Here is a 129,948-nt window from a genome sequence, read left to right as displayed (position 1 = left end):
TGTTGACGTCACTTTATATTGGTATTTTATCTGTTGATGTCACTTTATATTGGTATTTTGTCTTACCGAGTGTTATTGTTTAAGAACCAAAAAATAAATCAAAATAAAATATGAATTTTTAGTGTTATTTTTAGCAAGTATGATTCAAATTTAATTATAAGGATTGTCTGTTATTTCTTTTACGTTCATCTCTGGATAGGAATACAAAAAATAATCAGCTAACTTATGTAAAAATGGCTTTCCCAATTCACAAAATTTGTGGATAATGGTGGGGGTTTTTCCAACCCGGATGGACGTAAAGCAAACAACAGACAATCCTTACTTAAACAAACGCAGTGATAGCCCTCTCTCTGGTGTCCATCACTTTTAGATCTACATGTGGTAGTAATCACAATTACTGATGAAACTCGTTTAAAGGGACAGTGTGCAGTTTGCTGCAATGTTTAAGATGTTACCGTCTAACAGACTTTTTAACGATTGTAATTACATATTAAATATATTTTTCTGCATAAAATATTAGTGGCTGTATATTAAACGTGTTTCTGATCGTTCTAATATTTGTACTAGGTTAAATTTCATTTTATTTCCTAAAATATGTTTTTTTCCTTATGTACGAAATTATACACCAGTCATGGTGCACTGGCTGGAACGAAACATAGCCCAATGGGCCCCACCGATGGACATCGATCCTAGACTTACTCCGCATCAGGCGAATGCTTTACCACTGAGCTAGGTTCCGCCTCCCCACACAATGAAATAATATAGGATTGGATCAGGTAGCAGTAGGTATGGAAACATGCCCAAAACACACGAGTGGATACAAAACCATACTGGTACCCACATAAATGGAAACACACACACACAAAACATGTCTGCACCCACAGCACATTCATAGTTGTGTCAAACCACAAATATTTTTTTTTTTAATTTAACATGCATTGATAAAATGATATGAACTTACAGACTGCAATTGTAAACGAAATTTCACTGATTTAGGAGAAATGTTTTGATATGAACTTACAGACTGCAACTGTAAACCAGGATTCGCCGATTTAGGAATAGGAAGGAACCACACACATTTTATTTACGGTTATATGGCATCAGACATATGGTTAAGGACCACACAAATATTGAGAGAGGAAACCCGCTGTCGCCACTTCATGGGCTACCCTTTTCGCTTAGCAGCAAGGGATCTTTTATATGCACCATCCCACAGACAGGATAGCACATACCACGGCCTTTGATACACCAGTTGTGGTGCACTGCCTGGAACTAGAAATAACCCAATGGGGTACCCTCTTAAAATAAAGAATTATTATTATTAGTGTATCCATGAGTACTCGGGTTGAGCCTAGTAAGACTCGAGTCCATTCACGGGACTCGAATACCCGTGCAAGGAAGAGCACTCTCGTTTAATTAAAACACATTTGACATCATTTTCCCACACGCTTCCCACTGGTTACAGTGTAGGGCTACGAGACACGAAGGGAAACAAAAACAGTCGATGTGTGGAATACAATACAATGACAGAATTTGGCGTCCGTGTTCAGCGCTGGAATTACGTTGAATAATGCTATAAGGAAGTACTAAGGTCTCACTACACAGATGACTTCCGGGTGAGAGTTGATTGATGACGGGTCCACTATAGTTCCTAATTGTGACACATGTTATGGTTCACATATTCACTTCTAGGAAATGGTGAAGAATTAAAACAATATGTATGTTTAATGGTAAGCCTTCTGACTGTATTTTGCCCATGTTATTTTGTAATATTGTGCATCGACCTTTTGGGACATAGGTATATAGCGCAAGTGACAGCCAGAGTGAATCGGTTAATGAACAACTGTTCGGACCGGTACTACAGCCAGATGCGGTCATATAGCAAAAAACTGAGACGGAAATGTTCTCAATTTTGGAGTGAAAATAAATGCTTATACAGTGTATGTTGGCAATGGTGTATGCTGTTACTGCAAAGGAGAACCCATTCTATTGGCAATCCTCATTTGAAGTTGGGCAATTTAACATGTGTTTCAATGGCAGATGACATCTGTGTAGTGAGACCCAAGTTTTGATAGAGACGTGAAAACCACAAGTCATGTGATTGGTTATAAATGTGAGTGTGTTGGTTGTGAAAAATAATAGTTTCATCTGGGTAAAAAAAAAAAAAAAATGCAATTTTATTTCATCTAGCACCAGTGTGTCAAGTAGCCTTGTGCTTGAAACATGTATGGGGTACCTGTAAAAAAAAAAAGTACTCGAATTTTGTGAGGAACTGGGGTAGTCATAGACGCTACCTGTTATCTCGGAAACAAGCAGCTTGACCCCTAAGTATTTATATCCGTGACGTTTATGTTGATTGATACGCTTCAGGTAGGGGTTTTAGCCACATATGTTACTATTGTCGTCTATGGGATTTGATTTGGTAGTATACATCCTATAAATATTTTACTTTATTCCTTAGTCTGATTATCATCGGGTACTCGGGTCTGGGTCGAGTTTGACCCCTGAGTACTTGGAGTTCAATATTTTGGACTCGTGGAGGCCCTTATTATTATTCAGGGGTCTCACTACATGTCATAAGCAATGGCGGGCTTGCCATCTCTCAAGACTAATTTCCAATACGCCCGCCATCCACTGGCAGCGATAGTAATATCTGCCATCCCTTTATTTAGGCCGCCATCCAAAATCACAAGTCATGCCATCGTCTTGAACTACCAGAGTAATCGGGTTCATCGTCGTTTACAAGACATTTTCGAAGTACTTGCACCCTGCAAATCTTAGGTACCATCCCTTCCTGTAAGTGGAACCAGCTTTTACCGATTCCCTCCATCCCTTTCCTGAATACTGGAGAGACTACTGTTATTATTACGTGTATTATTATTATGATTATGATTATGATTATGATTATTATTAATTCTTAACTGATGTCGATATATATACTATTATAGGAGTGTGAGCGCCATTTGACTTTTGTGGAATAAGTTTGACAAGTTATTTTGTTCACAGAGTGAGTGTAATAAAGATAACTTCAAACAATACAATTATTATGCAACTGTTGATTTCTTCATAACATTTATTTTTTTTTTTTTTGTAATGGTATTCTTTACTATTTTATTAAAAACTAATTCTTTGTGGTATGAAAACATCATTGTGTTATGAACATGTTATTCTGTCTACAGTGCAACCACTCTAAACTGGACATACATGGGACCAAAGTTTAAAGTTTGTTTTGTTTAACGACACCACTAGAGCACATTGATTTATTAATCATCGGCTATTGGATGCTAAACATTTGGTAATTTATCAAGATAAAACTCGCTACATATTTCCTAATTCAGCAAAGGATCTTTTATATGTACTTTCCCACAGACAAGAAAGCACATACCACGGCCTTTGACCAGTTGTGGTGCACTGGTTGGAATGAGAAAAAAACCCAATCAGTTGAATGGATCCATCGTGGTGGTTCGATCCTGCTCCATGGGTCCAAGTGAAAAGTGTGGTTTCAAGGGGTATTAGTGTTAGAGGCTATTTAAACAACGATTGTGCAAAATGTCCCGTTTTGAGGGGTTTCACGGTACAAAAAAAACAGAAAAATTATAATTCTTATTCATATAATTTTATAAAGATTTTATTCATTATGATTTTAAATGTTATTCTTTCTAATATTTTTAGATTATTTGTTTTATTTGTTTTCATTTTAGAAGAATGTTACTCCTTGTAATTTTATACACATTGCTTCTTTGTAATTGTAAGAATTTTTTTAATATTTCATCAAGATTTCAGTTCTTAATCTAATTAACAAAGAGTTTTATTTAACTGACAAATTCTTAAAACACTTTTTGTGCTTATGTCTAGATAAGTTTAAGAAGTTTATTTTGTTTAACAACACAACTTGAGCAATAAATTAATTAATCATCGGTTATGGTGTGTCAAACATTTGGTTATTTTGACAATACTTTCTTAGAGAGGAAACCCGCCACATTTTTTCATTAGTAGCAAGTGATTTTTTTTGTGTGTACTTTCCCCCAGACAGGAAAGCACATACCACGGTCTTTGACCAATTGTGGTGCACTGGTTGGAATGAAAGTTTGTTTGTTTAACGACACCACTAGAGCACAGATTAATTCATCATCAGCTATTAGATGTCAAACATTTAGTAATTCGGATTCATAGTCATCGCAAAACACCTGCTATATTTTTTCCCATTAGCAGAAAGGGATCTTTTATATGTACTTCCCCACAGACAGGAAGGAAGGAACATACCACGACCTTTGACTAGTTGTGGTGCACTGGTTGGTATGAGAGCAGGGTGTAGCCCAGTGGTAAAGCGTTCACTTGATGCACGGCCGGTCAAAGATTGATCAACGTCGGTGGGCCCTTTGGGCTATTTCTCGTTCCAGCCAGTGTATCACGACTGGTAAATCAAAGGCTGTGGTATGTGCTATCCTGTCTGTGGACTGCTTGCTACTAATGGGAAAATGTAGCAGGTTTCCCATCTAAGACCATATCTCAAAATTACCAAATGTTTGACATCCAATAGCCGATGATTAATAAATCAATGTGCTCTAGTGGTGTCGATAAACAAACCATATTAACTTTTTAACTAATGGTGACAGGAAACCTGCTGCCACAAAACAACAAGCAGGCATCAACCGCTACTGGGTTTTGTTTGTTTATCCCATTTCTTTTTTATTACCTGCGACATATATGTAAAAATTTATAAACATTCGGCAGGGAAAATAATAATAATAATAATAATTAATGTGGCAGTTTTCTATATTTTCGTAATGAAAGAAACAGCTTGTGCTTCCATTTCAATTTTTACTTTTATCACAAAAAACACAAAAACAGTAATTACATTTATTACATTATGCTAAACACAGTAATATAATAAAGAAGCAGAAAAAAACAAACAACGAAAAAAAACATTCAGTTTACATCGATGTCGTAGCTAAATGACTAAAACACATTAAGAGCTAATGGCAAAATACTTTGCAGGCATCCAAATAAGTACCCGATAACCCATTTACATTTCATTTCAACCTATTTTCGTGCTTATATCCAATTAAGGTTCAAGCACGCTATCCTGGGTACACACACACACACACACACACCTCAGCTATCTGGGCTGTTTGTCCAGGACAGTGGGTTAGTGGTTAGTGTTTAGTGAGAGAGAAGATGAGGTAGTGGTCTTACACCTACCCAGTGAGTCGTTAAAACTTGCTCTGGATGGATGTCGGTACCGGGCTCCGAACCCAGTACCTACCAGCCTTATGTCCAATGGCTTAACCAGGACACCACTTAGACCATTTACAACTGGCCACCAAATACAGTCCAGGCTACAGATTTTTGAAACTATCTCAATGCTATGATATTGTAAACGGCTATGAAGTCACTATGACATGCCATAGGCTGCGATAATAGGTGCATGGGCTCCCATTTTTTAAAGGAGTCGGGGGGAGGGGGGAGGCTGGTTTTTCGCCCGAATTAAAACGAAAATGCCCGAATCTAGATAACAAAAGTTGTTCCTATTAACATTACTGCCAAACAGCTATATAGGGTTCGAAACAAATCACTACACATTTTAGTCTATTTTTTAAGAGTATTTCAACAGACTCTTGTTTTACTCTGTTGTATCCAAATTGGTTACAGGTTTGTAAATTAACCAAACTTAGTGTCCATTCTTACTGTTTGAAACTAGGGTCCAAGTGAAAAATATATACCTTAGTGTTTAAAAACTAGGGTCTGTCTCTTTAATAGTTTATGATTTAAATCATATAATAAGTTGTGGAGAATTAAGAATTAAATACCGTTCTTGACTTTCTTGATATGTGGTAACCCCTGGCAACCTGAAATACCGTTCTCGACTTATTTCGATACCTGCTTCGCAAAACACAATTCTAGCAAACATGTAGCAGAGTTTTTACAATGTAAACTAGCTGCCCAATCCACAACATGAAATTCAGTAGTTAAAACGCTTAAAGCTAGCTTTGCATATTCTGTCCTGAATATTTCTGATACCTCCATGCATATTTCTTTCCTTTCCAAAATATCAATCTGTTAGTGACGCCTATACATTACCCATTTTGGAAATAGAACGAGAGCTACACAAGTACACAGTGTATTTTGTACGTTTCATAATTTCCAAATCCGATATATGAATTTTGTGCATTTCACAAATATAATTGAATACATAAAGGATATTTTATGCTTTTTGTTAAATATGATTTATATCTGATCGAGTGATAATTGCGAACTTCACGAGATGAGATATAAATCATATTTGACAACAACAAAAAACATGAAATTTTCTATTTATTATATAACTTTTGGCAATTTACCTTTATTTTTAAAATGCCAGCAGCAAAATAGTTCCGGCTTTCTGACAGTGAAGATAACACTTTCTACAGTGATGATAACACATTTTATTTCACCGATATTTTAAGATATTTCACTAAATGTTATATAATAAATTGAGATTATTATACAAGCTTGTGTGCCGTACTGATATTACGAAACGAGTGTCGGGATTTTTGCATTGCCCTTGCTTTCGCTTCAGCAATACATGAATCCAGACACGAATTTCTTAAAACCAGTAAGACTCACATACGAGTAATAATTTTGTTATTATCCATATTATTATTATTGGTATTTTTTTTTTACGAATAACAAGGACCGTCTCACAATGTTTCAACAACAACAAGAAGGAGACGACGAAACGACATCATATTTCACATGCACAGTCTGAGCCAAGACAGGGAAAACAACGTCATGCTATGAATAATAAATATATACATGTGTTCTACACATTTATTGTTTCAGAAATATTACTGAAACCTATATTATATATACGTGGTATAGCAGATTTCAGAAATATTACTGAAACCTATATTATATGTACGCGGTATAGCAGATTTCAGAAATACTATTAAAACCTACCTGTGTATATGCAGTAAAACCCCTCTAAACTGGACCCTCTGCAATGGGAATTCCCTCAAAACCAGATGTTTTTCACGGTCACTTTTTCAATGAGTACAGAAATTAACCTCTCTAAACCAGATACCCCTTAAAACCAAACTTTTTACTTGGTCCTGTGGGTGTCCAGTTTAGAAAGTTTTCACCGTAATACGGTTCATAAATATTACTAAAACCTGCAAAATTTTGTACATTTTGGAAATATTGCTGAAACCTAATTACATTGTGATGTTTGAGAAATATATGTACACGTGTACATTACAAAAGTCAAACGTATACACGTATGTAATGTACATACAGATTTCTGATATATTCCTGAACCCCACAGATTGTTTCTGAAATCAACAAATATACAATTATTTCTTAAGTTATTTCTGAAACATATATGTTTTTGAAACATGTCTATTATATTAGTTGCAGAGACACATTTTAATATCTATACAACAAAAAAAGGGCGTAATGTCGTCATAATGAGATTCGATACATACAATACTTAAATAAACTTTTATATTAAATTTTCACAAACATGCTGGTCATGTCAAATATTCTTGAAAAAAAACCCAAATAATTATTATTAATTTCGCTGATAAAATACACACAAATAGTTGACTTAATACGCACACGCACACACAGAGAGAAATAGTTCCAAGAAAATACATAAAAATGCTTTAGTTTACATGATAATTAATGTACCAAAATACCAAAGATTAATTTAAAAAATGAATTATCAGGAAGACTGGAAAACAATTTATGTTCATTTAGCACAAAACTGTTTCACGATAATTGGTATATAAAATGATTATGGACTTGCACAACTTTACACAAAATGCATTGTTTCAAAATTATATATTTACATAATAATTATGCTTTAATAATACAGTGAAACCTCTCAAAACCGGACCCTCTGTAAACCGGAATTCCCTCAAAACCGGACCCTCTGTAAACCAGTACTCCCTCAAAACCGGACCCTCTGTAAACCAGTACTCCCTATAAACCGGACCCTCTGTAAATCGGAATTCCCTCAAAACCAGATCCTCTGTAAACCGGAATTCCCTCAAAATCGGACCCTCTGTAAACCAGTACTCCCTCAAAATCAGATCCTCTGTAAACCGGAATTCCCTCAAAACTAGACCCTCTGTAAACCGGAATTCCCTCAAAACCAGATCCTCTGTAAACCGGAATTCCCTCAAAACCAGATCCTCTGTAAACCGGAATTCCCTCAAAACCAGACCCTCTGTAAACCGGAATTCCCTCAAAACCGGACCCTCTGTAAACCGGAATTCCCTCAAAACCGGACCCTCTGTAAACCGGAATTCCCTCAAAACAAGACGTTTTTCATGGTCCCTTTTCAAAGATCTGTGCAGAATAGAACCTCTCTAAACTGGACACCTCTTAAACCGGACACCTCTTAAAACGAGACTTGTTTTACTTGGTCCCGAGGGTGTCCGATTTTAGAGGAGTTTCACTGTATGTGCTAACTGAATTTATACCAAGTACTGAGAAAATAACAATAAGACAATGCTGTTTTAAATACGACATATGTAACACTGGCTATTTAAACATGCCAAATATGCTTTATCAAATAAACAAAAATATTAGAACACATACCCACTCATTTAAATATGGTATAACGTATGTAACATGTAGTACACAAACTATATATAGTCTAAAGCAGGGGTAGAAACTAACCCTGCAATTAAACAGTCAACACGTTAATGAATTAATAATCCTACACCAATATCAGGTGAATTAATACAATTTTTAAAACATTACATAGTCAATAATCATATCTGCACCATTGTCAGTAAAAAATATGTGAAACTTGAAAAATGCGTCACAAATATAATCAAATCTTCCCCATCATTAATAATTAATTTTTTAAAATGATGCTTAAAAAAATAAACATTTTGATTTGAAAAAGTATCTTTAACCCGGATGCATGTACACATGAATGTACAAATGGAATAAAGGAGTCCAAGCTTAAATGAGATATCCAGTAAATATCAAGAATGTATAATTAAATTTCTGTTACATTCATTACAATTTAACATCATCCCATTGGTCCAGCTGTAGCAATGTGAGTTTGTTCATTTCTCAATGAATGTAAAAATAATGTGGGACAAGGTCGTATTTGTTGACGTCACTTTATATTGGTATTTTATCTGTTGATGTCACTTTATATTGGTATTTTGTCTTACCGAGTGTTATTGTTTAAGAACCAAAAAATAAATCAAAATAAAATATGAATTTTTAGTGTTATTTTTAGCAAGTATGATTCAAATTTAATTATAAGGATTGTCTGTTATTTCTTTTACGTTCATCTCTGGATAGGAATACAAAAAATAATCAGCTAACTTATGTAAAAATGGCTTTCCCAATTCACAAAATTTGTGGATAATGGTGGGGGGTTTTCCAACCCAGATGGACGTAAACCAAACAACAGACAATCCTTAATTAAACAAACGCAGTGATAGCCCTCTCTCTGGTGTCCATCACTTTTAGATCTACATGTGGTAGTAATCACAATTACTGATGAAACTCGTTTAAAGGGACAGTGTGCAGTTTGCTGCAATGTTTAAGATGTTACCGTCTAACAGACTTTTTAACGATTGTAATTACATATTAAATATATTTTTCTGCATAAAATATTAGTGGCTGTATATTAAACGTGTTTCTGATCGTTCTAATATTTGTACTAGGTTAAATTTCATTTTATTTCCTAAAATATGTTTTTTTCCTTATGTACGAAATTATACACCAGTCATGGTGCACTGGCTGGAACGAAACATAGCCCAATGGGCCCCACCGATGGACATCGATCCTAGACTTACTCCGCATCAGGCGAATGCTTTACCACTGAGCTAGGTTCCGCCTCCCCACACAATGAAATAATATAGGATTGGATCAGGTAGCAGTAGGTATGGAAACATGCCCAAAACACACGAGTGGATACAAAACCATACTGGTACCCACATAAATGGAAACACACACACACACACAAAACATGTCTGCACCCACAGCACATTCATAGTTGTGTCAAACCACAAATATTTTTTTTTTTAATTTAACATGCATTGATAAAATGATATGAACTTACAGACTGCAATTGTAAACGAAATTTCACTGATTTAGGAGAAATGTTTTGATATGAACTTACAGACTGCAACTGTAACCTAGCTGCCCAATCCACAACATGAAATTCAGTAGTTAAAACGCTTAAAGCTAGCTTTGCATATTCTGTCCTGAATATTTCTGATACCTCCATGCATATTTCTTTCCTTTCCAAAATATCAATCTGTTAGTGACGCCTATACATTACCCATTTTGGAAATAGAACGAGAGCTACACAAGTACACAGTGTATTTTGTACGTTTCATAATTTCCAAATCCGATATATGAATTTTGTGCATTTCACAAATATAATTGAATACATAAAGGATATTGCATGGTTTTTGTTTAATATGATTTATATCTGATCGATTGATGATTGCGAACTTCACGAGATGAGATATAAATCATATTTGACAACAACAAAAAAACATGAAATTTTCTATTTATTATATAACTTTTGGCAATTTACCTTTATTTTTAAAATGTCAGCAGCAAAATAGTTCCGGCTTTCTTACAGTGAAGATAACACTTTCTACAGTGACGATAACAGATTTTATTTCACTGATATTTTAAGATATTTCACTAAATGTTATATAATAAATTGAGATTATTATACAAGCTTGTGTGCCGTACTGATATTACGAAACGAGTGTCGGGATTTTTGCATTGCCCTTGCTTTCGCTTCAGCAATACATGAATCCAGACACGAATTTCTTAAAACCAGTAAGACTCACATACGAGTAATAATTTTGTTATTATCCATATTATTATTATTGGTATTTTTTTTTACGAATAACAAGGACCGTCTCACAATGTTTCAACAACAACAAGAAGGAGACGACGAAACGACATCATATTTCACATGCACAGTCTGAGCTAAGACAGGGAAAACAACGTCATGTTATGAATAATAAATACATACATGTGTTCTACACATTTATTGTTTCAGAAATATTACTGAAACCTATATTATATATACGTGGTATAGCAGATTTCAGAAATATTACTGAAACCTATATTATATGTACGCGGTATAGCAGATTTCAGAAATACTATTAAAACTTACCTGTGTATATGCAGTAAAACCCCTCTAAACTGGACCCTCTGTAAATGGGAATTCCCTCTAAACCACATGTTTTTCACGGTCACTTTTTAAATGAGTACAGAAATTAACCTCTCTAAACCAGATACCCCTTAAAACCAAACTTTTTACTTGGTCCTGTGGGTGTCCAGTTTAGAAAGTTTTCACCGTAATACGGTTCATAAATATTACTAAAACCTGCAAAATTTTGTACATTTCGGAAATATTGCTGAAACCTAATTACATTGTGATGTTTGAGAAATATATGTACACGTGTACATTACAAAAGTCAAACGTGTATACACGTATGTAATGTACATACAGATTTCTGATATATTCCTGAACCCCACAGATTGTTTCTGAAATCAACAAATATACAATTATTTCTTAAGTTATTTCTGAAACATACATGTTTTTGAAACATGTCTGTTATATTAGTTGCAGAGACACATTTTAATATCTATACAACAAAAAAAGGGCGTAATGTCGTCATAATGAGATTCGATACATACAATACTTAAATAAACTTTTATATTAAATTTCCACAAACATGCTGGTCATGTCAAATATTCTTGAAAACCCCCCAAATAATTATTATTAATTTCGCTGATAAAATACACACAAATAGTTGACTGAATACACACACGCACACACAGAGAGAAATAGTTCCAAGAAAATACATAAAAATGCTTTAGTTTACATGATAATTAATGTACCAAAATACCAAAGATTAATTTAAAAAATGAATTATCAGGAAGACTGGAAAACAATTTATGTTCATTTAGCACAAAACTGTTTCACGATAATTGGTATATAAAATGATTATGGACTTGCACAACTTTACACAAAATGCATTGTTTCAAAATTACATATTTACACATATAATTATGCTTTAATAATACAGTGAAACCTCTCAAAACTGGACCCTCTGTAAACCGGAATTCCCTTAAAACTGGACCCTCTGTAAATCAGAATTCCCTCAAAACCGGGCCTCTGTAAACCAGAACTCCCTCAAAACCGGACCCTCTATAAACTGGAATTCCCTCAAAACCGGACCCTCTGTAAACCGGAATTCCCTCAAAACCGGACCCTCTGTAAACCGGAATTCCCTCAAAACCGGACCCTCTGTAAATCAGAATTCCCTCAAAACCGGACCCTCTGTAAACCGGAATTCCCTCAAAACCGGACCCTCTGTAAACCGGAATTCCCTCAAAACAAGACCCTCTGTAAACCGGAATTCCCTCAAAACAAGACGTTTTTCATGGTCCCTTTTCAAAGATCTGTGCAGAATAGAACCTCTCTAAACTGGACACCTCTTAAACCGGACACCTCTTAAAACGAGACTTGTTTTACTTGGTCCCGAGGGTGTCCGGTTTAGAGGAGTTTCACTGTATATGCTAACTGAATTTATACCAAGTACTGAGAAAATAACAATGAGACGATGCTGTTTTAAATACGACATATGTAACACAGGCTATTTAAACATGCCAAATATGCTTTATCAAATAAACAAAAATATTAGAACACATACCCACTCATTTAAATATGGTATAACGTATGTAACATGTAGTACACAAACTATATATAGTCTAAAGCAGGGGTAGAAACTAACCCTGCAATTAAACAGTCAACACGTTAATGAATTAATAATCCTACACCAATATCAGGTGAATTAATACAATTTTTGAAACATTACATAGTCAATAATCATATCTGCACCATTGTCAGTAAAAAATATGTGAAACTTGAAAAATGCGTCACAAATATAATCAAATCTTCCCCATCATTAATAATTAATTTTTGAAAATGATGCTTAAAAAAATAAACATTTTGATTTGAAAAAGTAACTTTAACCCGGATGCATGTACACATGAATGTACGAATGGAATAAAGGAGTCCAAGCTTAACTGAGATATCCAGTAAATATCAAGAATGTATAATTAAATTTCTGTTACATTCATTACAATTTAACATCATCCCATTGGTCCAGCTGTAGCAACGTGAGTTTGTTCATTTCTCGATGAACGTAAAAATAATGTGGGACAAGGTCGTATCTGTTGACGTCACTTTATATTGGTATTTTGTCTTACCGAGTGTTATTGTTTAAGAACCAAAAAATAAATCAAAATAAAATATGAATTGTTAGTGTTCTTTTTAGCAAGTATGATTCAAATTTAATTATAAGGATTGTCTGTTATTTCTTTTACGTTCATCTCTGGATAGGAACACAAAAAATAATCAGCAAACTTATGTAAAAATGGCTTTCCCAATTCACAAAATTTGTGGATAATGGTGGGGGGTTTTCCAACCAGGATGGACGTAAAACAAACAACAGACAGTCCTTAATTAAACAAACGCAGTGATAGCCCTCTCTCTGGTGTCCATCACTTTTAGATCTACATGTGGTAGTAATCACAATTACTGATGAAACTCGTTTAAAGGGACAGTCCTCAGTTTGCTGCAATGTTTAAGATGTTACCGTCTAACAGACTTTTTAACAATTGTAATTACATATTAAATACATTTTTCTGCATAAAATATTAGTGGCTGTATATTAAACGTGTTTCTGATCGTTCTAATATTTGTACTAGGTTAAATTTCATTTTATTTCCTAAAATATGTTTTGTTCCTTATGTACGAAATTATACACCAGTCATGGTGCACTGGCTGGAACGAAACATAGCCCAATGGGCCCCACCGATGGACATCGATCCTAGACTTACTCCGCATCAGGCGAATGCTTTACCACTGAGCTAGGTTCCGCCTCCCCACACAATGAAATAATATAGGATTGGATCAGGTAGCAGTAGGTATGGAAACATGCCCAAAACACACGAGTGGATACAAAACCATACTGGTACCCACATAAATGGAAACACACACACACAAAACATGTCTGCACCCACAGCACATTCATAGATGTGTCAAAACCTCAAATCAATTTTTTTTAATTTTAACATTGCATTGATAAAATGATATGAACTTAGAGATGCAACTACATGTATAAACGAAATTTCACTGATTTAGGAGAAATGCTTTGATATGAACTTACAGTCTGCAACTGTAAACCAGGATTCACTGATTTAGGAACAGGAAAGAAATGTTTTATTTAACAACACACATTGTATTTACGGTTATATGGCATCAGACATATGGTTAAGGACCACACAAATATTGAGAGAGGAAACCCGCTATCGGCACTTCATGGGCTACTCTTTTCGACTAGCAGCAAGGGATCTTTTATATGCACCATCCCACAGACAGGATAGTACATTCCATGGCCTTTGTTTCACCAGTTGTAGAGCACTGGCTGGAACGTGAAATAGCCCAATGGGCCCACCAACAGGGATCGATCCCAGACCAACTGCGCTTCAAGCAAGCGCTTTACCACTGGGATACGTCCCACCCCAGACTACAAAGAAGACATATGTATATACATATATTTGAAGAAATAACACCCTACTTATCGTCATAGGCAGTATACCTGTATTTTGAGTTGGGGTTCCATCAAATAAACACACAAAAATATTTTCTTGCAAATAATGAACCACATCAAATATCTTTCTAGAGATATGCTTAAATTAAAAATAAAACATACCAGTAATAGTGAAATATATACGAATATATATATAAATACCTAGCAGTTTTCTTTGAGATATAACACAATACAATAAAGTTGCATCATTTTTGCCATGGATAAAAAATACACTTAAGAATGATTGCTGGGATAAATGGTCTTCAGATCATGAAGTGTTATAAATACAAATAAACACGTGAATGTACCTTGTACATACAAAATATATAGATATTGTAAGTTTGCTTGTAAATATCACTTATTATAGCAAATTGTTTAAGTTTAATTAAATGAAATGTATTCTCAAGGAAAAGTAAAGTAAATTTTCACTTGTAAAAATAATCTTGCATGTAAATATATGTAAATAAAAATAAAGTTACAATGTATTACAACAGGCAAGAATGTAATAGCTATAAACCAGATTAACAATGCAACTATTTTTTTCTCCATGAACGTCCACTGTAGCAAGGAAGCGAAATTTATACACTTGCATTTTTTTCTTCTTCACAAGTTTACTGTAGTAACCAATGGCAATGGAACACACACACCGACGTCCAAACATTATACCAAGAAAAATGTATTTAATTTCTTTTATAATTTGGATAATGGAATTAAAATGGAGGTTAAATATGTTTCTGCTTTTATGGAATGAACGTTCCCCCCCCCCCCCCCCCCCCCCCCCCCCCCCCCCCCCCCCCAACAAGCCGAACTCCACTGTCATGAATATGTATGTTTTAAACATGCAACATATTTTAGTTTTTTCTTCAGTAGTCTCTCAGGAAGGAAGGAAGGAAGGGTTTTATTTAACGACACACTCAACACATTTTATTTATAGTTATATGGCGTTAGACATATGGTTAAGGACATTACAGATATTGATGGAGGAAACCCGCTGACGCCACTTCATGGACTACCAGTTGTCTCTCAGAGTATTGCTATAGTTTCTTTTGGACGTCAGTATTGCTTAAACACCTTACTGAAAATGGCAGTCGTCTTAAAAATACTGAACTGTATCTCTGAATGAAACAAAAATTTTCTTGCTTAAAATATTACTTTCTCACAGGCGAACAAGCTCCCATTTTTGTGATGGGCAGCCGATTTTTGCCTGAAGTAAATCTGGATAATAATGTTTATTCATATTTGCATTATTACCAGTACCAGCTACATGGGGTTCCAAACAAACAACTCTCGAGACATTTTTACATGATGATAACAAGTAGAATGACCTAAATACACAATGAAATGTTTTAGGTCAGCTCATTTTGCATCAGTTTTGCTCCAGGACTGGGTGGGGTGGGGTGGGGTGGGGGGGGGTGGGTGGGGGGAGACATTAGACAGCTGACCCCTCTCCCCCAACATCTTGTATATGTTCAGTACACAATATGTGTTTTGGTTGTTCTAACTTCTCAACAGGCTTTTTCTATTACCACTGTTTGGAAAAATGCCAGAATTTTGATGACAGTGGGCTTTTAAACAGTATCTAGAAATGCGTCCTTTACAGTCACTTAAGCATTGTTGTTTCCAGAAGAAAAAAAAAATTAATTTCAGGGTTGTAAAATGTCATTTTTATGAAGGAATTTTTTTTATTTAACGACGCACTCAACACATTTTATTTACAGTTATACGGCGTCAGACTTATGGTTAAGAACCACACAGATATTGAGAGGAAACCCGCTGTCACCACTCTTTTTGATTAGCAGCAAAGGATCTTTTATATGCACCATCCCACAGACAGGATAGTACATACCACGGCCTTTGTTACACCAGTTGTGGAGCACTGGCTGGATGTCATTATTATGAAGTCAGAAATTAATTCACATGATCAGATGTGACGATATAAACATTTTACCCAAGAAATCGAGTTTTATCAGAAAACCTATAAATCATTGTTTGAGGGACTCAAATAGCGAGATTTCTATTCTTCTTAATGAGATATCATCTCCAAAGTGGCAGTGACATACACACACACACACACACCATTCTCCAAAATACATTATCAACTTTATAAATGCATAGCAATAAAATTGTCAGGTCATAACAAGACAAACATTAGATTTTCATCCAAAATCTTTTTTCACGATGGAGATGTGAGGAGAAATTGTATTTTAGATTTTAGATTTTCAGGATATATCATAATTGTTTAAGGACAAATGTTTGGGGCTCCATTGAATTTTGGATGACCATTGAAAAAAGAAACTAGCCTTCATTCTCGTCACGGATAGGGATAAATATCTACAATTTATTTTATTATGGCTGTATAAGAACATAGATAGATATAGATATATATATATATATATATATATCTATGTCAATCATCAAAGCACCTGCACATCAAAAAGAAATGTACCCTTTTAATATAATACCAAGTATCAGATCAACAATTTGTATCAAACAAAACTGAACATTTGACACATAAAATCTTCCAGGCCTGTAGGAAAACCAGGGGTGGAGTGGGGAGGTTTTTGGTGTGCCCTGCCCATGCCACCACCACCCCCAATACAACTGTCCTACTCAATATCATTAAAGGTAAAAATATGGTTTATGTCCCATTCCATCCCCACTATGGAGGCTGTTACTCCCCCTACCCCAATGAAACGTTGTACCCTCCCCTCACCAGCTATCCAGATATTGTTTCTACAGGCCCATTTTCCTTCATACGTTTTTTAAAACCATGTTCCCCCTTTTTGTGCCATCTACTGACAAAAAGATAATCTTTTCATATTTTATTCAGCAGGTTATGGGGAGACAACTGCCATTCCTGCTCTCCTTCAAATTATGACAATGATCAATGTAAAGCTTTGAATAAAAAATAATATATATATTCACACCCTTACCAGAATAGGGTGGGCGTGTAGAAATACAAAGTGCATTAAAAGGGTTGTCACTAACAAAAACATATTTTTCACAAATAATCATCCATCTCCCACCTACCCACAGTGCTAAACTCCTAAAATAAATGCATTCTTGGAAACATTCAAATACATATGACCATGAATGTCATAGAATACTAATTTAGAGCACTAATTATGAAAAAAAGTGGGTCATCATTAACACAGGACCTGGGTTTTTATCTTTTTCTGGGACAATAAACTCCTAATTCCATACAAAATTCTGCAAACCAGACCAGGGCCCATTCTTATAAAATGTTTAGAGTCCAGACTCAATCTCTAATGACATCACACACATACAATTTGTATGTCATTGTCATGGCATTAAAGTCTCAGACTCTATTAATTAGTCTTGAATCTGGGCTTAAAAATACTTTATAAACACTAAGACAAGATTACAGCACTCAGCAACTGCTAAATTGATATGTACATTTCTGGAAAGAATTTTTAATTCCTTCTTTGGTAATGTTTTTTCTTTTTTCTTTTTCTTTCTTTTTTTTAGCAATGATTAGAAAATGTAAGAATAAAAATAAAACTCTTGAGCAGTCAGCTTTCCGAATGTAAGTAAACAGAAAATACTGAGAACACTTTCACTCTGTTCTAGTTCGAAGCATGCCGTTTAGACTTTGGTTTCAAGTAGTCGAACAGACTGGTTGCCTTCACATGACCAACGTAGTCAAGAGATTCTACCAACAGTTTAGTAACCTGAAAGAATAAATCAATAAAAGATAGAGATTAATATTCAAATGTAAAAACTGTACTAAATTTATAACAGTTTAGTAACCTGAAAGAATAAATCACAGACTATAAAAGATACAGATTAATATTCAAATGTGAAAACTGTACTAAATTTATAAAATAATTAGCAATTTTTTTTCTTCATAAAGTAAAATAGACTTAGTTGCCTTCACATGACCAATATGGTCAAGAGATTCAATACATATTTCTATTTTTAGTGGCCCCTAAGATCATCATGAGACTTAATAAAATATATAATGCTCAAATATCAAAGCTGTACAAAATATATAACAGTTTGCAACTGTTTCGGGTTTCATAAAGTCATATAGACTGGTTGCCTTCACATGATCAATATAGTCAAAAGATTCAATAAACATTTTAGTGACCCCAAAGATAAATGACAGACTCAATAAAATATATGTTTAACTGTGAAAACTGTACAAAATTTATAAAAGAGTTTGCAAATTACTTGAGTTTCATAAAATCATATAAACTGGTTGCCTTTAAATGACTGACATAGTCAAGAGATTCAACAAACATTTCAGAGCCACAAAAATAAATCGCAAACTCAATAAAATATATAATGTTATGTGAAAACTGTACAAAATTTATAAGAGTTTGCAATTGTTTTCATTGACACAGATAAACTGGTTGCAGTATCAGCAAAGGTTCTTATATATGCATTCTCCCACAGAAAGGGCAGTACATACCATGGCCTTCGATACAGAATCATTTTTGGTTATCACACAGCGATATTACATGGGTACGAGATTGATTAAAGACATCTGATTGGTCAAAGCCACGCCATCTAATGAAATGAATGCTAATGGAATTGGGTGCTCAATAATGTATGATAGCTATGCAAGTGTGAATAAGTAATAACACAAACTGTAGCTGGAAAATACATTAAAGAAATCTTTTTAAACCTGCTTATTGAGGACAATATATAGGAAATATCTTATGAGATACCATTTATCTTACAATTCATTCTTTAGGGATGCTTCCAACTCTCTTTTGCTCCAAAGTCAAAGTTTATTTTGTTTAACAACACCACCAGTGCACATCGATTTATTAATCATCAGTTATTGCATGTCAAATATTTGACAATTTTGACATATAGTCTTAGGAAACTCACTACATTTTTCTATTAGTAGTTGATGTATTTTGTCTGGTGGTTGAAATCATTGTATAATAAATGGTATCTAACGACCGTGTGATATTCTCTGTATGTTTACCTCAAAGTTTGTGATGAGTGGCACAGCACAGTCTATCGCTGCCCGACGTATGACGTAGTTATCCGTGATGTACTTGGTCTGATGATTCGGCAGATTCACCACCAGATCTATCATCTTATCCTCTATTAGCCTGAAAGGAAAAGAAAGGAATGATTGTTTGATTAGGAATTGAAGATCACATTCTAATCAACAAATACTTGATATATAACATACACTGGCTTAGCCAGGATTTTATACTGGGGGGGCCACCAACTTTGGGGGGCAACTACATTGCCTGAGTCGTGCTATGAGTTTACAGGCAAATATGGAGGGAACATGGCCCCCATGCCTATGCCAGTGATGACATACGACTATTTTGACACTTGATTTAGAGTGAGAGGAAATGAAATAAATGTTTGTTTAACAATATCTCAGTAGTTTCAATTACGACTATTTACTCGAATACATTCTCGTTATTTTGACATTTGTCTTGAAGGAAGGAAGGAAGGAAGGAAATGGTTTATTTAACAACGCACTCAACACATTTTATTTATGGTTATATGGTATCGGACATATGGTAGAGGCCCACACAGATATTGAGGGAGGAAAGCTGCTGTCGCCACTTCATGGGCTATTCTTTTCGATTAGCAGCAGGGGATCTTTTATATGCACCATCCCATAGACAGGATAGCACATACCATGGCCTTTGATGTACCAGTCGTGGTGCACTTTTGTCTTGAAAGGAAAGGAATGTAATGTTTAATTCCATCTTAGTACACTTAAATACCAATTTTTATTTTGCCAAAAAAAAAAAGGTCTGTAAAACTGTATGTGTGAAAGATGGACAGACAGACAGATGGACAGACAAACGGTAGACAGACAGACGGACTGGTTGGACCAATAGAGAATTAATAATTCATCTTTTATATAATTTAGCTCCACTGGTTAATTACTATTACCTGTGGACCTAACAGCACCTCATTGGATTTCATGACCAGCTGACTTTTCATTCGACCAATCAAAACCTAACTTGCAAAATCATGCCAGTGATTTGAAAAGTATTTGAAAACATTCAGGATTATGCCAAGGGTATACGAAATGATTTGGGTGAATTACGAAGTATGCCGGAAACTAATTTCAATATAAAATTTGTTTCAAGACAAACAAAAAACCGTGATGGTATAGCCATAAAATGTTTATACTAGTATACAATCCAGAGTTTATTACTGCACTTTTCCCCTGTTTTTTAATGTTGAAATAGACCAACAAGTTCGCCTATTGCATAAATAGTCTCACCCGATATTTTTAGAATTTGTATGCTCCCGAATAACGCTATAAAAGGCGAAGTGTAATTGGTTGATATTTAAATTGTTATTTATAGATGAAATGTCACCTGGACATGGGAGTCCACGCAATGCTGTTAGATCTACTGGCAGACCAATAGAGCTAATTTTAATCAGATTGTCTTTTATAAAGATTTACTTTGTGGCGACTGGGAATCCGCAGTGATCCTCGGACACTGGCCAGCTCACCGTCTGTGCTGGGATGTAGTGAATGTTCAGGTATTCCGCAGTCTTGTCCGTCGCATAGATCTGAAAAAGAAAGGAATGTCAGTTTAACAACACCTCAACACATTATTAACTGCAAATATTTTCGACTTTGTGTACATTTAAAACTAAAGTTATTTTTTCTTTAATGATACCATTGCTAAAGCACATTGATTTAGTAATCATCGGCTATGGGATGTCAATCATTTGACAATTCTGGCATAGTCTTAGAAAGAAAAGCTGTTTTGTTTAACGACACCACTAGAGCACATTGATTTAGTAATCATCGGCTATTGGATATCAACCATTTGGTAATGCTGACATAGTTTTAGAGAGGAAACCCGAAACATTTTTTTACTAGAAGCGAGGGATCTTTTATATGCACCATCCCACAGACACTACAGCATATACTACAGCCTTTGTTACACCAGTTGTGGTGCACTGGCTGGAACGAGAAATAGCCCAATGGACACACTGACGATTCCTGATTTTATCTTTATTATATGTTTTCTTTACATATATCTAAAACCCAAACCCTAGCCTACATCAGTTCCATTATCTAAACTGTACAAACAATATAGTTAATATTTTCCACAACTTAAATTATTGATGTTATCATCAATCATCATATCATGAGTCCAACAATCAAATTTTTAAGTATCATTGATAGAGCTGGGTTGTATTGAAATGTCAGGTTCGCTATCAGTATCAGTATTTTGGGGGTGATTTACCTTGATATCAGTATGGTATTCGGTATTGATACCATACCAATACAGAGTGGTATTTTCGGTATATTAGGCTTCAAATGCATGCCAGAGTTAAATCTCACCTGCTAATTTCATCTAAATACAATTAAATTCCATACACAAGACTTTCATACTTTCAGCTATCTGCATTCGTCAGATATATTGTTAGAGTTCACTAACCGGGGGATAACATTTTTCTATACCAAAATGTTTGGTATTGACATGATACCAGTATTGAACGGTATATACGGTATACCGCCCAGCTCTAATAATCATTCGATTATTGTTAGTGCTTCACTAAATGGCAGATAACATTTTTCTTTTCCAAAATTTTAGTATTTTGGTACTGACATGATACCAGTATTGAAAGGTATATACGGTATACCGCCCAATCAATCAATTATCATTAGTTCTTCTGAGAGGGATTGATCCTATAACCTCTGGTTTAATTGACGTTATTTCAATGTAATCAACTCTTACCTGGTAGCCGAGTGTCGACAGCCGCTTGGCGATCGGAAGGAAATGCGGCAGAAAAGATTTCTGTACTCCAACCAACACGCTGCCACCGTCTTTCGGCATCTTGAATCCTGCAGACATAAGAGCCTTCAGAAAGGCTGTGTACTTCGTGCGACCAAAACAAGCAACCTGGACGAGAGAGAGTTCAGAGTAAAGTTTGTTCTATTTAATGAATGAATGAATGAATGTTTAATGACACCCCAGACAAAAATACATTGGCTATTGGGAAGAAGGGAGAAAGGAAATGTTTTATTTAACGACGCACTCAACACATAGACCATCACACAGACAGGACAGCTCATACCACGACCTTTGATATACCAGTCGTGGTGCACTGGCTGGAGCGAGAAATAGCCCAATGGGCCCACCGACAGGGATCAATCCAAGAACGACCGCGCATCAAACGAACACATTACCACTGGGCTACGTCCCACCCCTGGCTACTGGGTGTCAAACAATGGTAAAAAATGCATGAATTGATTATTAACATCAATATAAAATTTTAAAAACACAGTGTAAAGAGCTGTGCAAAGTATAAATATCACAAGTATGTTAAAATTTTGTGCATATAGATATCCCAGATAAATATGTTAAACTTTTGAATAAAAGTCAACGTGTTGTAGAAATTTCAGTTGTGGGCATGTAGAACATTTTGACAAATTATCTTTTGAACTCCAATAATTGTAGATACCCACGGTTATTTTCAACAAAATATCAATCATTATATGCAATTCTTTCGACAAAATGAAATAAAGTTCATCAGTTGTGTTTAAAATTCACAACTGGTGAATTTGTCGAGCTAGCCGTGGTTGGTAAATGGTAATATTTACTCTCTTGCTTACCTCCCCTGTTGAAGCCATTTCACACTTGAGAAGTGGGTCGGCATCTCGGAGACGGGGCCAGGAAAACATTGGAGCCTGGGTAAAAATAATAATAATAGAGATCATCGCATGAGTGGGAGTCTCATACAAATAATAGAGATCATCGCATGAGTGGGAGTCTCATAAAAATAATAGAGATCATCGCATGAGTGGGAGTCTCATAAAAATAAAAGAGATCATCGCATGAGTGGGAGTCTCATAAAAATAATAGAGATCATCGCATGAGTGGGAGTCTCATACAAAATAATAGAAATCATCGCATGAGTGGGAGTCTCATAAAAATAATAGAGATCATCGCATGAGTGGGAGTCTCGTACAAAATAATAGAGATCATCGCATGAGTGGGAGTCTCGTACAAAATAATAGAGATCATCGCATGAGTGGGAGTCTCGTACAAAATAATAGAGATCATCGCATGAGTGGGGGTCTCGTACAAAATAATAGAGATCATCGCATGAGTGGGAGTCTCATAACAATAATAGAGATCATCGCATGAGTGGGAGTCTCATAACAATAATAGAGATCATCGCATGAGTGGGAGTCTCATAAAAATAAAAGAGATCATCGCATGAGTGGGAGTCTCATAACAATAATAGAGATCATCGCATGAGTGGGAGTCTCGTACAAAATAATAGAGATCATCGCATGAGTGGGAGTCTCGTACAAAATAATAGAGATCATCGCATGAGTGGGAGTCTCGTACAAAATAATAGAGATCATCGCATGAGTGGGAGTCTCATAAAAATAATAGAGATCATCGCATGAGTGGGAGTCTCGTACAAAATAATAGAGATCATCGCATGAGTGGGAGTCTCGTACAAAATAATAGAGATCATCGCATGAGTGGGAGTCTCGTACAAAATAATAGAGATCATCGCATGAGTGGGGGTCTCGTACAAAATAATAGAGATCATAGCATGAGTGGGAGTCTCATAACAATAATAGAGATCATCGCATGAGTGGGAGTCTCATAACAATAATAGAGATCATCGCATGAGTGGGAATCTCATAAAAATAAAAGAGATCATCGCATGAGTGGGAGTCTCATAACAATAATAGAGATCATCGCATGAGTGGGAGTCTCGTACAAAATAATAGAGATCATCGCATGAGTGGGAGTCTCGTACAAAATAATAGAGATCATCGCATGAGTGGGAGTCTCGTACAAAATAATAGAGATCATCGCATGAGTGGGAGTCTCGTACAAAATAATAGAGATCATCGCATGAGTGGGAGTCTCATAAAAATTTATGGCACAAGTTTGGGAATTATTTTACTCCCTAGGTAAAACTTAAAGAGAGGACATACAAGAATGACCACTCATTCCATAATTCATTTGTGGCATCTATACAAGAGCAATTATTTATTATCCACAAACTGTAATTCATAATAAACATTAAGCATGATTGTATTCACCATACAACTGATATGAATAACATTCAACCATCATAACATAACACATGTAGCAAATAATTCAAATTTATTATTGGAATAAATAAAAAAATCAATCTGTCTATTTATACACACACACTTGCCCAAATTACCAAAGGTCCACATTTTTTCTATCGATTTAGATAACGTTATGTAAATTTTTAAACAATTTTGTAGACATTGTTGGTCCCATTATGAAGAAAACGCCCCCCCCCCCCCCCCCCCCCAACCCCATATTACAAATTCTGTGTACGGACCGTTATCTATGTATTCATTTATATTGTATGGTCTCAATACCGATTTATAATACAGCGATAAATCAATATAAATTGATATAAACTGCCATATGCTTTCAGTCTGTACAGACCAAGGTAGTGAAATTAAAGTGTGCCATAACAATTTTATCATAGCACATGCCACATAGATAGCATCAAACCATTTATTGCAAACCCTGTACTTATTATTATCCAAGATATCTTACCTTGATTCCAACATACGTTGATGGATTGTGTGGATTATCAAGAGTGGGTAACTCCGCCAAGTTGAGTTCTACGCCAAGCATGACTTTGGTTGCCGTGGCAATGAAATCCGTTCCTATCGTCTTGGACACAAACGGGCAGGATCGCGATGCCCTCAGATTCAGCTCAATCACCTGATCATAATACAATTGATCTCAATCGGTGATACAGACAACACAATGATGTATGTAATTAACTCCAGTGAAAATACACAACCCAATTTTCAGTTGTTATTGCTCACACATCTACTTTGTTTAGGTCTCACATCATATATGCTACAAATGTGACCAATGTAATTAAAATTAGCTCCACTGGTTAATTACTATTACCTGTGGATCTAACAGCACCCCATTGGAGCTCATGTCCAGTTGACCTTTCATTCGACCAATCAAAACCTTACTTCCAAAATCATGCTAGTGATTTGAAAACATTCGGGATTATGCCGAGTGTATACGAAATGATTCGGTTGAATTATGAAGTATGCCGGAAAATAATTTCAATATAATTTTTTTTTATAAAATTCGTTTCAAGAGAAAAAAAGTGATGGTATAGCCATAAAATCTGTTTATACTAGTATACAATCCAGAGTTTATTACTGCACTTTTCCTTGTTTTTTAATGTTGAAATAGACCAACAAGTTCGCCTACTGCATAAATAGTCTCGCCCGATATTTTTAGAATTTGTATGCTCCCGAATAATGCTATAATTTATAAAAGGCATAGTGTAATTGGTCGATATTTATATTGTTATTTATAGGTGAAATGTCACCTGGACATTGGAATCCACGCAATGCTGTTAGATCTACTGGTAGACCAGAAGAGCTAATTTGAATAAGAATGAAATCTGACAAGATATATATATATATATATATATACACATATGGAGTACAATATAGTTGGGGGTTTTAATAATTCACCTCATAATGATGGTATTATACTTCTGAAAGCCAATAAGAATTGTTTTCCAATTTTCCAATTTACTGATCTATAATGGTCCAAACTCAACAAATTCACTAAGAACAAACAAAACTATTCTTGTAATTAGAAACAAAACAAGTCATAGACGGTGAACCTCCTCTAAACCAGACATTCTCGGGACCAAGAATAACAAGTCATAGACAGTGAAACTCCTCTAAACCAGACATCCTCGGGACCAAGAATAACAAGTCATTGACGGTGAAACTCCTCTAAACCAGACATCCTCGGGACCAAGAATAACAAGTCATAGACGGTGAACCTCCTCTAAACCAGACATCCTCGGGACCAAGAATAACAAGTCATAGACGGTGAAACTCCTCTAAACCAGACATCCTCGGGACCAAGAATAACAAGTCGTAGACGGTGAAACTCCTCTAAACCAGACATCCTCGGGACCAAGAATAACAAGTCGTAGACGGTGAACCTCCTCTAAACCGGACATCCTCGGGACCAAGAATAACAAGTCATAGACGGTGAACCTCCTCTAAACCGGACATCCTCGGGACCAAGAATAACAAGTCATAGACGGTGAAACTCCTCTAAACCGGACATCCTCGGGACCAAGAATAACAAGTCATAGACGGTGAACCTCCTCTAAACCGGACATCCTCGGGACCAAGAATAACAAGTCATAGACGGTGAACCTCCTCTAAACCGGACATCCTCGGGACCAAGAATAACAAGTCATAGACGGTGAAACTCCTCTAAACCAGACATCCTCGGGACCAAGAATAACAAGTCATAGACGATGAAACTCCTCTAAACCAGACATCCTCGGGACCAAGAATAACAAGTCATAGACGGTGAACCTCCTCTAAACCAGACATCCTCGGGACCAAGAATAACAAGTCATAGACGGTGAACCTCCTCTAAACCAGACATCCTCGGGACCAAGAATAACAAGTCATAGACGGTGAACCTCCTCTAAACCAGACATCCTCGGGACCAAGAATAACAAGTCATAGACGGTGAACCTCCTCTAAACCAGACATCCTCGACATCAAGTCATAGACGGTGAACGGGACATCAAGAATAACAAGTCATAGACGGTGAACCTCCTCTAAACCAGACATCCTCGGGACCAAGAATAACAAGTCATAGACGGTGAACCTCCTCTAAACCAGACATCCTCGGGACCAAGAATAACAAGTCATAGACGGTGAACCTCCTCTAAACCAGACATCCTCGGGACCAAGAATAACAAGTCATAGACGGTGAACCTCCTCTAAACCAGACATCCTCGGGACCAAGAATAACAAGTCATAGACGGTGAACCTCCTCTAAACCAGACATCCTCGGGACCAAGAATAACAAGTCATAGACGGTGAACCTCCTCTAAACCAGACATCCTCGGGACCAAGAATAACAAGTCATAGACGGTGAACCTCCTCTAAACCAGACATCCTCGGGACCAAGAATAACAAGTCATAGACGGTGAACCTCCTCTAAACCAGACATCCTCGGGACCAAGAATAACAAGTCATAGACGGTGAACCTCCTCTAAACCAGACATCCTCGGGACCAAGAATAACAAGTCATAGACGGTGAAACTCCTCTAAACCAGACATCCTCGGGACCAAGAATAACAAGTCATAGACGGTGAACCTCCTCTAAACCAGACATCCTCGGGACCAAGAATAACAAGTCATAGACGGTGAACCTCCTCTAAACCAGACATCCTCGGGACCAAGAATAACAAGTCATAGACGGTGAACCTCCTCTAAACCAGACATCCTCGGGACCAAGAATAACAAGTCATAGACGGTGAACCTCCTCTAAACCAGACATCCTCGGGACCAAGAATAACAAGTCATAGACGGTGAACCTCCTCTAAACCAGACATCCTCGGGACCAAGAATAACAAGTCATAGACGGTGAACCTCCTCTAAACCAGACATCCTCGGGACCAAGAATAACAAGTCATAGACGGTGAACCTCCTCTAAACCAGACATCCTCGGGACCAAGAATAACAAGTCATAGACGGTGAACCTCCTCTAAACCAGACATCCTCGGGACCAAGAATAACAAGTCATAGACGGTGAAACTCCTCTAAACCAGACATCCTCGGGACCAAGAATAACGTCCGGTTTTAAAGGGACATTCCTGAGTTTGCTGCAATTTTTAAGATGCTATCGACTAACAGAGACTTTTTAACGATTGTAATTGCATATAAAATATATTTTTCTGGATACAATATTAGCGGCAGTATATTGAACGTGTTTCCGATCGTTCTAATATTTGTACTAGATTAAATTTAATTTTATTTCCTAAATATTATTTGTTTGTATGTACGAAATCATTTGAAAACAAAATCCAGTTTGGGCTTCTTACAAATATTGAAATGACCAGAAACACAGTGAATATACAGACACTGATATTCTAAACAAGAAAATATATTTAATATATAAGTTTAATCGTAGAAATATGTTATTAATGGGAAACATCTTACAATGCAGCAAACTCGGGAATGTCCCTTTAAGAGGTATCTGGTTTTAAGCTCTATCTCCCTCTTTAGGTCATTTATCTGATTATTACTACATGTATTATTAAAACTGTATTTATTTAAAGTAGGGATAGTGAATTTTCAATCATGGCTAGTATAGTTTTAAAATCACTGATCCCACGGCTAGTGGATTTTTATAAATTTCTAGAAGCTCTGCTAGAATGTTTTTTGTTTAAAACCCAGACTTTATTAACTTCCAGGCCATTGTGACGATTGTTTTGCTGAAGATAAAGAAAGAAAGAAATGTTTTACGTAACGACGCACTCAACACATTTTATTTACGGTTATATGGCGTCAGACATATGGTTAAGGACCACACAGATTTTGAGAGGAAATCCGCTGTCGCCACTACATGGGCTACTCTTTCCAATTAGCAGCAAGGGATCTTTTATTTGCGCTTCCCACAGGCAGGATAGCACAAAACCATGGCCTTTGTTGAACCAGTATGGATCACTGGTCGGTGCAAGTGGTTTACACCTACCTACTGAGCCTTGCGGAGCACTCACTCAGGGTTTGGAGTCAGTATCTGGATTAAAAATCCCATGCCTCGACTGGGATCTGAACCCAGTACCTACCAGCCTGTAGACCGATGGCCTAACCACGACACCACTGAGGCTGGTCTTGGTGAAGATAGTCCAGAAAAACTTATTATGGACTTCTGTCTCGACTTCCACAAATCTCACTGTAAACAACACATTAATTATACATTACCTTGACATCGTTATCTTTGACTAGAAACTGGATGTTGAAGGGACCACAAATCTCACTGTAAACAAGGCACATTAATTATACATTACCTTGACATCGTTATCTTTGACTAGAAACTGGATGTTGAAGGGACCAGAAATCTCACTGTAAACAAGGCACATTAATTATGCATTACCTTGACATCGTTATCTTTGACTAGGAACTGGATGTTGAAGGGACCACAAATCTCAATGTAATGTAAATTACAATCGTTATCTTTGACTAGGAACTGGCACATTAATTATACATTACCTTGACATCGTTATCTTTGACTAGGAACTGGATGTTGAAGGGACCACAAATCTCACTGTAAACAAGGCACATTAATTATACATTACCTTGACATCGTTATCTTTGACTAGGAACTGGATGTTGAAGGGACCACAAATCTCACTGTAAACAAGGCACATTAATTATACATTACCTTGACATCGTTATCTTTGACTAGGAACTGGATGTTGAAGGGACCACAAATCTCACTGTAAACAAGGCACATTAATTATACATTACCTTGACATCGTTATCTTTGACTAGGAACTGGATGTTGAAGGAACCACAAATCTCACTGTAAACAAGGCACATTAATTATACATTACCTTGACATCGTTATCTTTGACTAGGAACTGGATGTTGAAGGGACCACAAATCTCACTGTAAACAAGGCACATTAATTATACATTACCTTGACATCGTTATCTTTGACTAGGAACTGGATGTTGAAGGGACCACAAATCTCACTGTAAACAAGGCACATTAATTATACATTACCTTGACATCGTTATCTTTGACTAGGAACTGGATGTTGAAGGGACCACAAATCTCACTGTAAACAAGGCACATTAATTATACATTACCTTGACATCGTTATCTTTGACTAGGAACTGGATGTTGAAGGGACCACAAATCTCAATGTAAACAAGGCACATTAATTATACATTACCTTGACATCGTTATCTTTGACTAGGAACTGGATGTTGAAGGGACCACAAATCTCAATGTAAACAAGGCACATTAATTATACATTACCTTGACATCGTTATCTTTGACTAGGAACTGGATGTTGAAGGGACCACAAATCTCACTGTAAACAAGGCACATTAATTATACATTACCTTGACATCGTTATCTTTGACTAGGAACTGGATGTTGAAGGGACCACAAATCTCACTGTAAACAAGGCACATTAATTATACATTACCTTGACATCGTTATCTTTGACTAGAAACTGGATGTTGAAGGGACCAGAAATCTCACTGTAAACAAGACACATTAATTATACATTACCTTGACATCGTTATCTTTGACTAGAAACTGGATGTTGAAGGGACCAGAAATCTCAAACTTCTTCGCAATCTTGCTTGTAGCTCCTCTGATCTGAAAAGTAACACAAGCCCTTAAATCAGTGGAGATTACTTATAATAGATGGTACACTAAATAAAGCCTACCGCAGACGAGAGCTATCAGCTCAGCAAAACGTTGCTTGCGACATTTCGCTCAGCTGTCGGCTCATGGGTGACTTTACCGCACATGATGAGCTATCAGCTCAGCTAGTTTGCTGATGACTGTCACAATGACGTCACTCTGATGCAATGTTTCCATTGGTCAGCTGGTAAATTCAGCTCAGCTGATATCTCACGTAGCCCGCCCATGGTGAGATTTTTGCCACGCATGGCCAAAAATATCAAACATGATAGATATTTTTCTCACATCCACAAGAAACAAAAAACAAAATCGCCTGCGTTTTGCTCAGGTGATAGCGCTCATGTGCAGTAAGCTTTATATTAGTCTACATTGCAACAGAAAGAATACCAAAAAACATGAATTTATTGACACCCCAGCACATTGTTTAATCAACAGTTATTAAATGTTCCGATATGATCAGGGTTTTTTGCCAAATCATACCAAGGGAAAAAATCACAAACCCTAAAATCTGGGTAATTAACAGATAGCCTGTGTGACATTATATTTTGTATTTAGATTCATCATGGTTCATGGTGATGGAACTGGTGTCCAAATTGTCTGAAATACAGAATAAAATTCTAAAATATTCAAGCTTAGATCCACCTAGATTGGGCATATATGGTTCGTTTTAGTTTCATTATTTACCCTTAAATAATCTCCTGGCAGAAAGTTTGATGATGCAGGGCTTCTAGATTGTGGTAGCCCCACTCCCATGACTAGTGATATTCAATGTTGGGCTAGTAAATAACTAATATTACCATGCCAGACACGGCTTCTAGATTGTGGTAGCCCCACTCCCATGACTAGTGATATTCAATGTTGGGCTAGTAAATAACTAATATTGCCATGCCAGACAGGGCTTCTAGATTGTGGTAGCCCCACTCCCATGACTAGTGATATTCAATGTTGGGCTAGTAAATAACTACTATTGCCATGCCAGACAGGGCTTCTAGATTGTGGTAGCCCCATTCCAATGACTAGTGATATTCAATGTTGGGCTAGTAAATAACTACTATTGCCATGCCAGACAGGGCTTCTAGATTGTGGTAGCCCCACTCCCATGACTAGTGATATTCAATGTTGGGCTAGTAAATAACTAATATTACCATGCCAGACAGAGCTTCTAGATTGTGGTAGCCCCACTCCCATGACTAGTGATATTCAATGTTGGGCTAGTAAATAACTAATATTGCCATGCCAGACAGGGCTTCTAGATTGTGGTAGCCCCACTCCCATGACTAGTGATATTCAATGTTGGGCTAGTAAATAACTACTATTGCCATGCCAGACAGAGCTTCTAGATTGTGGTAGCCCCACTCCCATGACTAGTGATATTCAATGTTGGGCTAGTAAATAACTAATATTGCCATGCCAGACAGAGCTTCTAGATTGTGGTAGCCCCACTCCCATGACTAGTGATATTCAATGTTGGGCTAGTAAATAACTACTATTGCCATGCCAGACAGAGCTTCTAGATTGTGGTAGCCCCACTCCCATGACTAGTGATATTCAATGTTGGGCTAGTAAATAACTACTATTGCCATGCCAGACAGGGCTTCTAGATTGTGGTAGCCCCACTCCCATGACTAGTGATATTCAATGTTGGGCTAGTAAATAACTACTATTGCCATGCCAGACAGAGCTTCTAGATTGTGGTAGCCCCACTCCCATGACTAGTGATATTCAATGTTGGGCTAGTAAATAACTAATATTACCATGCCAGACAGAGCTTCTAGATTGTGGTAGCCCCACTCCCATGACTAGTGATATTCAATGTTGGGCTAGTAAATAACTAATATTGCCATGCCAGACAGGGCTTCTAGATTGTGGTAGCCCCACTCCCATGACTAGTGATATTCAATGTTGGGCTAGTAAATAACTACTATTGCCATGCCAGACAGAGCTTCTAGATTGTGGTAGCCCCACTCCCATGACTAGTGATATTCAATGTTGGGCTAGTAAATAACTAATATTGCCATGCCAGACAGGGCTTCTAGATTGTGGTAGCCCCACTCCCATGACTAGTGATATTCAATGTTGGGCTAGTAAATAACTACTATTGCCATGCCAGACAGGGCTTCTAGATTGTGGTAGCCCCACTCCCATGACTAGTGATATTCAATGTTGGGCTAGTAAATAACTACTATTGCCATGCCAGACAGGGCTTCTAGATTGTGGTAGCCCCACTCCCATGACTAGTGATATTCAATGTTGGGCTAGTAAATAACTAATATTACCATGCCAGACAGAGCTTCTAGATTGTGGTAGCCCCACTCCCATGACTAGTGATATTCAATGTTGGGCTAGTAAATAACTAATATTGCCATGCCAGACAGGGCTTCTAGATTGTGGTAGCCCCACTCCCATGACTAGTGATATTCAATGTTGGGCTAGTAAATAACTACTATTGCCATGCCAGACAGAGCTTCTAGATTGTGGTAGCCCCACTCCCATGACTAGTGATATTCAATGTTGGGCTAGTAAATAACTAATATTGCCATGCCAGACAGAGCTTCTAGATTGTGGTAGCCCCACTCCCATGACTAGTGATATTCAATGTTGGGCTAGTAAATAACTACTATTGCCATGCCAGACAGAGCTTCTAGATTGTGGTAGCCCCACTCCCATGACTAGTGATATTCAATGTTGGGCTAGTAAATAACTACTATTGCCATGCCAGACAGGGCTTCTAGATTGTGGTAGCCCCACTCCCATGACTAGTGATATTCAATGTTGGGCTAGTAAATAACTAATATTGCCATGCCAGACAGGGCTTCTAGATTGTGGTAGCCCCACTATGTGATATTCAATGTTGGGCTAGTATTAACTACTATTGCCATGCCAGACAGAGCTTCTAGATTGTGGTAGCCCCACTCCCATGACTAGTGATATTCAATGTTGGGCTAGTAAATAACTACTATTGCCATGCCAGACAGAGCTTCTAGATTGTGGTAGCCCCACTCCCATGACTAGTGATATTCAATGTTGGGCTAGTAAATAACTAATATTGCCATGCCAGACAGAGCTTCTAGATTGTGGTAGCCCCACTCCCATGACTAGTGATATTCAATGTTGGGCTAGTAAATAACTAATATTGCCATGCCAGACAGGGCTTCTAGATTGTGGTAGCCCCACTCCCATGACTAGTGATATTCAATGTTGGGCTAGTAAATAACTACTATTGCCATGCCAGACAGAGCTTCTAGATTGTGGTAGCCCCACTCCCATGACTAGTGATATTCAATGTTGGGCTAGTAAATAACTACTATTGCCATGCCAGACAGGGCTTCTAGTTTGTGGTAGCCCCACTCCCATGACTAGTGATATTCAATGTTGGGCTAGTAAATAACTAATATTGCCATGCCAGACAGGGCTTCTAGATTGTGGTAGCCCCACTCCCATGACTAGTGATATTCAATGTTGGGCTAGTAAATAACTACTATTGCCATGCCAGACAGAGCTTCTAGATTGTGGTAGCCCCACTCCCATGACTAGTGATATTCAATGTTGGGCTAGTAAATAACTAATATTGCCATGCCAGACAGGGCTTCTAGATTGTGGTAGCCCCACTCCCATGACTAGTGATATTCAATGTTGGGCTAGTAAATAACTAATATTGCCATGCCAGACAGGGCTTCTAGATTGTGGTAGCCCCACTCCCATGACTAGTGATATTCAATGTTGGGCTAGTAAATAACTAATATTGCCATGCCAGACAGGGCTTCTAGATTGTGGTAGCCCCACTCCCATGACTAGTGATATTCAATGTTGGGCTAGTAAATAACTACTATTGCCATGCCAGACAGAGCTTCTAGATTGTGGTAGCCCCACTCCCATGACTAGTGATATTCAATGTTGGGCTAGTAAATAACTACTATTGCCATGCCAGACAGAGCTTCTAGATTGTGGTAGCCCCACTCCCATGACTAGTGATATTCAATGTTGGGCTAGTAAATAACTAATATTGCCATGCCAGACAGGGCTTCTAGATTGTGGTAGCCCCACTCCCATGACTAGTGATATTCAATGTTGGGCTAGTAAATAACTGAGTTTTGAAACAATTCTAGAAGCCCTGGATGACAAGTGTGACATTTGAAACAATTCTAGAAGCCCTGGATGACAAGTGTGACATTTGAAACAATTCTAGAAGCCCTGGATGACAAGTGTGACATTTGAAACAATTCTAGAAGCCCTGGATGATAAGTGTGACATTTGGTTTAAAAGAATAAAGAAAAGGAATGTTTAACAACACCTCAGCATTGTTGAATCTAAACGTTTGTTTTGTTTAACGACACCACTAGAGCACACTGATTTATTAATCATGGATGTCAAACATATGGTCATTTTGACAGTCATAATGATGAAATCCGCTACATTTTTCCATTAGTGGCAAGGGGAATCTTTTATATGCACCATCCCATAGACAGGATATCACATACCACAGCCGTTGGTGCACTGGCTGGAACATTGTTGAAGCAGCTATCCACTCCCTCTGAGAACTTTCTTACAGCTGGGACAGCACATACCAAAGCCTTTAGCACTAGAGCTGAGCGGTATACCATATATACCGTTTGGTACCAATACCAATTTACCGTACTGAGCAAATATCAAAATACAAAAATTTCGGTATTGAAAAATATTTCCCGGAAAGCACTAATAATATATCTGATGAACGTAAAAAGGGTTGGTATAAATAAGATGAGAGCACATACATTGTACAAGGCTTCTAGAATTGTTTATAAATCCACTAGCCATGGGATCAGTAATTTTAAAAATTTACTAGCCACAATTAAAAATTCACTAGCCCTACTTTACTTTAAGTTAATACAATGTGACTAAATAATAGTAATAATCAGATATGTCACCTAAAGAGGGAGATAGAGCTTAAAAACACTAACATTGTGGGGTTTTTTTTTTACTAGCCATCGGGCATGGCAATAGTAGTTATTTACTAGCCCAACACTGAATATCACTAGCCATGGGAGTGGGGCTACCATAATCTAGAAGCCCTGATTGTAGCATACTGTGCCGGCAATATGAATGTAAACTTACTATTTCGAGAGCCTCCTCTCCAATCGTCTGTGTAGGTAGGATCAGGGTCGCGTCTCCACTGTGGACCCCGGCATTCTCCACATGTTCACAAATAGCATGTGTCACAACCTGAACAACAAAACACAAATAAAATAAAATTAAGAAACTAATTTGTTCTATGATTAAGGCTACAGTAGTTGGCTAAAGAAGGGAAATAAATATTTGTTAAAGGAAGGAAATGTTTTATTTAACAACACACTCAATACATTTCATTTACAGTTATATGGCGTCGGACATATGGTTCATGACCACACAGATATTGAGAAAGGAAACCCGCTGTGGCCACTTCATGGTCTATGATTAGCAGCAAGGGATCTTTTATATGCACCATCCCACAGACAGGATAGCACATACCATGGCCTTTGATGTACCAGCCGTGGTGCACTGGATGGAGCGAGAAATAGCCCAATGGGCCCACGGACGGGGATCGATCCCAAACCAACCGTGCATCAAGCGAGCGCTGTACCACAGACAGGAAAGCACATACTACAACATTTAACCAGTGGTGCTGCACTGGTTGGAACGAGAAACAAAATCAGTTGAAAGGATCCACCGAAGTGCTTCAATCCCGAGATGCAAGCATCTCAAGATGAGCATTCAACTGAGCTAAATCCGGGCCCAAATAAAGTCAAATTCACAAAACAATTTGTTCTATGTTTATGGCTACAGCAGTTGAAAAATGAAAGGAATGGAATTATCTTATTGAATGACACCTTATACTCCATGCTTGGTAGGTGGCTACTATAGACTAATTTGGACACTTTATTGAGATAGAAAGGGTTAAACACACATTCAAGCTCCTCCTAACAAAAAATCAGCAAGGAATCTTTTATATGCACTTTCTCATAAGACAGGTCGGTATATACCACAGATTCATTTATGTGCAAGTTATTAGTCGGTCGTCGCCCCTGCGTATGCTGTAACCTCACCGTGGTGCAGGGGTGTAACATTCCCTTTGAGAATAGTCAATACAGCACAAAATTGAAGTTTTGAGTAAAATTCAGTATCCGTAAAATTCTGTGATATTTCTTTACACTGTTTTTGTTTAAGTCTTGAATTTTTATATTGATGTTGATCATCACTTTATTTATTTGCATTACCATAGTTTGACACCCAATAGCCGATGTATTTTTCGTGCTGGGGTGTCGTTAAACATTCATTCATTCATTCATTCATTAGTCAGTCGTCGGGATGTGCAAAAAACCTAAGTCTATTGAGGGCAATTGAACCCACAACACAATGCACCTCATACAAGCACTCTACCACTGCCATATCACAAATATATAAAATAGTGAATATGTTACTTGCAGCTATGATAATGCATCTTTAATAAGCATTCTGAGAGTACTGCTATCGGGCCCCACCAATTTTCACATGCACCAAGTTCATTACGAGTAAATCACCAAGTAAGTCAAATATGATATGTAACAGGACACGATAAAGCTATACACAAAATGTCAGCTCAATATCTCAAGGCATTGTAAAAAAAGCATCTGAAAAACTATATAGACAGACGGACGGACGGACGGACGGACGGACAGACAAACAGATAGACGGATGGAGATGAAACCGATAGTCCCCTTTGGTTGGACTGGTAGGGGACTAATAAAAAAAAAAGATACATGGCAGATCATGCACCATTAAACACATCAACAAAACCCCACTACCATGCCATCCGAGGCGACCGCGTCCATCTCGACCTCGCGGGCTCCGACATAGAACTTGGTGATGACGACGGGAAAGTCGTTAGAGATCTGCGTGGCTTGCTTGAGGTAGCCCTTCAGCTGTTCGGGGTTGTAGGCCACGTTCATGGCCGACCCACTGAGGATGTACGACGGTCGGAGCAGACACGGGTAGCCCACCGTGGCAGCGAAATCCAACGCTTCATCCTGTAAAGTTAAAGTTTGATTTGTTTAATGACACCACCAATCTGATCAAAATTAGCTCTACTGGTCTCACCAGTAGATCTAACAGCATTGCGTGGACTCCCATGACAAGTGACATTTCATCTATAAATAACAATTTAAATATCGACCAATTACACTTCGCCTTTTATAGCATTATTCGGGAGTATACAAATTCTAAAAATATCGGGCGAGACTATTTATGCAATAGGCAAACTTGTTGGTCTATTTCAATATTAAAAAAAAAAGGGGGAAAAGTGCAGTAATAAACTCTGGATTGTATACTAGTATAAACAGATTTTATGGCTATACCGCCACTCTAGGCTTCCAAATCACCAGACATACATCCCATTGAACAGCTATCACTTACCAGAGTAGTGAGTGACCGCCACTCTAGGCATCCAAATCACCAGACCTACATCCCATTGAACAGCTATCACCAGAGTAGTGAGTGACCGCCACTCTAGGATTCCAAATCACCAGACCTACATCCCATTTATCAGCTATCACCTACCAGAGTAGTGAGTGACCGCCACTCTAGGCTTCCAAATCACCAGACCTACATCCCATTGAACAGCTATCACTTACCAGAGTAGTGAGTGACCGCCACTCTAGGCATCCAAATCACCAGACCTACATCCCATTGGACAGCTATCACTTACCAGAGTAGTGAGTGACCGCCATTCCGGCTGTCCGATGTTGAGCTCATCGCAGATGTTCGAGAAGACCGACCGGTTCTCGGCGTTGTCGATCTGTTGTGGGTTGGTTCCGAGGATGTTGACGCCGTAGTTGTAGAGAGGTAGGGCCAGGTTGTTGGGGATCTGTCCGCCCACAGACACGATGGCGCCTTTACATTGCTGAAATACAGCACACGGCAAATAGTATGATGATCATTTTCAAAAATTGTTTTAACGTGAATTACAAAATAGCTAATTTTCATTTTTGAAATAACATTTGATCAGTAGAAACATTACAAAAAGCTAATTTTAATTTCTGAAATAACTTTTGATTAGTAGAAATATTATAAAGTTAATTAAAAAATTTAAATGCTGGACCGGACTGGAAAGCTTGACAAACTGAATTTTTCCTTTAAAAAAAATATTAAACAAAGTGTTCTTCCACTGTGCATAGTTGAAAAACATATATTTTTCTGTAGAATGGCCCAATTATGGACTTTTTTAATGTACATTTTATGCTGGGTTATTAGGGGGTGCTCTGTGGTAAGGGAGGAAAGTAGTGAGGAGGAAGATGAACAATTGGTGAAAATTAAAAACTTGTGACGGTTCTTGGTTATACTCTTGATACAAAAAGTTTTCTTTTTTCTAAATCTTTAATAACAACAATCATTCCTTTACAATTATGACACAATACAACAGAAGAAATATTACAAAGTTAATTTTATTTCAATTTTATTTTAATGACAAAATACAGAACAAAATTCAATATTCCAAAGTTAAATTATTTTTGTTAAAACCATTATCTTAATTTTAATGACACAATAGCTCTTTTACATTTCAGAAACAACAGTATACATATTGCATTCATTTTCTTCTTTAAAAACTAAAACAAATTTTTAAAATATTTTTTATTTTATTAGCCTCGAAAGCATTAAATAGATTGAAGGAAAATTCAAATTAATTTTTTTTTCTTTTTAATAAAAAATCACTGAATATCTTGTTTATAATAGTGATATTTTATAACTACGAAAAATTTAAAGTAAAGGTAAAAAAGTGAAAGTTAACCGCACCTCCTGTTGAAATATGTCGAGGACTCGTTCTAGAGACAGCTCCTCGAAGTAGAGTCGGTCGCACTCGTCGAAATCCGTGCTCACAGTCTCCGGGTTGTGATTCACTACAACCTGCAATTAAAAACAACAAGTCTCAGAGAACTGCTAAACCAATAGAGACGTTCTTATCTTCTAAGTTCAGGAAAAGACGTAGCACAGTGATACAGTGCTCACCTGATACGTGGTTGATCTAGGATCAATTCCCATTGGTGGGCCCATTAAGCTATTTCTTGTTCCAGCCAGTGCTCCACAACTGGTGTAACAAAGGCTGTGGTATGTACTATCTTGTCTATGAGATGGTACATATAAAAGATCCCTTGCTGCTAATCGAAAAGAGTAGATTATGAAGTGGCGACAGCAGGTTTCCTCTCTCGATATCTCTGTGGTCCTTAACCATATGTCCGATGCTATATAACCGTAAATAAAATGTGTTGAGTGCATCGTAAAATAAAACATTTCCTTCCTTCCTAAGTTCCAAGTCATACCTCTGTGAAAAATGGGTAAATTGCCATGAAAGTAAAACTTGATCTGTAACAGTAATCTCTGCTTCCCATTTCACAAAATTAATTTCGAGCCTTGGTTGGAAACATTTCTTCAGACAGGACAGCACATACCACAGCCTTTAATGTACAAGTCATGGAATACTATTTTAAATAGGAAATATCCCAGCAGTTTGCTTCTTAGAGATTGATCCTGTCTTACTGCACGAAAGGCAAGTATTCTAATTTCTAAAGACAGACTTTATGTAAAATATGTCTTGTGATAATTTCTCGCAGTGTTTCAATACATTAAAGTTAAAGTTAGTTTTGTTTAATGACACCAATAGAGCACATTGATTAATTAATCATCGGCTATTGGATGTCAAACATTTGGTCATTCTGACTCGTAGTCATCAGAGGAAACCCCTACAACTTTCCTAATGCAGCAAGGGATCTTTTATATGCACTTTCCCACAGACAGGAAAGCACACACCACGGCCTTTGACCACCTGTGGTGCACTGGTTGGAACGAGACAAAAACAAATCAGTTGAATGGATCCACTGAGGTGGTTCGATCCTGTGATGCAAGCACCTCAAGCGAGCACTCAACCGACTGAGATAAATCCTGACACTGTTTCAATACATTTGCGAGTCTTCTATCTATCGACAGACAATGATGAAAAACTTATACTCTTATGACAGACTTCCAGATTTAAAAATGTGTGCAGTATCCCAGTTGGATACAAACATTTTAAAATGTGGTATCCCACCTGAGAATTTAGTATCTCACTTTTGGATAGGGTAACCTGATATTCAAATATCAAGCAAGCCAATTTTAATTTTAGTAAATAGAAAAAGGCTGTATTGGTTGAAACCATTTTATAATGGCTCCTTGCCTTTTCGGTGTATTTCACTGAGGAAATATTGTTATGGTGTAGCATTAGGTACAAGCTTGAAACTACTGTTACTTAACTTCAACACTAAATGACGACTTTTATGTTTCAACGAAAAATAAAAATTACAAAACATTATATGGTATCTCGGCGGGATACCGGGTTCTTGAAATCTGGTATCCAAAATTAAAATCTGTTATCCCTGGGATATCGGGATACCATCTCGAACACTGTATGACCAAATGTTTTGAATGTTTCTGATATACAAGTCACTTTATACTGACAGAAGAAAAGCTTACAGCCTTCTAATCAAGTTCTTGCAGTGTTCTGATATACGAGCAAGTTTTTGAACCACAGACGAAAGAGAAAAATTTACAACATTCTTAGCAAGTTCTTGCTGTTTTTTGATATATACAAGTGAGCTTTCTAAGCACAGACTCCAAAGAAAAAACTTACTGTTTTCTGACCAAGTTCTCGTAGTGTTCTGATACATGAGACTGCACACCAGTCAAACTCCACACTACTGCCGATGTGGTACGGGCCACACCCCATCACCATGATGCCGTTGTCATTGAAGTCCAAGTCATGCTCCTAGAAAACAATAAAAACAACACCTGCATATTATTAAGTAAAACTGAAGGTGCAGAAAAATGCAGCAAAAAATACATTATTACTAACTTTTTAAAATCACAATTAAATATGCATCCAAATTCAATACCAAAGACAAGGTGGCCTGGATTAGAGGAAATGACATGTGGACTTAATTAAGCATAAAGCAGAAAATTAATCCTGGCTATGTTTACCATTACATTATAGAAGCAAAAGAAAGAAAGAAAGAAATGTTTCAGTTAACGACGCACTCAACACATTTTATTTACGGTTATATGGCATCAGACATATGGTTAAGGACCATACAGATTTTGAGAGAAAACCCGCTGTCGCCACTACATGGGCTACTCTTTCCGATTAGCAGCAAGGGATCTTTTATTTGCACTTCCCACAGGCAGGATAGCACAAACCATGGCCTTTGTTGAACCAGTTATGGATCATTGGTCGGTGCAAGTGGTTTACACCTAACCATTGATCCTTGCGGAGCACTCACTCAGGGTTTGGAGTCAGTATCTGGATTAAATATTGACTGGGATCCGAACCCAGTACCTACCAGCCTGTAGACCGATGGCCTAATCATGACGCCACCAAGGCCGGTATTATAGAAGCAATACAAGTAATTGTCTTCGTTTCATATACTGAAGGAAAGAAATAAGGGAACAGATCGAATTGTAGACCACATTTAATTCACTACTTCCGTAGTAATGTCTCCGTTTCATACTAAGTTGTAATGTGGGACTGAATGTCTGTAGTGTTGACTGTGCTGCCTATGTTCCCAGTCAACTTCTGACAATATGAATTGATTTTTGATGCAGTCATTATTTCTTGTTGCTATCTATGTGATCCTTTATTTCTTTCCATCAGTATATATTACCAGTTTTAATAAAATATAGGATTTAAACCCTGGCTAAGTTTACCATTCCCGTTACAGGAGCAGTACAAGTAGTTGGTGCCATTTCATGTGTTACAAGTTTTAATAAAATCCATGAATCCGTCACTATGTTCACCATTTCAGAATAGGGGCACAGTTAAAGTTTGTTTTGTTTAACAACACCACTAGAGCACATTGATTTATTCATCATCGGCTATTGGATGTCAAACATTTAGTAATTCTGACATAGTCTTTGAGAGAAAACTTGCTACATTTTTCCATTAGTAGCAAGGGATCTTTTATATGCACCAGCCCACAGACAGGATAGCACATACCACAGCCTCTGATATACTAGTTGTTATAGGTGCAATACAAGTTGGTGGTGCCGTTTCATATATTATAAGTTTTAATAAAGTACATTTTGTTAACTTTGACATAGTCTTAGAGAGGAAACCTGCTACATTTTTCCATTAGTAGCAAAGGATCTTTTATATGCACTATCCCACAGGCAGGACAGCACATACCACAGTCTTTGATATACCAGTCATGATGCATTGGCTGAAACGAACAAATAGCCTACTGATGGGGATCAATCCTAGGCCGACCATACATCAGGCGAGTGGAATACCACTGGGCCACTCCTCGCGATGCAAATAGTTGGTGCCATTTTGTAAATTACAAATAACATGCTAGATTAAAATTCTTGCTACGTTTACCATTCCGTTATAGGAGCAATACAAGTAGTTGGTCGTGGCTGGGTATTCTGCTGCCATCGTGTCAATCTGGAAAATATTAAGCAAAAAACCCCATGAAATTAACAATTACTGTCCTTAAAGATTTAGTGTAAATTAATACATCAAATATATATGCTTTGATCATATAGCATGATTTCGGTCGATTATTACAGCAATGACACTGCTGATGGAATACAATTATTGTAGTTTTCGAATGTGTCAGGGCAGCTATGGGATCCAATTGGAGGAATTTACAACTGGAAATTAACAAAAATGGCTACTGTTTAACGACATGACAGAAAAAAAGTAAACATTTCACAGATTAAAATATCTTAACAAACCCCAACAATTTATGACTAATCCGAAAGTTATGTACATTTCACTTTTAATTCTGATAAATAGACAACAAATATTTTTAATAAGGGGATGGGTGTGTGTGTGTGTGTGTGTGTGTGTGCAATAGATTCCCCCCCCCCCCCCCCCCAATTTGATCATATCCCAATACAACAACCAATTTTGCTACCTAAAAATCTAAAATATTTTGGGCCGAATTTACAAAGCCCTTTTTAGACTTATACGCATGTAACTACATACATTTATAATGCTAAAACACCTGCGTTTAAGAAAAACAGGCTCCATCAATTCGGCCCATAGTTGTTTGTTTGTGATTTTGTTTTGGTTTTTTTGCGGATGGAATGGGGGTTGGGGGTGTGGGTGGTGGGGTAGTCGGGGTATTTCTCCCCGCTGTCTCACCTGTTTTATCCATGGTTTGATGGACTTGTCGATTTTCATTTTCCTGAATTTCCAATTTACACAGCCTGTTTTTGACTTACACACATTTAACTACATATATTTACAATGCTTAAACTCCTGTGTTTAAGAAAAACAGACTTTGTAAATTTGGCCCATAGTTGTTTGTTTGTGATTTTGTTTTCTTTTTTTGGAGGGTCAGGTGGGGGTTAGGGTAGGGGTATTTCTCCCCGCTGTGTCACCTGTTTTATCCATGGTTTGATGGACTTGTTAGTATTAGTAAAACAATGTTTAAAATTACAATAATTCCATGACAGTTGGGGTGGGGGTTGGGGGTAATGGGGGTATTTCTCCCCGCTGTGTCACCTGTTTTTATCCATGGTTTGATGGACTTGTTAGTATTAGTAAAACAATGTAGTATTAGTAAAACAATGTTTAAAATTACAGGGATTCCATGGCGGGTAGGGTGGGGGTGGGTAGTGGGGGTATTTGTCCCCGCTGTCTCACCTGTTTTATCCATGGTTTGATGGACTTGTCTATTCTCATTTTCCTGAATTCCGACTCGCTCATGCCGAGAAGACGCCCGAGCTGACTGTCGGAGAAGCCAGCCTGTTTGGCGTGTAACAACAACTCTCGTTCATCCTCCCGTGTCAGGTCGATCCCGTTCTTCGAGTAGCTGAAACAAATATTAGTAAAACAATGTTTAAAATTACAAGAATTCCATGGGATTAAATCACTCACTGACAAATGCATCCACAGATGCACTCTGAAAAAAAAATATCAAACTTTAATTTTATTTATTTTTTATTTTAATTAAAATTTGAATTTAATTAATTTTTTCACATCCACAGATGTAATTATAAACCTAGCTTCATTTTGTAGTCCTTATAATTTGTGAGAAATGGAGCAAAATGTGAAATTTTAACATTGAGCTAAATGCAAAAGTTCACAAGATAAAAAAAAACCTAAGAAATTTGATAATTGTTTGCTTTATTGAATAACACGTCTGGTTGACCTTCATGTAAGGTTATAGTACACCAGCCAATGACGTTCTAGTGATATGTACCAAGATATTTTCAACCATATGGGTAATAATAAATGAGCATGTAACAAGAAAGTATGTGTGTTACTCTGCGTATTTCTTGATCTTGTCCTCCAGGTTGACGATGTTTCTCAGCTTGTACAGAAACCACTTGTCGATGTCCGTCAGATCGTGAATCTGGTCCACAGTGTAACCGCTGTGCAGTGCCTGAAATCAGACAAATGCGTAAATGTTTAATAACACCCCAGCACAAAAATATATCAGCCATTGTGTGTCGAACAATGGTCAAAGTTAAAGTTTGTTTTCGATAAACGACGTTACTAGAATACTATATTTTTTCAGTAACAGCAAGGGATCTTTTATATGCACTCTCACACAGACAGGACAGTACATACAATAACCACTGATATACCAGTTATGGTGCACTGGTTGTACTGAGAAAGAAAGAAAGAAAGAAATGTTTTATTTAACGATGCACTCAACACATTTTATTTACAGTTATATGGCGTCAGACATATGGTTAAGGACCATACAGATTTTGAGAGGAAACCCGCTGTCGCCACTACATGGGCTACTCTTCCGATTGGCAGCAAGGGATCTTTTATTTGCGCTTCCCACAGGCAGGATAGCACAAACCATGGCCTTTCTTGAACCAGTTATGGATCACTGGTCAGTGCAAGTGGTTTACACCTACCCATTGAGCCTTGCGGAGCACTCACTCAGGGTCTGGAGTCGGAATCTGGATTAAAAATCCCATGCCTCGACTGGGATCCGAACCCAGTACCTACCAGCCTGTAGACCGATGGCTTACCACGACGCCACCAAGGCCGGTTGGTTGTACTGAGAAACAGCCCAAATGGGTTCACAGAGAAACAGCTCAATGAGCCCACCGACATGGATCAATCCTAGACTGACTGCACATCAAGTGAGTGCGCTACATCATACCCATCATTTTTGTTGGTAACGACACCCTAATGAAAAGGCAATTATTCTGTGGCATGTTACCTTGGCCAGTGTGTGTATTCTGGTGTTGTTCGGCATTCGCAGGTTGTCGTCAATACTGAAGTTGCTGGGGTACTCTTTGCCGGCAGGGAGGACCTGTGAGAAACCATCCACAGAGGGGTGGGTCATGCGAAGAGCTTTCTGGAAACTTTCTTCAAACGTCCGCCCTATGGCCATCACCTGGAAACAAAAATAAATGAAAGGATTATTTAACGACACCCCAGTACATTGTGAAATAAAGACCACTAAGAAAGGAAAGGAATGTTCAAAAGTTAAAGTTTGTTTTGTTTAACGACACCACTAGAGCACACTGATTTATCAATCATCGGTTATTGGATGTCAAACATTTGGTAATTTTGACAAAATATAGTCTTAGCTACATTTATCCATTAGTAGCAAGGGGATCTTTTATATGCACCATCCCACAGATAGGATAGCACATACCATCGTTTTGATATACCAGTTGTGGTGCACTGGCTGGAACGAAAAATAGCCCAATGGGTCCCATGATGGGGATTGATCCCAGATCGAGCAAGCATCAGGCGATCACTTTACCATTGAGCTATGTCTCCCTCTAATGAGGAATGTTTAATGACGCCTCTTCATATTGCCCACAGGGTTATTAAAGGGACTATCCCGAGTTTGCAAACACTGTAACATATTTCCAAGTAATAAATTATTTTTAAAAGTCTAAAGTTACATTTTAAAGTTGAACACAGTTTATTGTTTAGAATATCAAAATATATATTTGTTATTACCTCTCCGACACTCTTCATGGCACTGCCGATGTCCTTGGACATGTGTTGGAAGCGGTCCATGTCCCAGCGCGGGATCTTGGTGACGATGTAGTCGAGACTCGGCTCAAAACACGCCGTCGTCATCTTCGTCGTCTGGTTCACCAGGCTTGGTAGGTGGATTCCCAGCGCTAGCTTGGCCGCAATGAAAGCCAGTGGATACCTGGAAACAAAGATGAAAGAAATATTTTAATTATCGTTAAGGACCACAAAGATAATGAGAGAGGAAACTGATGTCGTGGGCTACTCTTTCCAATTAGCAGAAAGGGATCTTTTAGATGTATTATATAATATTCTATATACTGTATTATGTTGTCTGGTTCACCAGGCTCAGCAGCTGAATTCCCAGCGCCAGCTTGGCTGCAATGAAAGCCAGTGGGAAACTGGAAACAAAGACGGAAGAAATATTTTAATTAGTTATATATATATATATATATATTATATATATATATTGCATCTTCGTCGTCTGGTTCACCAGGCTTGGTAGCTGGATTCCCAGTGCCAGCTTGGCCGCAATGAAAGCCAGTGGGTACTTGGAAACGAAGACAGAAGGTATATTTTATTTAACAACACACTCAACATATTTTAATTAGTTATATATATTATATATATATTGCATTATGTTGTCTGGTTTACAAGGCATGGCAGCTGGATCCCCAGCACTAGCTTAGCCACAATGAAAGCCAGTGGGTAGCCGAAAACAGAATTTAGACAACATATGAAGGATACCGTAGAATAACAATGACCACTTTGTGAACAAGTTTTTTTTGGTCTGCCCGACTCAAGTCTTGTTTTGTGTAACCAATGATCGACCGTGCATCGACCCGCCCCAGTCTATGAAGGAGACTGATACACAGGCAAGTATTATATCATTAAGGTGCATTCCGATGCTTCAATATTACAATGTCAAATAAGTTAGTTTGTTTTGATCAACAACACCACTAGAGACCAATAATTTATCAATCATTGACTAGTGGATGTCTGACATTTGGTAATTTTTACAGTCTTAGAAAGAAAACATGCAACATTTGCAATGGATCTTTAATATGTACCATCCCCTATATGTACATACAATGGCCTTTGATATATTAGTCGCGGTGCATTGGCTGAAACAAGGACTACCTCAATGGGTCACTAATGTGGATCGATCCCAGACCGAATGCACATTAGGCGAATACTTTAAACTGGGCTACATCCGGCCCCTTGCTATTGTGGTTGGACAAACAAGGACTGGAATGTGAAGGTGGATAACAAAATAAGTTGAAAAGATAGTAAGAGTTGCTGTATCAGGAAGAACTGAAATGGAAATTAAAGGAGAGAAGAAGAAGGAAATGTTTTATTTAACGACGCACTGAACACATTTTATTTTAGGTTATATGGCGTCAGGCATATGGTTAAGCACCACACAGATATTGAGAGAGGAAACCCACTGTCGCCATTTCATGGGCTGCTCTTTTCGATTAGCAGCAAGGGATCTTTTATATGCACCATCCCACAGACAGGATAGTACATACCACAGCCTTTGTTACACCAGTTGTGGAGCACTGGCTGGAACAAAAAATAACCCAATGGGTCCACCGATGGGGATTGATCCTAGACTGACCGTGCATCAAGCGAACACTTTACCACTGGGCTGCGTCCCGCCCCTTAAAGGAGAGAAAGAAAGTGGGCATAGGGATATTTAAAAAGCCTGTATCTTACATCTCTTGACACTTGAAAGACAAAAACCTACCCAGTAGCCTTGGATGCGAGTGCCGAACTCCGCGACAGTCGAGCATTGATCTCAATGATGCAGTACTCCAGAGAGGTCGTGTGTAACGCATACTGAATGTTACACTCGCCCACAATACCAAAATGTCGCACAACCTGAAATTAAAGAAAAACTTAATATATACATCTATAACGACTTGTTTACAAATATAAATATTTTTTGAAGCCCACAAACCCTATGCTGGCAAAGGGAGCAGGTCTTATACTGAAACAAATTTCAGTTTATCCAATTTTCAGATAAGTATACTATTTTTTTGAAAATTGTTAAAATGTGATTAATTTAAGGAATATTTGATTAGCCAAGGACTAAATGTTGTAGCCACTCTGTATAACAATTAGCAATTGGCTAATTAGGCTATGGACAGGGTGAGCCCTGTGGAAAGTGATTAACACATATTTCTTTACTCCCCCCACCCCCCCCCCAAAAAAAAAGAAGAGAAAAGGAGTATATTTTGTACTTTTGAAATGATGGGGGGGGGGGGCATAAAAGTGTAAACTTTGTACACTTTTGAAAATGGCAGTGGCAGGGGCAGCAAAAAAAGAGTAAACTTGTAGAGTTCGACAAATACGCTAGCCCGATCCCAGTGGCTAGTGGCTTTTAAGTTCAGGCTAGTTTCCCCCCATCCTCCCACCACCCTCCCCTTATCGCTCTATCGTGTATTTGTTTCTTTTTCTCTCGGCTGAAATTTCGTTTAATAAATATGGACATTGAAAAATATCAACAACACAATCAGTATATAATAATAATCCACTTGAACTATGTCTGCAAACTGCAGTAACATGCTATCTCTACATCGCCACAGTTACAGCATGCATTGTTTACTTTTCCCTTTCAAGTTTCTGGCACAGGAAATAAGTCTAATGACATGCGTATTTTGATTGGTTGGACAAGTCACGTGGTAGTTAATCTTGCACATATTTTTTAGACTAAGAACTTGGAAATCACCAATCGCAACGACAGGTTAATCTCAATCACGTAAACCCCAGTCATGCTTTGAATTCCAGTGTTTGTTTTATTTACCTATTGTTTTCTAATTTAACACTTTGCTTACATGTGGTTATCGGCAATCAGGAAAACAATTTACTTTAATGCTAACCACACTTGCAATGACTTGGCTTGGCCTATTACGTGTAGCGGTTTGGATAATACGTCACAGCTGCCGATACAAGATAATACCTTTTCTGTTCATCAATTAACAACAGATTAGATGTCGCCGTTATATTCTTTTGATATTGGTCTGACACGGGATAATGCCCTGTATTTGAGCAATTGGCATCACCATTCCTGGCGACATAACTAGTTGGCCCTAAATGTATAATCCACAACCAAATACACTGAACCATCTATTACTGTGTGTCACACTGTCGTACCCTCAATTAAAGTTAATTATTTTGATAGTGGGTTTAGATACCAACCATGAGTTTGCTCAATTATTTTTCCCCTGGGAGAGGGCAAAAGCGAAAACGGGACAATGATGATGAATCACACTTGACAAAGACCAAACGTACGACATGACAAAAAGATGCAGACGTTTTCTGCCACAATGGAAGCAATCGTGGTCATGGCTAGACTATTCAGAAGACGAGGTAAAAATGTATTGTACAGTTTGTAAACAGTTTCCATCCATCGCGGAACCCAGGCAAACAAGGGCAGAAAAAACAATATAGTACATGGCACTGACAACTTCAGAATAGAAACTCTAAAAGCACATGATCACTCCGCTGCCCACAGAGAATGCTGTTCGTATGCCAAAAAACAGAGAGAGTACAAAATTGCCAACTGAAAAAAATACATTTGTAAAGACGGCAATTGGAGTTGCTTTTAAAAATTTATCCAAAGAACACCACTAAACACTGAGCAAGGTATTTGTTACAGCATATTCATTAGCAAAGCACTGCAAACCCCTGTCAGATATGTATTTTCAAGCTCGTTTGGCCAAACAACTCGATGTTGACTTGGGGAAAAGTTACTTAAATAACAAGGCTGCTCAACAATTCATTACATCAATTGCATCTGTTCTCAGAACATTACCATTTGTGACACCCAATAGCCGATGTGTATTTTTTTGCTGGGGTGTCATTAAACATTCATTCATTCATTCATTCATTCTGTTCTCAAAACCAACACCAAAGAGAGAATAATGCAATGAAGGTTTGTATCAGTCTTAGCGGATGGAAGTACGGACTGTACGGCAAAGGAGCAAGAGACCGTGTCTGTGAGATTTGTCAATTCTGGCAGATGACCAGAAACAGCATTTTCAGACATGGTCGAGTTGGATCATGCTCACGCCCTGAGTGTTTTTGCTGCTATCAACAAAGAACTGGACAAATATGACCTTAGTGTAGACAGACTGACCACCGACGACAATGACAAATACCCCATTCTTGTAGGTGTAAACTTTGACGGGGCCTCAGTAATGCAGGCTAGGAAATCGGGTGTTGTTGTGCATTGTTTAAATGCTTCAGCCCATACAATTCCGTTATATTGTGTGGCACACAAATTGGAGTTGCAGTGATGGATGCTGTAAAAGATTTACAGTACCTGCAAATGTTTTAAGACAAAGTCAAGTCAATTTTTAAGTTCTATCACTACAGCCCAAAAATGAGAAGGGAGCTAAAACGAATCCAGGACATTTGCCCCCAAGAACATTTGCCCCCCAGTCCAAAAATGGATAGGTGGACATTTGCCCCCCCAGTAGAAATGTTGGCTAGGACATTTGCCCCCCAGTATAAAAATTGGTTTAATTAACAACTTAAATTACTGTGTTTAATAAGTTGTTAATTAACATTGAGCTTTACAGCTCATCTGTTTACAAACATAAAACATAACATACATAAAATACAGGAGAACAGGCTCTGATAAACAAGAAAACATACGTCACATAAAACAAACGGCAAATACCTTAAGATAACATTTTCTTAATTTATCTGCTTGAAATAAATATATTCCAAAATTACCTAGCTGATTAAACTTCTGTATGTTATATAGTTGCAATAGCTTAAAATATGATGGTTTCTTCCAATAATAAAGTTCTGTTATGTTCTTCTTCTGAACATATTGTTGAAATATATCAATTAATGATCAAAGTGAACAGATAGCGAACATGTATCAATTACTGATCAAAGTGAACAGATAGTGAACATGTATCAATTAATGATCAAAGTGAACAGAAAGTGAACATGTATTACAAACTTGCAAAATTAGTGTTAACTGTCTTAAAATTCAAGCATATATAAGCCTCTTTTTGTAATGTCCAACTTATTACATGGAGATAATTCAGAGCACACGTGGGTCAGAGAAGATACTGAAAGATGGGTATTCCTACACCAAGAAGAAGTCGCGCAAGTCTTCCATCCATTGGGAATGTTCCAAACGCAAGAGTTCTTCTTGCAAAGGAACAGTTACAACAGATCTTTCAGTAAGTATAAAATATACTTGTATATTATTGTTATTGTTATTATTATTATTACATGCACCCAGCTGTACATATATTTTATATCTAATACATAAAACAAGAAGTTTCAGTGAATATATAATAATGTTTAAATAACAAACCCATCTTAAAATAATAATATCAGGTTGTTTACAAACTTTCGTTTGCGTATAACCCAGATATACATGTAAGTTGCTTTTATTAATACAGAGACCAAGATTAACAGTGCAAAATTACCTGGGGCCGAAGTTACCAGGCCCAAGTTACCACGTTCCGTATAAGATACTATGAAATAATAAACATTTCTTTCTGTTCCAGAAAACACACATCACATCAGCTACAACCCATAGCCACCCAGCTGACCAGTTCGCCGTAGAGGCCCATGAAAGTAAGACATGACATGAAGAAATGTGCTACAACTAATCGTGGAAATCCTGGTCAGATTATCACCGATACACTGGCACAATACTGTGTTAGAGTACGCGTGGCGTCTGAAAAAACTGATACAGTAAAGCGGTATGTGAGACGAATAAAACGTGGAAATACACCACTAGAACCAGCCAGTATCAGTGACATCCCAGAACTTCCAGAGGAGTACACATCTACAGATGGAGCTGATGATCTCCCGTTTCTCTTATATGACAATCAAAACGCAGGACAATGTGATAATAGGGTGTTAGTGTTTGGTACTGAACTTGGACTTAAGCATATGTGTGACAGTGACAAATGGTACATTGACGGGACATTCGGTACTGCACCAAGGCAATTCAAACAACTGTTTGTTATAAGGGCTGCTGTGAATGAAGTGTATGCCACTTGTATATATGCATTTCTCCCCCAAAAACACCAGTCTACATATGAGGAAGTGTTTGCAGCTGTATTGAACTCTTGTGAAGAATATGCTCTTGTACCAGACCCAACCACAATCTCATGTGACTTTGAAATAGCCATACACAATGCCATACGGTCCATGAAATAGCCATACACAATGCCATATGGTCCATGAAATAGCCATACACAATGCCATAAGGTCCATGAAATAGCCATACACAATGCCATAAGGTCCATGAAATAGCCATACACAATGCCATAACGTCCATGAAATAGCCATACACAATGCCATAAGGTCCATGAAATAGCCATACACAATGCCATAAGGTCCATGAAATAGCCATACACAATGCCATAAGGTCCATGCTAGGAGCACACATCAGAATTCAGGGTTGCTTCTACCACCTGACGCAAAGTACTTGGAGGAAAATACAGAATGCTGGTCTATCCATTCTCTACAAGAATGATGAATCAGTGAAACACTTCTGCGGAATGCTTGATGGATTAGCATTCTTGCCAACTGATCGTGTCCAGGAAGGTATGCGTCACCTGCGCACAATTGTTCCAGAACAGCTGGAAGATATAGTTGACTATTTTGATGTTAACTATGTAAGTGGACCCTATAAGTCAACACGTGGTCCGAGAGGAATCTTACGAATCGTACGTTCATACAATCCAAAATATCCTCTTGAGTGTTGGAATGTATATGAAGAAACCATGAATGACGGATCACGCACTAACAATGTCTGCGAATCCTGGAACAATGGATTCTGTCATCTTGTCTGATACAAAAACCCAGGACTGTGGCACACAATTCAGTGTATCCAGAAAGATCAAGTGAATGTTTTAACCAAGTTAGAAAGAGCACGAACAGGAGATCCAACCAAGAAACGCGTACGAAGAGAGACCAGACAACTGCAGCAGCAACTAAAGACCCTATGCAAACAGATGTCCCAGGGACAGACGTCTGTGCCAGACTTCCTAAAAGGCACTGGGTGCATTGTGCGATTCGTACAAATGTGAATATTGTACATTGTTTTGTTGTATCATATAAATATTTGTGTTTTTTTATAGCATTTGTCCAAAATTAAAGTTGTTTTGTTTTATATAAAATGTGATTTCTAATGTGCTTTCTAATGTGCTTTTTCAACATGTGCTCAAACTTAAATATGTATTATATAAATATTTATCTTAAGTAAATATGTGTGTTTTTATAGTATTTGTCCAAAATGAAAGTTGTTTATTTATTTGTTTAGATTTAGTACACTGTTTCGTACAAAATTAAAATAAAGTTGTTCACTGCCCCCAATGTGCTTTCTAATGTGCTTTTTCAACATGTGCTCAAACTTAAATATGTATTATATAAATATTTATCCAAAATGAAAGTTGTTTCGTACAAAATTAAAATAAAGTTGTTCACAATATTTAGTGTTTTTGTTTCATTTTATCAATATAGTAGATATCAACTGGGGGGCAAATGTCGTAGCCATCATTTCTACTGGGGTCAAATGTCGTAGCCATCATTTTGACTGGGGGGCAAATGTCCTAGCCATCATTTCTACTGGGGGGCAAATGTCCTAGCCATCATTTCTACTGGGGGGCAAATGTCCTAGCCATCATTTCTACTGGGGGGGGGGCAAATGTCCTAGCCATCATTTCGACTGGGGGGCAAATGTCCACCTATCCATTTTTGGACTGGGGGGCAAATGTCCGTATCTCAGCTAAAACAAACTGCAGATGTCCTGGAAGAACAGCTGATACACCTGACAAGTATAAAGCAGGTATGTACTAATGTTTTTAATTACTTATAAAAATTAGTTATTAGCAATTTTATATTTTGCAAATGCAAATACTTGTACAATTTGTTTTTGTTTCCTTGTAATTTATTTATAATATAATAACAATCAACTAATGTTAGTGATATTTTATTATGTTTGAATTATTTTAAAATAAAAAGTTATTAGTAATATCACATTCTTATAAACGTACATCAAATTTTGTTTTGTTTATTTGTAATTTAATTATATTATAATCAAATTCTTTGTTTTCTACAGGTTCGGTGGTTAGCCAGTAAGACAAGGGCAATAAATAAGGATTTGGTGAATGGCATTATTAAGTGTGTTGACAAAAGGTAAATATAGCTTCTATAATATCTATCATTAAAAATCAGCCATTAAGTGATACACATGTATCATGTAACATTTTTAAAGATGATGCTAAAATCAGCCATTAAGTGATACACATGTATCATGTAACATTTTTAAAGATGATGCTAAAATCAGCCATTAAGTGATACACATGTATCATGTAACATTTTTAAAGATGATGCTAAAATCAGCCATTAAGTGATACACATGTATCATGTAACATTTTAAAGATGATGCTAAAATCAGCCATTAAGTGATACACATGTATCATGTAACATTTTTAACGATGATGCTAAAATCAGCCATTAAGTGATACACATGTATCATGTAACATTTTTAAAGATGATGCTAAAATCAGCCATTAAGTGATACACATGTATCATGTAACATTTTTAACGATGATGCTAAAATCAGCCATTAAGTGATACACATGTATCATGTAACATTTTTAACGATGATGCTAAAATCAGCCATTAAGTGATACACATGTATCATGTAACATTTTTAACGATGATGCTAAAATCAGCCATTAAGTGATACACATGTATCATGTAACATTTTTAACGATGATGCTAAAATCAGCCATTAAGTGATACACATGTATCATGTAACATTTTTAACGATGATGCTAAAATCAGCCATTAAGTGATACACATGTATCATGTAACATTTTTAACGATGATGCTAAAATCAGCCATTAAGTGATACACATGTATCATGTAACATTTTTAAAGATGATGCTAAAATCAGCCATTAAGTGATACACATGTATCATGTAACATTTTTAAAGATGATGCTAAAATCAGCCATTAAGTGATACACATGTATCATGTAACATTTTTAACGATGATGCTAAAATCAGCCATTAAGTGATACACATGTATCATGTAACATTTTTAACGATGATGCTAAATCAGCCATTAAGTGATACACATGTATCATGTAACATTTTTAAAGATGATGCTAAAATCAGCCATTAAGTGATACACATGTATCATGTAACATTTTTAACGATGATGCTAAAATCAGCCATTAAGTGATACACATGTATCATGTAACATTTTTAACGATGATGCTAAAATCAGCCATTAAGTGATACACATGTATCATGTAACATTTTTAACGATGATGCTAAAATCAGCCATTAAGTGATACACATGTATCATGTAACATTTTTAACGATGATGCTAAAATCAGCCATTAAGTGATACACATGTATCATGTAACATTTTTAACGATGATGCTAAAATCAGCCATTAAGTGATACACATGTATCATGTAACATTTTTAACGATGATGCTAAAATCAGCCATTAAGTGATACACATGTATCATGTAACATTTTTAAAGATGATGCTAAAATCAGCCATTAAGTGATACACATGTATCATGTAACATTTTAAAAGATGATGCTAAAATCAGCCATTAAGTGATACACATGTATCATGTAACATTTTTAACGATGATGCTAAAATCAGCCATTAAGTGATACACATGTATCATGTAACATTTTTAACGATGATGCTAAAATCAGCCATTAAGTGATACACATGTATCATGTAACATTTTTAACGATGATGCTAAAATCAGCCATTAAGTGATACACATGTATCATGTAACATTTTTAACGATGATGCTAAAATCAGCCATTAAGTGATACACATGTATCATGTAACATTTTTAACGATGATGCTAAAATCAGCCATTAAGTGATACACATGTATCATGTAACATTTTTAACGATGATGCTAAAATCAGCCATTAAGTGATACACATGTATCATGTAACATTTTTAAAGATGATGCTAAAATCAGCCATTAAGTGATACACATGTATCATGTAACATTTTTAAAGATGTTGCTAAAATCAGCCATTAAGTGATACACATGTATCATGTAACATTTTTAAAGATGATGCTAAAATCAGCCATTAAGTGATACACATGTATCATGTAACATTTTTAAAGATGATGCTAAAATCAGCCATTAAGTGATACACATGTATCATGTAACATTTTTAAAGATGATGCTAAAATCAGCCATTAAGTGATACACATGTATCATGTAACATTTTTAAAGATGATGCTAAAATCAGCCATTAAGTGATACACATGTATCATGTAACATTTTTAAAGATGATGCTAAAATCAGCCATTAAGTGATACACATGTATCATGTAACATTTTTAAAGATGATGCTAAAATCAGCCATTAAGTGATACACATGTATCATGTAACATTTTTAAAGATGATGCTAAAATCAGCCATTAAGTGATACACATGTATCATGTAACATTTTTAAAGATGATGCTAAAATCAGCCATTAAGTGATACACATGTATCATGTAACATTTTAACGATGATGCTAAAATCAGCCATTAAGTGATACACATGTATCATGTAACATTTTTAACGATGATGCTAAAATCAGCCATTAAGTGATACACATGTATCATGTAACATTTTTAACGATGATGCTAAAATCAGCCATTAAGTGATACACATGTATCATGTAACATTTTTAAAGATGATGCTAAAATCAGCCATTAAGTGATACACATGTATCATGTAACATTTTTAACGATGATGCTAAAATCAGCCATTAAGTGATACACATGTATCATGTAACATTTTTAAAAATGATGCTAAAATCAGCCATTAAGTGATACACATGTATCATGTAACATTTTTAAAGATGATGCTAAAATCAGCCATTAAGTGATACACATGTATCATGTAACATTTTTAAAGATGATGCTAAAATCAGCCATTAAGTGATACACATGTATCATGTAACATTTTTAAAGATGATGCTAAAAAAATAAAAATAAATATTTTTTTTTTTTTAAAAACCCACCCACAAGAACCTGTTAAACCTTTTGCTCATATTTTTTATAAACATATTTTCTCAAAATATTTGTTCTTTTACTTAATTTCTTTAACTCTTTTTTTCAGCTTTGAAGTATTTTCGCAACAACCCTTGCTGTCATTCAATGCATTCTGTCATCAACACTGGCCAGAAAGCAGAAAATACCTGGCATTACATGGGAACAAAAGTGTCCAGCTGTTAACAGACCATTTCTCAGCAGTCTCGAAAGATGATGATAAAAATGACATGATCAGTCAGTACCAGTTGCTGAAAGCCTGTTTGCAAGTACACAAAGATCTGAAGCCATGTGAGGTTATGCTAGCATTCTTAACTGTAAACCTGATGGTCTCAACAGTATTTGAAAGCTAGTTGAGATCATGATCGTGCTTTCACCATCAACTGCTGCTTGTGAACGGTCTTTCAGCAAACTGAACCAGCTGAAAACACTACAAAGAAACAGAATGTCACAGGAAACTCTTCAGTCTCTGCTGTACATTATGTATCTTGGCCTTGGATGTGCAAAAGGTACACACCATGTAAATGGACACAATCTGCCTGTTGTGGATTCCTGTGGTGGCCATGTGGAAGAGTTGATGGAACATGATTAGTAATTTTTTACTTTTGGACACATTTCATGACATGGTTTATATTCTTGTGTATTTTATGGACACATTTCATGACATGGTTTATATTCTTGTGTATTTTATGGACACATTTCATGACATGGTTTATATTCTTGTGTATTTTATGGACACATTTCACATTTCATGACATGGTATATATTCTTGTGTATTTTATGGACACATTTCATGACATGGTTTATATTCTTGTGTATTTTATGGACACATTTCATGACATGGTTTATATTCTTGTGTATTTTATGGACACATTTCATGACATGGTTTATATTCTTGTGTATTTTATGGACACATTTCATGACATGGTTTATATTCTTGTGTATTTTATGGACACATTTCATGACATGGTTTATATTCTTGTGTATTTTATGCTCTTGCTTGCTTGTCTTTTTTAAACTGGCAGTTACAACATGATTTAATTGTTTGTTTTATTTTACTGTAATACTAATAATTATATTTAAAAATCCAGTTATAATTGATCAGGAATTTGGGCTAGTGCTTTATTTTGGTGGGCTAGTGGTTTTTCAAGACATTTGTCATACTCTGAAATTTGACAAAAAGCAAACAAGTAAAAACTATCCAATCTGAAGGTTTATAACTTAGTATTACCTTTCCATTCGAAACATCTTATTCTGGGCCCATAGCCATACTAGTAAGCAGGTAATTTTTTGTATTTTTTGCTAATAAAATATTCCGAGTAACCCCTTCTCAACAATGTTTCATGTGGGGAAAAAACCGAGATTATAATTCGCAAAAATGTTATTTATAAATTTAAAGGAAAGAAATTAAACGGTTGGGCCAATGATGAACATGTGATTTTTTATACGGTAGTTAGATTAAAGTGCACAATGCATTTATCTCCAGGCTATGAACCTACCTTTAAAGCAGTCTCTCGAAGCATGTGATACTCTTCATTTGACAAGGTCTGGCTGGGAGCAACAACAATAGAGTCACCTATAATCATATAAAAAATATATATATACTGATTGACAAATGTAACAACAGGGTTTATCTCCCTCTTTAGGCGACATAGCTGATTATTACTATTATTTAGTAAAATTGTATTAACTTAAAGTAAAGTAGGGTTAGTAAATTTATCAGTTATCAGCTGTGTCACACACCACCTCATACTCCACGACACACAGAGACATAGAGACAGACAAAGAGACACAAAGACAGAGAGAGACACATACCTGTGTGAACTCCGAGTGGATCGAGATTCTCCATGTTACAGATGGTCACACAGTTATCAGCCACGTCACACACCACCTCATACTCCACGACACACCGACAGAGAGACAAGACAGAGACAGAGAGACACAAAGACATAGAGAGACACATACCTGTGTGAACTCCGAGTGGGTCGAGATTCTCCATGTTACAGACGGTCACACAGTTATCAGCTACGTCACACACCACCTCATACTCCACGGCACACAGAGACATAGAGACAGACACAGAGATAGAGAGACACAAAGAAATAGAGAGATACATACCTGTGTGAACTCCGAGTGGGTCGAGATTCTCCATGTTACAGACGGCCACACAGTTATCAGCCACGTCACACACCACCTCATACTCCACGACATACAGACAGAGACACAGAGACAGAGAGACACAAAGACATAGAGAGACACATACCTGTGTGAACTCCGAGTGGATCGAGATTCTCCATGTTACAGACGGTCACACAGTTATCAGCCACGTCACACACCACCTCATACTCCACGACACACAGACAGAGAGACGAGACAGACACAGAGACAGAGACACACAAAGACACATACCTGTGTGAACTCCGAGTGACACAAAGACAGAGAGAGATACATACCTGTGTGAACTCCGAGTGGATCGAGATTCTCCATGTTACAGACGGTCACAGTTATCAGCCACGTCACACACCACCTCATACTCCACGACACACAGACAGAGAGACGAGACAGACACAGAGACAGAGAGACACAAAGACATAGAGAGACACATACCTGTGTGAACTCCGAGTGGGTCGAGATTCTCCATGTTACAGACGGTCACACAGTTATCAGCCATGTCACACACCACCTCATACTCCACGACACACAGACAGAGAGACGAGACACAGACACAGAGACAGAGAGACACAAAGACATAGAGAGACACATACCTGTGTGAACTCCGAGTGGGTCGAGATTCTCCATGTTACAGACGGTCACACAGTTATCAGCTACGTCACACACCACCTCATACTCCACGGCACACAGAGACATAGAGACAGACACAGAGATAGAGAGACACAAAGAAATAGAGAGATACATACCTGTGTGAACTCCGAGTGGGTCGAGATTCTCCATGTTACAGACGGCCACACAGTTATCAGCCACGTCACACACCACCTCATACTCCACGACATACAGACAGAGACACAGAGACAGACACAGAGACAGAGAGACACAAAGACATAGAGAGACACATACCTGTGTGAACTCCGAGTGGATCGAGATTCTCCATGTTACAGACGGTCACACAGTTATCAGCCACGTCACACACCACCTCATACTCCACGACACACAGACAGAGAGACGAGACAGACACAGAGACAGAGACACACAAAGACACATACCTGTGTAAACTCCGAGTGACACAAAGACAGAGAGTACATACCTGTGTGAACTCCGAGTGGATCGAGATTCTCCATGTTACAGACGGTCACAGTTATCAGCCACGTCACACACCACCTCATACTCCACGACACACAGACAGAGAGACGAGACAGACACAGAGACAGAGACACACAAAGACACATACCTGTGTGAACTCCGAGTGACACAAAGACAGAGAGAGATACATACCTGTGTGAACTCCGAGTGGATCGAGATTCTCCATGTTACAGACGGTCACACAGTTATCAGCCACGTCACACACCACCTCATACTCCACGACACACAGACAGAGAGACGAGACACAGACACAGAGACAGAGAGACACAAAGACATAGAGACACACATACCTGTGTGAACTCCGAGTGGATCGAGATTCTCCATGTTACAGACGGTCACACAGTTATCAGCCACGTCACACACCACCTCATACTCCACGACACACAGACAGAGAGACGAGACACAGAGACAGAGAGACACAAAGACATAGAGAGATACATACCTGTGTGAACTCCGAGTGGGTCGAGATTCTCCATGTTACAGACGGTCACACAGTTATCAGCCACGTTACACACCACCTCATACTCCACGACACACAGACAGAGAGACAAGACAGAGACAGAGACAGACACAGAGACAGAGAGACACAAAGACATAGAGAGACACATACCTGTGTGAACTCCGAGTGGATTGAGATTCTCCATGTTACAGACAGTCACACAGTTATCAGCTGTGTCACACACCACCTCATACTCCACGACACACAGACAGAGAGACAAGACAGAGACACAGAGACAGAGAGACGGAGAGACACAAAGACACAGAGAGACACATACCTGTGTGAACTCCGAGTGGGTCGAGATTCTCCATGTTACAGACGGTCACACAGTTATTAGCCACGTCACACACCACCTCATACTCCACGACACACAGACAGAGAGACAAGACACAGACACAGAGACAGAGACACACAAAGACATAGAGAGACACATACCTGTGTGAACTCCGAGTGGGTCAAGATTCTCCATGTTACAGACGGTCACACAGTTATCAGCTGCGTCACGCACCACCTCATACTCCACTTCCTTCCAGCCAAGCAGAGACTGCTCCACAAGAATCTGATTGGTTGTTGCTAACGCCTATTTCAAATACAAACAAAATATAATTATGACCCAAATGAAAAACCGCATTTTACTGACTTGCATTATACTTTGCAATATACAAATGATTTTTGTTTTTCAATAAAAATGCAGGAACCAAGAATTAATAATTTTGTCTCAGTCAGATTACAGAAAAATTATTTACTGTTATCCACAAATTATTCAGGTGCAGTTTTAAAGTTTTCAGCAAATAAAATATTTTAATGTGTTACAGTTTACTATCTCTATAAAGCAATGGATTTCTGGACATTGTTAAGTTTTGTAGCAATTCAACATCGATTTTTGTTCAAAATAATTTTGTATGTACAAATTTATTCTTTCTTCCAATGGCTAAATGAAATTTTAAATGATGCGGCCATATAATGCTTTATTATCCACATGGTTCAGAATATTCAGGGAAATATAACCAGTACGACCGACGAGTGTCATAATGATTTTACGTGCACAACGAATGACGTAATTTTGTGAAGTGACGTCACAACTAAATATGGCTTCCCCAGCATAAATGCTTATCAAAATAACATCATTTCAGAAAATGACGTCATTTCGTAGTATCTTTTTAGTTACGTTTGAAATGTTATGACATGGTCCAAGCTTGGTATTCACGAAAATAATATTTTGAATAATGTGAATAATAAAGAAATTATTACACTCATGTGTGTTAATCGTACTGATTGTTCTTGCTGAGATAATACAATAATCCTGACACCCGTTTCGTAAAATCATACGACACATAAAATTATATAATACCGTATATCTTCGCCTGTAAGTCGATCTCGGCTATAAGTCGAGTCCCTAATTTAAAGCCCTGAAAACTTATTTTTTCATTGACCCGTTTATAAGTCGACCCATGAAAAACTACTTATAAATATTGAAATATTTCTTATTTTCAGCACATGAGAACAATAATATTTGAACAAAAGAAAATTATTTTACAAACTTCGGTTTTCACGTTTTGTACATCGCAATATAATCAGACTATTCCAATCAAACTATCATTATTACATAGCATCAAAACGAAATATTCCCTTAGTAGAGAGTGAAAGCTGTTTGACTGTTACTGTATAGTATTGTACAGATGGTTTTGTGCACAGACAACAACTTTATTTATAAACACTGACAACAGATCACTACGATAAAACTGAAAGTATCACGTTTTGCCGCCATATTAATACATGTAAGGAGGATAACTCTGGAAAGTACACTGGTTTTTGTACCAAATGATGTGTGTCCCTATTGCTCTAGATAGTGAACTGCAGAGATCAGTCTATTTTAAGGGAAAGCTCAGTAATATTCATGAAGTTAATCACCGCCAAAACATTGTTTGAACAACCATTAATGCCAGTGACCAGATTTCAAAATAAACTCAGGCAACAGGTAGTTAGTATTGTTTACATTTTTACTATTAGTGATGACTGTTAATTTAACTAAGTGGACTGTTGTCTTGGCATGTGAGTGAGATCGTATGCCTTTTTGCATAACCAAAACCGTTCTAATGCCAAAAAAAATAGGTTATAAAAAATAAATGTGTCAAATTAACATATTTGAGTATAAATACATGGCATACTTCAACAGTAAAACTTGTAAAATAATCCCCAAAACAGTAATATTTTTTGGTGAATTTTTTTTACCCTCTTATAAGTCGACCCCCCAAGTTATAAAATAATTTTTGGGTGAAAAAAATTTGACTTATAGGCGAAGATATACGGTAATCTCTATTTATATTTAAAAAGGAAAAAAGCAGGATATATTATGTGGGGGGAGCAAACGGACATCTTGCTAAAGCTGGAAAACTCAGGATAGTAGGCCCTTTATAAAAAAACAGCAACAAAATCTTTACCTGTGTAGCAATCTTCACCAAAGCAGCTCTATCGCGCGCGATGCCGGATCCAAACCCGCCGAGCGCGAAGGCCGACCGCAGCATGACAGGGTAGCCGATGGTCTCAGCCGCGTCGATGGCGGCGGCCACGCTCTCCACGGCCAGACTCGGTGCCAGCTTCTCGTTAATCTCCTTCAGCCTGTCGGCAAAGATCTGTCGGTCTTCTGTCGCCTCGATGCTCTCAATCTGCGTTCCGAGGACGCGCACGTTGTACTTTTTGAGAATGCCTTGTTTGTAGAGCTCAAGTCCTGTAAGAGAAATGTTTCAGCTAAATACTAATTCTGCACATTTAAATGTCTCACTTACCACATAACTCGGGAGTTGCTCCTTGTTTTATCCACAGATGCATTTCAGTGCATCATAGATGAGAATGCCCCATCCCAAAAAATCCTGAAAATTACAGCGGCTTATTACGAAAAATTGTTAAAGGACATAATGTTAAACAGGTTATAAATAACAATGCAAAGCAGTCATGACTCCTAGGGAGGTACAGGCTATGCACTCCCGGAAAGACGAGCATCTGAATAAAAAAATGAAAACAATTATAATTATCAGATTAAATCATTTTACGGGGGCTTTTTTAAGTTGTTTTTTTTGGTTTCGCAATATTTTTTATCTATCTTAATTTTCATAACACAGTTTATATTTTTTTAAGAGCTGACACACATTGTGCATGGTGGGGTTTTTTTGTTTGTTTTTGGGGGGGTTTTAAGGGGTTTTTGTGTGGTTTGTTGACTTTTAGTATTAAAAAGCTGTAATATGTCCACCTTAAAGAATACGTGGAGTACATTGTCCGACATATCGAATAACTTTGCGATTTAAGAACAGATTGGATTTTGCACCAAATACAGAATTATGTTGTATGTAGTATTATTAATCATTTAGTAAAAATGTGTACCAGAAAAAAAAGTGTTTTACCATTTTGTTTTGTTCATTTTATGTCTTCGGCTGTAGGCTATGGCTAAATTTATGTTACATTAAAAAAAAAATATTAATCAAAAATGTATTAATCAATATTAAGTTTAAATGATGCAGACATAACAGTGGCTGCTTTATTGGAATTTGCCAACAAATTTGCTGCTGTTGTTTTTGTCCAAACAAGTACACACATTTAGATAAAAAAGGACCAGTGGTGATGAAGATAACATGTGGATAATATAACCGTGGCAATGTTGGAATCGCCGAAATGGCGGTTAGTATAAAACCTGGATTACTTGGTAAATATAAAATCCGGATAGCTGGGTTGGTACAAAACCCAGGCTTCTGGGGTGAAACGTAGCAAATGTTGACAAAACCCGGAACAAAATTGGGTGGCACAAAAATCCGGAATTTCGGATAAATCCAGATCTTACCACAGTTAAGTAACTAATGAAATGGAGAACTATTTTACACACTGTACAAGCTGTTTATGAATCTCACCACAGTTGAGAGCCGTCTGCCCTCCCATGGACAGCAGTATCCCATCAGGCCGCTCTCTCTTGATGACCTCGGTGACGAAGTCAACGGTGATGGGCAGGAAGTAGACACTGTCTGCCTGTTTCTCGCCCTCGGCGTTCGTCTGAACCGAGGCGATGTTCGGGTTCATCAACACCGTCTGTATGTTCTCCTCCTGAAAAACACACAACACATGTAACAATGAATAAATGTTCTCCTCCTGAAAAACACAACACACGTAACAATTAATAAATGTTTAACAACACCTGAGCACAAAATACACATCGGCTATTGGAAGGAAGGAAATGTTTTATTTAACGACACACTCAACTCATTTTACTTACGGTTACATGGAGTCAGACATATGGTTACGGACCACACAGATATTGAGGGAGGAAACCCGCTGTCGCCACTTTATGGGCTACTCTTTTCGATTAGCAGCAAGGGATATTTTATATGCATCATCCCACAGACAGGGTAGTACATACCACGACCTTTGATATACCAGTCGTGGAGCACTGGCTAGAACAACAAATAGCGCAATAGGGCCACCGGTAGGGATCGATCTCAGACCGACCGCGCATCGTGCGAGCGCTGTACCAGTGGGCTATATCCCGTCCAAATGTTTAACGACACCCCAGCACAAAATACACATCAGCTATTGGGATGTCAAAGAAAGGTCTTCCTGAAAAACACACGTAACAAAGAAACATAGTCATCGCTTCGTTTCTCAGGTTTACTTTTGTCTGTCTATTTGTAGTGTAGCCAGGATTTTATATCGAGGTCAACCATACTGGAGTAGGGAGTGGTGGGGGGCAACTATATTGGGATGGTGGGGGGAGGGGCAGATCATTGAGCAATTTTTCATCTCCGAGTTGTGTGGAGCAGTAAGAAAATATAAAAAGTGGTAGGAAAGAAGAAAGGCATGATAAAGACAGTGCCCTCCATATATAACCATCTTCTCCAGAAACAGAACTATTAAAGAAATGTAGATTTCATCTTGTTTTCTCTGTTTCTCAAAGGGGAGGGACATAGCTCAATGGTACAGCGCTTGCCTGATGCGCTATCTATCTCGGATCGATTCCCATCGGCTCGTTCCAGCCAGTGCTCCACAACTGGTGTAACATAGGCTGTGGTATGTACTATCCTGTCTATGGGATGGTGCATATAAAAGATCCCTTGCTGCTAATCGAAAAGAGTAGCCCATGAAGTAGCGACAGCGGGTTTTCTCTCTCAATATCTGTATGATCCTTAACCATGTGTCTGATGACGTTGGTGGTAGTCAATCAATCAACCATTTGACTCATGCTTACATCCACTGAAGGTGTTGAGTGCATCATTAAATAAAACATTTCCTTCCTTTCTTCCTATTTCTCAAGCTTTGTTCTTCAAGTGCCATTCTTTCTTTCTCCTTCTTCACCTAATTGCCTTTCTATTTCTCTTTGTATGTTGGTCTTTCTCAGCATCCCATCTTCTGCTCACCTGTCTTTCTATCTCTCTCCATTTCCCCCACCTATCTCTCTCTCCCCTTCCCTTACCCTGATCTTGACCTGTAAGTCTTCACAATATTTCAACTCTCTCCCTCTCCCCTCCATTACCCTGATCTTGACCTGTAAGTCTTCACAATATTTCAACTCTCTCTCTCTCCCCTCCATTACCCTGATCTTGACCTGTAAGTCTTCACAATATTTCAACTCTCTCCCTCTCCCCTCCATTACCCTGATCTTGACCTGTAAGTCTTCACAATATTTCAACTCTCTCTCTCTCCCCTCCATTACCCTGATCTTGACCTGTAAGTCTTCACAATATTTCAACTCTCTCTCTCTCCCCTCCATTACCCTGATCTTGACCTGTAAGTCTTCACAATATTTCAACTCTCTCCGTCTCCCCTCCACCCTGATCTTACCCTGATCTTGACCTGCCTCCTCTCTTACCCTGATCTTGACCTGTAAGTCTTCACAATATTTCAACTCTCTCCGTCTCCCCTCCATTACCCTGATCTTGACCTGCCTCCTTTACCCTGATCTTGACCTGTAAGTCTTCACAATATTTCAACTCTCTCTCTCTCCCCTCCATTACCCTGATCTTGACCTGTAAGTCTTCACAATATTTCAACTCTCTCTCTCTCCCTCTCTCCCCTCCATTACCCTGATCTTGACCTGTAAGTCTTCACAATATTTCAACTCTCTCTCTCTCCCCTTCCCTTACCCTGATCTTGACCTGTAAGTCTTCACAATATTTCAACTCTCTCTCTCTCCCCTTCCCTTACCCTGATCTTGACCTGTAAGTCTTCACAATATTTCAACTCTCTCCCTCTCCCCTCCCTTACCCTGATCTTGACCTGTAAGTCTTCACAATATTTCAACTCTCTCCCTCTCCCCTCCCTTACCCTGATCTTGACCTGTAAGTCTTCACAATATTTCAACTCTCTCCCTCTCCCCTCCCTTACCCTGATCTTGACCTGTAAGTCTTCACAATATTTCAACTCTCTCCCTCTCCCCTCCCTTACCCTGATCTTGACCTGTAAGTCTTCACAATATTTCAACTCTCTCCCTCTCCCCTCCCTTACCCTGATCTTGACCTGTAAGTCTTCACAATATTTCAACTCTCTCCGTCTCCCCTCCATTACCCTGATCTTGACCTGTAAGTCTTCACAATATTTCAACTCTCTCCGTCTCCCCTCCATTACCCTGATCTTGACCTGCCTCCTTTACCCTGATCTTGACCTGTAAGTCTTCACAATATTTCAACTCTCTCCGTCTCCCCTCCATTACCCTGATCTTGACCTGTAAGTCTTCACAATATTTCAACTCTCTCCGTCTCCCCTCCATTACCCTGATCTTGACCTGCCTCCTTTACCCTGATCTTGACCTGTAAGTCTTCACAATATTTCAACTCTCTCCGTCTCCCCTCCATTACCCTGATCTTGACCTGTAAGTCTTCACAATATTTCAACTCTCTCCGTCTCCCCTCCATTACCCTGATCTTGACCTGTAAGTCTTCACAATATTTCAACTCTCTCCGTCTCCCCTCCATTACCCTGATCTTGACCTGTAAGTCTTCACAATATTTCAACTCTCTCCGTCTCCCCTCCATTACCCTGATCTTGACCTGTAAGTCTTCACAATATTTCAACTCTCTCCGTCTCCCCTCCATTACCCTGATCTTGACCTGTAAGTCTTCACAATATTTCAACTCTCTCCGTCTCCCCTCCATTACCCTGATCTTGACCTGTAAGTCTTCACAATATTTCAACTCTCTCCGTCTCCCCTCCATTACCCTGATCTTGACCTGTAAGTCTTCACAATATTTCAACTCTCTCCGTCTCTCCCTCCATTACCCTGATCTTGACCCCTCCTTTACCCTGATCTTGACCTGTAAGTCTTCACAATATTTCAACTCTCTCCGTCTCCCCTCCATTACCCTGATCTTGACCTTAAGTCTTCACAATATTTCAACTCTCTCTCTCTCCCCTCCATTACCCTGATCTTGACCTGCCTCCTTTACCCTGATCTTGACCTGTAAGTCTTCACAATATTTCAACTCTCTCCGTCTCCCCTCCATTACCCTGATCTTGACCTGCCTCCTTTACCCTGATCTTGACCTGTAAGTCTTCACAATATTTCAACTCTCTCCGTCTCCCCTCCATTACCCTGATCTTGACCTGCCTCCTTTACCCTGATCTTGACCTGTAAGTCTTCACAATATTTCAACTCTCTCCGTCTCCCCTCCATTACCCTGATCTTGACCTGTAAGTCTTTACAATATTTCAACTCTCTCTCTCCCCTCCCCATATCTTGACCTGTAAGTCTTTACAATATTTCAACTCTCTCCCCCCCCCCCCCCCCCATTACCCTGATCTTGACCTGTAAGTCTTCACAATATTTCAACTCTCTCCGTCTCCCCTCCATTACCCTGATCTTGACCTGTAAGTCTTTACAATATTTCAACTCTCTCTCTCCCCTCCCCATATCTTGACCTGTAAGTCTTTACAATATTTCAACTGTGCCCAATCATGAGAAATTTGAGAAGTTTAAAATTATACCTTCAAAGCCTTGATGGCCTGAGATCCACTGTAGTCGAATTCACCCGCCTGTCCAATCGACAGACCACCGCTTCCCAACACCAAAACCTTTGCTATCTGAAAAATAAATAAAGAATATTTTTATAGTTATTATACACAAATCACGGCTTGCCGTTTGAAAATCAATGGCAAGTAATAAATGAAATTATATACGAGAGCAAATGTTAAAGTTTGTTTTGTTTAATGACACCACTAGAGCACATTGATTTATTAATCATCAGCTATTGGATGGCAAACATTTGGTAATTGCAACATATCGTTTTAAGAGAAGAAACCCGCTACGTTTTTTCCATTAGCAGCAAGGAATCTTTTATATGCACTATCCCACAGACAGGATAGCACATACCACAGCCTTTGATATACAAGTCGTAGCGCACTGGCTGAAATGAGAAATAGCTCAATGGGCATACTGATAAGGATCGATCCCAAACTGACCGCACGTCAAGCGAGAGCTTTATCAATGGACTATGTGCCTCCCCTATGTAGGAGTGCAATTGCTTCCAATGTCCAAATGCCATGATGTGATATTGTATACCGGTATAGCAAATTGAATGTGAACAAAGTGAAAAGCCGGCACTTAGGAAAGGCAAGATAATGCCTGTAAACTTACAATAATTTATAATAATAATATACTCTTCAAAAAAAGAAACACAAAAGGGTACAAATGGGTTATAACTCCGATTTTATGTTTCCTACCGGTTCATGCTTTGTGAATACAAGGTCATTGCATGTCCCAAACACATTCCCACGGTTACATTCGATAAAACGCAGCTACTGTACAATAAAGTTCCAAAATGTGAATATTCGCAAAAACGCAGCCACGTGCAAACCATGTCACCACTGCACGTGCGTTGTCTGCATGTGCAACATGAACACCGACAGTATAAAAGTGCAGGGTGTTCGCTTGCCTGGCCTTTGTATCTGGCCGACAGTTGACAATCCAGGACATGCCACGTCTCAGTGAACCGCAGAGAAACAATGCCATCGGCCGACTAGACGCAGGCGAATCCAGAACGGCCGTTGCCAGGGCATTCCATGTGTCCCCAAGCACCATCTCCAGACTGTGGGACCGTTACCACGGGTCACTACCCCCGGGCAGGACCGCTACATCCGGGTACGCCACCTTCGGGAACGATTGACTACTGCCACTTCCACAGCCGCAGCAATACCAGGTTTGCGCAGGATATCCAACCAGACCGTACGGAACCGCCTACGTAAGGTAGGAATTCGTGCCAGACGTCCAGTTCGAGGTGTCATCTTAACACCACAACACCGTCGACTCCGACTGCAGTGGTGCCAGATTCATCGACAATGGCCTCAACTGCGATGGAGACAGGTGTGGTTCAGTGACGAGTCCCGATTTCTGCTCCGACGTCATGATGGAAGATGTCGCGTGTATAGGCGTCGTGGTGAACGTTATGCGGCAAACTGCGTGCAGGAAGTGGACAGATTCGGCGGGGGTAGTGTTATGGTGTGGGCAGCCATCTCACACACTGGCAGAACTGACCTGGTCCACGTGCAGGGCAACCTGAATGCACAGGGCTACATTGACCAGATCCTCCGGCCACACATCGTTCCAGTTATGGCCAACGCCAACGCAGTGTTCCAACATGACAACGCCAGGCCTCACACAGCACGTCTCACAACGGCTTTCCTACAGAACAACAACATTAATGTCCTTCCTTGGCCATCGATATCACCGGATTTGAACCCAATTGAGCATCTATGGGACGAGTTGGACCGACGCCTCCGACAGCGACAACCACAGCCCCAGACCCTGCCCGAGCTGGCAGCAGCCTTGCAGGCCGAGTGGGCCACCATCCCCCGGGACGTCATCTGTACTCTGGTTGCTTCAATGGACAGGCGGTGCCAGGCAGTTGTCAACACACGCGGAGGCCACACCCGGTATTGACTCCAGATGACCTTGACCTTGGTGGTGTGTCCTATCACTTACTCACAATGGACTAGAGTGAATTGTGAACAATCCTGCAACATTTGGTAATTATCGGACTCACCATTCAATAATTAAATCAATTCTCCAAATGTTACGACAATGTGGTTTTGCGTTTCTTCTTTTGAAGAGTATATTCAGTTTTGTAATAAAACTAAGGGGCAGGACGTAGCCCAGTGGTAAAGTGCTCACTTGATGCACGGTCGATATGATGCCCATCGGTGGGCCCATTGGGCTATTTCTCGTTCCAGCCAGTGCACCATGACTGGTATATCAAAGGCCATGGTATGTGCTTTCTTGTCTGTGGTAAAGTGCGTATAAAAGATCCATTGCTGCATTTGGAAAAATGTAGCAGGTTTCTTCTGTTGGCTACGAGTCAGAATTACCAAATGTCAGACATCCAATAGCCAATGATTAATCAATGTGCTCTAGTGGTGTCGTTAAACAAAACAAACTCTTTTTTTTGTAATAACATTAATAAGAATTGAGTAAACGAACATTCTGAGAGTACTGCTAAAGCAATACGTCCTTACTAGGCCCAACAACGTTTCATAGCTACAAACAAGGGCCATAACTCTGTTAGAAATGGTCCATCTGCAAGCCTCCTGAGATCAACAACCATAATTCTTTCAGAAATGTGCCAGTCTCTACATGATAAAGCTATACAAAGAATTTCAACTCAATCTCAAGCAGTATAAAAAATTAAAAAAGAGAGTTAAATAAAGTTTAACACCACCACCTGGAGCACATTGATTAATTAATCATCGGCTATTGGATGTCAAACACTTGGCAATTCTGACTCGTAGTCATCACAGGTAACCCACTATATAATTCCTAATGCAACAAGGGATCTTTTATATGCACTTGCCCACAGACAGGAAACACATACCATGGCCTTTGACCAGTTGTGGTGCACTGGATGGAACGAGAGAAAAAACAATCACTTTAATGGATCCACCGAGGTGATTCGATCCTGAGACGCAAGCACCTCAGGTGGGCACTCAACCAACTGAGCTAAATCCTGCCCCTATAAAAATAAATGTCCAAAAACTATATGTAGGACAGACGGATAGATGGAAGGACAGACGGACAGCGATGAAAATTATAGTCCCCTTTGGTTGGTCCAATAAGGAACTAATAACTTAACAATAGAATATTTTGTAATTGTAACTGAATAAACAATGAATCGGGGGTTCATACACCTTGGAAACAAAAAAATTCCAGACTTTTTCCAAGATTAAAAAACATTTTTCAAGACTCACATCAAGACTGAGAGTAAATATATTTCCCCATATTTTTGGAAAATTTGACAAAAAGGATGATTTTTTTGTCATATGCATTGCGCAAGCACGTAGTTCATATCTTCGGTAAATGTTGGCAGTTGTTAGTCTCAATTTCCCAAATGTACATTAGTGCCGATTTCGGAAAACGTCATCAGATTCCGGCGGTTTTACGCAACAAAAATTTTCTACTTGAGTCCTAAAGACAAATTTCCATACTTTTTCCAAACCAACTCGCAAAAAAGGTATTTTTCCAGGTCTGGAAAATGGATTTTCAAGGTTTTCCAGAATCCGTACGAACCATGACGAATATAAAATGACAAAGAACAGGACTCAAAGATTACCTCCAGTTTCCGTGGAACTTCAGGAAGCTTTGGCATCACATGTTTCACAGAGGGCTTCTTCGTTTTGATGAGGTCGACAAAATAGTCAAACAGGAACTAAAAAACAAAACACACGTGACTGGAACTAGGAAGGTGTACATCGGAAGATTTCGTAGCCATTCGGCTGTTGAATGATTGGACCATAAGGTGGAAAAGGGGGGAAATGCCAAGGTCAAAGGTCAAGGTTAAGGTCAGAAGTCAGGACAGAGTATAAAGAAAATTAGTTTTAGAGGATTATAATAACCTAGAAAGTATAACTTAAAATTTTATGTAATCATTAGACTCTTTAAGAGAAAACTATTTTTCTAACACAGACTCAATGGGATTGCTTGACAAGAGTCATCAGAAATCAGTGATTGTTATTCTTAAAGGGACAGACCCTAGTTTTTAAACACTATGTTATGTTTTTCACCTAGACTCAAGTTTCAACCCATAAAAATGGACACTAAGTTTGGTTAATTTACAAACCTTTAACAAATTTAGATACAGCAGAGTGAAACCAGAGTCTGTGACATTGAAATACCCTTAAAAATAGACCAAAACGCAACTCCGTAACCGTTACGTCTCCGATGCAAATGCGTTTTTAAGAATATGAAAAATGCATTTTGAGGTATTAGAAACACGAAGATGACCATAAACATTTCGGTTGTACGGAAATGGATAATCTTAACAATAAAATGTAAGTAATGTTTGATTTCAGCGATCATAGTCAAAAATATGCCTTAGTTTTTAAAAACTAGGGTCTGTCCCTTTAAAATTTCACCAGTCAAACAAAATGGAACTGAAGCCCTATGTTGGTTGGTGAAATGATCTCCACTGTTGATTTTAGAGCACTGCATAAATTCATAGTTTAAGCTGTCGTTTGCCAAATTGTGAAATGCGAATTAAACTTCAATTTGGTGAATATATTTCATTTTTAATTTGCCAAAATACTAATTTGAAAATCGCATATCTTTTACAAATATACTGTTGATTTGGTATCATTTCACCAATTGAAATTTGAATCTGGCTACAGATTTTGTGACCAAATTCACCAAATTTCTAGTAATATTTTGGATCCAGTTTAAACTCTGCAATTGCATATACTTACAGACCGAATTTTCATGTAATAGAACGATCTCCAAATCCAAAAACTTTTCTTCTGTTTTTCAATTAGAATTTGATATTCACAAAGCAAAGTCTGACATTAAATGCCTTGTCAAAAGTAATTTTGGTTCTTCTGGTTTTAGAAAATTAAAAATATTAACAAGATTTCTGAGAAGCAGAACAGACGACCGAACATGTCATCCAAGACTGCATAAACCTACAGCAGCTGAGGGAGACTACCTGGACAACTACAACAACTCTCCAGAAGAAGCTGTATGGCACAAGAAGTGATCTACAGAGAACAGTATCGTTCATAGTCACTGCTGGCCTCGATGTGTAGTCAACAAGCGAACGAAAAGAAGGAGAAACAAGATTTCTTACCTCAGTATCTGTGGGTCCACCAAACGCTTCCGGGTGGAACTGTGCCGTGAAGATAGGCTTACTGGTGTGCATAATGCCCTGCAAATTAAATTAACACTTTAATGAATGGATGGTTGAATGAATGAATGAATGAATGAATGAATGAATGAATGAATGAATGAATGAATGAATGATGGAATGAATGAATGAATGATGGAATGAATGAATGAATGATGGAATGAATGAATGAATGAATGAATGAATGAAAGAAGTTTTATTTAACAAAGCACTCAACACATTTTTATTTACGGTTATATGGATCATGGATCACTGGTCGGTGCAAGTGGTTTACACCTACCCATTGAGCCTTGCGGAGCACTCACTCAGGGTTTGGAGTCGGTATCTGGATTAAAAATCCCATGCCTAGACTGGGATCTGAACCCAGTACCTACCAGCCTGTAGACCAATGGCCTAACCACTACGCCACCGAGGCTGGTAAATGAATGAAAAATATTTTGTTTTAACGACACCACTAGAACACATTGACTTAATAATCATCGGCTATTGGATGTCAAACATTTGGCAATTCTGACATAGTCTTAGACAGGAAACCCACTATATTTTTTCCATTAGTAGCAATGGATCTTTTATATGCACCATCCCAGACAGGATAGCACAAATCACAGCCTTTGATATATATACCAGTCATGGTGCACTGGCTGGAACGAGAAACAGCCCAATGTATTCACCAACAGGGATCAATACTAGACTGACAGCGCACCAGGCAAGTGCTTTACCACTGGACTATGTCCCGCCCTTTTAAGATAAAAGAAAGAAATGTTTTATTTAACGACGCACTCAACACATTTTATTTACAGTTATATGGCATCAGACATATGGTTAAGGATCATTTTTGGATAAATGATGTGAAGTTTTCTGACAGTTACCTCGTTAGTTTTGTCGTTGGCGTTGACGAAGAGGACCTCCCAGTCTTTGGGGAGCGAGGTGCTGTCAATGGCGAAGCCGTGGTTTTGCGACGTGATGAACGCGCGGTCGTTATGCACGTTGATCACCGGCTGGTTGTGGCCCCTGGTAGAAAACAGATAACATGAGCAGTATAATTTCAAGCTCCATGAGCAGATGGCATTTGACATGTGCAGTATAATTCCAAACTCTTTGAGCACAGCATTTAACATGAGCAGTATAATTCCAAACTTTGAGCACACAGCATTTAACATGAGCAGTATAATTCCAAACTCTTTGAGCACACAGCATTTAACATGGGCAGTATAATTTCAAACTCCATGAACAGACGGCATTTATCATGAGCAGTACAATTTCAAACTCTTTGAGCAGATGGCATTTAACATGTGCAGTATAATTTCACTCTTTGAGCAGACGGCACTTAACATGTGCAGTATAATTCCACTCTTTGAGCACACAGCATTTAACATGAGCAATATAATTCCAAACTCTTTGAGCACACAGCATTTAACATGGGCAGTATAATTTCAAACTCCATGAGCAGACGGCATTTAACATGGGCAGTATAATTTCAAACTCTTTGAGCAGACAGCATTTAACACGAGAAGTATAATTCCAAACTCTTTGAGCAGAAGGCACTTAACATGTGCAGTATAATTTAAAACTCCATTAGCAGACGGTATTTAACATGAGCAGTATAATTTCAAACTCCAAGAGCAGACGGCATTTAACATGTGCAGTATAATTTCAAACTCCATCAGCAGACGGCATTTAACATGTGCAGTATAATTTCAAACTCCATCAGCAGACGGCACTTAACATGGGAAGTATAATTTCAAACTCCATCAGCAGACGGTATTTAACACGAGTAGTATAATTTCAAACTCCGAGCAGACGGCATTTAACATGTGCAGTATAATTTCAAACTCTTTGAGCAGACGGCACTTAACATGTGCAGTATAATTCCAAACTCTTTGAGCACATCATTTAACATGACCAGTATAATTTCACTCCATAAGCAGACGGCATTTAGCATGTGCAGTATAATTTCACTCTATGAGCAGATGGCATTTAGCATGTGCAGTATAATTTCAAGCTCTTTGATATGTAATTACAATCGTTAAAAAGTCCCTGTTAGTCGATAACATCTTAAACATTGCTGCAAACTTAGGAATGTCCCTTTAACATGTGCAGTATAATTTCAAACTCCATGAGCAGACAGCATTTAACATGGGCAGTATAATTTCAAACTCCATGAGCAGACAGCATTTAACATGGGCAGTATAATTTCAAACTCTTTGAGCAGACAGCATTTAACATGAGCAGTATAATTTCAAGCTCTTTGTGCAGACGGCATTTAACATGTGCAGTATAATTTCAAACTCCATCAGCAGACGGCACTTAACACGTGCAGTATAATTTCAAACTCCATGAGCAGACAGCATTTAACATGGGAAGTATAATTTCAAACTCTTTGAGCAGACGGTATTTAACATGTGCAGTATAATTTCAAGCTCTTTGTGCAGACAGCATTTAACATGTGCAGTATAATTTCAAACTCCATCAGCAGACGGCACTTAACATGGGAAGTATAATTTCAAACTCCATCAGCAGACGGTATTTAACATGAGCAGTATAATTTCAAACTCCAAGAGCAGACAGCATTTAACGTGCAGTATAATTTCAAACTCTTTGAGCAGACAGCATTTAACGTGCAGTATAATTTCAAACTCTTTGAGCAGACAGCATTTAACACGAGAAGTATAATTCCAAACTCTTTGAGCAGAAGGCACTTAACATGTGCAGTATAATTTAAAACTCCATTAGCAGACGGTATTTAACATGAGCAGTATAATTTCAAACTCCAAGAGCAGACGGCATTTAACATGTGCAGTATAATTTCAAACTCCATCAGCAGACGGCATTTAACATGTGCAGTATAATTTCAAACTCCATCAGCAGACGGCACTTAACATGGGAAGTATAATTTCAAACTCCATCAGCAGACGGTATTTAACACGAGTAGTATAATTTCAAACTCCGAGCAGACGGCATTTAACATGTGCAGTATAATTTCAAACTCTTTGAGCAGACGGCACTTAACATGTGCAGTATAATTCCAAACTCTTTGAGCACATCATTTAACATGACCAGTATAATTTCACTCCATAAGCAGACGGCATTTAGCATGTGCAGTATAATTTCACTCTATGAGCAGATGGCATTTAGCATGTGCAGTATAATTTCAAGCTCTTTGAGCAGACAGCATTTAACATGGGCAGTATAATTTTAAACTCTTTGAGCAGACAGTATTTAACATGGGCAGTATAATTTCAAACTCTTTGAGCAGACAGTATTTAACATGGCAATATAATTTCAAACTCTTTGAGCAGACAGCATTTAACATGAGCAGTATAATTTCACTCTTTGAGCAGACAGCATTTAACGTGCAGTATAATTTCAAACTCCATGAGCAGACAGCATTTAATGTGCAGTATAATTTCAAACTCTTTGAGCAGACAGCATTTAACGTGCAGTATAATTTCAAACTCTTTGAGCAGACAGCATTTAACACGAGAAGTATAATTCCAAACTCTTTGAGCAGAAGGCACTTACAATGTGCAGTATAATTTAAAACTCCATGAGCAGATGGAATTTTACATTATTACTGTTCTATTCATGTACTGACTGATGTTATTGTAAAGAAAAATAAAACGTTGTTATTTCAAACTCCATGAGAAGATAAAATTCTCCACTACTTATATACCTATCAGTGTTTTTGCATTAAAAAGAAATAGAAAATGTTTATATCCAAAGGTTTTCTTTTGACAAACTAGAATCATTACCCATATTGCTAAAAATATATTGGTACATATACAGTGTTATGTCCCGCTAGATTTAAAAAAAAAAAATGGTTATTTCCAAGTAAACGTATCCAATATAATTTTAAAGTCCATAAGCAGACGTTATTTTTAACTTAGTCTATTACTATCTTATTTATATACTGACTGTTGTTTTTGCATAAAATAAAATAAAACATTTTTGTTATTTACAAAAGTTTTCTTTTTATGTCAAGCCATTAAAATATCTTTGTTCATATCAATTTACAGTATTTGACTTGCTACCAGAAGGACATGTTTTATTTAACGACACACTCAACACATTTTATGTACGGTTATATGGCGTCAGACATATGGTTAAGGACCACACAAATATTGAGAGGAAACCCACTGTCGCCACTTCATGGGCTACTCTTTTCGATTAGCAGCAAGGGATCTCTTATATGCACCATCCCACAGACAGGATAGTACATACCACAGCCTTTGTTACACCAGTTGTGGAGCACTGGCTGGAACGAGAAATAGAACTTGATACCATTTCGTATCATGTTTATGTCCCTCGTGAAATTTGTATTATCACTCACTAAACCTCATGACAACTGAAATTATTTGACCTGGATATAAATATTATATGCAATGGAATCTCATTTCATTAGAGACCATAATTTGTTTTCAATGGATGTTGAAATAAAAATATAGTTTATGACAACATACCGGTTTCCGAGAGCAAGTTTGTACGACTTTGCTCCAGCGGCCAGGGCAGTCAGCTGATTGCCCATGCAGATCCCAAATATCGGTTCTGACCGGTTCTCTATCGCCTGCAACACGAAGAGAGGAAATTATTGGAGGAAAACAAATATTTGTAAAATTAAAAACACAACGGAACATTTTAAATGAGGGAACATTTTAAACGAGGGAACAAAATGGAGAAAACTTGGGAGTGTTTTCTCTTTTATAGATACATCACCTGTCCTCAAAACTAGTGCATATTCCCTACAGTTAGTAGACTGGTCCGAACATCCCAACAGCCAATGGGATGGCCTGAATTCTTCAACTGTGCATCCCCCTTCCTGTTCTTAATTAGCAAAGTCAGAAAACATCATGTTTTAAAAATTTCTGGTCAACTCAAAATTGATTAGCAATTACTGTTTAATGTTTTGAAATTGTGTAGCGATCTGTGAAACTTGCGTAGCGAAGAGCGATGCAATACTGAATAAAATATTCCCTGAAAGTTACTAATCAAGACAGTTGATTAGCAAGTAGTATATATGTATGTATGTCTTATAATTATGTAGTGATCTCTGAAACTTGAAGAGGAAGGAAATATTTTATTTAACGATGCACTCAACACATTTTATTTACGGTTATATGGCATCAGACATATGGTTAAGAACCACACAAATATTGAGAGAGGAAACCCACTGTCGCCACTTCATGGGCTACTCTTTTCGATTAGCAGCAAGGAATCTTTTATATGCATCATCCCACAGACAGGATAACACATATCACGGTCTTTGATATACCAGTCATGGTGCACTGGCTGGAGCGAGAAATGGCCCAATGGGCCCACTGACGGGGATCGATACCAGCTTGCAGAGGAATTCACGGCACAATACTGGACAAAAAGTTCCATGTAAGCTGCAGCTAAATGGTTTATTACGAATGATGTAAATAAAGATACCAATGTAGAGGCACTGATTTTCCGCGATCGCGGAATCGCGGAAATACCTATCTTTAACGGAATTCCCGATATTTTTCCAAAACATTATTTAACTTTAAATAAACCATTTGATTAATTAAAATTTATTTTTCGAACTAGAAACTATGGACACCGACATCTGCCTGTGCTACGCTACGACGCTAGTACCTTTGTATGTTACGCCAAATGTTTAATGTAGAGTATCTAGACGTTTTACCAGTCGTGTTTTCTTCACTTATTCCCGGCGATTTAAAGGGAAAAAACTATATTTACTCAAGTGAAAGATATATTATGTTATGTTTGCTTATCAATTTTTAACATTTGCGGCATTGCCATATTTCCTATGTCACAAAGGAATGCAGTAATTGCATATTGTATGCCAGCCTTTGTTCAAAATAAATTATACAAGGGAAGTGGTTTATAGTGTGGTCGTTTGTAATTATTTTCCCGATCATATCGTAAAGAAAACCGAAAATGCCCGAAGTCTGTGTCGTGGCGCATTCGTGTTTAAATTTAAACCAAAAATAAATACAAACTACTGACATGTTTTGCCTCATTGCACAATTATTTATTTTATACCAGCAAATAATTGCGGTGTGTATGTGTGTGTGTGTGTGTGTGTGTGAGTGAAACAAAAACAGAATTTGTTTAATACTGAAACGGAAAAAACCAGAATTTGTAACATTATGAAACGGAAAAGGGAAAAATCTGAAACGGAAAATCAGTGCCTCTACCAATGCTGCAGGTAAAAAAAAAATCAGTATTGCATCGCTTTTCACTACACAAATTTCAGAGATTGCTACCCAATTCTAAAATGTTAAATAGTAATAGCCACACAATTATTTTTATAGTCGGTAATCAAAATTTTAAAAACAAAATGTTCCTGGTGATGTGATACGTTTTTGTAACCAGGGCAGAATTAACGAGTTTGTTTGATATAGACAATCTAATATATTTAAAATTACAAATAATTAGGAAGGTGCAGGCCTGTAGGAATAATATCTGGAGTTGGAGAGCATAGCCAGATTTTAATATTTAAGTATATAGAGCAGGATAATAAAAAAAAAAGATAAAAAAAGAAGAGTACATTTATTAATCATCGGCTATTTGATGTGAAACATTTAGTAAATCAGACATATAGTCTTCGATGAACGTGCACATTCAAAGCAAGCTTTAGTAGCTCACGCCTGTCATGGGCGCAGGTGTCGGCCCACAACGGCTCCTCTGTCCAGAACAGAAAAGGGTTGGGGTGGATAGGAGGGACTGCCCGTGCTGGCAGGTGCAAGAGAGCACCAGAAACCTGACCTGGGTTGGTAGCGGGATTTTTTTATTAGCAGCAAGGGATTTTGTAGATGCACTTTCTCAGAGACAGGAAAGTCTTGTGGCATTGCAAAAAAAAAAATCATCAGGAAAACAAACTTTCATATCTCCTAAGATCAAGGACCATAACGTCACAAATGGGTAAATAACCATTGAAATTCAAACTTAATCTGTAACAGTAAATGATAAAGCCATAAACAACAAAATTTCAGCTCAATATACTGAGGAATTGTGAAAAACAAAAATACAGGGCCCCGTTTCACAAAGCAATCTTAACACTAAGATCACCTTAAGTGCATAACTACTCTATGTACTTACGGTAATCGCAGTGCTAGGATCGCTTCGTGCAACGGGGCCCAGAAAACTAAATGTGGGACAGACAGATGGATGGACAGACATACTGACAGAAAGACAAAGAGCCAAACTTATAGTCCCATCCAGTTAGACCGGTAGGGGACTAATAAAAACAATAATGTTGTGACACCAGACAGGACAGGAAGAAAAACCAACCAGAGATGGATCACTGTGGGGATTCGATCCCATAACCAAAGCACCTCGGGCGAAAGAAAGAAATAAATGTTTTATTTTAACGACACACTCAACACATTTTATTTACGGTTATATGGCGTTAGACATATGGTTAAGGACCACACACATACTGAGAGAGAAAACCCGCTGTCGCCACTACATGGGCTACTCTTTCCGATTAGCAGCAAGGGATCTTTTATTTGCGCTTCCCACAGGCAGGATAGCACAAACTATGTCCTTTGCTGAACCAGTTATGGATCACTGGTCGGTGCAAGTGGTTTACACCTACCCACTGAGCCTTGCGTAGCACTCACTCAGGGTTTGGAGTCGGTATCTGGATTAAAAATCCCATGCCTCGACTGGGATCCAAACCCAGTACCTACCAGCCTGTAGACCGATGGCCTAACCACAACGCCACCGAGGCCGGTCACCTCAAACGAACGCTCTACGACCCGTAAACAAAGAGAATGACGCTGTTACATGTTTTATGTGATTAATCGTCTCGTGTGCTAGGGCTGGGTCTCCAGGTCCGTTTGATATGAACAATCCGTCGTACTTGTCTGACGTGAAGTCGTAGTTCCAGGGAACAAGTTTTACCTCAAACCCTCTCTGGAATAAGAAAATCATAAAGTGGATTCAATTTAAAAATAAACGACTTATCTTTTGTCTAATCTATCAGAAGGGAATTTATTGCTACAAATATATGTGTGCTATTTGTCTAGTCATGCACTACATATTCTGTAGGAAATAGAGCTATATAAATATGCCTGCACTGTTTGTTCTGTCTTGCATTATACAATCAAAAGAAATGTCAAAGCTATAACATACCCAGAGAAGAAAACTGATAATTGTTTCTTTTCATGTTAATGTGACCTCTCACCACATGCATCCCCCTCCCCTAGAACTAACGACTTGCTAAAAATCTCAACAGCTAATCCAAGTATTACAATTGTTATGTTCGAACCACGGGGTTATGAACTACCAGAAATCTTCTCCTGCCGTTATTTACTATTAAAGTTTCCCCACATTTTGTCCAGACACAAATCCTGAAAAAAACCCATTACAATGATAACTTGGAAGAATAGTTTATAAAAAAAGCAAATAGCAGACAACAAAACTATTCATGCTGTTTTTCCTGCTGTTCGTCCTAGGACATCTTAGCTAAGTCAATATGGTAGCGAAGAATATTTATAAAAAAGCAAATGGCAGACAACAAAACTATTCGTGCTGTTTGTCCTAGGACATCTTAGCTAAGTCGATATGGTAGCATGGTTACAATCTTGTATTATCATGGTTACAATCTTGTATGTGGAATCTGTGTCATTGTAATGGTTTTCTCACAATCTGCAAAAATCTAATAGTAATTAAAGGCAGGAGAGTAATTTAATGGAGTTGTTAAATATGTGGTTCAGAGACTTCACGTTAACATAAAGATATAAGATATAATTGCATGTGCCATTTGTTATGTATTGTAGTATACACTCAAAAGGAAAGTTTTATCTATCAACATATGTGCATGTTGTTGTATCATTATTTTTAACTACCCAGCATACCTTACACAAGTTCCTCAACATGTTGTGTTTGATCCCACAGTCCACGGCAACGACCTTCATCGGGTTACCCTCTCCAAACATCTTTACTTCCTGAAAATTAAATATATATATAGATAAAAATTATTTTATTTTATGCTTAAATTTATTGGAGGTTCGAACAAAAAAATGTCCATGAATAATCTGATTTTGCCTCAAAGTAGAGGAAGAGGATCAGTTTTTAACATTAGAAACAGACATGCTCTTTCCATGCGTAAAAACGTTTTGTTTAACAACACCACTAGAGCACATTGATTTATTAATCATCAGCTATTGGATGTCAAACATATGGTCATTATGACAGTCATAGAGGAAACCCGCTACATTTTCACATTAGTAGTAGCAAAAAATCGTTTATATGCACCATCCCACAGACAGGATAGCACATACCATGGCCTTTGATATACCAGTCATTGTGCACTGTTTGAAACGAGAATTAGCCCAATGGGCCCACTGACGAGGATCGATCCAAGACCTACCAAGCATCAGGCGTGCGCTTCACCACTAGGCTACATCCCGCCCCTCTTCACGTGTAATTTACTTTTAATTTACAGAAATACCTAACATAACATAGTATTGTTAAATACCTAACATAACATAGTGTTGTTAAATACCTAACATATCACAGTGTTGTTAAATACCTAACATATCACAGTGTTGTTAAATACCTAACATATCACAGTGTTGTTAAATACCTAACATATCACAGTGTTGTTAAATACCTAACATATCACAGTGTTGTTAAATACCTAACATATCACAGTGTTGTTAAATACCTAACATATCACAGTGTTGTTAAATACCTAACATATCACAGTGTTGTTAAATACCTAACATATCACAGTGTTGTTAAATACCTAACATATCACAGTGTTGTTTAATACCTAACATATCACAAACATATCACAGTGTTGTTAAATACCTAACATATCACAGTGTTGTTTAATATCTAACATATCACAGTGTTGTTTAATACCTAACATATCACAGTGTTGTTAAATACCTAACATATCACAGTGTGATCTTATTTTTCTTAGTTAACAAATATAAAATACTGCAAATCAGGAAATGTTAGCAAGCGTAAAATGTTAGTGAATTTAGCGAGGTCATACAAGACGCTGATATTTCATGACGCTAAATTTAAAAAGACGTACAGACAGACTGTTCCAAAAAGATTTTGTGCGATTGTTTTGTCTGTGATTAACTGAAGGCATAACAATGGTAATATGTTATTGATTAAACCAAAATGGATAGCAAACAACAACAGTTAGTTAGTTAGCATGCACATTACTGCAATTGTCTACTAAATTCAAGTTGTCTGTAAGCTGCATAGCATCAAAATTTTACAAAAACATTATTTCAGCTGATCTTACAACTTAAGCCTATAAAAAAAAAAATTGTTTCTGATATGACGACCTTGCTAAAATTCTGTCACTAATATGTGACTTATTTGGATTTCACTAAATTTTAAGATTGTTAATATTTTAAAATTTACAGTATTTATTTCGTTTCTGGCAGGTTTAGCGAGCACTCTAACCCTCAAGCCAGGTCTTGCTCTACCAATTACTGGATTCGACAATTACGAATTAAAAAATAATTACTTGTGACAACAGATATTTTATTGAAAACATCTGTGGATTACTGCAGTTTTAAGTTATATAGAAGTTTGTGTTGTTTAACGTCACCACTAGAGCACATTGATTAATTAATCATCAGCTATTGGATGTCAAACATTTGGTAATTCCGACCCATAGTCATCAGAGCAAACCCGATACTTATTTTCTAATGCAGCAAGGGATCTTCTATATGCACTTTCCCCAAGACAGGAAAGCACATACCACGGCCTTTGACCACTTCTGGTGTACTGGTTGGAACGAGTAAGTGATATAGATACAGTGAAACTGCCATTGTGACCATCTGTTGTCCTTTTTAAGTTGGTCTTAAAGGCATATTGTCACAGACCACTGACCTATTTAATGGCCTAACAATGTATTACCTGAACAAATATAATTTGATTTGTCAACAGATGTACTTTATTCAACCATCTTCGTAACCACCATACTCCATTTATTAATGATATTTTAAAAAATAATTGAATTATGGCAATGGTCTATAATTAAAAAACTAAAATTGCCAAAAGCATTGACATGGATTTCACTCCATCATTGTTCAGTTAAGGTGATGCGATCGCTGGATTTGGTTTCCAACAATTAATGTAATTTTTATTTATTATCAATTTTTTGAGAAATAAGGTCCTTAAATCCGTGACAGTATGCCTTTAATATTGAGGTGGTCCTAATATCGAACTGCCAATATTCAGAATAATGAATCGTTTTGTAAATACTGATTGTGTGTTTTCTGTACCATCACACACACACCTTTCCCAGTTACAGCTGATAAAATAAAGGTAATTTGACAAGTCTGACATTACAGGTAAATGCTGTGGTTGTATTTGTGGGCTCAGAATATACTGAAAATAAAAATTGGGTCCGACTTTATTGGTTGTATCATGTAACAACAGAGTGGTTTCAACACCGAAGTATATTTATTACAAAATAATAAGGAAATATTCCAATCTTTAAAACACTGGGCCATGTTTTACGAAGCGATCTTAGCGCCAAGATCACCTAAGTGAAAAAGGTAGCTGTGCACTTAAGGTGATCTTAACACTAAGATCGCTTCGTAAAATGGAAGGAAGGAAATGTTTTATTTAACGACGCACTCAACACATTTTATTTACGGTTATATGGCGTCGGACATATGGTTAAGGACCACACAGATATTGAGGGAGGAAACCCACTGTCGCCACTTCATGGGCTACTCTTTCCGATAAGCAGCAAGGGATCTTTTGTATGCAACATCCCACAGACAGGATAGTACATAACACGGCCTTTGTTACACCAGTTCTGGAGCACTGGCTGGAACGAGAAATAGCCCAATGGGCCCACCAACTGGGATTAATCCTAGGTCGATCGCTGTACCACTGAGCTACGTCCCACCTATGTTTCGTAAAATGTGGTCTAGGTCTTTAACCTTCTGACTACTGCAGGCGAGATATCTCGCCCGACGTCACGTCAGTCGATATACTGTACACTGTATACAGTGCATTCCCCAATTCATATTTCCCGCCGTTTTGCACACGACACTCACCGGAAACGGAAATATAATTAAAGAAAAAAGATTTTTTTTCAAAATGGTGGCTTTTGTTTTGATTTTTTCAATTGAAAATACCTTGAAATTTCGAGTTCAAAAAGTGGTTTTCGGCAAGTATTTTCGCTTGACAACAATGGCGGCATGTCGCGGTCATTTTCAGGAATCGATAGCTGATTGTGACAGCTAATTTGATAATAAATTTGATCATTTTACCAACAACGAAAATTACCAAATATTGCAATATAAATCGTAGTTCAGGTTTTAAAAAGAATTCTGGTCAGAAAACCACTGTTATCAGGAATAATGGACATAAATACTGGATAGCTGGCCACAAATGCCCGTAAGTAAACGCAACTTTTTCTATTTTTTTGCCTAATTTTAATCACCATTAGCCGATCTAAAATTATAAAAATTACAAAAAAAAGACATGAAAATAATACTTACCGATTCATATATGAACTTTATTTCATGTATTTATAAAACATTTAAGTGAATATATGTGAGTAAAAATTATAAACTTGTACCCACTCAACATGGTTTTTGTTAAAAATTAATCCAGTAGTCTAAAGGTTAACTTGGAAGATCAGTGATTCATTAGATGGGGGTTTCACTGTAAATTGGTGAAATTTTCTGCTTATCATAAGATATCCCATGAGCTCAACAACTGCAGGTTCTTACCTTGGTGGATATTTCAGCCATTAGGTTCCGCAGATTTGGATCATCAAATTCGACAGCGTCATTCTCAAATTCAATTTTCCCCAAAATAGTGCCCTGTAAACAATATTATGGTATTATTTCAAACTCTATTTATCAATCTCTTTCCAATTAATGTCAATTCGAATTGTCACCACACTGACAAACGACCAGTTTTTTTTTTTTTTCAAATGGGGGTAATATATAAAAAAATAATAATAATAATTATCCCAGAAGGAATCTGATAATGTTAGGAATGGAGCCTTGATTTATTACCTTAAAAAGTGTTACCGAGATAAATGATTCTATAAAATTTTAAAAAAACATGAAAAAACCCCATGAAAAACATGTCTTTCATTTTCATTTCAACTTATTTTCATGATTATATCCATTTAAGGTTCAAGCATGCTGTCCTGGGCACACACCTCAGCTATCTGGGCTGTCTGTCCTGGACAGTGGGTTAGATCTTTATGGTTAGTGAGAAAGAAGAGGGTGTAGTGGTATTACACCTATCCATTGAGTCACTAAAACTTGCTCTGGGTGGGAGCTGGTACCGGGCTGCGAACCCAGTACCTACCAGCCTTATGTCCAGTGGCTTAACCACGACAACAGCAAGACTGGTAAAAAAACAACCAACATGTTATTATGTTCTCCAAGATGGCATGTTAAAAAAGGAACAAGTATAGTGGAAAGAGGGAGACATATAAAGGTATAGATGGGGAAAAATATACTGAAACAAATATAGGGAATAACTGGTTACTGTCTTAAGATATTGGCCTTATTCTGCGAAGGTTAGAATGGCTCTGAGAAATATAAAGTTGATATCTTAAGACAGTAACTAGTTATTTCTTTTATCCTGCAATCCTACGGGAATAGTAGGAAAATCATTATTTATTCCATTTTTGTGTACGCATAAAGAGTATCGTCAACTTTTGCCATATGACGTCATTATTTGTAAGACTCTAGCTATATTCTGTTACATTCAAAAAAGTTTCTAAACTCTAATTCATAATAAATATACAAGTTTTGTATTGTTATCACAAAACTAAAAGTTATGTGTATTTACTGTGCTTCAAGAAATAATTTAAAGAGTATATTTATTGAAAATCTACTCTGAAATACTCGAGTTGAGTCGGGCTTATGTCACGTGACCTATATTTTTGGTCAGTGACCGAAAATATAGAGATTTATCTAGTTATCATATCTTGCCAATGTAGTGATTGTGGGATAAAAACTTGTCACGTGTGAGTGAATCGTACTGTGGTAACGCCTAAATCGGAACAACTTTAGTCTTTTATGTTCCAATTTTTGCAGGGCTGAAAAATAGCATGCAACAAGTCGGTACGATATATCGCATAATGAGAACACCACTTTACACATATACCAGATGGAAAAAAAAGTTTGTTTTGTTTAACAACACCACTAGAGCACATGGATTTGTTAATCATCAGCTGTTGGATGTCAAACATACGGTAATTTTGACAATCATTGAGAGGAAACCCACTACGTTTCCATTAGTAGCAACGGATCTTTTATATGCACCATCCCAGACAGGATAGCACATACCATGGCCTTTGATATACCAGTCGTGGTGCACTGGCTGAAACGAGAAATAGTCCAATGGGCCCACTGACGGGGATCGATCCTAGACCAACCATGCATCAGTCATGTGCTTTACCACTGGGCTACGTCTCACCCCCTATACCAGATGGAGTCATTATTGTAGTGGAGGGCTAGAGGGGAATGTGTGTAATACTTCAGCAAGAGAGAACTGTGTGTGATACTTAGGCAATCATCGACGACCAAATGGTAGCCAGCCACTGTGTCTAAAATACAAAATATTTCCCGAATCTGATGCCACAGATCTTTAGTTTGATTATTCTCAAGTCCAGTTACGACATTAAATTTGCTAACCAGCACCAACGTGTCACATGGGTCCACACTTTGCAATCTACATCACCACAAGAAAGTACAGTGCAGGTTCGTTTCGCATAGAGGCATCGGGTTTCTTTGTGCAACGTTGGTACTGGTTAACAACATGTAACTTTAATGCCATGGCTCAGGAATAATCAAACTAAAGCTCCGTAGCATCAGACTTAGGACAAAATGTGTAAGTTTAATGTCAGGACAAAATGTGTATTTTAGACACAGTAGCTAGCTACCATTTGGTCATTGACGATTGCCTAAGTATTACACACAGTCCCCTCTAGCCCTCCCCATCAACATATTAATAAAGGGAGGGCTAGATGGGACTCGAGCTATGTCATACATGTACATACCTGATCTCTGACTCTCTTTGTAATGAGGCGAGTGTCAATGCCGTAAAGAGCGGGAATTCCTTCTTCTTTCAACCACTCGGACAGCGACTTCACAGCCTTCCAGTGACTGTAGTTGTGAGTGTAGTCCTGTACAATCAGACCTGTTACCTGAAACAAACAGATACAACAGAGATGAAACCCACCTCTGTGGAGTAGATATAGCACACGTGGAACATTTTGTTCAGTATATGTCAATTATGTAGGGTCACCATATGGTACATTTGTTTAAATGTCAATAAATGTAGTGTCGTGATCTCGATTAATTTACATCTAATTTGCAAAGTTATCAAATTCTGAAAGTATGTGATCTGAAAAATTTCACATACTTTGATTACACTGATATGCTAGCTAATATATGATAAATGTATTTACATGTATCCGGTCAGATTCTACGTATTTCCTTAGTCCATACTCATCGAGAGCGTTTGTGTCGGGAACACCGTAGTTCCCGATGATGGGATATGTCAGGGTCAGAATCTGACCTCTGTAACTCGGGTCAGTGAGGGCTTCTGGATATCTGTAGAGAAAAAAAAGAAAGGAATGTTGTTAGATTTTTTTTTAAATGGTTGTAACATGATAGCAGTGTTTATCAACAGACATTAAGCATCCAAATTAAGGCATATACTCTTTGACATCAAGCAATTTTTCCAGACTTTTATAAATGACTTACTAAAAGCATTTTGCCTCTCTTTTTTTCAAGGTTATCTCTGGATAAGCAGAATGTTTGCCAAATTATCTATTAAACTTCAGTAATTGCAGAAACCCCAGAGTTATTTTCAGAAAAAAAGATATTAATCATTTAATTAAATTATTGCACCAATTTTTTTTTAAACTTGCATTTGGTGAATTTGTCCTCATTTTAGATGTTTGAAATCACCAACATAATCTTATAAAGTTAATGTAAATTGCTGATATTTTTTGGTTATTTAAAATGGACAAAATTAACTTCTTTTTTCTAATGATAGTGTATGTCAACCTTTAATTCTGAATACAAAACTTACCCAACAAGACCAGTGTTAAAAACTACTTCTCCCGATTTCGAATTCTCGCTTCCAAATGAGTAACCTTGGAAACGGGATCCATCTTGAAGAACAAGGTCTGCTTTGCGAGGCTGAAAGAAATTAAATGTCAGAATATATTTCTTCAAATTCAAATTTTAAAAAATGTAAACAACAATGGCAAACCGTGTTATATACTGAAAATTATTACAGGATTCCAAAGTTCTGCAAATCCCAGACTTTGGGTGGAAAGCATTAGACTGAATCCTAAAAAAAAAAAAAAAATCAGAGGACAAATTTTTTTTATCTTCAGGGTTCGAACTTAAGAATTTATTAAACATGGCATTTTTTTTTATTTTTTTTTTAAAGTGACCTTTGCAGCAATTATATATGACTGAAAGGTTATTTTGTTGCATGTTGACATACATGTATTTCTGATGTACATTTGCATAAATGTTAAATAATGACAGATAATTAATGTACACCAGATATATTAATTTTGCTGCCATTGAGTTGTTTAACTGACAGCAGTAATTTTCATCAAGCAGCACAAAAGTGCCATCAGTGATGCTCCCGACCCACAGCAATTTATATCTCAATGGCGGTGCCATCGTTAAGTTCGAGCCCTGGATTCTAGCAGAATCCTAAAATATAATCACCAAATTCAACACCTGTATTCTTGTATAAGTGATAAAAATTTACATTTGAAAAAAACCCATCGTTGTATCATATTTAATATGAAAAACATGGAGGACTACCTCACACCAGCAATCAAGACTGATGTCCAAAAGAAACTTTAAAAGGCTTGTAATTTTAATATAAAAGAACAACAAATGGTACGGTGGGATATGAAAGTAAAATAAAGTTCAACATATAAACAACACAATGTACTTCTTGATACAGGGGGCGAGATGTAGCCTAGTGGCTCGATGCGTGGTCGGTGTGTGGGATTGATCCCCGTCGATGGGCCCATTGGGCTATTTCTCACTCCAGCCAGTGTACCACGACTAATATATCAAAGGTATGTGCTATCCTGTCTGTGGGATGGTGCATATAAAAGATCTCTTGCTGCTAATCGAAAATAGACAGCGGGTTTTCTCTCTCAATATCTATGTGGTCCTTAACCATATATTGATGCCATATAGTCGTAAATAAAATGTGCTAAGTGCATCGTTAAATAAAACATTTCTTTCTTCTTTTTTTCTGGATACATGCAAAGTGTTTGTAAGCAAACCATAGTATTTCAGATTACATGGGAAACATGTTTTTGGTTCCCTACCTTGTGATCCTGGGAAAACATCAGATTTTTTTTTTAGGTTCCGTTGAATAGGCATACTCAATATATGGGAAACAAAATTTTGGTTCCGTGATTTTACCGACACAATACCGGAAACAATCGTTTCCATGAAATTCAAAGGCCTGGCAAGGTGGTTTCTAGTTAAGATAACAAAACTACTGTACTGACCTGTTCGGCCCATGAGTGTCGGCTACACAACACGGAGGACTGATGGTACTGGTTCACGAGATTGAAGGAATCACAGAACAAAGCTACTGTACTGACCCGTTCAGGCCCATGAGTGTCGGCTACACAACGCGGAGGACTGATGGTACTGGTTCACGAGATTGAAGGAATCACAGAACAAAGCTACTGTACTGACCCGTTCGGCCCATGAGGGTCGGCTACACAACACGGAGGACTGATGGTACTGGTTCACGAGATTGAAGGAATCACAGAACAAAGCTACTGTACTGACCTGTTCGGCCCATGAGGGTCGGCTACACAACACGGAGGACTGATGGTACTGGTTCACGAGATTGAAGGAATCACAGAACAAAGCTACTGTACTGACCCGTTCGGCCCATGAGTGTCGGCTACACAACACAGAGGACTGATGGTACTGGTTCACGAGATTGAAGGAATCACAGAACAAAGCTACTGTACTGACCTGTTCGGCCCATGAGGGTCGGCTACACAACACGGAGGACTGATGGTACTGGTTCACGAGATTGAAGGAATCACAGAACAAAGCTACTGTACTGACCTGTTCGGCCCATGAGGGTCGGCTACACAACACGGAGGACTGATGGTACTGGTTCACGAGATTGAAGGAATCACAGAACAAAGCTACTGTACTGACCTGTTCGGCCCATGAGAGTCGGCTACACAACACGGAGGACTGATGGTACTGGTTCACGAGATTGAAGGAATCACAGAACAAAGCTACTGTACTGACCTGTTCAGCCCATGAGGGTCGGCTACACAACACGGAGGACTGATGGTACTGGTTCACGAGATTGAAGGAATCACAGAACAAAGCTACTGTACTGACCCGTTCGGCCCATGAGTGTCGGCTACACAACACGGAGGACTGATGGTACTGGTTCACGAGATTGAAGGAATCACAGAACAAAGCTACTGTACTGACCCGTTCGGCCCATGAGTGTCGGCTACACAACACGGAGGACTGATGGTACTGGTTCACGAGATTGAAGGAATCACAGAACAAAGCTACTGTACTGACCCGTTCGGCCCACGAGGGTCGGCTACACAACACGGAGGACTGATGGTACTGGTTCACGAGATTGAAGGAATCACAGAACAAAGCTACTGTACTGACCCGTTCGGCCCACGAGGGTCGGCTACACAACACGGAGGACTGATGGTACTGGTTCACGAGATTGAAGGAATCACAGAACAAAGCTACTGTACTGACCCGTTCGGCCCACGAGGGTCGGCTACACAACACGGAGGACTGATGGTACTGGTTCACGAGATTGAAGGAATCACAGAACAAAGCTACTGTACTGACCCGTTCGGCCCATGAGGGTCGGCTACACAACACGGAGGACTGATGGTACTGGTTCACGAGATTGAAGGAATCACAGAACAAAACTACTGTACTGACCTGTTCGGCCCATGAGGGTCGGCTACACAACACGGAGGACTGATGGTACTGGTTCACGAGATTGAAGGAATCACAGAACAAAACTACTGTACTGACCTGTTCGGCCCATGAGGGTCGGCTACACAACACGGAGGACTGATGGTACTGGTTCACGAGATTGAAGGAATCACAGAACAAAACTACTGTACTGACCTGTTCGGCCCATGAGGGTCGGCTACACAACACGGAGGACTGATGGTACTGGTTCACGAGATTGAAGGAATCACAGAACAAAGCTACTGTACTGACCTGTTCGGCCCATGAGGGTCGGCTACACAACACGGAGGACTGATGGTACTGGTTCACGAGATTGAAGGAATCACAGAACAAAGCTACTGTACTGACCTGTTCGGCCCATGAGGGTCGGCTACACAACACGGAGGACTGATGGTACTGGTTCACGAGATTGAAGGAATCACAGAACAAAGCTACTGTACTGACCTGTTCGGCCCATGAGGGTCGGCTACACAACACGGAGGACTGATGGTACTGGTTCACGAGATTGAAGGAATAAAGGGTAGCATTCTTACGGGCACCAAGAACCAAGCGTAATATCGTCATCTTTTTTTTTTATGTGTACTGAAACAAAAAGAAAAAATGCATAAACATTCTGAGAGTACTGCTAAAGAAATACATTTTACATGTCACTTACAGGGCTCAAAACATTTTTATATCTTCTACGTTTAAGGGCCATAACTTGTGAAAAAGAGGCAGGACATAGCCCAGTGGTAATGTGGTTGCTTGATGCGTGGTAAGTCTGGGATCAATCCCTATCAGTGGGCCCATTGGGCTATTGCTTACTCCATCTAGTGCACCATGACTGGTATATCAAAGGCTGTGGTATGTACTACCCTGTCTGTGTGATGGTGCATATAAAAGATTCCATGCTGCTAATTGAAAAGAGTAGCTCATGAAGTGGCTACAGCGGGTTTCCTCTCTCAATATCAGTGTGGTCCTTAACCATATGTCTGACGCCATATAACCGTAAATAAAATGTGATAAGCTAGTGCGTCGTTAAATAAAATATTTCCGTCCTTCCTCCATATATCAGATAAGCACTTTTATCACTGGGCTACTCCTGCTCTGGCATTTTTAATAGTCATATTTTAGCAGTAACATTATCTAGAGATGACACGTTTACCTATTTGTCTAGCAGGTTATCAAAACTTGTCTAATAAATTATGTGTTGAAGGTAAGGCCACCTATTTTTTATTAAATGGTTTACGGATTTTTTTCCACAAAATATATGTAGGTGGTCGAAATAAAAATAAAAATAAAAAAAAGTTTTGGATCCACATAAAAAAAAAAAGGAGGAAAAAAAAAGAGTTTCAAATCCAGATTATTCATCATGAACATATACACACACATATATGTTGCAAATGGATTTTGTGGTTGCATGTACTTTCTCATTCACTACCATTCTGCTTCCCGGGTTGTACAGTATTTATATCTCATTTAAATAACTAATGTGGATATATTCATGTTATTTCAAAACAATTACACTAATAAACAACACAGGGTTCGAAATGGTTTTAGGGCGAAACGACCCGGATTCAACAGAAATTGGTCTGCACATGTCGTAATTTTACTGCTTTGGCATTCAGGCATATAAATACTGTATTATACATAGATGCTTATTGATTTATACTTTTGATATGTATTTATGATGTTGGATTAGTTAATACAGACATACTACGATAAACTGTTCAATTCTGCTACTTGAAATTCTAATTTCAACATATAGCCGCTTTCTGCAAGTATCAATAACAACAACAAGAAGATGGTGGCCATGCATCTGTGCACCCGCACAGTACACGGCAACGTCAAAACGCAACGTACTTCTGAATAAATAATTTAACAAAGACAGAATATGAGTTGACAAGTATAATTTTGGAAAAAATACCCTTGAATTACGGTTTGTTTTTTTGGTCAGAACGGCGGTAAAAAAAATAAAAAATATGTAGGTTTGCATTTTTATTTTTCCAGTGGGACTTTTTAATGAACTTTTGCGTATCCGTAAACCTATTAATCAAAAACGACTGGCCTAACTGAGCAAACATTAACATAGTGGTAAACATCCACATTATATCACATTGTCAGCTCACTCAGGCTTTTGTGTTATGTTTTTGGTACACCTAACCTACTTTGTGATAGGATGGACAAAGTTACATAGCATATGGGGGGGGGGGGGGGGGGGGGGGGATTATTACATTTATTTTTTAATAATAGTAATAGTAGATATTTCCATTTTGATGTTTGACCAAAAATATGCTTTTTATTATTAACATTATCCACAATAATTTTAACAAAAGTAATTTCTTATCTTGATTAATAATCAAAATAAAATCACCAGAAAGAATTTGTGACCAGTCAACAGGGTGTATTGGGGGGGGGGGGGGAGGGGAGGGGCTTCCCCAGAAAGAAAATGGGTTATGGAAAATCATACAAAAATTATAATAGTAATTAATTTTGTCAAAAGGTTAACTTAAAAACACTGAAGTAATTCCTATCATGATAAATAAATCACCACAAAATCACCTTTTATGATTATTAACATCACCCACAATATTTTTAACATATAAGATAAAACTGAAGTAATTCCTATCATGATAAATAAAACACGACAAATTAAAACTCGATTAATAATTTTAACAGAGATAAAAGTTTAAAACTGAAGTAATTCTTATCATGATAAATAAATCACAATAAAATCACCATTCATGATTATTAACATCACCCACAATAATTTTAAACATAATTCTTATCATGATAAATAAAGCACTACAAAATCACCATTCATGATTATTAACATCACCCACAATAATTTTAAACATAATTCTTATCATGATAAATAAATCACAATAAAATCACCATTCATGATTATTAACATCACCCACAATAATTTTAAACATAATTCTTATCATGATAAATAAAGCACTACAAATTACAACCACCACTAATAATTTTAACAAATAACAGATAAAACCGAAGTAATTCTTATTGTTATAAAAAACACAGGACAAAATCATGTCTTATCATGATAAATAAATTGGGACTTGTCTTGAAGAGTAATCCATATACACAGAGTTAAACTTAAAGTCTTGTATTGGTACATATATATATATATATATATATATATATATATATATATATATATATATATGCATGCACGCACACTGTACATCTCTAAGTATTGAAATAATGCATGTACATGTATGTGACAGGTGTTGACATCAGATTCCAGCTGTTGTTTTTATTGTGTCAGGTCTGTCTAGTTCGAGGCCAAGTGTAAAAACAATGATGTTTCCTGGAAACGTTTTCTTATTTAATTTTTTTTTTTTTTTTTAGTAACACAACAATAAATTCTTCAAAAATACATACATTCAGGGCTTCTAGGTTATAGCCTTAAAGTACAATTTTGTCAATAACGTGATGTTTATTCAATGTAAATTTTACAAAATCACATAGTTTGTTTAACGACACCACTACAGCACATTGATTTATTAGTCATCAGCTATTGGATGTCTAACATTTGGTCATTTGGCATACATACATAGTCTTATGACTAAGATAGGAAACCTGCTAAAAAAAATCATTAGTAGCAAGGGATCTTTTATATGCACCATCCCACAGACAGGATAGCACATACCACAGCCTTTGGTACGTAGTAGGTTCACATCCTCCAACTCAATATGTAGGTGTAAGGCTACTATACCAACTTCTTTCTCACTCGCTCACTTTTCTGAACAGACATCACAGATAGCCGCAATGCATGCCCAGCTAGGACAGTGTACTTGAAACACGCATAATGTTGTTATGTTAAAAATGAGTAAAAACAACAACATTTATTATAAATTAATTTGAATTTTTAATAACTTTTAAACGACCAAACTCCAAATCCACGCCTCTGATAATTAAAACGTTTGCACAACCCAGATAACCCATTTCATTTTTTGTAACCCATTACGTCGATTTCTTTTGGCGAGAACGAAAAACGGGTTATGCAAAACTATACTTGGGCGAACGATGCGTGAGCGAAATAATTTTCTGACACCTGAAATCCATGACTTCTCAGTTTTCGCATAATTGACCAAAGTCACATCAGGGCTAGCTCTGGCTGAGCAAAACAATTCGCCAAATTGTTTATTAAACTTAAAAAATTGCAGAAATTGTCAGTTATTTTCTAAAAAATGTCAATTATTACATGAAATTATTTCGCCAAACTAAACTAAAATTTGTCAACTGCTTTCAAAATTCGCGAATTTAGCGAGTGCCAGAGCTAGGCCAGAATTTTTTTTTTAAACAAAGATTTGGATGTAATCAAATTATTTTCTTGTCCACCGACTGAATTAGCCAGCTTTTGCACATTTTTCTCTAGCACCCCAGGGCTATACAATTCCTAAACATACCTGATATCATAACTCATGTTTTATGCTGATTAACATCTTAACTTTCTGACTACTGCAGGCGAGATATCTCGCCCGACGTCACGTCAGTCGATATACTGTACACTGTATACAGTGCATTCCCCAATTCATATTTCCCGCCGTTTTGCACATGACACTCACCGGAAACGGAAATATAATTAAAGAAAAAAGATTTTTTTTCAAAATGGTGGTTTTTGTTTTGATTTTTTCAATTGAAAATACCTTGAAATTTTGAGTTCAAAAAGTGGTTTTCGGCAAGTATTTTCGCTTGACAACAATGGCGGCACGTCGCGGTAATTTTCAGGGATCGATAGCTGATTGTAACAGCTAATTTGATAATAAATTTGATCGTTTTACCAACAACGAAAATTACCAAATATTGCAATATGAATCGTAGTTCGGGTTTTAAAAAAAATTCTGGTCAAAAAACCAGTTTTCGGGAATAATGGACATAAATACTGGACAGCTGGCCACATATGCCCGTAAGAAAACGCAACTTTTTCGATTTTTTGCCTAATTTTAATCACCATTAGCCGATCTAAAATAATAAAAATTACAAAAAAAGACACGAAAATAATACTTACCGATTCATATATGAACTTTATTTCATGTATTTATGAAACATTTAAGTGAATATATCTGAGTAAAAATTATAAACTTGTACCCACTCAATGAGGTTTTTGTTAAAAATTAATCCAGTAGTCTAAAGGTTAAAGGGACATACCCTAGTTTTTAAACACTAAGGCATATTTTTAACTATTAGAGTCATTTTTGATAACTGAAATCATATATTACTTAGATTTTATGGTTTATATTATTCATTTCCATGCATTCGAAGTGTTTTTGGTCATCCTGATGTTTTTAATATCACATAATGCATTTCTCATATTTTAAAAAATGCACGTACATGTACGTCCGAGAAGTAACAGTTATGGAGTTGAATTTTAGTCTAGTTTTAGAGGGTATTTCATCATTTCAAAGTCACACAGACTCATGTTTCACTCAATTGTAACTTTATCCAAATGTGTTACAGTTTTGTAGATTAACTAAACTTAGTGTTAATTTTCACGGGTTGAAACTAGGGTCTGTCCCTTTAACTAAACTTAGTGTTAATTTTCACGGGTTGAAACTAGGGTCTGTCTCTTTAACTAAACTTAGTGTTAATTTTCACGGGTTGAAACTAGGGTCTGTCCTTTAACTAAACTTAGTGTTAATTTTCACGGGTTGAAACTAGGGTCTGTCTCTTTAACCTTCTGACTACTGCAGGCGAGATATCTCGCCCGACGTCACGTCAGTCGATATACTGTACACTGTATACAGTGCATTCCCCAATTCATATTTCCCGCCGTTTTGCACACGACACTCACCGGAAACGGAAATATAATTAAAGAAAAAAGATTTTTTTTCAAAATGGTGGTTTTTGTTTTGATTTTTTCAATTGAAAATACCTTGAAATTTTGAGTTCAAAAAGTGGTTTTCGGCAAGTATTTTCGCTTGACAACAATGGCGGCACGTCGCGGTAATTTTCAGGGATCAATAGCTGATTGTAACAGCTAATTTGATAATAAATTTGATCGTTTTACCAACAACAAAAATTACCAAATATTGCAATATGAATCGTAGTTCGGGTTTTAAAAAAAAAACTGGTCAGAAAACCACTGTTATCGGGAATAATGGACATAAATACTGGACAGCTGGCCACAAATGCCCGTAAGTAAACGCAACTTTTTCGATTTTTTGCCTAATTTTAATCACCATTAGCCGATCTAAAATAATAAAAATTACAAAAAAAGACACGAAAATAATACTTACCGATTCATATATGAACTTTATTTCATGTATTTATGAAACATTTAAGTGAATATATGTGAGTAAAAGTTATAAACTTGTACCCACTCAACGTGGTTTTTGTTAAAAATTAATCCAGTAGTCTAAAGGTTAACTAAACTTAGTGTTAATTTTCACGGGTTGAAACTAGGGTCTGTCCCTTTAACTAAACTTAGTGTTAATTTTTACGGGTTGAAACTAGGGTCTGTCCCTTTAACTAAACTTAGTGTTAATTTTCACGGGTTGAAACTAGGGTCTGTCCCTTTAACTAAACTTAGTGTTAATTTTCACGGGTTGAAACTAGGGTCTGTCCCTTTAACTAAACTTAGTGTTAATTTTCACGGGTTGAAACTAGGGTCTGTCCCTTTAACTAAACTTAGTGTTAATTTTCACGGGTTGAAACTAGGGTCTGTCTCTTTAACTAAACTTAGTGTTAATTTTCACGGGTTGAAACTAGGGTCTGTCCCTTTAACTAAACTTAGTGTTAATTTTCACGGGTTGAAACTAGGGTCTGTCCCTTTAACTAAACTTAGTGTTAATTTTCACGGGTTGAAACTAGTGTCCGTCTCTTTAACTTATGTTTTACAGAATTTTGTTGAATTAGGTATTCCCCAAGCTGCCATTTCATTTTGTGTCATTGTTTCAAAAATATTTAAACAAATTAATATTTTCAACTTCATATTTATTGTTAAGTTGTTACATTTTTATGTCTTGCATTTAATGTGGACTATATTTTTCCGTGTATGATTAAATGAGTTTGTAAGTGAAATGTTTATGAATCGATCTACAATAAACAAACCATAGCTTACAAAATTAATGTTTTATTACTGTAATGAAATGAGCAAGAAAAAGACGAAATGTAAACCTCGGCCTTTACAAAAAAAATATACTTTGTCTTTCTGTTTGAAATTACCGTATCAATTACACCTCACAACAGTAATAATAGATTCTATTAGTATTATTACACAAATACATGTAGAAAGTGCATTGTAGGTACTCGTACATGATATAGGTTTCATGGGCAACAATAAAACCATTATATAATACAAGTACAATACATATGTGTTGACAATATCTTGAATTACTGCACATGGCTACACCGCCCACTCCAGCAGGCACTTTTTGTGTCACAGATACATATACATTAGTGTTTTCCCTAGCTTGTTTTAGCATGGTGAGGTACCATGCCTCAAATTCAATAGTCTAGTGCCATCTTGCCGTAATCAGCACCATGCTGCCCTGAGATTAAAGAAGCCTTTTTCAGTAATTAATTCTTAAATTGCCTTTATTTATTAAAGCAAACACATAAATTACATTAATGTTTATTTCAAATAATTGTTGTCTATTTTTAATGAAATACAAGTGCCCTGAAAATGGTGAAAATGCCCCAAAAGTGTTTGGTCTACCATGCACCACTATACATTCACAGCAAACTTAACAGTGCCTTGGGGGGGGGGGGGGGGGGGGGGGGGGGGAGGGGTTAGCTCAGTCAGTTCAGTGCTCACTTGAGGTGTTTGCCTAGCAGGATCGAACCACCTCAGTGGATCCATTCAGCTAATTAGGATATTTTTTCTCATTCCAATCAGTGCAGTACAACTGGACAAAGCCGTGGTATGTGTTTTCCTGTCTGTGGGAAAGTGCATATAAAAGAGCCCTTGCTGCATTGTAAATACTGTAGCGGGTTTTCTCTGATGACTACGTGTCAAAATTACCAAATGTTTGACATCCAATAGCTGATGATTAATTAATCAATGTGCTCTAATGGCATCGTTAAACAAAAACTTTAACGGTGCCTAGTTAAAGTGAAAGTTTGTTTGGTTTAACGACACCATTAGAGCACATTGATTTATTAATCATCAGCTATTGGATGTCAAATATTTTGTAGTTCTGACACGTTATCAGAGGAAACCCACTACATTTTTCCATTAGTAGCAAGGGATCTTTTATATTAGCAGCAAGGGATCTTTTATATTAGCAGCAAGGGATCTTTTATATTAGCAGCAAGGGATCTTTTACCACAAACAGGAAAGTAGATACCACGGCTTTTGACCAGTTGTGGTGCACTGGTTGGAATGAGAACAAACATAATCAGTTGAATGGGTCAACCGAGGTGGTTCGATCTTGCGATGCAAGCACTTCAAGCGAGCACTCAACTGGCTGAGAATCACGTCCCTAGCATTGCCTAGTTCTTCACACTGGTATTCATACAGTATGTGAACTTCAACACATACGGTATTTCAAATTATATACTGTGTGTATTGCTAGTGTTTTCCTTAGCTTGTTTTAGCATGATGCAGCATCATGCCTCAGCAGTCCAGCACCATCTTGCCTTAATCAGCACCATGCTGCCCTGAGATTAAACAAGCCTTTTTTCATTAAATAATTCTAAAACTGCCTTTATAAAACACCCAAAAAGGTATTATTAATTAATAAAATATGCCTTTTATATCTTTTGCCATTCATTTATTAAAGCAAGTACATAAATTACATTAAAGTTTATTTCAATTAATGTGAAATGGTGAAAATGCCCCAAAAGGGAAATCACTAATTGCATTATTATATTGGTGTTTTATATGGGGCAGAGTATGAACAAATGAATTAATGGACGGATGCATGGATGGATGGATGGATGGATGGATAGATGAATGCACAGATGGTGCAGAGTAGGAATGTAGGAATGAATGAATGAACGAATGGATGGTTGGATAGATGAATAAATGAATAGATGAATGGATGTACAGATGGATGATTGGATGAATGAATGGATGTGTGTGGAGCATTAAATGAATGAATGGAAAGACGTATGCATTAAGGGATGAACAGATAGTTGTATAGAGCTGAGAATGGCAAATAAAAACAAAATTAATAAAAGCTCAAATTTTATATTTTTTATGTTTTACTGTGTAAACAAAATTCACCGGACATGTCAAACATCTTTGTTGCTGACAGAATAACAAGAGCATAGACACCCTCAAACCCCAACAAAACAGGAAGGAAATGTTTTATTTAATGACGCACTCAATACATTTTATTTACGAAAAAGGAAACCCGCTGTCGCCACTTCATGAGCTACTCTTTTCGATTAGCAACAAGGGATCTTTTATATGCACCATCCCACAGACAGGATAGTACATACACCAGTTGTGGAGCACGGGTTGGAACGAGAAATAGCCCAATTAGCCAATAGGGCCACCAATGGTGATCGATCCTAAACCGACCACGCATCAAGCGAGCACTTTACTACTTGGCTACTTCCTACCCTTTAACCAAAAAGGGAACGCTTTGCTGAATTTTTTTTAATTAATGTTATAATGTGTTATTTGATAAAGACACACACATTCTTTTTGTCACTGCACATTAATTAAATACCAATTCTCCATGAACACATGCATCCCACATCAGGCCCCATTTTACTACTGGACTGGTCTTCCACCGAATTACCCAAACAGTAACGGTACGTTGGCACCAGACGATGGCTGACCAAGAACCAGTCAATAAAGTAAGGGCCTCGGTGTGTTGTTACCAAGTTATCAACCATATTTATCATTTTAAAAACAAAATCACGTCTTCAGCAGACGATATTTCACAAATGAATAAAGTTTTACACGATACTCACGTTATGTTAACAATTGTAAACCCTTATTTTGAGTGTGTTTACTGAAAATATCCAACCACACACATGCCACGCATCTGTCATGTGGCGGTTCGGTGGAATAAAAGGACGAGTCTACGAACTATTTTCTTTTCGGCGATCACGCTAAGAGTGTACTAATATGGTTAGGCGCAACATTGTTGTTGTTTTTTCGCGATCTGCTTCAAAAAATAATAAATGAGAAATACTTACCACTTGGCGCTTTTTCATCAACACACCACTGACACGTGCCACGCGCCAAATGTAAATGAAGATGGGTTATTGTTGATGATGCAACATGTGGCCAATCCTGTCGTATGGTTCCGTGATCAGCTTTCATGCATTCGGAACATGTCGGTTTATTCCGATAAAATTAACAATTATGTGGTCACAGTGAACATCTGTCTCCAGATATCTAATGAAGTTCGCCTTGGGTGACGCAATTTAGGTTGTCGGATCAGTGAATCCATATTACCGTTCAATGGCGTAGCCAGCATGAGGCAGTCGAGGTTTTGCCTCGTCTGGAATTTCCCCAGATTTATTTAATTTTTCCCATGCAACTGATATATTTATTTTACAGGTCTGGGTTTTCCTCGGCGTTTTTTCCTCTCTGGCTACGCCCTAGTCCGAGTACTCTGACTGTAAGAGAGCTAGACGGACATTTGGACATGTGGATTTTTTTGTATCACTTAACTCGAAAATGATTGATGTAAAGGTATTTGACATCAAACATAGGACTGTTGTGGTATTAGAGCGGGACTCGTTGCCTACCGTTTGGTAGTCAGGAATTGCCAAAAAAAGACATAGGTTGGTCTCTGACTGTAATGAGAGCGTGTTTATGTCCAAATGTCCGTCTAGCTCTCTTACAGTCAGAGTACTCGGGCTAGCTACGCCCCAGCTGGCGTTTTACAACGGCTAAAGTCCCAGTATAAGTTGACTCAAATGTAACATAAATCAACTTCCAATGAGGGGATTCGATCCACGAGACAGCGCGTTACCAACTGAGCTAATAGCTATGTCCAGGGGCTGCGAACCGAGTGTGAGAGGCATGCTGATACCCCACACTTTTCCTTGTTATTGTTCTCAGAACGCTGGAAATGTCGTATTTCAACAACTGGAATTCAAAAAAATATATTCCAACCCCCGAACTCCCTCTAACCAGGGGCCTAACTTGGAATTTTCAGGTGGTGCGCAGACTTTCTTGGCGATGGGATAAAACGCTATTGGCATAGAACGTACACGCATTTACTTCATATATTTTAATAAAACAAAACAAAAATGTAATCTCAGCTGCGTACCTACGTATATGGAAGCTAGGCCCCTGACTCTTAACAGTCCACAACTCTTTAAGCCATTAAATTTCCCTCCCTCGGAATATCGGCCTGGCAGTGTCCCTTCCCACTTCACTTTCAAATCGCACTAACAGTGCGCTCCCCCAACCCCCACCAACACACACACACACACACACACACACACACACACACACACACACACACACACTTTGAAATACATGTAGATTAATTCCGTCTGCCCAGAATTTTGAGAAATTCCTAATTAGCTGCTGCCAGTAACACATTATACCGACATCACCAAAGCTCATTAATTTCATACATTGGTGATTCTGACCTATATATAATTTCAGGAGAAACCTGCTAAAATGCGTTCTGTTAGCAGCAAGGCATTTTTTTATATGCATTCCAACAGACAGCAAATGCATAGATCACAGTATAGTATGTATCAATAGTGGCGCACTGGCTGGGATGGGGGGAAAACACAAAAGAAGCCATGAATGAATGAATGAATGAATGTTTAACGACACCCCAGCACGAAAAATACATCGGCTATTGGGTGTCAAACTATGGTAATGCAAATAAATAAAGTGATGATCAACATCAATATAAAAATTCAAGTTTTAAACAAGAACAGTGTAAAGAACTGTGCAAAAATACAAATACAAATATCACAGAAATTTACGGACACCGAATTTTACTCTAAACTTCAATTTGTGCTGTATTGGCCATTCTCAAAGAGAATGTTACACCCCTGCACCACGGCGAGGTTACAGCACTCGCAGGGGCACAAAAGAAGCACCTTGGATTTCAATTGCCTTATGTTAGTGTTTGACTATCAACTGTCACGACGGCATTAGCCACTCCTAACTTTCGACGGGTGCGCCCAGATTAAGAACTAATCGGTACTTTGTACACGACGCATAAGTCGAGAGATCGGCGAATTGGCCAACTCCGATGTGACAGTTGCAGGGGCCTGGGGGGGGGGGGGGTTCGGGGGGGTCGGACGGTCGGACTCCCCCCCCCCCCCCCCCGCTGAAGCAAATGATCCACTTTCAGAACTAAAACATACAGGTTTATACATATGGAGTTTCCGGTGGTGCAAAACAAAATAGAAAAAGGGTCCACTTGGTTCATATTCGCCCCCCCCCCCCCCCCCACCTTAGGCGCATAGCTACCCTATGCACTTAAGTTGATCTTAGGGCTACGATCGCTTCGTGGAACGGGGCCCTGGTCCAGATCACGCTACGCCCCTGAGTTGGTGGTGCATGTGAGCCTAGCATATTATAGCCTATACCCCACAGAAGCGCAAATAAAAGATCACTTGCTGCCTGTCGTAAAAGAGTAGCCTATGTGGCGACAGCGGGTTTCCTCTCAAAATATGTGTGGTCCGTAACCATATATCTGACGCCATATAACCGTAAATAAAATGTGTTGAGTGCGTCGTTAAATAAAACATTTAAAAAAAATAAAATAAAAAAATACCCCACAATGCTGGCAGTATCTATTAGTATTTAAATTTGTTAGCGGGGGTGGAATTTAGCTCAGTCTGTTGACTGCTCGCCTGATGTGCTTGCGTCGGAGGATCAAACCACCTCGGTGGATCCATTCAACAAAATGTTTTTTCTCGTTCTAACCAGTGCACCACAACTGGTCAAAGGCCGTGGTATACTCGGCTGTGCTTTCCTGGGTGTGGGAAAATGCATATATAAAAGATCCCTAATTGCTGCTAATGGGAAAATAATGTAGCGGGTTTCCTCTGATGACAAGACACCCACGCACGCACACGCACATACACACACAATGTATACACACAAAAACACACAATGTATACACACGCACGCACACTCTCTCACCGGGGAAGGGGAATTAACTCGCTAATAAAATAATGCCATTAATGGTCATGCGAAACCAATCGACAAGGGCGATAACTCTGTGGATAGGTCAACGTTCGGCTGAAAAGAAGAAAAACAATTTGTTGATTACGCCTCTTTTGTCACTGTCAAAAAAAATCTCAGGCCTTCGCTGTTGCCGCTCAGGTTTGTTACATTTTGTTAATATGTTTTTGATGTGTATTCGTTGGAAATTGCATTGGTTTTTTTTACAAATGCACTAACTCGCACCGATTTTGTTCAGCGCGGCAGACCTGTCACCTGGGGGTGGGGGGTTGTATGCATTGCTGACTCGGGTTTGTATAGTATCGTATATATTGCATTTGCTATACTTCCGCTTGGTAACAGTTACAACCTTATTTAAGGTCAGTTCCAGACAATCACATTGTGGGGAGTCCCGGGAGAGGTCCTTTTTAGAATATCTATATAGATATGGGTATAATATCCGCCCGGTCCCCTCCATTATTATTTTTAGTTAGGGTTGAGGGTTAAGGTTAGGGTTAGGGTTGGGGTTATGGCTGGGGTTAGGGCTAGGGTTGAGGTTAGGGTTGGAGTTAAGGTTAGGGTTAGGGGAAGGGGGGACCGGGCAGATATTTTTCCGGCAAAGATTTCTGCTCTAATACCACAACAATCCTATGTTTGACGTCAAATACCTTTACATCGATCATTTTCGAGTTAACTGATTAAAAAAAAATCCACATATTAATCACTAATACACATAGTACAGAAAGAAATCCGAAAGCACCCACATTCAGCTACGCTTCGTGACACTCCGTTGCAAGAATTACAAAGCTCGGTGACCTATTTCATGATGTAGATCACGTGATCGCCCACTGGGCGATTCCGCCTAGTAGACGGAATGGCTGAGTGGGCGATTATGTGATGCAACGTCACGATATAGGTCGGCGAACTTAGAATTCTGTTGTCCGGAGTTTGCCGAAGCTTAGTTGAATGTGGGTGCTGTTGGGTTTTAAAGTTTTGTTTCATTTAATAACATCACTACAGGGTTCGAACTTAACGGTCGCCCGATCGCCCCTGGCGACTGAAAACGATGACGGGCGACTGAAAACCCACAGTAAATCAATAATTAATAAATAAATAAAAGTACAGCTATGTAGCCTACTTTGCACCATGAAAAAGTGTAGGTCTGCTTTTACATATAAACATATGCCCAATATTAAAATAGGTGTAAGGTAAGTTAAAGGGACATTCCTGACTTTAAAGCTAATAAAATAGACAGTAATATGGATTAGTAAACTCACCTGTAATACATTTGTGTAAAAAAATCAATGAAAAGTGCGAAATTGAAATACTTACATAGAACAATACTTTCGGGATTCCCCATGACACGATTATTTGAAATCCTCGCGGAAAGGTGAAGGTCAGAGGTCGCAGTGATGACGAGAACACAAATTTCCCACAATGCAATATTCAACATGGCTTCGGTGAGTACACGTTTTTGGGATGCAGTCGATTTGTCCACTGGACAATTTGTCCACGGACGATTCGTCCACTGAAAATTCGTCCACTGAGGAACTCGAGACGATTCGTCCACTACAAAAAATCAGTTCCGGATGATTCGTCCACTGGGTTTTTATTTCCCCAGTACATTTCCATGGGTGAAAGTTTTCCGGCATATGCCGGATTTTCTGATTTTTCTGGGTCTCTAAGGGTCGTTTTTCCAAATCGTGTAAATCCGTTGAGATTTTCATAGGGGGGTGGGTAGGGGTTATGACCCAACTTCTCCGATTGTTGATAGATGATTACTCCAAAGTTCAACAAAAAGTTTGATTCTACAACCTAGTTTTAGCAATTATTCAATCCAAGAAAGTTCCCCGATCTAGCAGATGCACATTTCAGTAAGTGCGCAGGTTTTTTTTTTGGGGGGGGGGGGGGGGGGGGTTACGGAGATCGCCGATCCTTTTCATTCGATTCCGACAAAACTGACTCAATGCGATCACCAGTCAACGGAAACACAAAATCGCAGTCCGTGAATTGAAAACAACAAGTTTTTCGAGGTTATTAGGCATATGGGGATAACATGTGACGAGGGAGGGTACAGTGGATATAATGTACGCCATTGAAGGAGAACATGACGTGGGGGGGGGGGTGTGTAATAAAGTCTTCCGACGCGGAGGCTTGCATTACCTATTTACCACATCGTGACATGCGAGATAATGTACGAGCGAGTGGACGAATCGTCCGGGGCATGATAATGAATACAAACAGTTAATAAAAAATGGATATTAATGTTGAATTCTAACTCTATTTTACTTTTTTACAAAATAATGTTAAGAAACGATTACAAAGAAATAACTATTAATATGTATGAAAAAAATGCAGTCATCGAGTGGACCAATCGTCCGTGGACGAATTGTCCAGTGGACAAACCGTATGGAAAGCACGTTTTTAATGTTATTTAATTTTTTAATATTGACGTTTTGCATTGATTACCAACGACTTTCCATTTGTTTCCTACAAGTCAGTAGTATTACAAAAAAAAATTCCGTTAAACTAAGCGATATGAATGGACGCATTTTAAAAGAAACAAGTAGAAATGATGCCGATAACAATTCCAAGATTTCATACTAATGTTCTTTTTTTTCTTCTTCTTTTTCAACTTCAACAACTTTTTGATCTTGTCTCTTTTCTATTGCTTTCGGCTTGGCAAGCCTTCTGATCGTTCTAGCATGTAGGGTTAGGGTCACATGTACTTATAGCTATAGAGATCTATAGATGTTGGAAAGATTGGAACTTCGTCCATTAGTCAACTCGCCCCAACCCAAGCATTATACTCATAATACTGTGATGGTGCAATTTTATGGGTATCTGGTCGTTTCGGCCGGTTGTTAGTCACTTTGTACCTTGGTCCTTTCATACCATAGTCATTTCGTAGCTTGGTTCTTTTGTACCATAGTCATTTCGTACCTAATTTGGTCCTTTCGTACCATTGCAAAATTGAAAGTCATATCGTACCCAATCTAATTACGTATATAAAATGCAAACACCACCTGCAACTGACTTTATAAATCATTAAATATTTAATTTTGTCCCTAAAAAAAGATCAAATCATTTCGTACCATACATTGAAACAAATTTGTTGTTAATTTAAGGGCGTTTCTGATCAGCAAAAACAAAAACAAAATTGTCATTGTGTATAAGTAATAAACATGAGCAATTGGCTGATTTGGTAATCGATAGGGTAGTCAATGTTTCAGTGGTTGTTATTGTTTATTTCTTAAACAAATAAGATAATAAGTAATAATAAGTAATATTCGACCATTCAGCTGGTAACTGAAAAAAATTGTTCATATTTATTTATTTATTTATTATTATTAGCATATTTATTAATTATGAATGTAAAAAAAAGCACACTTTGGTCAATTGGAGCCAATTTCAGAAAACATCGAAGTTGGCCGTTAGTAGTACATACCAAATACGGCTCTTGTCAGGTAAAATGGAAATAACAGTTGACAGGTGTTATGGTAAATCAATAACGATATGCTGCACAATAATGTGTTCTGATTTTCAAACTGTCAAAGTAAATTTAAAAAACAAAACAAAAAAACACTGCTTTTATGCTATGGTCGATTCGTTTTTTTATATACTGGTATGAAATGACTATGGTATGGAAAGACTTCTCACAATGGTACGAAATAACTAAGGTACGAAATGACTTTTTGCAATGGTACGAAATGACTAGGGTACGAAATGACCAGGCAGCATGGTATTTACATGTGCTCTACGTCACAAAACGGTCACGTGATGCGCTTCAATGCATGACAAGTCGAAGGGAATCTGCCGTCTAAAAATAGACTTTATTTGACGGTTGAAGGGAAAAATAAATTGATCCGTACAAAAAAATATTTGGCAAAAATGCATATTGAGCTACTACGAACATTTGGGGGACCAAAAACACATTGGATATACAGATATAGATATTCTGGACAAGGTAATGTAAGTAAATTGTCATTCTAACAATTAAAAAAGGTTTTATTAGCCGGAAACTTTATAGCATTGCAACAAAGTCAGGAATGTCCCTTTAAGTGGCATGTAAAATTGGGCACAAATTCATGTCGACAAGATTCAGCCCTGGTTATGTGTACACGTCATAGATCGTATCCACTGAACATTATATTTTAGGTTTTTTTTTAATTATTATTATTTCATTGAGATGGGGTGGGGGGAGGAAAGGGTTGTGTCGGTCATACCAGTGCTCAACGTTTGGTGAACGCAAGCATCTTTGTTTGTTGGAAATTATATAATCGGGAATTATATAATCTTATTATCTAATTTAATATGAAACGCTAAGCGTTTTCGCGAACCTACACATGCGTAGCTCGTGTCCTAACTTGCATAGTTTGTGACCTATCACGTGCATAGTTCGTGTTTACCACTCGTGGCTCATCGCGTCTCATGAATACTAAGTAGGTGTCAACACTCCGTCAGAAAAAGTTGAGGAAAGATGTGGCGTTTTATTCCCAGCATGTCTGTTATTTATTTAAAGAGTGGGTTGGTTGAGAGCAGGAAAATACTAAAAATAAATGTTTTCTCTTATAATCTGTTGCAATATTGTTTTTTTTTTTAGAAAATATTATTCGGGCAAGTGAAAATAGATCGGGGCAAGTGAAAGTGTTGTCACCACTTGCCCGGATAGCAAAACAAAAGTTAAGCACAGACACTGTCACTAGAGCACATTGATATATTAATCATCGGCTATTGGATGTCAAACATTTGGTCGTTTCAACATATAGTCTTAGAGAGGAAACCCGCTATACTTTTCCATGAGTAGCAAGGGATCTATTATATGCATCATACCACAGGCAGGATATAGCACATACCACAGTCTTTGATATACCAGTCGTAGTGCACTGGATGGAGTGAGAAATAGCCCAATGGGCCCACTGACGAGAATCAACCACCTTACCACTGGGTTACATCCCCCCACCCCCGTTTTGAAAATGTTACAACATTGGCTAATTCTAAACAGATACCCCGCCCTCAAGTTTTATGTCATACCTGAGCCTCTCTTTGGGCATTTGTTTGAGAACATCGGTAGGCCTATACCTGCAAGCATATCAATCAGAATAAAGAGGGAAGTAATATAAAATACATTTTGTTATTCAGTAACACAGCTAGGATACTTTGGTTCTGGTCCTGAGCTTTGGTGCACTTACTTGAGTGGAAAAAATAAAACTTGTAATAACACCAAACTCGTAATAACGCCAAAATCAGTTGGGTCCCAAAGTGGGCCGTATAACGAGGTTTGATTGCTAAGGGAGCCAAAAATGACTCTCCTTGAACTAGTCTCAGGGAAGTGATGGGGAGTAAGCGTGAGTTTGTTTTTGTTCAACGACACCACTAGAGCACATTCATGTATTAATCATCAGCTATTGGATGTCAAACATATGGTCATTTTGACAGTCGTAGAGAGGAAACCCCTACATTTGTTTCATTAGTAGCAAGGGATGTTTTATATGCACCATCCCACAGACAGGATAGCACATACCAGAGCCTTTGATATACCAGTCGTGGTGCAGTGGCTGGAATGAGAAATAGCCCAATGGGCTCACTGACGGGGATCAATTCTAGACTGACCGTACATCAAGCGAGCGCTTTACCACTGGGCTACATTTCGCCCCCTGGGAGCAAGAGTGATACATGTTGCTTCCCATAAATGGCGAGTTCTGCATCAGGTGCATGTGCAGGGTGAGGGTTTCCCTGCTGAAACAGATGTTCTTATTTCTCAATATATTGTTTGGGGGAGCAAGACTCAGCCCCCCTATAAACTTTCATTGTCCACAGTGTGTACTCTTCCCTGCTAAATTTCCTGCACATGTACATGTACATGCCTTTGCATATCCCATGCATTGAGGAAAGATATTTCATCAAGATAATAAACATTTTGGCCGTTGTTTATATTATTGTGACATTTATTGCAGGGCTGTATATTAATTAGTCTAAACCTTGACTGCTTGCCAAGGAAAAGTGGTTTTGGGTGTAAAGCAGGTCAATTTTCATGTCAATTAATTGTCTCACCTGACAAAATCAACTGAAAATTGTTTGACTTATTCAATAAAAACATTTGGGTGGGACAAACACATTTCAAGTAGGAAATTATAAATTAAAACGGAGACATGTTTCACAGTACTTAGTAGTTGGATACATCAGCTGGCATGTTCAGGGAGCTACCCTTGCAATTAAGAAAAACATCCACGGCAAAAAATAATCAGTGGAAAAAAAATCGAATATAGTCCACACCAAAAAATGTGCCGTGAAGAATGAAAAACTCCACGACAGTCTCCATGGCATTGCTGATTGCCACGGGCAATTGCAGCGGTTTGGGAGAAGGACCAAGCATTTTATTTTAATTTAACAAACACTTGACACATTTTAATTACAGTTATATGGATAAAGACCACACAGATAATGAGAGAGGAAACCCGCTGCTGCCACGCATTAGGCTACTCTTTCCCGTTACCAGCAAGGGATCTTTTAGAATCTTAACAAATAGGATGGGGATGGGACGTAGCCCAGTGGTAAAGCGCTCGCTTGATGCACTGTCAGTTTGGGATCGATTCCCGTCGGTGGGCACATTGGGCAATTTCTTGTTCCAGCCAGTGCTTCATGACTGGTATATCAAAGGCTGTGACCAGTATATGCACTATCCTGTCTTTGGGATGGTGCTTATAAAAGATACCTTGCTACTACTGAAAAATGTAGTGAGTTTCCTCTAAGACTCTGACTAGGTAAAAATTACTAAATGTCTGACATCCAATAACCGATAATTAATAAATCAATGTGCGCTAGTGGTGTCGTTAAACAAAATAAACTTTAACAGACAGGATAGTTCATACCTTAGCAGGGCTAGCTCTGGCACTCGCCAAATTCGCCAATTGCAAATTTAACAAATAATTGGCGAATTTTATTTTAATTTGGCGAAATAATTTCATGTAATAATTGATATTTTGTGAGTAAAATGACATGGTTTCTGTCATTTTTTGAAGTCTAATGAATCATTTGGCGAAATTTTCGACACACTCTGCAGAGCTAGCCCTGTCTTAGCCTATGTTACACAAGTTGTGGAACACCGGCTGGAACAAAAAGTAACCAAATTGGCCCACTAACGGGGATCGATCCTAGACTGGCTATGCATCAGGTATGCACAGTTACCACTGGGCTACACCCCACTCCCCTGATATGTTCAGAAGACTGGGTACTAAAAAATAATTTGACAAGTGCCCAGTGGTAAAGTGCTTGCTTGATGCGCGGTCGGTTTGGGATCGATCCCCGTCAGTGGGTCCATTTGGCCATTTCTCGCACAAGCCAGTGCACCACAACTGGTATATCAAAGGCCGTGGTAAGTGCTATCCTGTCTATGCGATGGTGCATGTAAAAGATCCCTTGCTGCTAATCAAAAAGAGTAGACCATGAAGTGGCGACAGCGGGTTTCCTTCCTCAATATCTGTGTGGTTCCATGACTATATGTCCAACGCCATATAACCGTAAATAAAATGTGTTGAGTGTATCGTTAAATAAAGCATTTCCTTCCTTCATGTTATCCAAGGGACAGTATTTCAAATTCTTAGGTAACCAGAAGCTAGTTCACATGAGTTTTACTTAGGTAACCGATTGTTCGGTTTTACATGAATATAGTTAGGCCTACCCAATCCTAAAACACTTGAACTATGGTTCTGTGCTATGCATTGGTGGTTCAAAGGTATTTGAAAACAAACGGAGTTTCTCTTTCATTACTGATATATGGTACTTTTAATTTTATAATGTAATTTTCCACCACATAACCGATTGACTGTTCTCGTGATTTCAAAGTTGTGTAACCGACACGCGAACAGAACACCGGTTCTCGTGAAATATTGTGCCCTGTATATCATATATCTAACGTTCATCGACAGGTCTCGAAATTTATATCGTCTTGCAATGGCAATTCTGTACAAATAATAATAAAGTAAATACTGTGACAATGTGTCACTGCTAAAAAATATCCTGGATAAATTCCTCCTATTAATATAGGACAAGTAGATGTTGAGGACCCGAGGAGTGTTATTTGTAAGTCGGGGGTGGGGGGGGGGGGGGGAGGGGGGGGGGGGGGGGGGGGGGGGGTCACTGTCAGGCCCCAAATGGCCTGAACATGTTATGGAGGATTTAGAGGCATACTTCCTCAAGAATAATTTTGAATTTAAATATGGTATTTCCAACCCATCTGAGCATAATAACAGTGAAAAGTGGGGGATGGTCCTCGCCTGACATCCCCCATCTCCCACCTAACCCATCCTCAGTCCCACACCCTTCCATGGCCTCTGTCTAGTAGTAGTACATGTTAAAATAATAGACATTCAGGTCTGGTCAGCTCATAGGGTTTAACGTGCACATTCGGAGCAAGCTGTTGTAGTGCATGCCTATCCAAGACAGGAAAAGGACATGGGGATGGCTGGGAGGAGGGTGGACCACCTGTACTGGCAGGTACAAGAGAGCACCAGCAGCCTGATGGGGGTCGGTAGCATAGACCGTCACCAATGATTTAAACTTTATCTTGATTAACTATACAGGCAGATCGGGACGGGACGTAGCCCAGTGGTAAAGCACTTGCTTGATGCATGGTCGGTCTGGGATCAATCCCCGTTGATAGGCCCATTGGGCTATTTCTCGTTCTAGCCAGCGCCAACAGGACCACACAAATAATGAGAGAGGAAACCCGTTGCCACCACACACTAGGGTACTCTTTCCAGTTATCAGCAGGGGACCTTTTAAAATCTTAACAGATAGGATGGGGATGGGATGTAGCGCAGTGGTAAAGCACTTGCTTGATGTGCGGTCAGTTTGGGATCGATTCTCGTTGGTTGGACCCATTGGGCTGTTTTTCGTTCCAGCCAGTGCTCCACAACTGGTATATCAAAAGCCGTGGTATGTACTACCCTGTCTTTGGGATGGTGCATATAAAAGATCCCTTGCTGCTAATCAAAAAGAGTAGGGTGTGAAAATTGAATGAAGGGCCAACAAAAAAAAACATAAAATAAAAAATTATGTTAGTGTTTACACAGTATAAAATATTTTCAGCCGATATCACAGCCAGATAAATGCATGTGAGATAGCAATAAAAGTAATAGGCCTATCTATTGTGAAAATATATCACACTCATCAATGTACACCAAATTAATTACCTATTGAATGTGTAAATAAAATTAATGTACCCGATAAATAATTTGTTGTCCGGGAAAGTTACAGGTACGGCCTTAACACTTTTTTTTTTTTTTTTTTTTTTTTTTTTTTTTTTTTGTGTGTGTTTTATATTTGTGGTATCTGTGAAAATGTCCTTCACAGATGAATTTGAAAGGAAAGTAGTGGCGACAGCAGGTTTCCTCCCTCACTATCTGTGTGGTCCTTAACCATATGTCTGACGCCATATAACCGTATATAAAATGTGTTGAGTGAGTCGTTAAATAAAACATTTCTTTTCATATAGCTACTTTAAAAAAAAAAAAAATCTGTTGAGCTAAATCTTACTTGAATGTGTAGGGTTGCAGAAATGGAAAATATTTAACTAGCCCGCCGGACCAGAACCAACAAAATTTTACTAGCCCGACAAAATTTCTACTAGTCTGCCATTCTGTAGAACAATATATTATTAACAATATACATTGTCTTCACTTCAAATGAAATATATAGATATACTGACAAAACATTATTAATATCACTTGGTAAGTGATCAACATCACGTGTCAAACAAAATCAAAAAGAAAGATAGACCGTCAGGCTGGTAGTTGCATTTTTTAAATCGTCCGTAGGAATATTTACTTGCATTTGGCGAGTATGCGAGTACTTTCTGCAGTCCTGGGCTCCGTTCCACGAAGCGATCTTAGCACTAAGATCGCCTTAGTGCATAAGGCAGCTATCCACTTAAGGTGATCTTAGGGCTAAGATCGCTTTGTGGAACGGGGCCCTGATGTGGTTACACATTTTCTTATCTTGAAAATTTGCCAAACTGCTATTAATTTGGCATCCAGCTTATACCCTACAGGTTCTCATAGGATCAGTTATGCCTGTGGTTTTGGATATTCTCCTCATCACCCTAGGGGCGGAGGGGGGGGGGAGCGGGGGCAGGACGTAGCTCAGTGGTGCAGCCCTCATCTGATGCGCGATCAGTCTAGGATCAATTCCCATCGGTGGGCCCATTGAGCTATTTCTCGTTCCAGCCAGTGTGCCACAACTGGTGTAACAAAGGCCGTGGTATGTGCTACCGTAAGTACAGTGTGTTGAGTGTGTTGTTAAATGAAACATTTCTTTCCTTCCTTTCTGCTAGGGGCTGGAAATAACGCAGTGGTAAAGCTCTTTCTTGATGTACAATTAAAGGTCTAGTATTGATCCCTATCAGAGGGTTCAGTGTCAGCCAGTGCCCCACAACTAATGTAACAACGGTCATGGTATGTACTGATCTGTCTGTGGAATGGGGGCGGGATGTAGCACAGTGGTAAAGTGCTTGCTCGATGTTTAGTCGGTCTGAGATCAATCCCCATCGGTGGGCCCATTGGGCTATTTCTCATTCCAGCCAGTGCACCACAACTGGTATATCAAAGGCCGTGGTATGTGCTATCCTGTCTGTGGGATGGTGCATATAAAAGATCCCTTGCTGCTTATCGAAAAGAGTAGCCCATGAAGTGGAGACAGCGGGTTTCCTCTCTCAATATCTGTGTGGTCCTTAAGCATATGTCTGACACCATATAACCGTAAATAAAATGTGTTGAGTGCGTTGTTAAATAAAACATTTCCTGTCTGTGGGATGGTGCACATAGCAGATTCCTTGCTGCTAATAGAAAAGAGTAGCCCATAGCGTAGCAGCATAAGGTTTACTCCCTAATATCTGTGTGGTCATGAACCATATGTTTGATGCTATATACAGTGGACTCTGTCTAAACCGGACTCACTTCATACCGTCGAAATAGTCCGGTTTACATCGGCGTGTGTGTGTGCACATGCATGTGTGCGTGTGTGTGCGTGTAATGTGTGTGTGTGCATGCATGTGTGCATGTAATGTGTGTGTGTGCATGCATGCATGTGTGTGTGCGTGCATGCACATGTGTTGACAAGTTTTACATAATTTTAGAGGGGGGAGGGGGGGATCTTAGGGTTATAAGAACAAAAGGCAAACTTTACGTTACACATTTGCTAATTGGTCCCATACTTACTGTCTTGTTTATTATCCTCTATGAAATTACTGTTATATGTACAATATACAGTGGACTCTGTCTAAACCGGACTCACTTCGTACGTCGAAATAGTCCGGTTTACATAGAGGACCGGTTTAGATAGAGTTCATCCAGAGTTATGGTTCTTGAATGATCGACAACTCGCGATCAACAATGACATTTGAACCCATGGATGGTTGGGAAACACAGTCATACCAGTCAGACGTGCAATCGATTATTTCACAGACAAAAAATATACCTAAAGGGACATTCCTGAGTTTGCTGCAATTTTTAAGATGTTATCCACTAACAGAGACTTTTTAACGATTGTAATTACATATCAAATATATTTTTCTGCATAAAATATTAGTGGCTGCATATTAAACGTGTTTCTGGTCGTTCTAATATTTGTTACTAGGTTAAATTTCATTTTATTTCCTAAAACATTATTTATTCGTACGTACAAAATTATTTGAATACAAAATCCAGATCTGACGGCCTACCGCAATAAGAGTAAACTCCACACAATTAAGTGCGATTACTTGGCAATTGACGATCATTGTTCAACTAATTAAGCATCGCGTCGTTCAGACAAACCCCAATCCAGTGTAGACAGAGGTAATTAATACATGAACGGTTCTTTCATTCTTGATTTTTGATCTGGAGTCCGGAGTAGACAGAGTACGGATTAGGCAGAGATTTATACCTAAGAGATAAACGGTAGCTGGACGGGGCCTTAGAAATGGACCAGTTTATGCAGAGATCCGGACTACACAGAATCTGGTTTAGACAGAGTCCACTGTATAACCGTAATTAAAAGGTGTTTGAGTGCATGGTTAAATAAAAAAGTTCTTTTTCATTTACATTTTTTAAAATTGTGTATCAACTTGATCATGAATTAAGTCCATATTGTAATATTGTTTCTCTTCTTTTTTTTCATTTGCAGATTTATTATGAGTCAGTATCGTTTCATGAGGTCATATGTCGGCAAGGTCAAGGCCTGCATATTGGACTGGAGTGGCACGACAGCAGACAAATATGTCATCGCGCCGGCCATCGTATTTGTGGAGGTCTTCAAGAAATACAAAGTTCCCATCTCGATGCATGAAGCCAGGGGGCCGATGGGCCTGCGGAAAGATCTCCACATAAAAGCCCTCACTGAGGTTGACGAGATTAAATCACGCTGGCGTGACGTGTACAAGAGGGACCCGAATCAGGATGACGTCGACCAGATGTTCAAAGATTTCATCCCCATGCAGCTGGCCGTGATCAAAAACTATTCCCGACTTATTCCCGAAACGCCAAAGGCCATCGATATTCTCCGCAAGGAGTTTGGCTGCAAGATCGGAATGACAACGGGATTCCTTAAGTGCATGACGGACGTCCTCATTGTCGAGGCAACCAAACAGGGTTTCACGCCCGACGTCAACGTAGCCGGGGACGACGTGATCCACGGAGCGCGACCGAAACCGTTCATGGTCTATCGGAATCTCGACTTGCTGGACGTTCACCCGATCCAGGCGGTCGTAAAGGTCGACGACACAATATCCGGAGTGGGGGAAGCTCTCGAGGCTGGGTGCTGGGGGGTCGGGGTGGCTAGGTACAGCAATTACATGAATATCGACAGCTTCGAAGACGAAGCAAAGCTCACCGAAGCGGAGATCGCGTCCCGGCTTGCTCACACTAAGACTCTCCTACGGAACGCCGGGGCTCACTACGTTGTCGACAGCATCGCTAATTTGCCGGATGTCGTAGCCGATATCAACAAAAGACTCGCAAGAGGGGAGTCGCCGTGAATTTAATCTTCAGGAATTTTTTTTTTTTTTTTTTTTTTTGGTGTTTTTAATCAAACTATTGATTGGAAATTGTGAACTTAATTATTCAAGGGTCTGTTATACTCAACAGAATGATTGGACATTGTGAAGTCAAATTTTGAAGGTTTTCTTCTCTTTTTTTTTAGTTAAAACAGGGCCCGAAATTAAGAATTGATTGATTGAAAATATATTTTATTGTACAAAAGAATGAGGAACAAGATTGACAACTTACGAGGCACTTTTGTTTATACATACAGTATACTTGGCGAAATTTGATACCTATGACAATTTTGATGTGTTTTTGCCAGGTCAACTGCTCATCGATGACAATTTTAAGCCTGTCTCCAGCAATCTTAAACCTGTCTCCAGCAATTTTAAGCCTGTTTCCAGCAATCTTAAACCTGTCTCCAGCAATTTTAAGCCTGTCTCCAGCAATTTTAAACCAGTAGATAGTACTAAATCAAATAACTTCCGGCTGGGTCAGTTCGAGGTGCACCCAACTTTTGATAGAGAAGTGAACACAACAAGTCCTGTGAATGGTGATAAATGTAATTTTATTTCATCTGGTACCAATGTGTCAAGTAGCCTTGTGCTTGAAACATGTATGGGGTACCTGTAAAAAAAAAAGTACTGATATTTTGTGCGGAACTAGGGTAGTCATAGACGCTACCCGTTATCTCAGAAATGAGAAGCTTGACCCCCAATTTTTTTCTGATTCACTTTAAGGGTGAAGGGTGGTAGTATTTATATCTGTGGCGTTTATGTCAATTGATAAGCTGCAGGTAGGAGTTTTAGTCACATATGTTACTATTGTCATCTATGGGATTTGATTTGGTAGTAATTTTTATTCAGCAGCAAAGTGCTGCCATTGGTAAAATCCATTACTTACGGCAATTGATATCACAAAGAAAGAAACAAAAACAGGGCAATGAAAAGGCAGATTCTGCTGCCAAGTCTGCTTCTTTCAGTCCTCATTCAGAATTGTTTTCGGTTTGGTTTCTTTAATGACACCACTAGAACACATTGATTGTTTAATCGTCACCTATTGGATGTCAAACATTTGGTAATGTCGACATATAGTCACCAGAGGAAACCTGCTACATTTTTTCTAATACAGCAAGGGATCTTTTCTATGAACTGTCTCACAGACAGGATAGCATATACCACCTCCTTTGATATACCAGTCATGGTGCACTGGTTGGAACAAGAAATAACATCAGAATCTATCTACATTTAATTACTACATGTGTGCTTTTTGAATAGTATATAATCCTATGTTTTAACAAATTGCTATTTCTATCATTGTCTTATTACTTTGTTTGTTAAAAAAAAGAAGTAAAGTTTGTTTTATTTAACGACGCCACTAGAGCACATTGATTTTTTATCTTATCATCGGCTGTTGGACATCAAACATATGGTCATTTTGACACTGTTTTGAAGAGGAAACCCGCTGTCGCCACATAGGCTACTCTTTTTTCGACAGGCAGCAAGGGATCTTATATTTGTGCATCCCACAGGCAGGATAGCACAAACCATGGCCTTTGTTGAACCAGTTATGGATCACTGGTCAGTGCAAGTGTTGTTTGTTAAAGGGACTACAATATACAAGGCACAGCTTATTTATACGGTTCATGTATTTATGAATAAACTGATTTTCACTGGGAGTTGGGGATTCATGACAATGACGGCAATGGTTGTCGGTGCTACATGTATTGTTACGTTCGAGCCCTGTTGACGGATTGATTGGAAATCATGATGTAAAATCTTTTTCTTTTTTTTCCAGTCAAATTAAACTAGTTTTTGTTGTTGCAATTTTCAGAAGGCTCATTATTGTACCTTGTTGCTAGATAGGCAGTACATTTATTGATGTATGTATTTCGCTTTCTTGTCATACTGTTGTACGTGTACAGTACATGTCACAACAACAAAGTCAACTAACAGCCCGTGGTTGGTTTCTGTAAAGTCAGTAATTTATCAAGGTGAATACACTAGTGAAGAATTAATTACAAAATAATTCCTAGGACAAACAGTTGTTAGTTTGTCCAACAAAGGTCGATGACAGTCACTTTATTTATTGTGTATGAAGCCAAAACAATGGGTCCAAAAAGCGACAGTCGTCGACCTTATGCCCCAAAATATTAGAGGTGAGAATTTTAAAACATGGATGATAACAGGACTAGCTCTGAGTAAGCAGAAACCCAGTTATTTTCTAATAAAATATTAATTATTATATGGAATTATTTTGCCAAAATAAAATAAAATTTGTTAATTGTTTTTAAAATTTGCAATTGGAGAATTTGGTCAGCTAGCCTTGATGTAGGAAATTTGTTTATTAAATTTTGTTTTAAAAATGTGTGGGTTTTTTATATGCATGGTAAATATAGTTATACATAAATTAATGTTTATTAATTTATAGTACATGTGTGTATATATAATGTGTGTGTGTATGTGTATGTATGTGTATATATATATATATATATATATATATATATACATATGTATATATATATACATATCCATATCCAATTAAGTGGGGTTTTTTTGTTTTTGTGTTTTTTAAACGGAAACCTTAATCAGTCTCGGTTAAACAATTATAACAAGAGTATTGCAATGATTGAGATTTACTGTTATTTGATCCAACTACTTGTAGATGGTATTAAGGTCACACTATCAACATGGGCAAAAAACTAAAATAGGTTACAAACCGTATATCTAACCATCTACATGTATATCTAGTTGATTTTGTTGTTGGCTTGTGTACTTTACATGTATGCATGAAGATACAAATGTTACATATCTGGACCAGCGTTTATGGTCATTGTTGAGAGTACACTTTAAAGGGACAAACCCTACTTTTTCAACACTAAGGGATATTTTTCACCTAGACCCTAGTTTCAACCCGTAAAATGGACACTAAATTTGGTTAATTTAAAAATCTAACAAATTTGGATACAACAAAGTGAAACAAGAGTCTGTGATGTTGAAATACCCTTAAAAATAGACTAGAACATGACTACATAACCGTTTTTAAAAACAAGAAAAATGCATTTTGTGGTATTAGAGACACCAGGATGACCAGAAACACATCGGTTGTATGGACATGGATAACCTAAACAATAAAATATAAGTAAAGTTTGATTTCAGTGATCATAAACTGCTCTAATTGTGAAAAATATGCCTTAGTGTTTTAAAACTAGGGTATGTCCCTTTAATAATCTTTAATGTCACATGCATGTAATTTGTATGTATTGTTAGCTATGACATTAAAGAAAGAAATGTTTTATTTAACGACGCACTCAACACATTTTATTTACGGTTATATGGCGTCAGACGGACCACACAGATTTTGTGAGGAAACCCGTTGTCGCCACTACATGGACTACTCTTTCCGATTAGCAGCAAGGGATCTTTTATTTGCGCTTCCCACAGGCAGGATAGCACAAACCATGGCCTTTGTTGAACCAGTTATTGATCACTGGTTGGTGCAAGTGGTTTACACCTACCCATTAAGCCTTGCGGAGCACTCACTCAGGGTTTGGAGTCAGTATCTGGATTAAAAATCCCATGCCTCGACTGGGATCCGAACCCAGTACCTACCAGCCTGTAAACCGATGGCCTAACCACTACACCACCGACGCCGGTCACTAGGCACAGGCATACGGGCTCCCATTTGGGGGGGGGGGGGGGGGGGATTTTAAAACAAAAATGCCCGAATCTGCATAGCAACATATATTCACATTAGCATTACTACCAAACAGCCAAATGAATGACTGCATTTTTATATGGATTACAGTGTAATTTTGAGGGTAAAATGATGGAAATGGAAATACATGGTAAAAAGGTCTCGGGTTAGCACATTTTGCCAAAATATCTCTATGATTTTTGCCAAAATTTGAGGTTTTGCTCCAGCACGGGAGCGAGGGTCAGTTTCCATAACAATTCGAGCGAAAAGCTATTATTTCTCAACCACATTGTACGATCACCTAGAGGTCAAATGAGTGATTTTGTAATGTAGCTATGCGTGTGATGTCACATGAGTGATGTCAAAAGTCATATCCTGCTTACTATACGGATATGACTTTGCTTTATCCGTCAACATATTCTGTCCATAGAACTGGTGGTTGCAGGGTAAAACTTGGTAATCTTATTTAATCAATCTCAGTCTGACATTTCTTAATTTAACACTTAGATTTATCTATGATCAAAACTCCTTTCATGGATTTACTCAACGTTAAGAATCATACTCTGTGACAACCTAGTGTAATGTTTCAAATATGATGTCACGTAAATTTGTAAATCATATATGATGCCAGTAAATAAAAGGCGCTAACTGCAGTAAAAATAAAAAGGGAATTCCCCATTTAAAAGTTCCGGTCCAGATCGCACATACACATGTACAAGACAAATTTATCACAAAGTTTCAAAATGTCTTTATAATTATAGGAAGACTGAATAGGTATGTAATAAAGAGTTTATTTACCAGGTTCTATAATCACTGAAACAAATCATTTGTATCATGATATCATACAAGAGATTGGCATCATTGATTTCAAGTTGTCACATCAATCAATGTTTTTTTATATTTAAAAAATAAATAAATGTCAGACCAGCTTTTAAATAACTTTGCTTTGGTGTAGTCCAAACTGTCTTTTCAATGGTGACTTCTTTGGTTGATTTATATTTTTATTTAATATTATGTTTTAAATGGTTTTTTTATTTTATGTTAAAAACTTGTGTATTTTAGTTTTTGTTTTAAGTGTATTTTTAAAAAGGTGCAATTCTTATGAGGCATTTTGGCTTACATATTAGATTTAAAGGGACAGACCCTAGTTTCAACCCGTGAAAATTAACACTAAGTTTAGTTAATCTACAAACCTGTAACACATTTGGATAAAGTTACAACAGAGTGAAACATGAGTCTGTGACTTTGAAATGGTGAAATACCATCTAAAAACAGACTAAAACTCAACTCCATAACAGTTATTTCTCAGACGCACACGCATTTTTTAAAAATATGAAAAATGCATTTTATGGTATTAGAAAAACCAGGATAACCAGAAACACTGTACGGAAATGGATAATCTAAAGAATAAAATATAACTCTAATAGTGAAAAATATGCATTAGTGTTTAAAAAGTAGGGTCTGTCCTTTTAACCATTTGTCTGACACAATATAACCTTAAATAAAATGTGTGGAGTGCATCATTAAATAAAACATTTCCTTCCTTTCTGCCCCTGTTGGAGAAAATCGAGGACCAATCCTCGTGAATATTAAGAAAAGTGTCAGATTTACAATACTCCCGAATTGTAATACTCGACCATACTTACAATATGTTAATTTGCTACGAATGTGTGAGTTTTTTTACATGATGTGTGTGCTATAGAATTGTCATGGTGTCTGAAATAGCCAAAAACAAGTGTCACAAGTCTGAAAAAAAATTGTCATTATTAAATGTGTTCTTTCACTTTCTATGTTAAAGAAATTATGATATAAGGTTCATGACATAATTTAAAAATTAGGACATAAATAAGATAAGAAATGGAAACTCATTTAAAGGCGCGGACCCTAGTTTTAACCCGTAAAAATGGACACTAAGTTTAGTTAATTTACAAACCTGTAACTAATTTAGATAAAGTTACAACAGAGTGAAAGAAGAGTCTGCGACGTTAAAACAGGAAATATTCTTAAAAATAGACTAGAACTCGAATCAATAAACCGCTACTTCTCAGATGCATGTAAAATATGAAAAATGCAATTTTGTGGTACTACAAACGCCAGGATGACCAGAAACACTTTGGTTCTATGGAAATGAATAATTTAATGAAATGAATAAAATATAAGTAATGTTTGATTTCAGTGATCATAAACGGCTTTAATAGTGAAAAATATGCTGTAGTGTTTAAAATCTAGAGTCTGCTCCTTTAAGTTTAATATCCTATAATTCTGCATCAAAATTTGGTTGATATATCGCATATAGTGTTTTTAGACACATACATTAACATTGTTGTCTGTGGGAATATATTTGGTATAGTCCAACTTTTAGGCCTTTTTATGTTTTGTTATTGAAATCGACATACATGTATGTTTTGTAGGTATTGGTGTACACTGACTCTTTGCAATAGACTTGTACCTCATAGCTTTATCGCAATGTTTAAAGTCGACGACAGTCACTTTTCGGACCCTTGTTTTGGCTTCGTACACAATAAATAAAATATATCCAACGGTCATTATTTGATATGATATATTTGACAAAAGGTACTTTTTATTTCTTTCATCTTTTAAAACTTAAAATTAATATTTTGTCCAGAATTATGAAAAATATAAAGATACCGACCTGTAAACAGCGTTGTCTGCTTGTTATAGAATTTTAACAGGGGTCAAGGTTAGTAGACCAGTTTCTATTTTAATGTGGTAAAGCATTGTAACAATATAGCTAATATTGAATTTGAATGACTTTGCATCTCCTTACAATAACCATAAACTGGGTACATGACATTTCCGTTTTAAGAATGCTGGAAAAATTCCCGTGCAAATTTGCTATTGTAAGTTTTTTATTTGAACATTACTAACGCACCTGAATGTGTTTGAAGAAAATCTTGTGATTAAAAAATTGTACCTTTTTTTTTACAAAATATGGATTTCAAGTGAAATTACGGTAAGATATGCTATATTTATTGTGTACGAAGCCAAAACAAAAGTGACTGTCGTCGACCTTAGTTTTATTCATTTTCATGTTAAATATTGTTTCTTGATTGCATATACCATGTATATGTTGTTTTAGCTTATCAAAATCCACATATAATGATGGAAAGAAATAAAGGATCACACAGATAGCAACAACAAATAATGACTGCATCAAAAATCAATTCATATTGTCCGAAGTTTACTGGAAACATATAGGCAGCTCATTCAACACTACAGACATTCAATCCCACATTACAACTTGGTATGAAATACAGCCATTACTACGCTAGTTGTGAATTAAATTTGGTCTACAAATTGATGTGTTCCCTTATTTCTTTTCATCAGTATGTATAATTATGTTTTGGGATTTAACGGATATACATACATGTATAGCTTTCTTTATTACTGTTAATCTTATATAACTTATTTTAGATTTTGTTTGCTTGCCACTGTTGTTTTGTTTTTGTTTTTGTTTTGTTGTATGTGTTCTTATTTGCCATTCTTGCAGTATTACGAAATTAAGAAGATATATTAATCTTGCTGTCATTGTGGGGTTTTACCGATGGCAGTAATTTTTATCCAGCCAAACAAAAGTGCCAACGGTGATGCTCCCGACCCGTGGCAATTAATATCTCCACAACTGCCAAGTTCGAGCCCTGGAATCCGGGTCAACGTTAAGGATAGGATCAAGGGAAGGGCCAAGGTTATTGATAGGGTGAGGACCATGAATAGAGAAGGGGTTTAGGAACAGGGTCAGGCCCAGAGATAGGAACAGGGTCAGGGATAGTGTGAGGGACAGAGACAGAAATCTGGATAGGTTCAGGGACAGAGATAGGAACAGGGTTAGGGATAGGGTCAGGGACAGAGATAGGAACAGGGTTAGGGATAGGGTCAGGGACAGAGATAGGAATAGGGATAGGGTCAGGGACAGAGATAGGAACAGGGTTAGGGATAGGGTCAGGGACAGAGATAGGAATAGGGTCAGGGACAGAGATAGGGATAGGGTCAGGGACAGAGATAGGAACAGGGTTAGGGATAGGGTCAGGGACAGGGTCAGGGACAGAGATAGGAACAGGGTTAGGGATAGGGTCAGGGACAGAGATAGGAACAGGGTTAGGGACAGAGATAGGAACAGGGTTAGGGATAGTGTGAGGGACAGAGACAGAAATATGGATAGTACAGAGATAGGAACAAGGCCTGGGTTAGGGATAGGGTCAGGGACAGATATAGGGTTAGGGCCAGAGATAGGAACAAGGCCTGGGTTAAGGATAGGGTCAGGGACAGAGATAGGAACAGGGTTAGGGATAGTGTGAGGGACAGAGATAGGAACAAGGCCTGGGGATAGTGTGAGGGACAGAGATAGGAACAAGGCCTGGGTTAAGGATCGGATCAGGGTTTGAACCTTAAACTCCATTGTTTGCTCTAATAGCAGCTGATTGTACATGTGCTGGGTGTTAAATAAATATTTCCTTTATTTACACCCCAACCCTCACCTATACCCTCCCCTGTCTTATTTCCTCTGGAACAGCCCCTTTATAATATAAAGCTTTAATTGATATAATGTTAGTGCTGTATACATGTACTTGTTTTCGTTTTCGTTTTTTTGTGATATTAAAATTTGTTCTTAATCATGCTTTCATTGTTATGTTAAAATTGTATTAAATTTTGTTTACGGTAAATGTGCAGCCAACTTTCTCTTGTATTAAACGACAATTTTGCTGGTGTTTCAGTCTTAATAATTGTAGTATAACTTGACCTGTATTTAGTGGTCACCTGTATATAGAGACCATTTATATCACTTCATAGCATCCAGCTCGCTTGATGTGCGGTCACCGGCCTCGGTGACGTAGTGGTTAAGCCATCGGACTACAAGCTGGTAGGTACAGAGTTCGCAGCCCAGTACCGGCTCCAAGCCAGCGCTAGTTCTTCAGGGCACAATGGGTAGGCGTAAGGCCACTACACCCTTTTCTCTCTCTCACTAATCACTAAACAACTAACTCACTGTCCTGAACAGACAGCCCTGCATGCTTGAACCTTAATTGGACATAAGCATGAAAATAAGTTGAAATAGATGTGCAATCGGTTTGGCATCGATCCCTGTCAGTGGGCCAGTGGGGCTGTTTGTCATTCCAGCCAGTGCATCATGACTGGTATATCAAAGGTCATGGTATGTGTTATGCTGTCTGTGGGATGGTGCATATAAAAGATCCATTTCTACTAATGGGGAAAAATGTAGCAAGTTTTCTCTTTAAGACTACGCATCAAAATGACCAAATGTTTGACATCCAATAGCTGATGAGTAATAAGTCAATGTGCTCTAGTGGTGTTGTTAAACAAAATAAATTTTAACTTACATGTACTGAACAAAATTAATTGAGGACCATTAGATATTTTCGGCATTTTTCTTTAAATAAGGTTTTTTAAAAATAATAATTACAAGAGGTGGGTTTTTTTACTGTAATGTGTGGACTTTGTAATAGGTTTTTAAATAACAATTTAGAACAAACAAAATAACAGTCTTGAATCGTTACAAACCAACGTGTAACGGGTGCAGAAAGTACTCGCACGCTTGCTAAATGCGAGGACAAATTCTAACGGACGAGTTGAAAAATGCAACTATCAGTCCGACGGGTGATCTGTCTTTTTTCTAACTGATTGTATTTTGTTTTTATTTTATACATTTTTAATTTTGTAAATCTATATGAAAAAACTGTCTTTATTAGAATATTAAAAATATATATATATATCATTTGATGTGAAGACCGTGCATATTATAATATTATTAAACTTTAATATATTGTTCTATAGGCTGGCGGGCTAGTATAAATTCTGGCAGGCTATTAAATTTTAGTTGGTTCTGGTCCATCAGGCTAGTGAAATATTTTTCATTTCTGTATCCCTGTGTTACGAATTCTAGTCGAATATCCATTTTGGTAGTTTTTATAAATGCTGGTGGGATTTACGATTCACTCAAGTACCACACCACTGTTCTTCATTATAGTAAAAACTGAATATTAATTTATAAGATTTATATAAATTTGTCTTAGGTACTTGGGTACACTAACCACAAATCATGATGTAACGTAACCTGTAAGGCTGTAAGTGTAATACCGTAAATGTGTATTAAATCATAATAATATTTAAACTTAAAAAAATATATATATATATAATTATATATATTTTAAAAATAATATTATTATTATTATTTTTTTTTTTTTAAATGCCAAGATTAATGGTTGAAAAGTATACATGACATTATGTAGTGTTCGTATAACTTATTGTAATAATTTTAAAAAACAACAACACTTTTGT

The 129,948-nt window shown here is 37.8% G+C and overlaps 2 protein-coding genes across 3 annotated transcripts; one reads left to right on the top strand and one right to left on the bottom strand.

Moving 5' to 3' along the window:
* Window positions 1-16,403: 16,403 nt before the first annotated feature.
* Window positions 16,404-104,068, bottom strand: LOC121387415 (carbamoyl-phosphate synthase [ammonia], mitochondrial-like). 2 transcript variants are annotated; one of them, XM_041518523.1, is made up of 35 exons: window positions 103,969-104,068; window positions 94,312-94,449; window positions 90,929-91,038; window positions 90,300-90,444; window positions 89,889-90,035; window positions 87,595-87,687; window positions 83,728-83,817; window positions 82,655-82,783; window positions 79,342-79,445; window positions 75,751-75,892; window positions 74,825-74,902; window positions 73,319-73,414; window positions 69,705-69,800; window positions 65,645-65,834; window positions 64,187-64,473; window positions 62,181-62,325; window positions 59,428-59,504; window positions 48,597-48,730; window positions 46,829-47,027; window positions 46,074-46,250; window positions 45,157-45,275; window positions 44,534-44,702; window positions 43,259-43,324; window positions 41,519-41,653; window positions 39,652-39,762; window positions 38,567-38,761; window positions 37,668-37,889; window positions 35,962-36,069; window positions 30,733-30,822; window positions 25,184-25,354; window positions 23,233-23,307; window positions 22,355-22,519; window positions 21,064-21,173; window positions 19,603-19,732; window positions 16,404-18,334 (listed from the first exon to the last, which is right to left on the bottom strand). In XM_041518523.1, the coding sequence occupies exons 2-35, from the start codon at window positions 94,429-94,431 to the stop codon at window positions 18,230-18,232; spliced, it is 4,530 nt and encodes a 1,509-aa protein (XP_041374457.1). In that variant the 5' UTR covers window positions 94,432-94,449; window positions 103,969-104,068; the 3' UTR covers window positions 16,404-18,229. The 2 variants fall into 2 exon arrangements, with proteins under 2 accessions (XP_041374457.1, XP_041374458.1); XM_041518524.1 differs by lacking the exon at window positions 103,969-104,068 and adding an exon at window positions 103,741-103,831.
* Window positions 104,069-106,979: 2,911 nt separating this feature from the next.
* On the top strand, window positions 106,980-120,505 carry LOC121387744 (phosphonoacetaldehyde hydrolase-like). The gene is made up of 2 exons (XM_041518945.1): window positions 106,980-107,083; window positions 119,084-120,505. Exon 2 carries the CDS (start codon window positions 119,091-119,093, stop codon window positions 119,931-119,933), a length of 843 nt encoding a protein of 280 aa, XP_041374879.1. The 5' UTR covers window positions 106,980-107,083; window positions 119,084-119,090; the 3' UTR covers window positions 119,934-120,505.
* Window positions 120,506-129,948: the final 9,443 nt, after the last annotated feature.

Source organism: Gigantopelta aegis, chromosome 13 (genome assembly GCF_016097555.1).
Source record: "Gigantopelta aegis isolate Gae_Host chromosome 13, Gae_host_genome, whole genome shotgun sequence".
NCBI lineage: Eukaryota > Metazoa > Mollusca > Gastropoda > Neomphalida > Peltospiridae > Gigantopelta > Gigantopelta aegis.
This window is presented reverse-complemented; position numbering and strand designations above follow the sequence as displayed.

Coding starts and splice junctions, on each gene's coding strand:
- LOC121387415 (XM_041518523.1), bottom strand. CDS start 94,431: ATGACGATATTACGCTTGGTTCTTGGTGCCCGTAAGAATGCTACCCTT. Junction 73,415..74,824: donor GTGGACCCACAGATACTGAG/GTAAGAAATCTT, acceptor TTTGTTTTTTAG/TTCCTGTTTGACTATTTTGT. Junction 37,890..38,566: donor GGCGGTCACTCACTACTCTG/GTAAGTGATAGC, acceptor TTAACTTTACAG/GATGAAGCGTTGGATTTCGC.
- LOC121387744 (XM_041518945.1), top strand. CDS start 119,091: ATGAGTCAGTATCGTTTCATGAGGTCATATGTCGGCAAGGTCAAGGCC.